At 58.4% G+C, this 141,323-nt stretch overlaps 2 protein-coding genes across 2 annotated transcripts; both read right to left on the reverse strand.

Moving 5' to 3' along the window:
• Positions 1-29,912: 29,912 nt before the first annotated feature.
• LOC140710600 (uncharacterized) lies at positions 29,913-35,625 on the reverse strand. Its single transcript, XM_073012630.1, is given in 5 exon segments — positions 29,913-32,088; positions 32,302-32,378; positions 32,381-32,685; positions 35,314-35,382; positions 35,489-35,625. Coding segments are annotated over 5 exon segments (759 nt in total). The 3' UTR covers positions 29,913-31,917.
• Positions 35,626-35,856: 231 nt separating this feature from the next.
• FAM20C (FAM20C golgi associated secretory pathway kinase) lies at positions 35,857-102,905 on the reverse strand. Its single transcript, XM_073012894.1, has 10 exons — positions 101,686-102,905; positions 99,758-99,936; positions 85,817-85,895; positions 49,321-49,413; positions 47,256-47,371; positions 40,192-40,372; positions 39,466-39,575; positions 39,143-39,224; positions 37,852-37,911; positions 35,857-36,876 (listed from the first exon to the last, which is right to left on the reverse strand). The coding sequence occupies exons 1-10, from the start codon at positions 102,288-102,290 to the stop codon at positions 36,627-36,629; spliced, it is 1,755 nt and encodes a 584-aa protein (XP_072868995.1). The 5' UTR covers positions 102,291-102,905; the 3' UTR covers positions 35,857-36,626.
• Between the last annotated feature and the right edge of the window lie 38,418 nt (positions 102,906-141,323).

Consider the following 141,323-nt stretch of genomic DNA (forward strand, 5'->3'; position numbering starts at 1 on the left):
CGTCTCTATAAAAAATAAATGAATGAATGAACTTGTTAAAATATGAGGTGACCTACACTGCTTGCACCCAGTTGGCCCCAGGGGTGCCTGGAACTGTCGCTGCCCTTGGTAAAGTCACGGCTGCAGGCGGGCTCCATGCCCCTGGGGGTCCCCCTGGGAGGAGAAACCTGGCACATGGGGGTGGGCACGTGCAACTCCCCCTTCTGGGGTGGGCACTGTGGCTGCCTGGCCTCGTTCGGGATCCGAGTCACACTCAGGCTCGAACACACTCAGTGACTCTGTATTGTCCCCTTAATCGGATGTCAGAACTAACTACGTGGGAACGAGGAAAGGTAAAACGGTACAGCCCCTCTCCAAAACGGTCTGAGTTTCTTTAAAACCTGACCATGTAGCCACCATGATCCAGAAGTTACACTGGTGGCCATCTCTTCCCAGAGTGCGACCCCGGTTGTGGTCACACAAAACCCTGCTAATTAACGTTTATAGCAGCTTTCTGTCTAATAGCCCCGAACTGGAAGCAAGCCAGATATCCGTCAGCAGGTAAACGGTTAAATAAACCGTGGTACATCCACGCTGTGGGTTATGGCTCTGCAACAAAAAGGAACAAACCACGAATGTATGCCATGGTCTCGGTGAATCTCAACTGTGTGAAAAGCAGCTTGTAGAGGCTCCGGACGACATGATCCCCCTTACATGAGAGTCAGCGCGTGAGGTCACACTGTGCGAAGAACAGGTGGGATCACAGAGTCATTTGGCCACCTCTGGAAAACACAGCCCACCACAGAGAGGGCGGGAACCAGAGGGCGAGGGAGACAGAGAACAGGAAGAACCAAGACTCTTCCACTAAGTGAGCCTGTGCACCCAAATTGCAAGACGCCCATGGAAATCTAAAGAAAGGCGGCCACCCTAGTCCAAAACTGGAAAAGGAATCCACTCGTGATCAGATAAACTTTGTGGAGCAGTTGGACCAAAACCTGATGCCTTAAAATAAAGATGCTGATTCCCTGTCAGATAAACGACTTGCGAATACTGTCTCCCATTCTCCCATTCCACGGGTTTTCTTCACGGCGTCCTTTCGTGCCCAAAACTTCTTAATTTTAATGAAGTCCAGTTTACCGATTTCTCTTTATTGCCTGTACTTTCGCTGTCATACACATTCATGGATTTGTCAAATCCAACGTCATGAAGATCTTCACCAATTGTTTTTCTAAGAGCTAAATGATTCACCCCAAAAAAAGGGTGAAATTTTGATATGTGCTACGACACAGATGGACTTGAAAACATCACGCTTAGTGGAATAAGCCTGACACAAAAGGATAAATGCTGTGTGGTTCCACTAGTTTGAGGTCCCCGGAGTAGTCAAATTCATAGAGACAGAAAGTGGACCGCCAGTTATGGGGGCCTGGAGGAGAAGGGAGGGAGGCTTTGTTCTTTAACATGCACAGAGCTTATGTTGAGGATGATGAAAACGTTTGGGGTAGGGTGGGAGCAGCAGCCCATGCCTGTAATCCCCACACTTTGGGAGACCAAGGTGGGCCGATCATTTGAGGTCAGGAGTTCAAGACCAGCCTGGCCAACATAGTGAAACCCCATCTCTACTAAAAATACAAAAATTAGCTGGGCACGGTGGTATGTGCCTGTAATCACAGCTACATGGGAGGCTGAGGCAGGAGAATCATTTGAACCTGGGAGGTGGAGGTTGCAGTGAGTCAAGATTGAGCCACTGCACTCCAGCTTGGGGGGTGGAGTGATACCCTGTCTCAAAAGTAAATAAATAAACAAAAATTAACTCAAAATGCATCATAGACCTAAATGTAAAACATAAAGCTATAAAGCTTGTAGAAGAAAACATAGATGAATATCTTTTTTTTTTTTTTTTTTTTGAGACAGAGTCTTGCCCTGTTGCCCAGGCTGGAGTGCAGTGGTGCAATCTCAGCTCATTGTAAGCTCCACCTCCCAGGTTCCAACCGTTCTCCTGCCTCAGCCTCCCAAGTAGCTGGGACTACAGGCGCCCGCCACCATGCCTGGCTAATTTTTTTAAATTTTTAGTAGAGATGAGTAGAGACGGGGTTTCACTGTGTTAGCCAGGATGGTCTCGATCTCCTGACCTCATGATCCACCCGCCTCGGCCTCCCACAGTGCTGGGATTACAGGCGTGAGCCACTGTACCCAGCAAGATGAATATCTTTATGATCTTTGGTTAGGCAAAGATTTCTTTAATCTGACACCAAAAACATGATCTATAAACAAAAAAATGCATTACTTGCACATTGAATTGAGAACTTCTACTCTTAAAAGACAGGAGAATTACAAGACAAGCTGCAAACTAGGAGAAAATATTTGCAAAGCAAACAGCCCAGTTTTTAAGATGGCACTTCACCAAAGAACATAACAGCACATGAAAATTTGCCCCATGTTGTCATCCATCAGGGAAATGTACATTAAAACCACAACAAGACACCTCCACACATCTGTTAGTGCAGCTAAGAGGAAAAAGAGAACAAAACTGTGATGGTTCATTTTATGTGTCAACTTGACTGGGCCACCGCGCTCAAATATTTAGTCAAACATTATTCCGGATGTTTCTGTGAAGGTGTCTTTTGGATGAGATTGACATGGAAATCAGTGGACTTTAAGTAATGCAGACAGCGTTCCAGGATTGAGTGGACTCATCCAATCAGTCAAAGACCTCACTAGAACAAAGACTGAGCTCCCCAAGCCACAAGGATTCTGCAGCAGATGCCTTCAGATTCCCTCTTGAGTCTCCAGTCTGTGGACCTACCCCATCCGATTTTGCCAGGCTTCCACAGTCACATGAATCAACTCCTTAAATTGTCTCTCCCCTCCCAGTGCCTGTGACACAGACATGCACACACATGTGCACACACGCATGCACACACACCCCTGTTGATTCTATGTTTCTGGAGAACCCTGACTAATACAACAACCAAAGAAAACCATCTCCAAATACCAAGTGGTGGAGAGGAGACACAGCAGCTGAAACTCTCACTTGTTCCTGGTGGGCATCCAAAGTGGCTCAGCCATTTGGGACTCTAGTCTGGCAGTTTCTTGCAGTTACATATATATATTTATTCCATGCCCTAGCCAACCCAGTCGTAGGTGTTTGACAAGTCAAATGCTAACTGGTATAGAAAAACCTGTTTATGAGTGTATGAGGGTTTATAGTGGCTTTATTTGTTGTCCCTAAAAACCGGAAACAACTCAAATATTCTGGTGAGCAAATGAGCTGTGGTATTGCCATGTGCTGGAATACTACGCAGTCATGAAAAAGGAAAACCACTGAGGTGTGCAAGGCTGAACCCCAATGCATTATGCTGAATGAAAGCAATGTGGTCAAAGGTTCTTACTGAATAATTCCACTTACACAACATGGTGCAAGACAAAACCATGGGGACTGAAAATGTATCAGCAGTTGCCAGGGGCTGGGGATGGGAGGAGACAGGTTCTGGGCAATGGACCTGTTCTCGTCTTGGCTGTAGTGTTGACTGCATGGCGAAATGCACTTGTCAAAACTTGCCCAACTGTACACTAAGAAGTATGGATTTCACAGTATCCAGGTTATATCTTATTTTAAAAACCATTTTGATGATCTTAAAGATGAAAAATAGCCACTAAGCAAAGTAGACCAGATGCCATTGAAGATATAATTAGGAAATTGGAATGGCCGGGTGCAGTGGCTCATCTGTAATCCCAGCACTTTGGGAGGACGAGGTGGGAGGATCACGAGGTCAGGAGATCGAGACCATCCTGGCTACACGGTGAAACCCTGTCTCTACTAAAAATACAAAAAATTAGCCAGGCGTGATGGCAGACGCCTGTAGTTCCAGCTACTCTGGAGGCTGAGGCAGCAGAACAGCATGAAGGAGCTTGCAGTGAGCTGAGATCACGCCACTGCACTCCAGCCTGGTCAACAGCACAAGACTCCGTCTCAAAAAAAAAAAAAAAAAAAAAAGGAAATTGGAATATCAAACTGAAGAACACAGCAGCACCAAGACCCAGAGACACAAAAACAGCTGACAGAGCAGTTGAGAGACAAGAAGGGCAGGTGGAGAGGCTGTGGACAGGGTGTGGCAGGGAAGCACTGGAATGAGGACCAGGGATTTTTCAAAGTATGAAGGAAATATGAAGGAAAGCAGAGGTTCTTTGATCTGAAGGGCGCCTGCGCACTGAGCAGGAGGAAGAGGATCCGTCCACCCACACATCCAGGCATCGGAATGAAGCTGATGCAGGGCAGGTGAACCCCAAACTGGGGCCTAGCCCGCAAGGGTGCTTGGCTTCACCAGGAAGGAAGTCAAGGGCCAGCTGTCGGTAGAGGGAAGAAAACAGCTGTATCAAAGCGGCCGTGTTACGACTCCGTGACTGCCCCAGAAGAGCAGGGCTAGCGGCAGGCAGACAGCAGCAGCTCGGGCAGTTCTGCAGCCATGTTTATACCCACTTAGATTAAGGGGCAGTGCGTGCAGGGACTTCCAGAGAAGGGATGGTAGATCTTGGGTGGCCGAGTCATTGCCTTGGAAGGGGTGGTAACACCTGGCGTTGCCACAGCAACGTAAACCCAAGGGGCTCTGGTGGGCGTGGCTTATGGGAACCTGCTTTGTCCTGCTTGTGTTCTATCCAGTCCTCTGTTTGGTCCAGTGTAGGAGCCTCACCTCCGGAATCCGGTCCTGTCTCCGATCTCAAAGCTGTGGAGGAGAAATCCTGAAGCCGTCAGATAAACCACAGGCAGATTTCCAAAGGCATCAAACTTTAATAAAAGGAGTATGTTTAGTGGATCAAACAGCATCACGTACTCTTGCAATCCAGAAAGGAGCTGGACCTTGGTGGTTTAATTAAATCTCCTTACATAAGAGCAATGCTGGGGGACCTTCCTACGTAAGACGTAAAAGTGTGTTTCTCTGTTTTCCTGAGTAAGGAGAACTTGCAGTGAAGACAGGGTGGTGAGTTCACGCTTTATGCCCCGTGTCTGGGCAAACCTTTAGAATTAAGGAAAAACACAGCCACCTTGAACGTCACCAACAACCTCTAGGACCAGAATCATGACCACGCGGCAGGGACAGAGACTGTGGCTGCTGCAGGCCTCTGGGTTCCAGCCCAAGAGAGGTGCCGTGACCTGGGGACAGCGCTGGTCACCGGAAGAAGAAGGCCGTCTGTGTCATCACCCGAAACGAGAGCCCTCACCTCTGAAAGGGAACCCCAAAACCCAAGATGGTGACTGCTGCCCAGGGACGGGTTGCCAGGGCCCCTGGGCCACCCTGCAAGAGCCACTGAACCCGCCTGGCCTTTGTGTGACGCTTTCTGCTTTCTGCTTTCTGCTTTGTGTGTCGTTTTTCTCCCTTGTCACCAGCTGGCTCAGCAGATCCAGGGAGCTGAACAAAGAACCGACGTCTTTGGCATCTTACATGATGTCCTGAGAATGTTCGCCTGCTTTTACCTTGTGTGGCTGCCGTCAGCCGTCAGGAGAAGCCCATTCACCCTGCACCGCTGAACCAGAAACGCGTGAGCTGAAGGCCAGTGTTGTCCACCCTGAGATCTGTCTCCTCACAAGGGGCTGCCCGAAAGGGGGCCCTGGCGGAGGGGAGGGGATTTGAAGCAGGAAATGAGTGAACCTTAAAAACAGATGCTGGAAAAAAAGCAACGTATGTTGTCTACTGATTTTGTTGAATAGAAAATAAAGTTTGGTTGGTGAGAAAACCTTTTGCTGTCGCTATCAATTTGGGTTTCGTAGTGTTCTGAAACATTTGCTTTCTTTACTTCTAAAATAACCTCTTGATTTATTTGGGGCCTGGCAGGGACAGGAAGGGCTTCTCGAACGCTTAGCTCAAAATTGCCTAAAACACCAATAATAATAAGAACAAGTGCAATGACAATGACAACATACCAGCGACTGACGTACATACACCAAGTGCCGGCCGAGCGCCAGGACCTCCATGTCCCTTGGCCCGTGACCATCCGTGAACCATCCAGTGTCTCCGGGGAAGAGGCTGACCCCTCCGCCTGCTGTGTCACCGCCTGTGGCTGTGAGGTGGGTCCCGCCTGGGCACCCTAGCTCCCAACTTCAGCAAGGGGCACACCCAGCCAGCAAATCCCAGCCCTCAGAACACGGCGGGAGGGGCCTCCCCCCAACACACGTGCAAGGGAAGCAGAGAGCAGGTCATCAGCCAGTGGGGAGCTGCAGCCTGTTTTGGGGACGTTCACGAAGACCAGCAGTGAATCTCACGAATCCGGCGGCTCTCAGACACATCCAGCGAAATGCGTGCGTTTTAGACAACATGTGTAATAAGACACTATAGAATGAGACCACCACTTCTCCTGTTGTCCTTCCCAGCTTTTCCCTGTCTCCCCTTTTCTCTAGTTTATAAGACAGGAGAAGGGGGAGAAAGCAAAAAGTTGGAAAGAAACAGAAGTAAGATAAATAGCTAGACGACCTTGGCACCACCACCTGGCCCTGGTGGTTAAAATAATAATAATGATAATATTAACCCCTGACCAAAACTACTGGTGTTATCTGTAAATTCCAGACATTGTATGAGAAAGCACTGTAAAACTTTTTGTTCTGTTAGCTGATGCCTGTAGCCCCCCGTCACGTTTCCCACGCTTGCTTGATTTATCATGACCCCTTCACGTGGATCCCTTAAAGCTGTAAACCTTTAAAAAGGCTTCTTCAGGGAGCTTGGTTCTTAAGACGCGAGTCTGCCGACGCTCCCGGCCGAATAAAAAACCTCTTCCTTCTTTAATCCGGGGTCTGAGGAGTCTTGTCTGCGGCTCGCCCTGCTACGACACCATTAATCAACCCCGAAAATAGAACAGTGACTTAGGTTGTTTCTGATGCATATCTCCGTGGCAAAAATACAAAATTGTAATCTTGAGAAACACCAGATCTATGCTTGCATTTGGCCTAGAGGGGGATAGAGGAGGATGGAACTGGTGGGGATCCTGGGGGACTTTAGGGTTGTTTCTGTGATATCTGGTTATGTCTTTTTTTTTTTTGAGACAGAGTTTCGCCCTTGTCACCTGGGCTGGAGTGCAGCCGCCCGATCTTGGCTCACTGCAGCCTCCGCCTCCCGAGTTCAAGCGATTCTCCCGCCTCAGCCTCCAGAGTAGCTGGGACTACAGGCGCCCATCACCATGCCCGGCTCAGTGTTGTATTTTTAGTAGAGACAGGGTTTCGCCATTTGGCCAGGCTGGTCTTGAAGTCCTGACCTCAAGTGATCCGCCTGCCTTGGCCTCCCAAAGTGCTGGGATCGCAGGCATGAGCCACCGCACCTGGCCAGGTTATGTGTTACTTGTAGTTTTTAATTAAAAGCAGTTTTTGTTGCAGAAAGCTTATAAAATAGAGGCAGGTATAAAACATCTCCTAGAACTCCGTCATTCCGAGCTGGCCGCAGCTCACACTGTGAAGTTCATGTTTCTAATTCTGGAGTCAGTGCTGTTTGTAAACTGCCATCATAGAATATGGTTCAGAAGCTTGATTTCTGATGTCTACAAACTGTTGAATGTGTCAGAATTCATTTATCCAACATCTTTAAATGCATCTGGGGAGCACGTAATGTCAGGAACCTCATAATATGAATAATCGTCTGCCAACTTCTAACTATAGATTTATGAGTGCCGAATTTTCTTCGACATCAGACACAATTATTTATTTATTTATTTATTTATTTATTTATTTATTTATTTTGCGACAGAGTCTCGCTCTGTCGACCAGGCTGGAGTGCAGTGGCATGGTCTTAGCTCACTGAAAGCTCCACCTCTCCGGTTCACGCCATTCTCCTTCCTCAGCCTCCCAAGAAGCTGGAACTACAGGCATCCGCCACCGCACCTGGCTAATTTTTTTTTAGTAGAGACGGGGTTTCACCGTGTTAGTCAAGATGGTCTCCATCTCCTGACCTTGTAATCCACCTGCCTCGGCCTCCCAAAGTGCTGGGATTACAGGCGTGAGTCACCGCCTCCGGCCATCAGACACAATTTTTAAAAAGAACGTTAGGAAAATCCTTAGGAGAAGTGTCTGCTTTGCTGGGTGCTTGCTCTTCCTTCAGTATTTTTTAGTCATTCTCTGAACTAGACAGCTACTAGAGAGGCGTAAATTCTCAAAAATAAAATCAGCTCATATTCTGAAGTCACATAATTCAAAGTGAGGAACTATTTTCTAGGAATTGATTTTTTATTTTATTTTTTAAGAATAGAAGCCTGGGACATGTAAGGTGGCAAATGCCTGTAGTCCCAACTTTTGGGAGGCTGAGGCAGGAGGATGGGGTGAGCCTAGGAGGTCGAGGCTGCAGTGAGCCATGATCACAACCCTGCACTCCAGCCTGGGCGACAGAGCAGGATCCTATCTCTCTAAAAAAAAAAAAAAAAGAAAAACGTTTTAATTGAAACAATAGAAGCCTTCAAGGTTTGCTCATCTGAGCACCCACCGGCCTCTGACCCTGTGAGCTGCCCCTCCCACCTGACAGCCACCTGGACCTTGGGTCGGCCTGGTCTTCTCCGGTCGGTGCTGCTGGAACTCCTCAGAGCGAAGAAGGCACCTGGCTCTTCTGCTTCTGCCTCACGCGGGCCTGATGCGTGGAGAGGCTCAGGGAGAAACAGAAATGAGACGCACGTCACTTTTGCAGCCCGGCCTAGCTGGCATGGGAACACGTCCCTGCATTGATTGCGCTCCCAGCAGCCAGCACGGACGAGGAAATCAGCATCCCGAGGTTCTCCTTGGCACCCAGTCGCTGCTGCTTTAACATCAGAGGCACAATGCAGCATTTACAATGTCTCAGGCTTCAGAAATTCTCTACAGAACCCTGCATTTTGGTGTCAAGAGCCGCTAAAGAAAGAGCACAGCCCGGGCTGGGCGCGGCGGCTCACGCCTGTAATCCCAGCACTTTGGGAGGCCGAGGGGGGCAGATCACGAGGTCAAGAGATCGAGACCATCCTGGCTAACACGGTGAAACCCCATCTCTACTAAAAATACAAAAAATTAGGCGAGCGTGGTGGCAGGAGCCTGTAGTCCCAGCTACTCGGGAGGCTGAGGCAGGAGAATGGCGTGAACCCGGGAGGCGGAGCTTGCAGTGAGCCGAGATCGCGCCACCACACTCCAGCCTGGGCGACAGAGCGAGACTCCGTCTCAAAAAAAAAAAAGAAAGAGCACAGCCCGGGACATCAACTCTGCCCTCGAAATGGGGCCGGTGAACCCCTTTCACCTGCCACCAGCATCTCACATGAGGTCCTTCTGCTGAGAACAGCTTTCCCGATGGCCCAGTGAGTGCCCTCGCCTCTCGCTGGCCTGGGAGAGTCACCCTCGCCCTTTGGTCAGTCACTCCCGCCAGGAGGTTAGGGTCCTGCCTCTGGAAGTGCCAGGCTGGTGCCCGAAAGGGAGGTCAGCCCTACCCAGACCCAGAGGACTGAGGCGGGAAGGGGGTGGCCCCAGGTAAGAGTCAGGGGTCTGTTAACAGAAAGAGGGAACAGAGTCTGGGTGCCCCAAACAACCATGTCCACCACAGTGAAATAAACTGGGGAAGTTTCTCTCCTGCTAAAGAAAGAGCCATGACTACACATTTATAAAAACTGCCAGCGTCAGACTTGTTTCTTTTGAGAATTTTTAGGGGAGGGGCCTTATCCTCTCCCAGGGAAAGAGGCTCTTGTAGACGGCGAGTGGCATCATTGCTTTCCATGCCTGTGACTCAGGGCGCTCCTCCTGGGCCGCGCATGTGGGCAGAGCAGAGTGAGCGGCACCGTGTGACCTGACCCAGCTTAGGGTCATGTCTGAACCCCCCTCCCCAGCGGACCCCAGATCATAAAAGCTGCACTTCGGAAAATAAAATAAATCCTGCCACAGCCCCAGGGGTGGGGAAGAAAATGAAGTAAGGCTGAAGTCCAGGAGGAATTTCCCCTGACTGCTTCATCACCGGGACGTATTTGGAGACCTGCCTGGAGACCCCACTAAGCATGCTTTGGCCCAGGGAAAGGTGAGGAGAGTCCCTGCCCCTTTCTGTCCCCACACCGGGACCGGGCTGCAAAACCAGGATGTGTGCTGGCCTGTTCCTTGGTTCTGTAGGAGCCAACAGCCTAGACGGAGCCCGGGGCCTTGCCCGCCTTCCCTTCCAGGGCTCCTCTCCAGGGCCAGCTGCGTGCAGAGCACAGGGGCCTCGCAGAGACCACACAATGCAGAGCGCTCACAGGGTGGTCCACGAGGACCCCCACAGCACCGTGCTCCCGAGCCTCAGAGCAAAGGGGCTTCACAAAGACCACACAACGCCGACTGCTTTCGAGGTGGCCCACGGCGACCCCCACACCACCAGGTTCCCGAGCCTCAACATCCTCATCTCTGTGACGGGTCTAATTACGTGGGTTAATCAGACCTGTGTTGTTATTATTATTATTTTTGAGACGGAGTCTTGCTCTGTCGCCCAGGCTGGAGTGCAGTGGCCGGATCTCAGCTCACTGCAAGCTCCGCCTCCCGGGTTTACACCATTCTCCTGCCTCAGCCTCCCGAGTAGCTGGGACTACAGGCGCCCGCCACCTCGCCTGGCTAGTTTTTTGTATTTTTTAGTAGAGACGGGGTTTCACCGTGTTGGCCAGGATGGTCTCGATCTCCTGACCTCGTGATCCACCCATCTCGGCCTCCCAAAGTGCTGGGATTACAGGTGTGAGCCGCCGAGCCCGGCCCGACCTGTGTAATTATTAACCAGGTGTCTCAGCCGGGTTGTCTGACTCCAACATGAAGCGTCTAACACTGCGTAGCCCACAGCAGGCATTCGGGACACCGCACAATGGCTGGCATCCCCTCCACTCGCCCCAGAAGGGAGGGAGGGCGAACTCCAACTCAGGCAGGCAGAATAAACTCAAGGCTTGGGTGAGCCGGGCTGGGAGGTGGTGGCCCTGATCTCCCAGGGGCGGAATATCATTGAAATCACTTGGTGGGGTTTCCCTCCTGCTGAAGAAAAGGCAGCCGTGAGCGCACATCTATAAAAATCGCTGGCATTAGATATTGTTTCTTTGGGGAATTTTTGAGATGTGCAAGTATAGCTGTAATCAGCTGAAATGCGGAAACCACGTAATTCAAAGTGAGAAACTGTTTTCTGGGAACTGATGTTTTATTTTATTTTAGAAAATTCAGCTGGGCGCGGTGGCTCACCCCTGTTGTCTTAGCACTTTGGGAGGCCGAGGCGGTCGGACCATGTGAGGTCAGGAGTTCGAGACCAGCCTGGCTAACATGGTGAACTCCCGTCTCTACTAAAAATATAAAATTAGCTGGGTGTGGTGGTCGGCACCTGTAGTCTCAACTACTTAGGAGGCTGAGGCAGGAGAATCACTTGAACCCGGGAGGCAGAGGTTGCAGTGAACTGAGATCACACCATTGCACTCCAGCCTGGCTGACAAGAGCGAGACTCTGTCTCAAAAAGAAAGGAAGGAAGGAGGGAGGGAAGGAAGGAAGGAAGGAAGGAGAGAGAGAGAAGAAAAGAAAGAAAGAAAGAGAAAGAAAGAAAGAAAAGAAAGAAAAGAAAGAAAAAGAAAGAAAAGAAAAGAAAAGAAAAGAAAGAAAGAAAGAAAGAAAAGAAAGAAAAGAAAGAAAGAAAGAAAATTCATGCTTCCCTAGGAGAAAGAAAGAAAGAAAGAAAAGAAAGAAAAGAAAGAAAGAAAGAAAATTCATGCTTCCCTAGGAGAAAGAAAGAAAGAAAGAAAGAAAAGAAAGGAAAGAAAGAAAGAAAGAAAGAAAGAAAATTCATGCTTCCCTAGGAGCCATCTAGTTCAGAGAAGGACCAAAAAAAAAAAAAAAAAAAAAAAAAAAAAAAAAGAAAGAAAGAAAAATGGAAGCAGGAACAGGCTCCCCAGCAAAGCCGACCGTTTTCCTACCGATTCTCCTAACATTTTCCCTGATCTGCCAGAGGACGTAAATTCAGTGAGCCTGGTGTATTCGTTCACAGCTCCTCCTCATTTCGACCACACTTCTACGGGGCTGCTGAGCCCGGAGATTGTGTAATTCGATTAGGGATGACGACCTCACCTTGGTGTATGTTAATGACGTAATCCATAGCTCACATATTATATATTAATGACGCTGGTAGCTGTGACTGCCCCGTTGAGAGGGCGACACGGCCGTCGGCTCAGGGACCACAACCCGTCTATCAAGCTTCCAGAGAGAGAAAAGTATTTACAGAGCCTTGCCTCGGTCTAAAGCAAATGTTTTCTGAACCTAAATAGTTGAGCACTTCTCTCAGGCAGCTCTGGGAGAGGAACGTGCGTGGAGTCGCTCTGGCTGAAGGTCCAGGCGTCGGAGTCGGCCTCTGCGGCCAAGTTCCTTGCCTTACTGAGTCCTTAGAAAGTTAAAAACATTTACTCTTCCAGGATCCTCGACTACACAGTTAGCATATTTAAATGCACACTCAACCCTCACCCCTCGTTCCCTGCCCTGGGAGTCCCCTGTGTCCACTGTTTAACCCTCGCCCCTCGTTCCCTGCCCTGGGAGTCCCCTGTGTCCACTGTTTAACCCTCGCCCCTCGTTCCCTGTCCTGGGAGTCCCCGGTGTCCACTGTTTAACCCTCGCCCCTCATTCCCTGTCCTGGGAGTCCCCGGTGTCCACTGTTTAACCCTCGCCCCTCGTTCCCTGCCCTGGGAGTCCCCTGTGTCCACTGTTTAACCCTCGCCCCTCGTTCCCCGCCCTGGGAGTCCCCGGTGTCCACTGTTTAACCCTCGCCCCTCGTTCCCCGCCCTGGGAGTCCCCGGTGTCCACTGTTTAACCCTCACCCCTCCTTCCCCGCCCTGGGAGTCCCCGGTGTCCACTGTTTAACCCTCACCCCTCCTTCCCCGCCCTGGGAGTCCCCGGTGTCCACTGTTTAACCCTCACCCCTCCTTCCCCGCCCTGGGAGTCCCCGGTGTCCACTGTTTAACCCTCACCCCTCCTTCCCCGCCCTGGGAGTCCCCGGTGTCCACTGTTTAACCCTCACCCCTCCTTCCCTGCCCTGGGAGTCCCCGGTGTCCACTGTTTAACCCTCATCCCTCCTTCCCCGCCCTGGGAGTCCCCGGTGTCCACTGTTTAACCCTCACCCCTCCTTCCCTGCCCTGGGAGTCCCCGGTGTCCACTGTTTAACCCTCACCCCTCCTTCCCCGCCCTGGGAGTCCCCGGTGTCCACTGTTTAACCCTCATCCCCCGTTCCCTGCCCTGGGAGTCCCCGGTGTCCACTGTTTAACCCTCGCCCCTCGTTCCCCGCCCTGGGAGTCCCCGGTGTCCACTGTTTAACCCTCGCCCCTCGTTCCCCGCCCTGGGAGTCCCCGGTGTCCACTGTTTAACCTTCACCCCTCGTTCCCCGCCCTGGGAGTCCCCGGTGTCCACTGTTTAACCCTCACCCCTCGTTCCCTGCCCTGGGAGTCCCCAGTGTCCACTGTTTAACCCTTGCCCACTCCTTTCCCTGCTCTGGGAGTCCCCGGTGTCCACTGTTTCCGTCTTTACGTCCACTAGTACCTGATGCTTAGCTCCTGTGTATTAGTGAGAATATGCGGTGTTTGTTTTTCTGTTCCTGTTTTTCTTTTTCTTTTTTTTTTTTTGAGACGGAGTCTCACTCTGTCGCCCAGGCTGGAGTACAGTGGCACGATCTCGGCTCACTGCAAGCTCCGCCTCCCGGGTTCACGCCATTCTCCTGCCTCAGCCTCCCGAGGAGCTGGGACCACAGGTGCCGCCACCTCGCCTGGCTAATTTTTTGTATTTTTAGTAGAGATGGGGTTTCACCGTGTTGGCCAAGATGGTCTTGATCTCCTGACCTCATGATCCACCAGCTTTGGTCTCCCAAAGTGCCTGTTCCTGTGTTAATTTGCTTAAAGTGACAGCCGACAGCTCCATCCATGTTGCTGTAGAGGATGCGATTTCATTCTTTTTATGACTGTGCCGTATTCTATGGTGTGTACACACATTTTTGTCATCCGGTCCACCATCAATGGGCACCTAGGTGGAGCCCGTGTCTTTGCTCTTGTGAATAGTGCTGAGATGAACACATGAGTGCGTGTGTCTTTGTGGTAGAAGGATTTATTTTCTTTTCGGTGTATACCCAGTAATAGGATTGTGGGTTGAACGGTAGCTCTGTATTACGTTCTTTGAGAAATCGTCAAGCTGCTTTCCACTGTGGCTAAAGTAATTTACATTCCCACCAGCAGTGTTCCAATGTTCCCTTTTCTCCACAGCATTACCAGCATCTGTTGTTTTTTGACTTTTTAATAATAACCGTTCTGGCTGGTGCGAGACGGCCGCTCATTGTGATTTTGCATTTCTAGTGAGTAGGGATATTGAGCATTTTTTCGTATGTTTGTTGGTTTCTTGTATGTCTTCTTTTGAGAAGTCTTTGAGTCTTTTGCTCACATTTTAACGAGGTTGTTTTTTGCTTGTTGAATTGTTTACGTTCCTTGTAGACTCTGGATATTAGACCCTTGCTGGATGCATAGTTTGTGAATATTTTCTCCCATTCTCTAGGTTGTCTGTTTACTCTGTTGATAGTCTCTTTTGCTGCGTGGAAGCCCTTTAGTTTAATGGGGTCCCACCCAAGTTTCCTTCTAGAATTCTTATAGTTTGAGGTCCCACACTGAAATCCTTAATCAGCCTTAAGTTTCGTATATGATGAAAGGTAGGGGTACAGCTTCAATCTTCTGTGTACGGCTAGCCAGCAATCCCAGCACCATTTATTGAATAGGGAGTCCTTGTCCCATTGTTTATTTTTTGTCGACTTCGTCAAGATCAGATGGCTGTAGGGGTGTGGCTTTATTTCTGGGTTCTCCTTTCTGTTCCATTGAGAACATCAAACATTTGAGGGATGTGGTGTCCAGGAAGAGAGGCAGCAATTATAACATGAGAGGAACTGACTCTGGCTGTCACAGGATGAACAAAACACACAGAAGGAAATTTACCAACAAGCGGATTTAATATTACCAGAGAGTTAGAGCAGACATGACATCCGTGAGGAACGGGGCCTCCTTGACATTCCCGCTGGGCTCCCAGCCATAGATGCTCGCTAGCTGGGTACACAACCAGCTCCATTGTCCCGGCTGATGCCATTGTGGAGCAATGCACCTCCTGAGCCCCAGCCAAGCTGTAGTTTCAGAGGGAAATAGGCGATGGCCCTAGACTTGAGTCACTAGGTTTGCTGTGGTCTAGCACAGGAGTGGACTAGGTGTGCGGGGTGGATTAGCACAGCAGTGGACTAGGTGTGTGGGGTGGATTAGCACAGCAGTGGACCAGGTGTGCGGGGTGGATTAGCACAGCAGTGGACTAGGTGGATTAGCACAGCAGTGGACTAGGTGTGCGGGGTGGATTAGCACAGCAGTGGACTAGGTTTGGGGGTGGATTAGCACAGCAGTGGACTAGGTGTGCGGGGTGGATTAGCACAGCAGTGGACTAGGTTTGGGGGTGGATTAGCACAGCAGTGGACTAGGTTTGGGAGTGGATTAGCACAGCAGTGGACTTGGTTTGGGGGTGGATTAGCACAGCAGTGGACCGGGTGTGCGGGGTGGATTAGCACAGCAGTGGACCAGGTGGATTAGCACAGCAGTGGACTAGATGTGTGGGGTGGATTAGCGCAGCTGTGGACTAGGTGTGCGGGGTGGATTAACACAGCAGTGGACTAGGTGTGCGGGGTGGATTAACACAGCAGTGGACTGGGTGTGTGGGGTGGATTAACACAGCAGTGGACTAGGTGTGCGGGGTGGATTAGCACAGCAGTGGACTAGGTGTGCGGGGTGGATTAGCACAGCAGTGGACTAGGTGTGTGGGGTGGATTAACACAGCAGTGGACTGGGTGTGTGGGGTGGATTAGCACAGCAGTGGACTAGGTGTGCGGGGTGGATTAGCACAGGAGTGGACTAGGTTTGGGGGTGGATTAACACAGCAGTGGACTAGGTTTGGGGGTGGTCTAGCACAGGAGTGGACTAGGTTTGGGGGTGGATTAGCACAGCGTGGATAGCTAGAGCACCGGTACAATGTCAAATGGAAGTCACGTGAGCAGCATTCCCACCTCCACGGAGGAAAGTCTTCCAATATTTAATGGGTGGTGCGGGATCCCACAGAAACTGGCCATTTGGGCGGTGGGGAAGGGGGAGGCTGAGCAGATAAAGTTGCCAGACGTGTTCTGTGGATGTCTTTGGGGCCGTCTTGAAAACCCCGCCTGACGCACCCCCAGGAACATACCCCTGCCCATTTTCTAGATCCTCACCAAGACCCCCCAGCTCTTTGCATATAGTAATAATAAGAAATTATAACAATTGCTGGCGTTTCTGACGCAATCTCATCTAATTTTTGCAGCAACTCCGTAAGGAGGAACTATTGTTATCCCATCTTATATTGGGGAAACTGAGGCATGAGCAGTGAAATAGTTTGCCCAAGTTTGCACAGCACGCAGGAGGGGTTAGGACTTGAGGCCTTGCTGGTTGGTCTTTGTGATCCTGCAACCCAAGTTCTTCAAAGCTGGGCCACCCTCGCCCACCTGGCTCATCCCAGGGGTGTGACTGGATGTCCACCCAGGCCCCACTTCTGGGCAGCTCAGAACCGACAAGGGCCCTGGACTTTCTCCTGCCTTAGGAGGGAAAGGGAGCATTATCGTCCTGTGTCTCACAAGGAAGAGGCTTCCATAATGGTTTGGCTTTTGAAGATTTCCTTTATTTCATTGCTCCAATCCTGAATGTGGAGGAGAAGGCGTGTGGTCTCGGGTGAGGGCCTGTTCTTGACTCTGACAATGGCGGGACTGTGTCAGGACGCGATGAACAAATTCAACAACAACAGCTATAGAAAAACTGAATTGCTACCTGTCAAATTGGTACAGGAAATAAGTGCAAATAGAAATTATTATGTAAAGCAAAGAGACAAAAAGAAACAAAACTACAAAGAAACACAAAATCTGAAACTATAGAGCAATATATATATATATAAAGCCAAACCTCTCAGTTTTGATAATAAATATAAGTGTTTTAGATTCCTCACGAAAATAGGAAGAGAAAAGTTATACACATGTACAAAAGAATGACTGAAGGGTTACCAGGCAAATGTAAATAAAGAAAAATCAAAGTGCTGATCTTAACATCAGTATAAAATTAAAGTAAAAATATTAAATAAAGGAGTCGTTTTATATTCATAAAATAGATACTCCAGTGAAAACATCACATACTTTTTCTGAATTACTTAGTTCTCAAAAATATAAAGCAAAAATGATTAGAAATAAAGGGAGACATCAACAGAAGGCACTTATGGTGAAGAAAGCTTAATGTCTTTCTCAGTCTTTCAGGGATGCACTAAATTAAGACAAGTAGGCTCTACTGTTGAACTATTTGAATAATTAAAACATTTGAATAAATAAGTATGCAGAAAACTTTGTCACCTACAAATAGCACATTTCTTATATAATATTAAATGATGGACTAGGCTAGAATAACCAAAAAGACCAAAACCAAGCAAACCTCGGTTGTCTCAAATGCAAACATCACACATTCTACCTCTTAAAAGTAGAGAGCAATCAGAGTAGACTTGGTGTGAAAATGCCTCATCCACTAGAAATTAAGAAGCCCTTGGCTAAACAACAGTTGGATTAAGGAGCTAATTAAGATATAATTTTAGGCTTTTTTTTTTTTTTTTTGAGACGGAGTCTGGCTCTGTCGCCCAGGCTGGAGTGCAGTGGCCGGATCTCAGCTCACTGCAAGCTCCGCCTCCCGGGTTTACGCCATTCTCCTGCCTCAGCCTCCCGAGTAGCTGGAACTACAGGCACCCGCCACCTCGCCCGGCTAGTTTTTTGTATTTTTTAGTAGAGACGGGGTTTCACCATGTTAGCCAGGATGGTCTCGATCTCCTGACCTCGTGATCCGCCCGTCTCGGCCTCCCAAAGTGCTGGGATTACAGGCTTGAGCCACCGCGCCCAGCCAATTTTAGGCTTTTTAATGAATAGTCTAAGTGTAGCAAAGGTCAATCAAGATTCTTAAATGTTTTCATTATTAGAGAAAAATATTACATTGAATTAATTAAACATTGAACTAACATAAGTGCACATGTATATACACATGTTTTTATTTATAATTCAAACACCAACCTTTAGGAAAACAGAAAGGAAGAAAAAAAGGCCAGAGCAAAAACTAATACTTTTTAAAATCCAGAGAACCAGTAAATGAATCAAATATCTAATTTGAAGGTGAAAAGAAAATCACAACATGTAAAATAAAATAAGAGAATTTGGGCAGTGGGGTAGGAGAAGGAACATCACCCATAAAACGATTCATTGATAAATTGGATTTTGTTAAAATGTAAAACTTCTGCTTTCAAAAGACACTGTGAAAAGAAGGAAAAGACAAGCCATAAACAGGGAGAAAATCTTTGTGAGCACATATCTGATAAGGGACTTGTATCTAGAACGCATAAAGAACTTTCCAAACCTAACCACGGAGACATCAGTGAAGAAGCTGGAGTAGGGAACCCCGAATCCATCTGTCTAGAAACGCAGTGAACAAACCAGCAAAAACGATCAGAACCAAGTTTCTTAGAACTCTGCACACTAATCAAAGCTTGCAGCCACCAGGGGAGTGCGTCCTCAGGAATCTCAGTGAGGAAGCTTTGTGGCCTTTTCACTTACCCTGGACCCATGCACCACTCGCCAGCTTGAGGCCTCGAAGACAATAGCACACATTCCTAGCACAGGAGTCTAGCACCGGCAGAGGAGGGGACAGACCTTAGCATGTGGTTGTGTGGCAGGAGAGGGGTCCCGATCCAGACCCCCACAGAAGGCTCTTGGATCTCACGCAAGAAAAAATTCAGGGCAGGCCCATAGAGTAAACTGAAAGCAAGTTTATTAGGAAAGTAAAGTTGATGAAGAAAATCATGGCTACTCCATAGACAGAGCAGCCCCGAGGGCCGCTGGCTGCCCATTTTTATGGTTATTTCTTGATGGTATGCTGAACAAGGGGTGGATTATTCATGCCTCCCTGTTTTAGACTCTTTAGAGCAACTTCCTGACATTGCCACGGCATTTGTAAACCGTCATGGTGCTGGTGGGAGTGTAGCCGTGAGGACGACCAGAGGTCCCTCTCATCGCCATCTTGGTTTTGGTGGGTTTTGGCCGACTCCTTCACTGCAGCCTGTTTTACCAGCAAGGTCTTTATGACCTGCGTCTTGTGCCGACCTCCCGTCTCGTCCTGTGATTTAGAATGCCTTCACCATCTAGGGATGCAACCCAGTAGGTCTCAGCCTCGTTTTAGCCAGCTCCTGTTCAACATGGAGTTGCTCTGGCTCCAATGCCCCTGACAATTGTGGCCCCCGGATGGACAGGCTCAAAGGGCTTGCCTTTCTTTCCCATAACTTGGAGCTCTTAGGTGTCTCCCTGTAGGCATTTGTTGAAACATTTAAAGTCAAGTGTATTAGTCACTGCTGCCTGGGGTAAGGGATAACTGTTGGGGCAAACAATAGATGAACCATAAAGCTTGGGAGGAAAGACTGGGGACTGAGATGCTTTGGAAGGTACAGATTTTGAGGGTTTCTGCATATTCTTTGGAATCTAGAAGTCTAGGCACATGCCCAGGAGTGTGTACAAATGTAGAAAAGACCTAAGATGGCTCTGCGTGCTCACCTCTGGCTGACCTTCAGCGTCTGTGCAAGCAGGAAATGAAGGCTAAGGCAGAGTTGAAAATTGCCTCCATGTTGAAGGCGTGCCCCTGAACACACACAGAGCCCCCCGCCCTTCAAAGACTGGGAGGTATTTTGCCCGTGTGTGCTATGTTTCAAGTGTTTAAGGAAACTTCTTGTCAATGAAATTTTACAGAAACCTCTGTAAAATATTTGAAGACATTTATTCTGAGCCAGATACGAGTGATCGTGGCCCATGACACAGCCCTCTGGAGGTCCTGAGAACATGTACCCAAGGTGATCATGTACCCAAGGTGAGTGGCTCCTCCATCACACCGGCTGCAGCAGGGAGGCACGGCTGGGTCACACACCCCATGGGCTGCTTCGTCACACTGGCTGCAGCTACACACTCCCCCACGTAGCTGGTGGGAGCCTTGCCCTCCTGGGAGGGGCTACACCCACCCAAACTGCAGCTGTGATTCTGAGCCTCCCTGTCCTCTTGGAAGGGCCAGGAGCCGTCAGGACCTGCCTGCCTGGGTGCAGTGGGAGGGAGGGAGCCTTCTTGGGCCCCTGAGGGTGCAGGCTGCAGGGATGCCCGGGTCCTGTGCCTTGGAGGGCGGCTGCAGCTGCACCTGGGGAGCTCTTGCCCCACCCACTCAGAAGCGGCAGGACCTGCTTGTCCCTGGCTCTTGCCTGCTCTGTAGAGTGGGAGGCCCAGGTTGGCAGTCATGGTCCCTGCAGGCTCCAGGATCAGATTCCACTGCCTGGCCTGTCTCTGCTCCGGGTGCCTGTTCTGATCTCACAGTGGGGTTGAGGCTGAGCCCCAGGGACCACGAATGGCAGCAGGAGGCAGATTGATTCCTGGGTGGAAGGGGCAGGTCCCCAGTAAGGCCCCACCTTCAGCCTGAAGGCTGGAGGCTGGACTGTGTCCCCTGGACCTCAGTGCTTCTTCCAGGCCCACCCGTGGCCACCCATAGACCAATCAACATACACACCCTCCCCTCTGAGGTTCGGGTTCAGCCAGAGCAGGGCAGAGGATGACCAGAGGACAGAGGGCAGAGAGACTGTGGGACAACCAGATGCAGAGGGGAGCTACTCTCTCTCCTGAGGGCTGCAGAGATGACCTGCTGGCAGAGAGGAACCATCCTCTCCAGGGCCTCTTCTCCACTGAGAGCTGCAGATATCAGGGTGACCAGTTGCAGAGAGAAACTACCCCAGGGCCTCCTGTCTGCTGAGAACTGAACACTCAATGGATGACCCGCCTACAGACAGGAGCTACCCACTGAGGGGCTCCTCTGAGCTGATGTAACACTCAGTAAACCTCCTCTTCATTTTGTTCACCCTCCACTTGTCTGCATACCTCATTCTTCCTGGATGCAGGACAAGACCTCAGCAAAGGTGCCACCAGCCACAGGGGTGTCTGGGAAGAAAACTGAAACCCCAAAGATTCCCTAACACTTGGTTTTATACATTTTAGGGAGGCATGAGACACCAATCAAATACATTTAAGAAATATATTGGTTTGGCCAGAAAGGGAGGACAATTCAAAGGGGGGCCTCTGGGGCTTCCAGGCTATAGGTAAATTTAAACATTTTCTGGTTGACAGTTGGTTGAGTTTGTCTAAAGACCTGGGATCAATAGAAAGGAAATATTCAGGTTAAGATAAAAGATTTTGGAGACCACAGTTCTTTTGGAGTCTCATAATGGCTGCCCTTAGAGACAATCAATGACAGACGTTTCCTATTCCGAGCTTTACAAGGCGCTAGACTCTCAGTTAATCTCTTCAGGATTGGGAGGGCCTGGAAGATAAAGATCTAGCTATGTTACTAGAGATTCTTTACAGATGCAAGTTTTTCCCCACAAAGGATGACTTTGCAGGGCCATTTCAGAATATGGCAAAGAAACATGTCTTCGGGAAAACTGTTTTTATTTTCTTCTTTGTCACGTAATATTATGCCAGAGAGAGATTGGAAAGTAAGTCACAATATACAAGGTTAAATAAAACCCATCTGATGAGAATTTATGGTTCGTAGGGCATGACTCCCCAGACCCCTTAGATAGAAATATGGGCAAGATAAGAAAAAGCCAGAGCTTAGTCTTCACTCTGTAGAATCTTTAGCTGAGACTGAACTCACACAACAGAAACTTCACTGACCACATACAGCATAGAACACAGACTTCATAAAATTAGCTCAGAAAAGTTACTAAATAAACAGACACATACTAAAAATAAGCAGCAACAAAATAAACTAAAACAAAACAAAAAAACCCCTAAATAAGCAGCAATGAGTTGGTTCTGATTGTTTTTGTCAGTTTATTCATTGCTTTTGTGAACAGATGGATTTTGGAGTTCCCTACTCCAAATCTGGGGAGAGAGGAAATTTTCATAGCTGCTACATTATAATATTCCAAATGTCTACTTTTCAGCAAAAAAATTACAAGGCATGCAAAGAAACAAGAAAATATGGCCCATAGATGGTAAAGGAAAAAAAATCAACTGAACCTCTCTCTGAAGCAGAGACTTCGACGTGCCTTACTAGACAAAGACTATTTAAAGGATGTTTAGGAGCAAAGGAAACAGTGGGTGATTAAAAAAAAAAAAACTTCAGCTGAATTCAATTTAAAGAGTTTGACTGAACAATGAAAGATTCGTGAATCAGGCAGCCCCCAGAATCACCGCAGACTCAAAGAGACTCCAGTGCAATCATGTGGTGGAAGAAGATTTATAGACAAAAAAAGGAAAGTAATGTACAGAAATCAGAAGTGAAGTACAGAACAGCTGGGTTGGTTACAGCTCGGTGTCTGCCTTATTTGAACACAGTTTGAACACTCAGCAGTGTACGAGTGGTGGAACTATGGCTGCTGGGATTGGACAAGACTCAGCTATTGTTACAGGTGCAGATTCCTAAGTTAGGTTTTCAGTCTTGTCTACCTATTAAGCTAGGTTGCAGTTCGTCCACAAGGACTCAAATATAGAAGTACAGAGTCCTTCTCAGGCCGTATTTAGTTGGGTTTAACATGGGCAAAGAAAGAAAACCAGGAGAATAATGTTTGAACAAATAGAGAATCTCAATAAAGAGACAGAAATTATGAAAATTATCCAAACAGAACTTTTAGAGATGAAAACTAAAATTATCGAGATGAAAACTTCACTAGAGAGGTTCAATGGCAGATTTGAGCAGGCAGAAAAAGAGAATCAATGACTTGAAGACAGGTCAATTGAGATTATCCAGTTTGAGGATCAGAAAGAAAAAAGAATACAGAAAAATGAGCAAAGCTGGAGATACCTGTGGGCCCCACAAGCCACTAACTGTGCATAATAGGAGACCCCGAAGGAGAGGAGAGTGAGGAAGGGACAGAGGATAGCTGAAGAAATAATGACCAAAAAGTCACAAATGTGATGAAATACATGACTCTACACATCCAAGAAGCTCAGTGAATTCCAAGGAAGGTGAACTCGGAGATCCTCATGAAGTTGTCAAAGGTCATCGAGTCCTGAAAGCAAAGGAGAAATGTCTCGCAACCTGAGTGGGTCTGTGGTTTGGTCCCTTCTGACCACATGGTGGCTCTTTTTGTCATGTTGAGTCATTCTTATTTTTTATCAAGAGCTTACAATGTGGTCGACGTGGTTGGGCTATGCCAGCGAACAATGCTGGTAGTAAAAAACCTGCCCTGTCTTCATCTTCATGGGCTTAGGTTCTATTGGAGGAGAAAATTTATTGACCAAAAGGTGACTAAAATGATAATCTAGGTAAGAAAAGTACTATGGGGAAAGAAATATAACAGGATCAGGGGTCCAGGGTGTGTGTGCCTGGGTGTGTGTGTGCACGCATGGGTGCGTGTGTGGTCATGGGCTGGCCACAGTAGGCTCCCTGTGTGCCTGGGTGTGTGTGTGCACGCATGGGTGCGTGTGTGGTCATGGGCTGGCCACAGTAGGCTCCCTGTGTGCCTGGGTGTGTGTGTGCATGCATGGGTGTGTGTGTGGTCATGGGCTGGCCACAGTAGGCTCCCTGTGAGATGACATCTGTGCACAGACCCGAAAGAGGTGATGCACCAGCCATGCGAGGCTGGGGCAGGTGTCAGGGCAGAGGGGCTGTGTGGGTGAACGCCCACTGACCGAGAAGCAGCTGAGCCTGGGGCTGAAAGAGAACCGGTGACAGGAAGAGATGCAGAATGATCTTAGCGAGTGGACTGAGGACACTTGCAGAGGACCCTGAAGGCCTTTGTGAGGACTCTGCCTCGTGTGGGACGGGGATGGTGCCTGAAGCAGAGGGGGCTGTGATCTGCTCACGTATTTACGGATCCCTTGGACTGCGTGCTGAGGAGGGGCTCTTGTGAGGGTCACTGTGCAGGCCGCTGGGATTCAAAACGAGGAGGCGACTTCAGTGTCCGGGAACGTGCAGGGTGGGGGCGTGGAGGGAGGGGCGGTGCGGTCCTTCCATCTGCAGAAGTGGAGCTGAGCGCATGAGGGGTGCTGGGGGAGGAGACGAGTCCGGGGAATTGTTACTGATGACGAGGGAAGGCTGTGTGGGGAGAACCTTTTGTGGGGGAAGAGTGTGAGATCAGCTTTGGTGGAATTTGGGATGTCCAGCAGCCATCCCCGTGAGACGAAATCTGGGATGCAGGAACGTGGACTTGGGAAGTGTTTCTGGAGTGCTCCCTCCCCGCTCCTCCCTGCAGGGGCCTGAGATGCCGCCCCTCCTCCACATCCTCAGCCGTGCTCCCTCCCCGCTCCTCCCTGCAGGGGCCTGAGGTGCGGCCCCTCCTCCACATCCTCAGCCATGCTCCCTCCCCGCTCCTCCCTGCAGGGGCTTGAGATGCCGCCCCTCCTCCACATCCTCAGCCGTGCTCCCTCCCTGCTCCTCCCTGCAGGGGCCTGAGATGCCGCCCCTCCTCCACATCCTCAGCCGTGCTCCCTCCACACTCCTCCCTGCAGGGGCCTGAGATGCCGCCCCTCCTCCACATCCTCAGGTGTGCTCCCTCCCCGCTCCTCCCTGCAGGGGCCTGAGGTGCGGCCCCTCCTCCACATCCTCAGCCGTGCTCCCTCCCTGCTCCTCCCTGCAGGGGCCTGAGATGCCGCCCCTCCTCCACATCCTCAGCCGTGCTCCCTCCACACTCCTCCCTGCAGGGGCCTGAGATGCCGCCCCTCCTCCACATCCTCAGGTGTGCTCCCTCCCCGCTCCTCCCTGCAGGGGCCTGAGGTGCGGCCCCTCCTCCACATCCTCAGCCGTGCTCCCTCCACACTCCTCCCTGAAGGGGCCTAAGGTGCGGCCCCCCCTCCACATCCTCAGGTGTGCTCCCTCCCCGCTCCTCCCTGCAGGGGCCTGAGGTGCGGCCCCTCCTCCACATCCTCAGCCGTGCTCCCTCCCTGCTCCTCCCTGCAGGGGCCTGAGATGCCGCCCCTCCTCCACATCCTCAGCCGTGCTCCCTCCCCGCTCCTCCCTGCAGGGGCCTGAGATGCCGCCCCTCCTCCACATCCTCAGCCATGCTCCCTCCCCACTCCTCCCTGCAGGGGCCTGAGGTGCGGCCCCTCCTCCACATCCTCAGGTGTGCTCCCTCCCCGCTCCTCCCTGCAGGGGCCTGAGGTGCGGCCCCCCCTCCACATCCTCAGGTGTGCTCCCTCCCCGCTCCTCCCTGCAGGGGCCTGAGGTGCGGCCCCTCCTCCACATCCTCAGCCGTGCTCCCTCCCTGCTCCTCCCTGCAGGGGCCTGAGATGCCGCCCCTCCTCCACATCCTCAGCCTCTGCCTGGCAGGAGAGGAGAATGGGAGGGCAGGAGCTGACTCCTGTCCCTAAACAGGGCCCTGAGTTGTGCGTACACACCTTTTTCTCCAGACAATTCATGAAAACAGTGCACACTCTCTTATACCCACCAAAAAGTGTAAAGAACCATGCAGTGAACACCCACAAATGCTTCAGCTCCTAAATCTGCCAGTCGTGAACATCTTGACTCACTCACTTGACAGAAGAACGTAGTTTGCATAAAATGTTTTTTTTTTTTTTCTAATTATACTGTGGGTGAAATTTCATCCCCGAGTTGAATTTAGTCATCTTCTTGAACTCCTGGTGAGTATTTTTTGCTGAAACATTTCAAAGTGAGTTGCAGATGCCTTTACATTTCATCCTGAAGACCTCAGCCTACCTCTCCCAAGGACAAGCACACTGTCCTCCATGGATACAGCGCCAAGCCCAGGAAATGGGACGTCAACACCATCCTATCACTGACGTATAGCCCACAGGCAAATCTGTCCAGTTGTTTCCAAGATGTTCTTTGAAATATTCTTCTGTTTTTATTTTTATTTTTTTTATATTTTGAGACAGGGTCACCCCAGGCTGGAGTGCAGTGGTGCAATCATAGCTCACAGCAGCCTCCAACTCCCAGGCTCAGGGGCTTCTCCCACCTCAGCCTCCACAGTAGCTGGGACCACAGGTGCGCACCACCATGCATGGCTAATCTTCTAATTTTTTGAGGAGATGGGGGTCTTGCTATGTTGCCCAGGCTGGATTCCAACTCCTGGTCTCAAGCGATCCTCCTGCCTCTGCCTGTGAAAGTTATACATTTTTAGATCCAAGTATTCACAGATCACATATTGCACTGATTGTTACATCAACTTGTTCTCCTCTAATCTAAAACACGTCCCCAACTTTGTATGTGTGTGTTTTGTTGTTGTTCTTTGTTCTTGAAGCAGGAAACTCAATTTGCAGACTTTCAAACTTTCCCTGAAGGGAATTAAAGAATGAACGAATTTCGCCCGGGCTGAGCAGACCTTGAGGAATTGTGGTGCAGGTCTTTGGGAATGAGAGTGGCAGCTGGCCAGCCTGGGCGGCCGTGGGAGGTTCTGCCTCCAGGCCAGAGGGCAGGAGAGGCCGCTGGGGTTGGGGAGGCTGGAGATGGGGGAAGATGTCCTCGTCCATGCTGCCAGCTCCTTGGGGAAGGCAGAGGTCTTGCCTCCTTACAGAAACTTCTGACAGACCCCAAATTATACAGTGGGAACTTCCTGAGTGCCTGGGAGGCAGACGCCCCAGCCTCACCCCATGAGGAACTCACAAAGGGTGTTTAGAAGACCAGACCAAGACTCTGGGCCCCTTGGCCAGCTGGAGCTGGCAGGAGGTCTGAGAGAGGTCCTTGAGGATCCGAGTGACCCGGGTACCACTGTGGGTGTCCTCGTGCTCACCCCTGGTCCTTGTGGGGATCAGGCCCAGAGGCCCTGACTTACAGCTAAGAAAGGTGGGTGAGGCCGGGCGCGGTGGCTCATGCCTGTAATCCCAGCACTCTGGGAGGCCGAGGTGGGTGGATTATGAGGTTAGGAGTTCGAGACCAGTCTGACCAGCATGGTGAAACCCCGTCTGTACTGAAGATACAAAAAATTATCCAGGTGTGGTGGCAGGTGCCTGTAATCCCAACTACTTGGGAGACTGAGGTAGGAGAACTGTTTGAACCTGGGAGGTGGAGGTTGCAGTGAGCCGAGATTGTGCCACTGGAGATTGTGTCTGGGTAACAGGGGAAGACTCTGTCTCAAAAAATAAATAAGTAAATAAAAAGAAAGAAAGTTGGGCGAGGAGAGGGTGGCTTTGCCACGGCTGCCCCTCGCAGGCTCCCCAGGCAGCTGCTGGGCAAGTGTTTCCCATGGATGCCGTATAGGAGAGGAAGGACAGGAGAGGCCCAGGAGAGTGGCCAGCAGCGAGAGGCCAAGGGTGAGCACTGGGCCCCCTGGGCTAAGATGGGGCTTCCGCGGCCACCAGGAATGGAGGGGGTCTCGATGAGCCCCTGGGCAGAGGAGAGGTGCAAAGAGCTAGAACATGACCACAGGAGAAAGGAGGGTCTCCGGAAACCTCCGGAACCAGACCAAGGAGTAAATGACTTCAGGGGAAAGGAGGGTCCCCAAACCCCTCCAGGACCAGACAGAGGAGAAGATGACCCCAAATGAGAGGAGGGTCTTCATGCACTGCTGGACTGGACCGCAGAGGCAGCTTCAAGGTTCTACTCAGCGCCCCTGGCCCCCTCCCTGCCTTTCCCACAAGCGAAGCAAGCTGGGGACAGTGTCTTTTCTACATGAGATGATGGTTTACTCTGAATGGGGAGTGGCACTTGCTATCCTCGTTAAGACTCACAGCACGCTTGAAAACAAAATGCACTGAGCTATGAACGAGAGATAAAATTCATCTGGATTGGAAGGCAGTAGTGAGTTAAATGTGTGCCCCCGACATTCATGTCCTCCCAGAACCTCAGAATGTGATCTTATTTAGAAAACGGGGCTGGACACGGTGGCTCATGCCTGGAATCCCAGCATTTTGGGGAGGCTGAGGCAGGAGGATCACTTGAAGCCAGGAGTTTGAGACAACCAACCTGGGCAACATAGAAAGACCCCATCTCTATAAAAAATTTTAAAATTGGCTGGGTGTGGTGGTGTGCGTCTGAACCATCCTCCCAGATGAAACGTCTGAGCCGTGTCAGGATAGGAATTAACGAAGTGAAGGGGTTGGGCAGGGGCAGAGCTCCAGTGGGCAGCCATGCCAAGGCCCCAAGACTCCATGCATGTGGGGGGCTTTGGAGGCTCCGGAAGGCCAGGGGGCTGCAACAGCTCCCGCTGCCCTCCAGGGCAATTGCAGGCTTCCGGTTCCACGTTTAAGGCAGGGTGTCGTAGGCGTGTTGGTGTGCAGGGTACTGAACTTCCCAGTGATCATTCAGAATGGACGTACTGGAGAAGAACCCAGTTACCTGGCAGGAAGTTATGGAGTTGCCAGGACTGAGCTGGGTCCTGGGGAGGCGGGAGCGGGCGACGCACAGGCTTCCTGCGGTCTGGGCTCTGGGCTGGGCTGAGGGAGGCGGTGGAGCCGCGCTGACCCTGGGCGCTGAGGATGAGACACCTGCCTCTCAGCTGGGGCCACCCCTCACACGGACGCCGGTTCTTGCTTTTCCCCAGTTGTCCTCTAGATGGAGCACGCGGACCGGACATGAGCAGGTGTCCCGGGAGCCTGAGCTCACCTGCGGACCTGCGGGTCCCTCCAGCTCACAGGACGGCCGAGCCCTGGGACCCACAGAGACGAGAGGGGCAGGCGCTCTGGGAAGGGGCTGGCTGGCCGGAGCCCCCCACAGAAGCCTAGCTGGGTCCCCGACCTGGGCAACCTGGGCTAGGGGTATGGCTGATATGGGCCCAGCAGGCACCTTCACACCCAGACCCCACACAGCAGCAGCTCTGGGGCTCTCCTAATTCATCTCCCACTCTTCCCAGGGGCTACTTCAGGACAAGCTGCAAGGGCGGGAGCAAATGCCTTCCCTTCTGGAGGACGCCCTCCCAGCAGGCGGCCAGCCACAAGCCACTTCTTCCAAATGCCGGCGACCTTCCCTCCCGCCCACTGAAAGGGTCAGCAGAGCCCTCTGTGCACAGGAAGATGTTCGCATCCTCCATACACTGGGAGCTGGAACTCTGCTCCTCAGACAACAGCTTGGTCTGGGCCGATCCATCTTCCTCACCCCTCTCAGGCCCACCTGGGCAGGCAGAGGCTTCTGGAGCCTTCTCTCTTCATCTGCCCTGGTGAAGGCCCTCCTGGGGGACAGTGGCGTGGGGGTTCTGTGGAACGGACTGTCTGCGGGCCAGGTGTGCCGAGGGTGTCTGTGCAGTCAGGGGCTACTCCGGGGAGGACCCCTCAGCGGGTGGGGAAGGACTGAACAGTGAGTCCCAAAAGGACAGCCTGGGAGCCCCTATGTCCAGGCCCCCTGGGTAGCCAGCTGAAGGCCTCTGCCCTCGACCTCTGCATTTGGGCTTGGGGGCCTGGCCCAGGAATCTGCATATGGAACTCACTCCCAGGTGAGGATGGTGCAGTGCCTCCAGGGAGCTCCCTGGGAAGGCCGAGAACCCTGCCCTTCCGTGATGTGGCCTCAGGCCAGGCAGTGGCCTCTGTGTCCAGAGCAGGCTTCTGCAACCAGACTGGGCTGTGGGCTGGGGTGGGTGGTGTCCTCTGTGTGTCCAGAACGGCTTTTGCAGCTGGGCTGGGCTGTGGGCTGTGGGCTGTGGGCTGGGGTGGGTGGTGTCCTCTGTGCTCAGAGCAGGCTTCTGCAGCTGGGCTGGGCTGTGGGCTGTGGGCCGGGGTGGGTGGTGTCCTCTGTGCTCAGAGCAGGCTTCTGCAGCTGGGCTGGGTTGTGGGCTGTGGGTCGGGGTGGGTAATGTCCTCTGTGCTCAGAGCAGGCTTCTGCATCTGGGCTGGGCTGTGGGCTGTGGGCTGGGGTGGGTAATGTCCTCTGTGCTCAGAGCAGGCTTCTGCAGCTGGGCTGGGCTGTGCCCACCACCCACATTCCCCGGCAGCATATTCTTCAGGTGTTGTCCTGTGGCCCCCGAGGGCCGGGCCACACACGAGCCCCCATTCATGTATTTATTTATTTCTTCATTCATTTACTTTAATTGAGAGAAAAGTGGTGCCCACCTTCAGCCCCGTGCTCTCTGCCAGGTGCACGGCCCCAAGGGCTCAGGGGTGGGGATCCCAGCACCAGGCAGAAGCCCCCTTGTGAGCCACCCCCTTTCTGACCCTCAATTCTATGGAGTAAAATCCCAGGTTTTCCCCTGGTTTGTAAAAAATCATGTTTGAATTTCAACCCCCACGCTTCATGTTGGCCCCTCTGGCAAGACACTGTCCTACTAGCGGACAAAGCGGCAGCTTAGTACTCCGTGGGAAGCAGCCCGCACCAAGGGAAAGAACTTAATTGAAAGCCCTTTTTCTTCATTTAGTTCCTCAGTCTTGTGCCCCCGTCCCCTCTCTGTACCACCTGATTCTGCGGGTGGGTGGCTCTGTGTGTGGCATGGGTGTTGTGGGTAGGTGGGAAGAGGAGGACCGTCAGGGCAGGATCCACATGCAGGCACTGCCCGTACTGAGCTCCAGAAAGTCGTCCCACCGTCTGAGCCCTGGTTTACACAGCTGTGACGTGGGCACACAGGGCCACGATTCCTATCCCTGAGTAACTGAGGAGCAAAGCAGGTAAGATGAACTCAGGCCTCACTATGGGCGTGCACCAGGGCTGCCGTGGGGCCGAGCTGACCCCTCCCCGGGAGGCCGTCAGCTCTGACCCGCCGGTGGGTGTCAAACTGCATTCTGACCTTGTACCAAACCAGTGAATAGTGCTTAAAAAGTCTGAAATAGCACCACGCCAGTGGATAGTGTTTAAAAAGTCTGAAATGGCACCGCAATCATGAAACGCAGCAGGCCCTGCCCCTCCTGCCCCTGGCAAGGACCCAGAGAAAATCACCTTCTTCGTTTTGCTGGGTGTGTTTGATTTTTGTATTTACCTCCGTGTTTCCAAATAACAGGCTTATGACGCAGCTCAACATCTCCCCACTCAAACACTCCCTTCCCCAATATGGTGATATCGCCTTCTTCTTTATGGAAAAACGACGTTGGGTGCTCCTGTTATGATGCGTCTGTGGCCGCACTCATGGCTGAGCCATGGTGTCCTGGCCGTACCAGGAGCCTCACCTCTTCCCCTGGCTTGTTTTTCTGGGTGGGCGCCCACCCCTCTCTGCAGGGTCCTCTTGCTCCTGTCTCCATATTCCCCTGGGGGGTCCTCTCGTCAGCGACCCGGGGCCTCTGTCCCCCTACTGTGCCCCATTCCTCCTCCTCCCTGACGCACATCCTGGTTTCCGGTACGTGGGCCACGCCGTGTCTAGATCCTGTGTGTGGAATGTGACTTCATGCCCTCACCTCTGTGCTTCTGCAGGGAGGTCCATTGGCCTGGTGTCCAGAAGTGATGGCTCCACCTTGCAGCCCCAGCTCTCTCGTGGGGGAGGCAGAAGTGCTCCAGTTCCGGAGCTGGAACTAGGCTCTCCTCACCCGGGAACCTCCCACGCCAGAGCACTGAAGTTCCTTCGGGCCGTCCTGGCCTTTCTGCTGACCTTCCTTTTATTCTGTTAGAAACCGGGATTATTTATTTACTTTTAATTATTCGTTTTTTCTTTTTCTTTTTTTGAGACACAGTCTCACTCTGTCGCCCAGACTGGAGTGCGGTGGTGCAATCGTAGCTCACAGCAGCCTCGACCTCCTGCACTCAAGTGATCCTCCTGCTTTAGCCTCTGGGGCAGCTGGGATTACAGGTGTGAGCCACTGTGTCTGGCTAATTTTTGTATTTTTTTGTACAGATGGGGGAGTCTCACTGGGTTGCCCAGGCTGGTCTCGAACTCCTGGACTCAAGGAATCCTCCTGCCTCAGCCTCCCAAAGTGCTGGGATTAGAGGCCTGAGCCACCATGCCCAGCCCTGGGGCTATTTCATCTGGAAGTTCATGTCCTTCAGCTCAGGTCAACCCTCTCTTTCCGTTTCCTCACTTCCTCTTCTCTGCGGTGTGCCCCCTGCTGGTCAGCACTGGGGCTGCCGTGGCTTCCACGCCTCCGCGGTGTGCCCCCTGCTGGTCAGCACTGGGGCTGCTGTGGCTTCCACGCCTCCGCCCTGGGCCCCCTGGTCAGCACTGGGGCTGCTGCCGCTTCCTCTTCTCTGCGGTGTGCCCCCTGCTGGTGAGCACTGGGGCTGCTGCCGCTTCCTCTTCTCTGCGGTGTGCCCCCTGCTGGTCAGCACTGGGGCTGCTGTGGCTTCCACGCCTCCGCCGTGTGCCCCCTGCTGGTCAGCACTGACACTGCTGCGGCTTCCACGTCTCCGCCGTGTGCCCCCTGCTGGTCAGCACTGGGGCTGCCGTGGCTTCCACGCCTCCGCAGTGTGCCCCCTGCTGGTCAGCACTGGGGCTGCTGCCGCTTCCTCTTCTCTGCCGTGTGCCCCCTGCTGGTCAGCACTGGGGCTGCTGTGGCTTCCACGCCTCCGCCCTGGGCCCCCTGGTCAGCACTGGGGCTGCTGCCGCTTCCTCTTCTCTGCGGTGTGCCCCCTGCTGGTCAGCACTGGGGCTGCTGCCGCTTCCTCTTCTCTGCGATGTGCCCCCTGCTGGTCAGCACTGGGGCTGCTGCCGCTTCCTCTTCTCTGCGGTGTGCCCCCTGCTGGTCAGCACTGGGGCTGCTGCCGCTTCCTCTTCTCTGCGGTGTGCCCCCTGCTGGTCAGCACTGGGGCTGCTGTGGCTTCCACGCCTCCGCCGTGTGCCCCCTGCTGGTCAGCACTGGGGCTGCTGTGACTTCCTCTTCTCTGCCGTGGGCCCCCTGCTGGTCAGCACTGGGGCTGCCGTGGCTTCCACGCCTCCGCCGTGTGCCCCCTGCTGGTCAGCACTGGGGCTGCTGTGGCTTCCACGCCTCCGCGGTGTGCCCCCTGCTGGTCAGCACTGGGGCTGCTGCGGCTTCCACATCTCTGCCGTGTGCCCCCTGCTGGTCAGCACTGGGGCTGCTGCCGCTTCCTCTTCTCTGCCGTGTGCCCCCTGCTGGTCAGCACTGGGGCTGCTGCCGGGGCCTCAGTGGATTTGTTTTCTCATTTTCCAGCCACTGGTCTCCCTCGCTGCTCTCTGGTACCTTCCTCAGTCTCGTCTCCTGTTCCTTCTGTTGAGGCTTCATCCTGTTTCATTTCTCCACCCATGCTGGTGCATGAGAGCCCCGCCTGTTCCCTGGACCTCATGCTGTCCCCAGCCCTCCTCGTTCGTCCACTCTCTGCTATCTCCTCGTCTCTGCTGTCTCCACATCTCTGCTCTCAGCACAGTCTCCACACCACGTGTTTCCCTGTGGTTTTGTGTCTCTCATGCCAAAGGCGCTCACACGTGTGATGGTTTTTGTGTGTCTTTCCATAGTGGACAGAAAGGGCCGTCCGCTCTGTCTGGACCATCAGCTCCACCCTTGCTGTCCCTCCACTTACCCAGACTCCAGCTGTGCATGAGCTGTCATGGGCCTCGTGCCGCCCTCCTCAGTGTTCTGGCTCCGTGCTGGCAGCACCATGTTTTATACCCAGCCCCGCTGTCATCTGGTGCCTGTGGGGACTCCGCACGCCTCTCCTCTGCCCCTCTGGGTCTTCCCCCAACACCCCACAGTGAAGGGTGCCCCGTGCCCTGACTGAAGTCAGGTCCTGGAGGTCACACTTTCTCCTTCTCTTCTCCCCGCCTCCAGTCCCGTAGCAGGTCCTGCTGGTGTCTCCTGGGCCCTGGAATCTGCGCACCTTCCCTCCCCTGCGGTTGCTACACTGGCGGTGGTGGCCGGATGACGGCGACAGCTGCTTCTGCACGGAGCACTCCCCTCTATCAGTCCAGACTCTGGGGCATGTCTGTTTAAACACTAAATTCTATCATGGTCGTGGGTCCCAACACTGGCATTTCTGGGCCAGCCCCACATGGCAGGGTGGGCACGGCTGCTGTGTTTCTCCACCCGTGCCCCTGGCCCTGCTCCTGGCATCACTGCCTCCCTCCTTCAGGCCCCTTGAAGCCCCTCCTGGAGGCTGCGTGACTCCACTCAGGACGCTGTGACAGCACCATGGACGGGGCAGCTTCAACCACAGATGGTCCCGGAGGCTGGAGTCCGAGGTCCCTGCGTGGCAGGGCTGGTTCCTCCAGGCCTCTCCGTAGCTCATGGATGTCATCCTCTCCATGTCCTCACGGGGCCATCCCTCTGGGTGTGTCCTGGTCTCCTCTCCTCATAAGGGCCCTCGTCAGATTGGACTGGGGCCACCCAAACCCTCTTGTGGTTCAGTCTCAAGCAGAGACGTGGTGGGGCCACCTCCAGCCACTGACTGATGGGGCCACAGCGCCTCCCTGGCTGCCCCACACGCAGTGTCTGCCCGGCTCATCCTCTGCCCTCACTGCCTTCCTTGCTGTGTGCAGGGTCAAGTTTGTGACCCGTCAGTGCATTTACTGTGTATCTCCCACTGCTCTGCAAGGCGAAGGTGATGAGGACAGAGTTGAGTCTCTCAGGCCATGCTGCACCCAGCCTGGCACAGCTTCAATGGGTGTCAGGGATGTTGTGGAATGGACAGGTGAGTGTATGCAGAGACTCTTAGAAGAGGGGGCCACAGTGACCGGCCCCACAGCTGATTTCTTGGGGCTCCTGGGCCATGTGACCCTGGGCAGGTGGCAGCCAGGATGGTGGCTCCTGCCTCTGCCCCTCACACAGCGCCAGCAGGGGAGACTCTGACCCGGGAGCCCAGCCCCATCTCTACAGCCCCCACTTTACTCCTCTCAGCTTCTGGGGGTCCTCAGGGCAGGGAGAAGAAGAGGCGAGGGTTGGCTGAGTCCCTCGGCTGGGAGAAAACGGCGAGAGGCCAGAGCTGAGTGTGTGGCAAGTGCAGCTGTGAAGCCGGGGCCAGTTATGGAACGTGTGGGACAGTTATGGAAGGAAGGCTGAGCCCCAGGGAGGGCTGGGCCCTGCACTGAGGCAGGGAGGCCGGGGAACCTGCTGGAGGGCTTCCTCACGTCATCTGCTTGTTTCCTTTGAGGAGTCTGCAGTCGTCTGTGAGTCTGGCCATCGGGGAAGCCTGCCCCACCCTCAACTCAGCCCCGGGGCACTCGGGGGTCCAGGTGGGGCCTCTGTACCTCTTCCCAGCTCATGGGGCTTCAAGCACTGGGTGGGCTGTTCCAGGAACCTAAATTGATGTAGGGACTGGGAGACTTTCTCTCTCTGAGCCTTCGTTTCTCCATCTGTAAAACCAGAAAAATAAAACCAACCTTGCGGTTTTGCTTCAGAGACGAGTAACGATTGAAGTTGGTGGCTTGGTGGGCGTGCAGCACAGAGAACGGTGGCCACAGGGTGAGGAGTGGCCCCGAGGAAGTGGCTCGGGAGTGACCGTGAGGAAACGGCTCAGGAGCGGGGCTTTCCCCAGGAGCTGTGACTCCCACACTCTCACCTCCGGGACTCTCGGCGCCCTTGGCCCACAAGCTCTCCTTGCTCCCTCCGGGGCTGGGCCTTCCTGGGGCTTGTTGGAAGGAGCCCAGAGTCTCCCCAGGGGCCTCCCAGGGACTCCCAGGCCAGAGGCCTGCAGTGGGAAGGGGCTGGCACCATTCACGTCACCCCTCGCTCACCACAGCCCCGGAGCAGCTGCCCCGCCGTGCCCAGCCATGGCTGCCCAGTCCTGCTGGAACACCAGGAGCCGCACCTTGCCAGGGCTATCGACACGGGGCACCCTCGGGGCCGCTGTGGCTTTGGGTGGCGGCCCCATCCTCTGAGAGCAGTCCAGGACCGACCACCCTGTCTTGGAGGCGGGGCCTCACCTGGCCTGTTTGCACCAGCGCTTGGCAGGCAGCCCCCTCCCGCTCCAGCAGGCCTCGGGTCCAGGCCACCTTGAATGCCGACTCTCGGCCGTGCCTGGTTCCAGGACTGGCTTTTTGGAGAGGGGATGGATAGGCAGCCACACACCAGGGTGTGAGGGACCCGCCCCGTGAGGCCGACACACATCTGCTGTACCTTTATTGCACTTTTATCACATTGCAAACGATTCCACACAGCTCTGCAAAGGTCAACCCACAGCTGTGCACAGCCAGCCCTGCAGGACACACTTGCACCAACCGTCCGCAGCCAAGTCCCAGATGGGCACAGTGGGCCAGCGGGCGGGCTCGCAGGACGCCTGGTCATCAGGTCCTCCAAAACCACGTGGGCATCCGTCCACCAGCGCACAGGCCAGACGTCCAGCGAGAGCCTCCTCCCATCCTCAGACGAGACCCTCCAGCCCTCCAGGAGCCGAGGCCCCAGGAAGGAGAAAGAGTTTTGACTTGAAACAGGTCCCGAGTGTGAGAGCACTTGAGGGTTGAACGTGGCCTTGAGGGGCCCCCAGAACCGGGGAGGGCGGCCCTCGTGTTTGGTTTGGTAGGTGATCGGAGTCTGTGTACACGTTTCTGTTTATATACTTATTCATCATATATAAATACAAAATAGTAAATAAAGGCTCCTTTCCCTACAGAAAGGATGGAATGCCTCGGGCGCCGGCCGCCTCTGTCCGTGAGCACAGACAGCGCCTCCTTCCCAACCTTTTCTGGTCGAACACTGACAAAATGTGTCCCATTAGACCTGGGGAACCTCGCCTCCCGAGGCAGCAGCTCCCGACTCCGCTGATCTCGTCCTGCCTCTGAATTCACTGAATTCACGACGGGCGCGGGCACGTGCACTTTTTGGGAGGCCCGGCCCCTCTGGCTCCGTCCCGGGCAGCGCGGCGGCCGGTGGACACTACCTCGCCGAGGCAGCTCTGTGCTCAGTGTCCAGGTCGTCCTCCACCACGCTGCGGAGCCCGTCCCTCTCCACGCAGTCCCGGACGGCCTGCAGCACGACACGGAGCCGCCGGTCCAGGGCCTCCAGGTGCGGCTGGTACAGCACAGGTGCCACCTGGTCCCCCCGCAGAGACTCGGCCATCAGCAGGCTCAGCTTGTACTCCTCCTTGGCCAGGAGCTGCAGACGCAGGTAGGTGGACTTCCGGATCCTGGGGAGGAGAGGGGCGTCAGGCCTGGCACGGGACAGGGGAGAGGCCTGGCCATGGGACAGCGAGAGACAGTGAGAGGGAGAGCCAGAGAGTGAGTGGGAAGAGACAGAGAGAGAAAGAGGGGGACAGAGACGGAGAGAGAGAGAAAGAGACATACACAGAGAAAGAGAGACAGAGAGAGAAAGAGACAGAGAGAGAAAGCAGGGAGAGAGACAGAGACAGAGAGACAGACAGAAAGAGACACAGAGACAGGCAGACTGAGACAGACAGAGACAGCAGAGATGAGAGAGACCGCGAGAGAGGGGCCTGCGATCTGACGCCTCGTCAGTCACTGGGCTGTGTGATCTGCTCCAGGGCGATCTGCAGCCTCTCATCTGCACAAGGGATGAGGGTGCCCTTGCAAGATGCGGTGGCTGACGTACTTCCCAGAGGGGTCCGGCAGGAGGATGGGGAGTGAGGAGGACGGCCCGCTCACCCAGGACACTGACCCCAACTCGGCACATTTGCCCAACACGGGTGCTCTGATGCCTCGTTAGAGAAGGACAAAGCGTTTGCCCTATAGGCGGCGTCCCCAGCCATGGGGGGGGGGGGAAAGGGGGTCTGAACCCCCGTAGAAGGTGGCAGTGGCAATGGCAGAGTCCGGCAGCCACGCCGGGGAGCAGGGTCTCTGTGTCTCGGTCAGAGTCTGCCCTGGCCTCGAGTTCTCTCTGTAACTGGGGTGGCAGGATGGACACAGAGTGGAGGCCCGAGAGGGCGCGCGCTGGATGGGCCTGTGGGGGTGAGCAGGTGAGGTCTGCGCCTCCAGGCAGCACGGTGAGGGTGTGGGTTGGATTCGGGGCTGTGGTTGAATTCAGGGCCTTTCTTTCCTCTCCCAGTGTGATGGCTGGGGCGGAGCGGGGACGGCCGTGGCCTCCTCTATCTCCTGTGTAAGGGGGAGGAGGGTGGAGCTGGAGCCAGCTCCGGCAGGGGCTGTACCTGCAGCATTGCTGTAGCGGCACCAGGATGGACAGTTCGTCATGCGAATACTTCCCAAACCTTCCAGAACAAAAGCAGAATTGTCAAGGGCCTCTGTACAAGGCTCCTAACAGGCTGCCAGGCTGGGAGCCGGGACAGGGGTCCACCCTGGCTGTCCCCAACACCCCAGGCAGTGGATCCACCCCACCCGTCTCCAGCACCCCAGGAGGTGGGTCCACCCCGTTGGTCTCCAGCACCCCAGGCAGTGGGTCCACCCCTGCCCCCCGTCTCCAGCACCCCAGGCGGTGGGTCCACCCCGCCCGTCTCCAGCACCCCAGGAGGTGGGTCCACCCCGCCCGTCTCCAGCACCCCAGGCAGTGGGTCCACCCCACCCATCTCCAGCACCCCAGGCAGTGGGTCCACCCCTGCCCCCCGTCTCCAGCACCCCAGGCGGTGGGTCCACCCCCGCCCCCCGTCTCCAGCACCCCAGGCGGTGGGTCCACCCCCGCCCCCCCATCTCCAGCACCCCAGGCGGTGGGTCCACCCCGCCCGTCTCCAGCACCCCAGGAGGTGGGTCCACCCCGCCCGTCTCCAGCACCCCAGGCGGTGGGTCCACCCCGCAGGTCTCCAGCACCCCAGGCGGTGGGTCCACCCCGCAGGTCTCCAGCACCCCAGGCAATGGGTCCACCCCCGCCTGTCCCCAGCCCTGTATGTGGGGTCCTGGCCTCTGGCCTGGGGAAGGGTCCTGGGCAGCCGAGTTGAGATGGCTCCAGGGAGCGTCAGCCCACAGCTTAGCCGTGGAGCCGTCTTTACAGCCACATACACAAGCCTAAGGCCCATCTCTGAGACCTCCGAGCCTGGGAATGGACGTCCTCCTGCCCAAATTACTCGCCTCGTGCTTTGTTTATTAGGGGTCACCCTCCCTGGTCACCAGGGTCTCATCGTGCCGCCCAAGACCGCCCGTGGCAGGCCAGCAGCAGCCGCAGGGGGACGCACAGGCCGTCTATTCGGCACGGGCCTGCTCTTCCTACCAGCAGCCTCTCCCAGCCTGTTTCCCGGGTAACACCAGGTCTGCTAGGACTTGGTTTGCAGCGTTCCTGTGCCTCGGAGGTCCCGCTCCTGGGGTGGCCCTCCGTCCTGGTTGGGGCCCGGGGCTACCCCCTGCATCTGGCTCCAAGATGGGCCTTGTGGCTTTCTCATCCCTCCACTGGAGGGTCTGCTCCCCACTTCCCGGGGTCTCGGCTGGGCTGCAGGTAGCTGGGCCTGGAGGCGGCTGCCCTTTCCCGGGTGTGCAGGGCAAGGACAGGCTCACCCTCTTCCATTGTCTAAGTGGATGATGAACGTTTCGTTCCCAAACTTCTCAAACGTCTCGTAGTGGTGACGGTCCATGTTTCCTGTGGAAAGAAGCAGAAACCATCACAGCCTGTGGGAAGCCGGGCCCTGTAGCTCAGAGGCCTCTGTGCCCTGCAGAGCGGCGTCTCCTCCTCCCAGCGTGACTGCTAAGCAATCTGGGCCCTCCCCAGGCCACGGGACCGCGGCTGGGCCGCACCACGGACAGTGCCCTGCAGAGCCCTGGGTGCGTCCGCTCCTCGCAGGGCGGGTGACACGGGGACCCCATTCCCCTGCGGGACGTACCCATGAGGAAGTCGAAGACTGTCATGTCCATGACGTCCAGGATGCGGTGGCTGCTGTCGTAGGGCGGTGTCTGCTTCACCTCCTCGCAGTAGTCAGGGTCCACCTCCCACCTGCAGGGAGCCAGCGTGAGCCGGCCGGGCTCTGCTGTGCAGACGGGGAGCCCGGTGCGCCACGAGGAGCACAGGAGAAGCGCTGCGGCAGGGACCCTGGCGTCTGCAGATGGACCTGCCTCGGCCGCAGTGCTGAGGCTGCATCAGTGGGAGCATGGGTGTGGGAGGGGACGGGCTCGCTCTACCCTGCCCCAGGGTGACCCCACCTGGAGCTGCCTTCAGCTCTGGGCCCCGTGTTTTCTGCAGGGTCTCTGTGGAGAAACAGGACCTGGACGCCACACTCACGAGGACACCACGGGGCAGAAAGAACAGGGGCCGTTTCTCCCGCAGGAGGGAGGAGAGGGGCAGCGGGGAGAGCAGAGCTCAAACGCTGAGAGGCCCCAGTTTGAGGGACCTGGTGGGCAGGCCGGCCCGGGTCAGGGAAGTGCATGGAATTACTGGAGTAAGGAAGCCCTTGGTCACTGTCTCGTCAGGAAGCGGTCGTCTCCCACAGGCCAGCATCGCACAGCAGGCTCTGCACCCATCTCTGCCACCCCTGTGACCGTCCCACGCCCGCCCAGGCCCAGCTCCCTCCGCTGCCGGGTGGCCAGGAGCCAGCCCCCGGCCCCACACTCACTCGGCCTTCTTGCGCTTGTGGTAGGAGCGCCGCCAAGGGTTCCGCCAGGTCTTCCTCTTGGCCAGGGACAGGTCGGGCAGGAAGGCTGCCAGCGAGCCCTCGATCTGGTCCGGCTTCCCGCACAGGGCATGCTCCGTGGAGCAGTAGTAGGAGCACTCGCCGTAGAAGCAGATGTTGTTGGCTGGGGAGGGACAGGCTGCAGGTTACCTGGGCCACACAGGGCGGCGTCCTCACCTGTGGTCTCACGGCCCCCAAGGCCGGGCCGGGCTCTGCCTGGTGCTTCTCACGGGCAGGACTCACCCACAGCTCCCCCATCAATCCCAGCAAACACCTCCACCGCACAGTATGGAAAAGTGAACCCACAGAGCCGACTTCCCGAGGCCACACAGCTCCCCAGAGGCAGATCCCGGCCTGACCCCTCGAACATCAGGGGTGGGTCTATGGACATCCTAGGGCCGACGTTTAGTTGCTTAAAAATGCATTCGTATTGTCAAGGAAGTGAAGATGCCCAGAATGGGAGGAAATGTTTGCAAACCACACATCTGAGGATCTAGCATCGAGGGGGGATGAAGGACTCTCATCACTCAATCACAAAAAGACGAAATGCCAACTAATACACGGATGGAGGGCTTGAACCGATGATTCTCCAAAGACCACGCCGATGGTCGACAAGCATGAGAAGAGACGGGCGCCATCGTGAGTCACCAGGGAGATGCAAATCAAAACCACAGTGAGGCACCACCTCCTGTCTGCTGGGATGGCTGGGACGGGGAGCCGCCGCCTCTGTGTGCTGCTGGGGGGGGGGCGGGCGCGCACACGGTGCAGCCATGGCGGAAATGGTCTGCAGCCCCTGATGGATTCAACACAGCGTCCCTGTGTGACTCAGGAACTCCCCGCCCACGTAAACCCCTAAGAGCAGAAAAAACATTTCCACACAAAAACTCGGGCACGAATGCTCACAGCAGCACTGCTCACCACGGCTGAAAAAGAGAGAATCGACCCAAATGTCCATCAAGAGAGGAGTGGACAGCAGGTGAACGTGGTCCATCCTCACGATGAAACGAAACGAAATGAAACGAGAGAAGGAATGAAGCCCTCACGAAACCCGAGGACCCTGTGCTCCACAAAGGAGGCCAGACAGAGGAGGCCACACGTCCTACGACCCTCTTGATACAGAACGCCCGGAACAGGCAAATCCAGACAGACTGGGGGAGGGACTGGCCGCCGAGGGCTGCGGGGCGAAGAACGGAGACGGTCTGTTCACAGGAACGGGGATCCTTTTTGGGGTTGGGAAGACCCCAAAATTCTGGATTCAGACGGTGGTGGTGATGGTGGCACACCATTGTGAATATACTAAAAGCCATGGAACTGTACGCTTTCAAGTGGTAAATTTCGTGGTACATGAATTATATACCTTAATAAATAAAAAATAATGAGAAAAATGCAAGAGCCGTCCAGGCCTGCTAGCAGTGGGGGTTCACCGCTCTGATGCTGGAGGCCCAGCCGACGGCGCTATTCCTGACTTTATTTGCTGACTGAATCGTTTTTCATGCTTTATTTGTGTGTGGAGAAACGCTGGAAAGTCTGGGGCTGTAGAACTGGTGAGGACGTGGTTTGGTCGGGACCAGAGCCATGAACCTCACTCACAGCACCCCCAGTCCCAGCATTTCTGCCATTTGAGCACCCGGCTGACGTCTCAGCCAAAGGGGTCCCTCCTTGAGCCAGGCAGCCGGGCTGAGTGATTCCAAGGGTCCCTCGGGATGTTCCTGGAGCCTCCAGGCTGCAGGGCAGGCTCCCCATGGGATCTGAAGACAGGTTCAGCAGGGCCCTTCCCAGAGGACTGAACAGGAGGGCGGCCCATATGGGCTGCCCTTTTTTAGCTGAATAAGTTGAGGTTCTGAGAGGAAATGGGGTGAGTCCCAGGCCGCCCTGGTCCCCACCACACCCCACGCACCCGGCAGGTCCTGGCTGGTCTGGCCCCAACGCCCCGATCACCTGCCTGCCCCCTCCTTCCCGCGCCCCCTCTCCCCGGTGCCAACGCTGGGTAATTACTGTAAGAACGATCAAAGAAAGACCAGCTGCAATCCTGTTGCGTGTTGATACAGATTAATCAGCAGCCCACAGTCGGACGAGGCAGCCCCCCGGGGCAGGAGCTCCATTTCAGAAGCAAAATCTTCATCTGAGCACTCATTGGCTGGAGGCTTAAAATGCGTCTGCCGTCCTTGGCTAAGCCGGTTTCAGATGGTATCAGGTTAAAAGAGAAAGGCATTTCTTGGGCCCCCGGCCATTCCTCTTTGCAGATCCAAGTCGGGTATTAAAGGGGCCTCCCGGGTGGGGTTAGAAGGGCCCTGAGCTGTGTGACCTCGGGCGAGTGCCTCCCTGCTCCGTGCCCAGCCCCTCGCCCAGGAAGTGGGGGTCCCAGCAACGCCTGCATCCCGGGCTGGGAATCACACAAGGAAGCCGCGGGAAGGCACCTGTCAAGTAACGAAGGCTGCCCTGCACTTGGAGGGCTGGGCTTTCTGGGAGGAAGGAGTGTGAGTCCTTTTCCATTTTAGTGAATAATAAAAGACACAAACAGCAGGGAGAAAGCCAGGGTCCCGGACACACCCAGGAGAGATCCTGCCTCCTCCAGTTGCCCGAAAATGGCGTCGCAGTTGGCCTCCTGGAGAGCAAGCTGGGCAACAGTGTGGCTCCTGACAAGGACCAAGACGGCCCCTTCACCCTGCGGCTGGAGCATCTCTGACCATTCCTCTCTCTGACTGTGTCGGGCGCTGGCCCGGCAGGAGGAGAGTTTTGAAAGGCGGACGTCTGCCACCTGCCACCCCGGACAGCTGTGGGCCCAGCGGACACTGTTATTTAGGGCAGCGGCTCTGGCTGCGCGAAGCGGGTCCATAGCTGGAAACCTGCCACCTGCAATGTGCGTTTAAGCTGGACACAGCCCTGGAGAGAGTCCCGATGATCACTCTGCCAAGCCCAGGCCACCGTGGCACGAAAAAAGGCGAAGCGAGTGATGGCAAACCCTTCTGTCCAGGCTGTGTCGGGTTGAGTGGCTTCTGGAGCTTCAGGGCACCTGGGCCTGGTCCTGGGGGCGCTCACCTTGCAGAAACGCAAAGCTGTGCGTGGACGACCTGTGCACCTCTGGGATGTGTGCAATGTGCAGATGGTAACTTACATGAGAAGTGGGGGAGGGAGTTCTGTGAGCGTCTGGGGCTTAGGAGAGGTAGGCTCTGACTGCGGCCCGGCCCCTACACGGCTGTGCGGTGCTGGGATCCTAACTGCCCTCTCCGAACCTGAGCTCCACAATCCCTACGTGGGGCAGGGGGCTGCTTAGGGCTCACCCTCCTGCTTCCCCCTCCCAGAGCCCACCTTCCCCAAGCACTGGTCCGGGCTGCCTCTCGTTCTCTCACCTTGCCCTGGCTGATGGGTTTTTCCCTTTTCTGACTGACCCCATGGGAGGGTCATTCAGGCCACGGGAGGCCGAGGGGGTGACTGTAGTGGGCTCAGCCCTCTGAGGTGCCCGGGGCTCCTGCAGAGCCTCTGAGGTCACCTGGTATCCGCGGTCGGGAGATATACACAAAGCAAAGTGGAGCAAACGAATCGGAACAGATTTTGTTCTCTGGAAGAGGAATCCAGGCTGGCTCCTGCGCCGCTCCCTGCTGCTTTAGAGAAAGCCAAGTGTTCATAGAGGCTTCTGGAAGAAATCGGACTGACAGGGCAGAGTGGCCAGAGTGGGTGGCAGCAGTGGGGTCCTGGGGGCTGCGTTCCGAGGCGCCCGGCAATGCTGGGCCCGGCTGCTCTGGGAGATTCAAGGACTCGTCTATCTGGGCAGGGAGACCGAACTGTTGGGGCCTCTGGCGGCCGAAGACATCTTGGGATTTTAGGGGAGAAACTTGCGCTGCCCTGGAAAATGCAACTAATATCCGGAAACCAGGAGTGGCCAGGGAAGCTGCCAGAACGCGTAATCAAAGTGGTGGCTCCAGGGAGATGTGAGAACGGAGTCCAGCAATGGCAGCAATGGTGGTCGACGGCCGACTTGCAGTGCAGAGCTCAGGGGTGCTCCGGTGACCACCGTCCCTGGCCTGCTGAGAACCTGGGGATTCCAAGCGTCAGCCAACATGGGACGTAGAAGTGACTTAATACACCTGCTCGGTCTGATAATCAACTCAGTCTTCTTTTTTTTTTTTTTTTTTTGAGACGGGATCTCACTCTGTCACCCAGGCTGGAGAGCAGTGGTGTGCAATCACAGCTCACTGCAGCCTTGACCTCCTGGGCTCAAGCCATCCTCCTGCCTCAGCCTCTCGAGTTGCTGGACTCGCAGGTGCACGCCACCAGACCTGGCTGATTTTTTCATTTTTGTAGAGATGAGGTCTCGCTCTGTTGTCCAGGCTGAGCTGGAACTCCTGGGCTCAAGTGATCCTCCCAGTGCTGGGATTACAGGCGTGAGCCTCTGTGCCCAGTCACTCAGTAAGACCTTAAAAATGGGGAGGGAGCAACCTGACCCCACAGGCTCGTTTTACAGCGAAGTGAGGAGTTCCGGAGATGCTGCTCGGAGCAGGGCCAGGCAGGGCACGTTCTCGGCATCAATGGGTTTCTTTGACCCCTCCCTGCGCGACCCTGTGACCGTCTCTTTCAGTCGGTCCTGAACTGACCCTGTGACGGTCTCTTTCAGTCGGTCCTGAACTGACCCTGTGACCGTCTCTTTCAGTTGGTCCTGAACTGACAGCCTGGTCTGCAATGCAGAGAATCGAGCCTAAGCTGGAGGAATTCCCGCCATCGCTGCACGGGGTGCTGGCACCTGAGGATGGAGAATGTCAATCTTTAGAACCTTTGGAATCCATCACTGTAAAAGTTGCAATAAAAAATTGTAGAACGACGTGGATAAGAAGCAGTCAGGCATCCAGGCATCACCGGGGTGGAGCCCAGCCTCAGCAGGCACCAGGGTGTGCATGGCGGGCTGCAGGCTGGTCAGTCCTGTGAACGGTGGGGCAGGAGGCGGTGCCCGCACGGTGCAGTCAGGGTCCATCCAACGGCTGACAGCGGCCGGAGCTCAGTCGTGCTTAGGAAGCCCTGGACTCCCAGGGTGGGGAGACGAGTTTCAGCCCCTTAGAAAAGACGGACAGCTCAAGCCATCCAAACAGGGACTGAACTATCTGTGAGCCAATGTGTTCCTCATCACTGGGGTGTGCCTGGCTCAGGCACAGCGGACCGGGGAGCCCTCAAAGACCCCCACACTCAGGCTCTGCCTCTGCCCCGATTCCTGGTGTGTGGGGCCAGGCACCGCTGGGCCAGCGAAGGGAGCCCTTCTTCCTGCCTCTGTGGAGCTTTCTGTCCTATTTTTCTCTTATTAATGGGCTTTGAGAGGAAGAAAACAAACGAGGATCTCGGTGAGCCCCGGCTGACGGAACGAAACTTAATTAAATCATGGATTCAGAGGCCTGGTTCTGACAAATTCATGAATGCAGTTAAGAGAAAGTGCAGAGTCCGCACATCGATCTGAAACATCTGCAGAAAATGAGCTTTCAGGTCAAGGTTTTATGTGCCAGCAAATCCGAAGACGCAGCTAATCAGGGGCCCTAACTGGATTTTATCTGCATGAATTAAACAGACGGGCCAGGAGAGCGGCTGAGGCCCCCAACAGCGAGAGCCTCCAACCCGGAGGGCCCCTCCCGAGCGGGGTCCTTGCTCTGCGGGGTTTCCTGGGGTGACAACTGGGCGCCTTCATTCTGCAGTACCCACCAACGCTGGGACCACTCTTGACCTTCAAGATGGAAACGCAGGGGACCGAGTTCAGGACAGGCAGGGGAGCATCCCAGAGCTCGGCAGGTGAGCAGCGGAAATGGGAACAGGCTGTGAAGCAGGGGCCTGGCACCAGGGAGGCGCTCGGAGGGGAGGACTGAGCCCTTGGCGGAGTCGCTAATGCCAGTTTCTTTCTTTTCTTTTTTTTTTTTTTGAGACAGGGTCTCACTCTCTTGCCCAGGCTAGAGGGCACTGGCGCCATCCCCACCCACAGCAGCCTCCACTCCTGGGCTCAAGCAATCCTCCTGCCTCAGCCTCCTGAGTAGCTGTGAACACAGACAAGCACCACCACGGCTGCCAATTTATTTATTTCTTGTAGACAGGGGTCTGGCCATGGTGCCCAGTCTGGTCTCAAACTCCTGAAATCAAGTGACCCTCCCCCCTTGGCTTCCCCGAATGCTGAGATTACAGGCATGAGCCACCATGCCCAGCCCAAATGTCAGGGTTAAAGCAACCTGGGTAGATAATTAAGTAGAAAATAGTGTGTTTGTGTGTGCACTGTACTTATCACGTAGAGTCTTGAAGGTTTTATAAACCTCAGCACCAACAGAGACATCTATTCCCACCTGACATTCAGGCCATCCTGTATCCCCTCAAGGGCACCAGGGACTGAGGACCGGGGCCAGCCCTGCTCACAGTCCAGCTGCTTCACCGAGGCCGAGGAGGCCGCCCACCCTGTTGCTATACGACGGGGGTTCTGCTGGGTGTGTTTAAATCTGGGTGGGGAGGTCCCAGGGAGGTCTGCTGGCTGGGCCACCTGGAGAAGGCTCCCTGGAGAGGCTAGGACCTCCCGAAAGTGAATCGTTTCACCAGTTAAAATAAACAAACAAATGGAAGAAGAAACGGCCTCTCTGTGCACAGCAGGACGTCGGTTAAATGGTGATGGTGCCACCTTGAAGCTGTCTGTGGTTCGGCACCTGGTGTGGAAGGGGACACAGGGCACCCTACGTGGGAGGTGGGTTGGGAACGGCACTGCACGTGGTTTCTTTTAGTTAGAGGTACTCAAGCCCCATCACTGTGGGTTCGGTGCGGGCCCCCGTGCCAGGCTACCTGGAGAGATGAATGTGGGCCCCCATGCCAGGCTACCTGGTGAGATGAATGTGGGCCCCCCGTGCCAGGCTACCTGGAGAGATGAATGTGGGCCCCCGTGCCAGGCTACCTGGAGAGATGAATGTGGGCCCCCGTGCCAGGCTACCTGGAGAGATGAATGTGGGCCCCCCGTGCCAGGCTACCTGGAGAGATGAATGTGGGCCCCCGTGCCAGGCTACCTGGAGAGATGAAGAAGGTCCTCCAGAGCTTCTTGTCCCGTGTGATGTCCCGGATCTCCTTGGTCATGTTGACCATTCTGCCGGCCACGGGAGGAACCCGGCGGAAGTCCAGGATCCTGGCAAGAAAGGGGTGTGGGAGGCTCTGCGCTCTGTGTGGCTGAGCCTGCCTCTGTCTCCCTGCCTCTGAATAAACCCAGCCCTAGGCCCGGGGGCTCTGCCTGGCCCTGCGGTGATGGGGGTGGGAGAGGCCCCTGAGGGACCGGGGCTGGCGTCGTCTCACTGATGGGCACACACCGCCAACTGCCCACATAGCTAAAGCCTGCCCTCATTCCAGGGCTAAATTTAAAACGAAATTAAATTAAAGGCACCACTTTTAATGGAACTCTCTCTGAACCACACCGCAGGCTCCCACTCGCTTAATTAAGTGGAGAACGCAGGGCGAGGAGGACGTGGTGATTATCCTGTGAGGCGAGATGACCAGGTGTGGAGGAACGTGGGCCATCTGCCAGGGCCGACCCGGGGCCCAGGGCCCGACCATGCCTCTGTGTGGAGCACCTGCCCCTCCACCTGTCAGACGGCTTGCCTGGGCACCGGGCTCTGTGCCCTGCTTTGTAAACAGGTGGATCTGAGGGGAGCTGTTTCCTAACGAGTGACCCTCCCTGGCTTGGCGGCCACTGTCTTTCTTTTCATAGAAAAGCCCTTTTATGGGTTCAGGCTGTTCTAGATAGCTGAAATGGTTGAAAATCGGGCTTCTGGCGATTTCTGTAGTCACCACAGAAGACTCTGATCCTTAAAAATGCCCTTTAGGCTGGGCGCGGTGGCTCACGCCTGTAATCCCAGCACTTTGGGAGGCCGAGACGGGCGGATCGCGAGGTCAGGAGATCGAGATCATCCTGGCTAACACGGTGAAACCCCGTCTCTACTAAAAAATACAAAAACCTAGCCGGGCGAGGTGGCGGGCGCCTGTAGTCCCAGCTACTCGGGAGGCTGAGGCGGGAGAATGGCGTGAACCCGGGAGGCGGAGCTTGCAGTGAGCTGAGATCCGGCCACTGCACTCCAGCCTGGGCGACAGAGCGAGACTCCATCTCAAAAAAAAAAAAAAAAAAAAAAACCAAAAAGCCCTTTAAATTCCAACGTGCGCCCGCGTCACTAGGGATCTTGTGAAAATGCAGATTCTGGTCCCAGGTCTGGGTGGAGCCCAGGACTCTGCATTCCAACTGGTCCAGGGCAATGCCAGTGCTGCCGGCTCTGGGGCCGCACCCCGGGCTGGGACGTGTCAGGGCCCCACAGGGCAGGCAAGGACGTTCTAGGGGGCTGAGGGTGGCGCCTCCTCCCTCCACTGCACCAGGGCAAGGTCCCTCAACCCACGGGGCCCCTCTGGACCCAGGGCCAGGCCCGTGAACTGCCCCTGGAGGGTACTGAACACGGACCCCCCACTTCCCCAGCAGCAGGGCCAAGCTGACCCTCACAGTGGGTTCAGTTTCTGCTGGGCTGGGGCAGCGGAGACAGGCGACCGCGGGGCCTCCCGGCCCCCTCATTGCGAACGTGGCTTCCTCCTCCTCGGGAAGCCTGCTTTGGTCTCCCGGAGACGTCTGTGACTCTCCGTGTTAAGATTCACGGCACTTAATACTCCCGCTTCCCTCCCTGCCTCCTTCCCTCTTGCCTTTTCCTCTATTACGGACCGCACAGCAGCTACTGCACCTCCCGTCTGCCCTAACGGTGGGGGTGCCGGAGGGGCCCATCCGGATTAAGGCACCCTGAGGGCATCCTCTCCCTCCGTGACAGAGGGACGGTTAGGAGCACGGGGATCTGGGCAAATCGCCTCTCACTGCCCCAGTTTCTCGTCTGTGAGGGGGGATACGAAAGGGTCTCCCTACCACGTGTTGTGTGGGCTACAGGAACACCGGGTCTGGTCAGGGCAGCACTCGGGGTGGGGGGAGAGCAGGCACCAGCGATGCCTGATGGTGACCAAGGTGACGACGACGTCCTGCCGTGTCCAGCGCAGGATGGCCCGGCTCACCGGTGGGTCTGAGCGCACGGGAGCGCGGACGGAGGAAGGGCTCACCTGTCCAGGTGGAAGGCTGCAATCTCCGCGTTGTGCCTCTCGTAGTCAGAGAAATAAAAAAAGTCAGGGGGCGTCTCCTGCTCCCTCGTTTGTCTGCGAAAACAGGACAGAAACGGAAACGGTTTGTCACCGAGAAAACCTCTGGGTGCCAGAGGAGGCGGGACGTGCCGGGTCCGGCCCTCCAGAGCCCGCTGTTCTCTTTCTAAGGGTGTTGCTCACTGTCAAGAAACACAATCATCATTAAAAATTAAACGACATCAGCTTACGTTAAACACATTCCTTTCAGAAGCGACAGGCACCAGGGTCTCGTCCCTTCCTGATTAGGGGTTTCTGTCTCTTGCAGCCGAGAGCCAAAGTCCCCTCTAGCAGCAGCACCCCGTGTGCTCCCAACCTCACGCCGGTGACCTCAAAATCAGCCCGGGGGGCAGTTCTCACACCACGGAAACGGGCAAACTGCAGATCAGGCTTATTCCGCCCGGGGAGCTGGTTATTAAATATTTACAGCCCACCCCAGGTCCACGCCACCAGCCAAACGGATTCTCCCGAGAAGCCGCTCCTGCTTGGAGCCCAGAGATTCAGGCAGAGCGTGGGCCGCGAGGGCCCACACACGGGGAGGGGCAGGCCCTGGTGCAAGAGGAGCCCCCTCCACAAACGAGGCGGACTTCCCCCAGTGTGGGCCCGGAGGCCAGGGTCAGGTCGGACCAGCTGCCCCTCACACCTGCTTCTGCTGCCCGCCAGCTCCCAGGAAGGGACGTGAGGGAGGCTGGGGGCTTTCTGGGGGCTGCCCGTGGGTCCTTTCTGAAGCCTGGAACAGGTGACCTGGCCCCTTTTCCAATGTCCCCTCCTCCCGCCCAGCAGGGCACCCCGGTCTGCAGGACCCGCCGCTCGGCCTCAGTTCCCACTGAGCTGCTTCCCGTCTCTCGAGCTGGCGTCACGGCTGTCAGCTGCTTCCCACGCTTGTCTCCTGGCCCTCCACACTCCTGTCTTTGTGCATGTTGTTCCGCCCTCCTGGGACAACCTTCCCTTCACGTCTCCAGACGGCTGTTAGCATTTCCTGAGTGTCTTACAGACGGCCGGGCCTCAACTTCTCAGCACTCAAGAAGTCATTGGTCAGAGAAGGCTGGAGTTTGGGCAGCAGTTCCTCCCGCCCGCCCCGCCAGGTCTTCCCCGTCCACACGCGCGTCATAAAGGCTCTGACAAGGCCTGCAGACAGGCCGTTGGACGCACGGTGTCCAGCCCTACACGGACTGTGGAACTCATTCTGTGTGTGCACAGCATGTTCCCACACCCGGTACTTTTGAGGTCTGTTGGTTGAAGCTTCAAGTGCCAAGTCATTTTCAAGGCCCGGCTCAAAGGCAAACTCCACAAAACCTTCCCAGATGCCGCAGCGAAGATGAACCTCTGCCCCCTGCAAACCCCCCAGCCCAGTGAGCAGAGGCGAACGCTGCTGGAACTTCGGGTGCCCCGCCCGTGACAGCCAACGCAGAGCCCCAGCTGGGCCACCTCGCCCGCAGTGGACGCTGGTCGGCAGCTGCCCCCTCGCTGTCCCCGTTTCTCTACATAGAAAGTGAGGGGCTGCTGGATGCTGACCGTGGGGATTTAATGCTGCGTAAGTGCCCCAGGCCCAGGACAGGCTGCTTTGAGCCTGCCCCTAAAGCAGGGTGGGGTGAAGGAGCAGGGTGGAGTAAAGAACCCCTGGATGGCCCAGCGCCGGGTCCACCCAACTCCCAGCCTGGCTTCTCCAGGACCCAGTGGACGTTGGGGTTGTCAGGGGCCCTCCCAGCAGCACGAGGCCTGGGTCTGGGTTCCTAAGTCGAGGGGCAGGCAGATGCCCTGCGGGGAACAGGGACCCCGTTAGCTGCTCTCGGGGGTGCTGGCTCCCCACGGGACCTGGCTGCTGCTCAGTGGGACTCCCTTGCTGCTGTCACCCAGGCCTGGAATCCGTGGGGCTCTCCCGTGACGAGGGAGACCTGGAGGTCATACGCTCACCCACTTATAGATGGGCACACGGAGCCCAGAGAGTGAGTGACTTCCTTAGGGGCCAGCGTCGGTGGCTCAGCCCAGGGCTCCTGGGTCCCGTCCACTCGCTTGTTCATTCATTCATTAATTCAGGCAGTAGAGCAACCACGCTTAGTACACGCAAGCACTGTCCTGGCCTTGGGCAGAGAGGGAGCCCGGGCCGGGGGCAGGAGGTCCAGTCTCCATGTGAACAGCCCGGGTCGAAGGAGCCTCCTGGCTCCACGAACTCCCCGTTCCTGTCCCAGTGCCGGGGGCTCTGCTCTGCACGTGGTGGGAGCCTGGGGCTGGGGGAGCCAGGACACCTGAGACCAAGCCTGGAGCTGGGCCCCTGACCACCGCCCAGCCCTGTTCGGCCCCTCGGAGAAGCAGGGCAGAGGCTCCAGAGCACAGCAGGACGCAGGCTGGGGGTGTCAGGCGGGCCTGTGGCTGTCTGTGAGGGTGAGCAGGGTGGCAGCTGGCCCAGCACCTGGGGAGCACGACACCAGTTTTTAATCAGGAAACAAGGCCAGCAGACGCAGTCTCAGGGCGCGTTTCCTCACCAAGTGCCTCAGAACACTCGCGCGCCCACCCACGGATTTGGGTCCAGTCAGCCCTAGGCGCACGCTCTTACTTGGGTCTTACTCAGATTCACAGGCTGCTCTTCAACCTACTGCCACGACCCGAGACCCCGTGTGCTTCCCCCGCCCCCTACAGCGACGCAAACGCCGTCTGTTGCAGTTTTCTCATCTGAAAAGTGGGGTGAAGTTCCAGCCTTCTCAGGGCCACCCTGAGTCTTCAGGACCGTGGGGACCCAGATGCGAACGGGCCCACAGAGCAGCCCAGGCCCACGCGACGGAGGCCCGGGGTCCCAGCTCCCAGTGGCCCCTTCTCAGGTAAGCAGCTCAAAGGCCTCTCCTGCACTGGCTGGGGGGCCCCGGCACACACACCCTGGACCCACAGTCACACCGCAGGGGAGAGGCTGGGCTCAGTGTCCCAGGCCGGGCTCAGCCCCGGTTTGCTGTGTGCACCCTGGCACCTCCCACTCCCCCGTTTCCGAGTCTCCCCCACGGCCTCCAGGACCCCCTGGCTCTGCCGTCAACGCCTCCCACAGTAAGAGGCCAAGAAGGGCAATGCGGGCACCGCCCTGTCCCTCCACCCTGGCCAAGGGACACGAGGCCACAGGTGGGGCTTCTTAGGAAAGGTTAGTGCCGTTCCGTAAACACGACAGGGCTCCTGTGTCTCAGGCCAACACCCCAGGGGAAGGGGGGCCGAGCCGCAGGGCCCTGTGCCGTGCCTGTTCCACGCGAGCGTTTGACCGATGTGGTCATGGTGGAAATGTTGACCAACTGTCAAGATCATGTCTGAGGGGAACCATGCTTCCTCCACCAAGGCTGGCCGCCGCCTCCACCGGAGGGAGAGCCCATCCCAGGGCATCCTCCCAGGCCAGGCCCAGGGAGGGAACTCAGCCCCACACCCAGGAAGAATTTACCAGAATCCAACGCTGGTGACCTTCCCAGGTGCTGGGAACAGAGCTGGCGGGAATCCCCAGCTCACACGCCCTGCGGCCCACACCTCCCACTCAGGGCTGACGGCATTCCTTCTGGGCTCCAGCACTCCAGCAATGCAGACTGCAGACGCCACCATAACCTTCCGAACCCTCGGCTTCCCCGGCCGGGTCCTTCCCTCCACATACACAGCGGAGGTCCGCCCGACTCCCGGGAGCCTCCCGGCCCTGCCACGGGTCGACATCGTCACTGCACGAACAGCAGGGCAGGGCTCGGGTCCTGAGTGGGATGTCCACGTCCCTTGGGGGAGACCACGTCCGGGTCACAGGCTGCCCGGGGCTCCCTTCCTCCCACACTGTTCTCAGACAGCCGTGGCCACAATTCTCCGCGTTCTGTGAACATTTCTTGCTGGGGGTTAAGGATTTGTACCACGCACGGCCTTTCTAAGAACTAGTCTGGGCTGCTAGAAACTGGGAACAGACCAGTTTCCACGATCCCATGTAACGTTTGCCTTGACAGGGCCCCGAGTAGGCGCGAGGCCAGATGGGGATTCACGGAGCTACTTAAAAATAAAATGCGGAAGGTGGGCTGGCGCCTGAAGGACACATTTGCTTCACGACCCCGCGGGTCTGCGGTCGTCACCGTCTCTGTGCACACCAGCAGCAAAGGTGGGTCGGCCTGCGGGGCAGGGCGGCGGCAGGTGTGGCGGCAAACTGAACGTGCTGCCCGCAGGGTCGCCCTGCAGAGCTGAGGCCCAGGCTGGCCAGGATCCTGAGGTTCAAGAGAAAGAGTCTAGACCTTGTGGAATCTCCCGGTTGTTAAGTGCTGTCAAATGGATTTCATTTTTCTAAAACACTAAAGGTCAGACCAAACGGTCCGCTGCAGTCAGCCCGCAGTTCCAGGGGTGGTAGCTGCTGGAGCGTTGGGTATTTTTGAGGTTCAAAGGCCGTCGTCGTATTCAACTTGGAAGGATTGGCTTTGAGCAAAACTCGTTCCACAGAACACTAGTTCTACTAGATTTTAGTAACTTTTAGCTGGAAAAAGAGAAATCCAGATGCAGGCGAGATTTCTTTTCCGTAAACTTCGAGCCTTAGTCTGCACAGTGACTCCCCGGAACGGCCGAGCGTGAGTCCAGGAGTTCACGGCCAGCCTGGGAAACATAGTGAGACCCCCATCTCTACGGAAAATAAAAAAATTAGCTGGGCATGGTGGACCTGTGGTCCCAGCTACACGGGAGGCTGAGATGGGAGGATCACTTGAGCCCAGGAGGTCAAGGCTGCAGGGACCACTGCAATCCAGCCGGGATGACACAGTGAGACCTTGTCTCCGAAAAATAATCATCATTATTATTATTTTTATTTTCTTTAGAAAATCCTCAGCGACTCATTAGTTGGGCAGTTAGAATTCACTGTAGGCCCCTGGGGCAAAGCTCTGCACCACAGGGTGCCTGATAAAGCAGTTAGGAAACTGTGAGCTCCTAGAACATCCACTGCAGAGGCAGCACCCAGGTATCCCGGCTGGCACAGGTCTCTTGGGGCCCAGGTCTCCCGGCTGGCACAGGTCTCCTGGCTGGCACGGGTCTCCTGGGTGGCACAGGTCTCTTGGGGCCCAGGTCTCCCGGGTGGCACAGGTCTCTTGGGTGGCACAGGTCTCCCGGCTGGCACAGGTCTCCTGGGTGGCACAGGTCTCTTGGGGCACAGGTCTCCCGGGTGGCACAGGTCTCTCGGCTGGCACAGGTCTCTTGGGGCCCAGATCTCCCGGCTGGCACAGGTCTCTTGGGGCCCAGGTCTCCCAGCTGGCACAGGTCTCTTGGGGCCCAGGTGTCCCGACTGGCACAGGTCTCTCGGCTGGCACAGGTCTCCTGGTGGCACAGGTCTCCTGGCTGGCACAGGTCTCTTGGGGCCCAGGTCTCCCGGGTGGCACAGATCTCCCAGCTGGCATAGGTCTCTTGGGGCCCAGGTCTCTCGGCTGGCATAGGTCTCCTGGGTGGCACAGGTCTCTTGGGGCCTAGATCTCCCAGCTGGCACAGGTCTCCTGGGTGGCACGGGTCTCTTGGGGCCCAGGTGTCCCGGGTGGCACAGGTCTCTTGGGGCACAGGTCTCCCGGGTGGCACAGGTCTCCCGGCTGGCACAGGTCTCCCGGGTGGCACAGGTCTCTTGGGGCCCAGGTGTCCCGACTGGCACAGGTCTCCCGGCTGGCACAGGTTTCTTTTAGGTACTGTCTTGTGGGGGCAGCTGTTCTCACCCACGCCAGGTCCCCTGGACACACAGCCACTCCATGTTCCCCTGAGCCTGCCCCTTGGTGTGGGTGCCTGGAGTCACCTTCTCAACCCCAGCCCGCCTGTCCACTGGTGCTTCCTCGGTGATGGACGTGAGCTTCTGTGCTGTCCAACTCGGCAGCCACTGGCCACATGTGGCTGTGGGACACTCGAAATGTGACCAGAGCCTCCAGGATCTAAGTTTTAAATCTGATTTTATCTTAAATCTAATGGGCACACCCGGCTAGCGGTGCGCAGTGGGGCTCTGAAAATGGGGCCTTCTGAGGCCTCTGGTGTCTGCTCACCGTCCATCCTGCGCCCTGGCCAGGATGGAGGGAGCCGAGTCCACCCCCTCCCCTAGCACACTGGCCCTGCCCCCAGTGCACTGAACAGCACTGCCTCCCTGGCCCACGGCCCTGCCTGCCCTCCCTTCCCACCCTCCTCCTCCTGCTTCCTCAGTCAGGACTGTCCTGGCCGTCGCCTCCGGGAAGACCCTCTGCAATCGTTCGGTCCTGCAGACGCCCCTTGTCCCGTACACACGAGGTGTTTGTCAGATCTGCGTCCCCAGGCCCACAGGCGGCACATCTCCAGGTCTGGCAGTTCCTCTTGCTGCTGTCACTGACTCTCGCCAGTCCGGATTCCAAACCCCAGAGAGAATAAGAGCAGCTGCCTGCCAGGGCTGTTGTGGGACGGGCACACACACTCCTGGTACACTGTAGGAGCTCACCGCATGGTGATGTGGACGTCTCAGTAGCAGGTGAAATATAATGGGACGTCCACGCAGAGCTCTCCAGGCCTGCCAGAGCTCAGGGGGCCTCTGGGGAAACTGAGGCCCAGGGAGGGGCAGGCCCAGGCAGCGTCCAGTGAGCATCGGCATGGGGCTGGGCCCGGATGCTGGGTGGTTTAGTTCTGACCACCCACTGCAGTACACGCACGCATGCACAAACACACATGCACACACACACCCACTCATGCACACACACACACCTGCACACTCACAAACGCACACATGGGCACTCACGACGGATGCACATGAACACGTGTGCACACACATATGTATGTGCAGATACATGTGCGTACACACATTCATGCACACGTGCATCCATACGCTTACACACTCACAAGTGCACATGTGTGCGTTCACAGATATGCACACTCACAGGAGTGCACACACACACACAACCCCCACAGAACAGCGCTGTCGGAGGCCTCTTGGTGAGACGGGGATTAGGACCCGGCTCCATCGATCTGTCCCCGGCACAGCCTTCCAGAGGGGCTGGGAAAGCGCATTTAGTGGCCCTGAAAAAGTGCAGTCTGATCTCCTCACTGCAGAGAGACAAAGTTCATGCAGAAGACGAATGACTTGCCGACTTGAGTCACCTGCACAAATCCGGTCATTACAGCACATCCCATCTGGCGGCTCCCACCTGGCCCTGCGTTCTGCTCCCGGGCAGAGGGCAGCGGGCAGTGAATTCTACTCTGGGCTCCGCTCCCGAGGCCACAGCCGGGCTGAAAGTCCCAGGGAAGGGGCCAGACCCAGGTGCCCCCAGCAGGAGGAAGCAGGGAGGGAGCAGCCACAGCGGTAAGGAAGAAAGCAGCTTCCAACAAACCAACCCTTCAGGACAATTCACCTCGAAGCTCACCCCACCCGTTAAGCCCTGGCCCCACTTGGGGTTTTTCCAATCAGTGGAGAAACCTCGCCAGTTCCCTCTAGAATACGAGTCAGCTCTCCAGCACCTGCCCCTCCTCTCCTTCCCCTCCGCCCCCTGCTTAGGGAGGATGTGCTCAGGAAGCCAGACTCAAGCTCGCAGCCCCCCGTCCGCTGCCTTCGCACGTGCCCCCTGCCAGCCCTGCCATGGTCTGTCTCAGCCCCTCTGTGGGGTTTTCCTGGAGCCTGAGGCAGAAGGTGGCTTGGCCCTGGCTACACTGGATGGCATTGTTCGCTGGACCCAAGGGGGAGGGCCCCAGGGCAAGAGTGTTCTGGTTTCTGGATCACATGCCTGGCCAAGTGCTTGTTTCTGAACAGGCGTTTCATAAACAAATGAATGAATGAGGACTCAGTCAAAGAATTGTCCAGAGAGGTCTAGATCTATCTGCAGCCTCGAGCTCTTGCCATCTCATTCCTTCCATTTCTATCAGTGTCACCTCTACCACCATCACCATCATCACCATCACCTCCACATCATCATCACCTCCACCATCACCTTCATCATCATCTTTGCCACCATGGTCATCACCTTCACCATCATTATTATCCTTATTACCATCATGATCACTATCACCATCATCACCATCACCTCCACCACCGTCACCACCATCACCTCCACCATCATCACCACCATCACTATCACCATCATCACCATCACCTCCACCATCATCATCACCATCACCTCCACCATCATCACCATCACCTCCACCATCATCACCATCACCACCATCACCTCCACCATCATCATCACCATCACCTCCACCTCCACCACCATCACCTCCACCATCATCATCACCATCACCTCCACCATCATCACCATCACCTCCACCATCATCATCACCATCACCTCCACCTCCACCACCATCACCTCCACCATCATCATCACCATCACCTCCACCATCATCACCATCACCTCCACCATCATCATCACCATCACCTCCACCATCATCACCATCACCACCATCACCTCCACCATCATCACCATCACCTCCACCATCATCACCACCATCACCTCCACCACCATCATCACAATCACCTCCACCATCATCATCACCTCCACCACCATCATCACCATCACCTCCACCATCATCACCACCATCACCTCCACCACCATCACAATCACCTCCACCATCATCATCACCTCCACCACCATCATCACCATCACCTCCACCATCATCACCACCATCACTATCACCATCATCACCATCACCTCCACCACCATCATCACAATCACCTCCACCATCACCATCACCTCCACCATCATCATCACAATCCCCTCCACCATCACAATCACCTCCACCATCATCACCATCACCACCATCACCTCCACCATCACCATCACCTCCACCACTATCATCACTATCACCTCCACCATCACCATCACCATCACCTCCACCATCATCATCACCATCACCTCCACAATCATCACCATCCCCTCCACCATCATCACCATCACCTCCACCATCACCATCACCATCACCTCCACCATCACCATCACCTCCACCATCATCACCATCACCTCCACCATCACCATCACCTCCATCACCATCATCACCATCCCCTCCACCATCATCACCATCACCTCCACCATCACCATCACCTCCACCATCATCACCATCACCTCCACCATCACCATCACCATCACCTCCATCACCATCATCACCATCACCTCCACTATCATCACCATCACCTCCACCACTATCATCACTATCACCTCCACCATCACCATCACCATCACCTCCATCACCATCATCACCATCACCTCCACTATCATCACCATCACCTCCACCACTATCATCACTATCACCTCCACCATCACCATCACCTCCACCATCATCATCACCATCACCTCCACAATCATCACCATCCCCTCCACCATCATCACCATCACCTCCACCATCACCATCACCATCACCTCCACCATCACCATCACCTCCACCATCATCACCATCACCTCCACCATCACCATCACCATCACCTCCATCACCATCATCACCATCCCCTCCACCATCACCATCACCATCACCTCCACCATCACCATCACCATCACCTCCATCACCATCATCACCATCACCTCCACTATCATCACCATCACCTCCACCACCATCATCACCGTCACCTCCACCATCATCACCATCACCTCCACCATCATCATCACCGTCACCGTTACCTCCATCACCATCATCACTGTCACCATCACTTCTACCACGGTCATCACCACCATCATAACCATCATCATTTTCATCATCACCATCAACATTATCTCCATCATCACTGTCAACATCATCACAATCACCATCGGCACCGTCATCACCAGCATCTCCACCACTGCTGCTGTGAGTGTACCCTGAGCTGTTATCACCTGAGGTACGGTGACAATGGATGTGATGCTAAAATGTGAGCTTCTCTCTCTGCCAATGATTTGGCCTTTGTCCCTCTCTCCTTGCCCCTGCCCACTCCTCTGAGCAGTTCATGCACATGGAATCCAGGTGGCTCCAAGCCCTGCTGCACTGAGAAGGGACCAGGCCCTGCCTTGAGGCCAATCTGGTTCTAGCACGGTTCCTGATCCGTACATTTCATACCTGGGGGTTTCCAATGACCCTGGCTGTTCACAGAACAAGCAGCTCTGTTCCCAGCCCCGAGGCAGCCTGCTCCGGGATCCTCACAGCTTTGACATGCAGGCCAAGACAATGTGCCCCACAGGCCACCTCCGGGCTGTCCCTGGCTTCTGAATGGCCCCTTTTCCTAGACCAGTCCAGGAAGTTCAGGGAAGTGGAGATGACACGCTTTCTGTCCAGGCTCCACACCTGGAAGAGGCTCTGAAATGCCCCTGAGTCTTCTGCCCTCTGACCACACATCCAGATGAGCCCGACAGCCACTGGGTCTGCAGACTCCAGGGCACCCTGCCTCACCCCCACATGAAACCCCGACCATCAACCATCCGTATCATCATCACCACCGTCAAGTGCTCTGCTGTGCCCTGGTGAGACGTCCCCTGACCCATGAGGGGAGCAGAAAGAGTGCTTGCTGGGTGGCCCTAGGCCTCAGTTTCCCTTTCTGCAGAGTAAGAAGCGGGAGCAAGACGATCCCAGCGGGTCTCCAGGTGAGGGAGAGGGGAAGGGGGGACGTTTTTGCAGCCAATAAACACCTGAGATCAGGTCTACTGGTGACAGCAGGAGGCATCTGTGGCTTCAATCCCCTGGCCTTGCCATGCAGGCTTCTCAGAGCCAGGTGGCTCACAGGGGCTGCAAAGGACACCTCAAGGGTTGCCAGAAGCCGGCAGTGCTGGGCAGCCTGGGAAGACCGGGATTTTTCCCTCCGCACCTGCAAGGGTGAGAGGAGAGGGGCAGCCTCGGCGGAGACCAGCAGGCCGGCTCTCACCTCAGCCAGGAGGCGCTCAGCCTCTCACCTTGGCCAGGAGGCGCTCAGCCTCTCACCTCGGCCAGGAGGCGCTCAGCCTCTCACCTCGGAGGGGTGCTGCGGATACAGCCCCCAGGAAAAAGGTTTTGGAAAAGTACCGAACCCGCTGCACGGAAGGGGACGAACTCGGCCGAGGCGGTCACCTGGCAGCCTCTCCTTCCTCCTGGGCGCCCTGACAGAAGGTGTACCAGGTGAGGAGAGCAGGTGACAGGCACGGTCTGCTTGTCCAGGAGTCGGGGTTTGAAATGTGGAAAGATGTTATCAGATCCAGCGGGGTTGGCCGAGCAGCAGAGCGTGCCACGGCTGGGGGAGAGGCAGGGCAGTCGCCCGAATGCTTCCTGGAACAGGAACGGTCAGTCCAAAGCACGCCGGGAGCCCTGGGCCCAGGCCCAGAAGTCACGGTCCTCACCAGCTTGGTCAGCGTGCCAGGAAACTGCCAGCCAGTGGGACAGGTGTGCAGCTCCATCTGCCACTGACCCTCCACTGACTCAGGCCAGACAAAGTGTCCCTCCCAGGAGCAAGCTGAACTGACCGGCCGCTCCAGCAACTCCAACGCCACCGGCCCCACCCGAGCGGAAGGAGACAGCGCTGCGCTCAGGGAAGGGCCAGCTACCCAGGGCCTCCTCGGCAGGGCTCAGGGAGGACGTCTGGTTTTGCTTTTTAAATGAGATGATAAAAAAAAAAACCATCATTCGAAGAAGGAAATCAGTAAAAACAGACAGGCCGACCGTGTGCAGGGTGGAAGAGAACGCCCTGCCCGGCCGTCCTGAGACTCACACCCGCTGCCCCTCACGTGGACGTAGGTCCGGTTACCGCAACCCACACTCATGTCAGGGCTCACCGGGCTGCAGGGTTGAGCTCACAGATCGGCAGTCTGTGTGCGTCTGGCATTTGAGAAGGCGCCGGATACCCTGGACCGTGGGGACAGAAGACACCGGCATGCTTAGTGTAAACAGTTTGAAAATGCCGCAGCCTGGGCTCAGTGTAAACAGTTGAAAATGCCACAGCCTGGGCTCAGTGTAAGCAGTTGAAAATGCACAGCCTGGGCTAACGTGATGTGACATTTCTCTCATTTTCAACACACAGGGAACTTCCGAGAAGCAAGTGGCCCGTGGCCCATCCCTGGCATGACCGTGGCCCATTCCCTGGCTCGCCCCACCCTGCCTGCCTAGCTGCCGCGTTGCAACGCACCTGAGGGGGGTGCTGGTCTGGGGGCTCCCGGAAAGCGGGTGCCGAGGTCCCCATGAGACATCCAGCGCCGTGGGCTTCTTGGGACTCATCTTGGAGAAACAGCAGGGACGGGAGCTCGCTGGCCCACAGAGGGAGGGCCTGGGCCGGGCTGTCCGTCCCAAACCTTCCACATGACTCTGCCAGGACAGCCTCAGAGTGGAAAGGACAGGGCAAATTTTCAACACCCGCCTTTCTGTTCTTCCTAAGTCACTCACTGAACTGTGCACGAAGGAGCGACATGCTGAGGGCAGACACCGGGCCCAGGGATGCCCCGATGGTGCCGGGGGCCGCAGACCCCAGGCAGCAGCTCCTCCTCCCCAAGAACCTTCTCGGCAAAGCCCCCTGCGTCAGACACGAGACACCCACAGCCTACGGCCCCAGAGGACCAGGGGTCAGGAGGCATCCCGGTCCTGCCACGCCAGCCCTGCCCTCGGCCCGCCACCCCCAATACAGGGAGTGGTCAGGCCTGTGAGGCCAGATCAAGCTGCACCTGGCCACACCCAGCCTCAGTCCTGGGCAGCAGTGGCAAGTTTTAAAGGCCAACTTCAAAACCTCCGACTGGGCTTGTCGCTCACCCTTGTAAAAGCCCAACTGAGGAAGGAGGCCACAGCTCTGAGGTCACCGTTCCAACGAGGGCACGAGGAGGAGGACTCGGCAGAACTGGGTGAAATTCTGGCGGCCGAACCCGGGAAGGCTCTCGTGCGCTCCTCCTCACTGAGGAAGGCCCCACAGAGGTCACCCCTCCACCTACCGGGACGGCCTCCCTGGGCCTCAAAGGGCACCGGAAAGGCAGGCGCAGGAAGGCAGCTCCCAGGGGGACACAGCACCCGTGACAAGGCTTCCCTCAGCTCTGATAAAAGCCACAGGAGGTGTACTAATGGTGGTTATTCACACTAAAGGGAGAATGAAGACTGAGCTGACCTCTCCCAGGCTCTCTGTGGCGGGCAGAGTAATGGTCCCCCAAAGTTGTCCGCGTCCGAACCCCAGGACCTGTGACTGCTGCCTCGCGTGGCGGGAGGCACTGTGCAGATGTGGCTAAGGCTCCGAGGAAGGAGAGACCACGGGGTCCCCGCAGGAGGGGCCGAGGAAGACCCGACTGAGGAAGATGCCGTGTGGCCGGGTCTCAGGGTGGAGGAAGGACCCCAGCCGCGAATGCAGGAGCCTCCAGGAGCCGGAAGGGCCAGGACACGGCTCCTCCCTGAGCCTCCCGGGGAAGCTCAGCCTGCACGTCCTTTTGGACCCCTGCATTCTGGCTGAGAAGAGGGCGCTTGTGTTGTGTGAAGACACTGCGTTTGCGGTGATTTGTTCCAGCAGCCAAGGAGGGGAATACAGGATCCCCGGCCGCACGAAGGCAGGGCAGATGGACACGGTGATTTAGCCCCAGCTGAAAAGGTTATAAAACTCCGACCTGTTTCCTCCAAATCCGGTCAGGCCATCATTGCTAAGGCTCGCGACACTTAGGAAACGACACGTTATGATCGAGAGAAGGCACCGCTGTTCACGAAGGAGCCAGAGAGAGGGTGACAAACGCCACACGTGCATCCCTGGGCCGGGCGACGCGTCCTCACAGGAGCCCCCACAGCTCTCACGGCTGCCCCCAGTTTAAAGACAAGGAAACCGAGGTCTGGAAGGAGACAGAGGCGTCTACAGAACCGCACGGCTAGAACATGGCACAGCTCGGACGGGAACCAGGAGTCTCTGACTCAGGCCTGTGCTCTTTGCTTCAGGGCCCTCCAGAAATCACACACAGGCTCCTGCCGTTCTGAACGTCCGTGTTTCCTCCTGGATCTGGGCCCCTCTGAGCACCGGCCTCCTCGGGCCCAGGAAGGCTGGGGCTGCAGGCCCAGAGGTCTGGCTCCACGACCCATCCCTAGAGAGGTCCTGGCTCCAAGAGGATCTGTTGTGTCTCCAAAATCCAGGGCTCCTTAACAACTGTGGCTTCAGCGAGAGGGACACCACGCCGGGTGCCGCATCCTGCAATGCGCAAGGCCGGGGGGCGGGTCAGCCGCGGCGCTGGGCCTTCCCGGAGTCGGCCCCTCCAACCGCCGTCAGGACCACGTGTCACCTCCTCACAGAACGGTTCCCACTATTGCTGCTAACAAACATTTCAACGCTCTTCAGTTTGTGGGAAAATAGAAAACATTTGCTTTGGTTAAAAATAGAGGAAACTGGCAGCTTATTACCAGGGCCTGTGAGGGACGAGAAGCCAACAGTTACGTGACTCTCACTCTGTGCTGAGCGCTGTGCTAAGCAGTTTGAGTGAGTTGATTCGAAAAACCTTCGGGACATTCTTCTCTGCGGTCCTGGAGACGGTCAGTGCAGGTGGTGACCCGGGAGCACCGTGGCCCCGATCCAGGGCCACATGCGAGGCGTGAGGGTTGCTCTGTCCAGGGGGAGACGCCTCTGTGGAGCCGTGGGATGTCCCTGGACGGGGTCTGAGAGGTGGGAGGCTAGGCTGCCTTCTCTCCACTGGACACGTGGGAGAAGAGACGGGCAGGCAAGGTCTGCTGGCGCAGGGCCCCCGACTCCCACCCTCTCCGGGTGGACGGGGAGTGGGGTGTGCCCCGAGGTTTCTCCAAGAAGCATCGCAGAGGAGGCAGCTCAGGGCGTCACCTTCCGCAGAGCGAAGAGCCGCTGTCCTTCCTTGTCCCCGCTGCTACCCAGCCAGGCCGGCCGCCGAGCAGGGAAAGGGCGTCCGGTCTGATGGGGGAGCCAGAGGCCTTCCCCGGGTCAGCATGTTCCACAAAGCAGGGACAGCCCGATGAGGCCGACGGAACGGATGCCGGGTCCGTGGCAGAGACCGACAGCAAAGCCTGAGGCAGAGCCCTGGGCAGCGGCGGCGGCTGGGACTGGAAGGTGGAGTCCTTGGGTGTCCTGTTCAGCACCGAGGACCACCCCAGGCCCCTGGGCACAGATGGGAAACTGAGGCCCAAAGAGGGGTGGGCCAAACACCAACCTCTCATGCATTACAGAAAACCACCGCCTCCCAAACCCTGCCAGAGACGCAGAAAAAGACTCGGGGCCTGAGAGGCCGCGGGAGCCGGGAAGGCTGCACACCCCGCCAGGTGCCCACCCAGCCAGACGCACGCGCACCTCACAGGTGCTCCTCTGGGCCTGAGGCCTCCTGCTCACCCTCCTGGAAACAGGCAGGCAGCCTCCTGACCACGCTTGGGCTTAACAAGGGCACTGTTTCCAGCCCAGGCCACGCGGTGCGGCTGCTGGATGACCTCAGCAGGGACCTTCCTCCTACAGGGCCCTTGGTGCCGGGACCCTCCTCCCACGGGGCCTCATTGATGCCGGGACCCTCCTCCCACGGGGCCCCACTGATGCTGGGACCCTCCTCCCACGGGGCCCTCGACGCCGGGACCCTCCTCCCATGGGGCCCCACTGATGCCGGGACCCTCCTCCCACGGGGCCCTTGGTGCCAGGACCCTCCTCCCACAGGGCCTCACTGATGCCAGGACCCTCCTCCCACAGGGCCCCACTGATGCCGGGACCCTCCTCCCACGGGCCCTCGGTGCTGGGACCCTCCTCCCACGGGGCCCTGCCGATGCGTGTCATCCACCACCCCCCGTGTGTCAGGCGCAGTCTCCAGCCCCGGCCACCCCGGGCTCCCGGCACACGCTGCTGCCGCTCCCGCTCTGCCCTCCAGGAGTCCTCGCTGGCCCGGAACAGACCCCCCAGCGCACCCACTCCTGCTCCCGTCTGTGGGACGGTTCGCGTCGGCCCCGTCCTGCTGCTCGATGGGAGGGTCCTGCTGGGGCTGCTGCTCCTGCCTCCGCACTGGCTGCCCTGGCCGGGACCACCCCAACCTGTGTCCTCCAGCATCACCTCCCTGGCCGGCTTTTCTTCCATCGCTCGCTGCAGCCTCAACTTCCCGGGCTCAAGCGAACCTCCCACCTCAGCCTCCCGAGCAGCTGGGGCTACAGGACCCACCAGGGTACAGCGGCGGGTCCACACGGAAGCCAGGTGGATGTGCTGCTTTTCCCTGTATTCACCAGTGGGTTTTCTTCAGTATGTTACTGAGAGCAGTAAACACACAGGACTTTCCACGTGCCAGGCTCTGTCCTCAGAGCTTCCTACATCGAGACTCATCGGATACCAAGCTCTACGGGGCAGGTGCTTTTCCACCCATTCTACAGATGGGAACACTGGGTCGGGGAGACACCAGGGACCTGTCCGAGGTCGCCAGCCAGGGTGAGCCATGAGGACCAGACGGCCCGGCCACCCTCCGTCCACCCACGGCCCCATGTGAGCCTTGTGAGGGGCTCCTGGTGTTCCGAACGCCGGGACACAGAGGTCACAAGGCTCCAACGTAATAAATAACCACAGACAGCGGCACTTGAAGCCACGGGGATCTGTTCTCCCCCGTCCTGGGGACGAGAAATCCAAGGCTGAGGTGTGGGTGGGGCCGAGCTCCCTGTGGAGACCGCAGGGCGGATCCTTCCTGCCTCTCCCAGCTCGGGGGCTCCAGGAACTCCTGGGCTGTGGCCGCATCCCTGCAACTGCTTCCCTGGGCCTCCTCTGCGTTTAATCTCCCTCCACCTCCCTCTTCTAAGGACAGGGGAATGCATTTCGGGCCCAGGGAACGTCCTCATCTTGAAGTCTTTAATTTAATCACATCTCCAAAGACTCCTTTTCCAAACAAGGTGACGTCTGCAGGTTCCACGGCTAGGGCCTGAGATGCTCGGGGCATCTCAGAGTCGTGGAAGCGGCGAGCCGGTCCTTCCCCACCCCCAGCCCCATCTTTCTATCCCATTTCTCTTGTATTCCCTTCTCCAGGGCCAAACTCAGGGAGTCCAAAAACTTATTCCTCCAAACACACAATAGATCCCTGACTTACTAAATGAACGCACGGAGGCAAAAATTAGCTTTTCTATCCTGGGTAATCTTCTCATCACTCACACAGCAGAACACCACCGCCTGTCATGAGTGAGATATATTAAGCTGTTTAATGCCAGGCTTTCAGCCGGCAGAGCTCTGGAAGGCGAGGGGCTCTCCCTGGCAGTGACTCCAGCCTGACCTTTGGGTCCCCGAGTTCGCGGTCCACACTTCCTGCCCATTTCGGCGTCACTTGTTCCAGCCCCATCGGGGAGCCGTTCGGCAAAACACAGCCGTCTTATTTAAAACCCCTGGCACCTGCTCATCTCCCATCTGTCATGCTCACGACACACCACCGCTGTGGTCTGGACTGTTTGCGTGAGGACGGCGAGCTCTCCAGCGACAGGGCCGTGGGCAGGAGGGGCACGGCTGGGCTCGGCCGTGACCTGGACCAGCTGCAGCCCAGGGCAACCCCGCTCAACACAGGGGCTCTTTTTCGGCTGCCGTGTACGAGTCAGGAGAACTGGGAAAGGGAAGGGCACAGGGCCCAGGAAGGACCGGAGGGCGGCGACGTGCGGAATTATTTACACACCAGCCGGAACACACTGCAGGAAACTTCCCAGAAAACGCGTTCCTCACAGCAAAGGGGGCTGCCTCCTGTGCACGTGGAAGCAAACTAACTCCCCACGTGTCGGACCCAGACAGTCCTCTGTTTCACACGATCCTGGAGGTGCTGAAGGTTGTGCCGAGACCTCGTCCGGATGTGAAGGGCCCCTCCTGGGTGGGACATTTCCCGGCTTCTGGTCCTAGAGTGGCCTCCGTGGGGCTGACAGGGAGGCATCTGGGAGGTGGGCGTGGAGGGTGCATGGGTGCGGCTCGGTGTGGCCTGACCCTGGGTCCTGGCTGTGATCCCCATCCATGAACAAGATGCCTGGTGGGTGGGCGTGGAAGTGGCTCCCAGTGCTGAGTTCCAGGAGGAGGAACCCCCAGCGTGGGACCCTCGCCGGGCTGCAGTTGTTCCAGGTCAGGACCACAGTCACGCTGAGGAGGCTGCCCGGGACCCCGCTCATGCCGTCAGCGGGAGCCGAGAGTCGTGGCGGCTGTTCAGTGAGGTCACTCTTGGTGGAGGACGTGGGATGGACCCACAGGTGCCGCGGAGGCTGGAGGCTGTGCCGAGATGCTAAGGACCTCAGCTCCGAGCACCCGTCGTCCAAACCTGAGCTTCTTGTTGGGACACGTCCTTCCCCGGCTCACACCGGCTCGGGGGAAATGCCGCCCTCAGAGGAGAGCTGGGGGTGAAGGTGGCAGGTGTCTCCCCTTCCACCCTCCACGGCCCCCATGGCAGTGTCAGCCTCTCACAGGGGAGGGACAGGGACACGGACCTGGCTTGTTGACTCCACACTGCGCCATAGGTGGCCAGTCTCTGGGGGTCTCCTCAACCCAGCAGAGGGGCTTGAGGGCCTAAGTCCTCACAGTCTGAGACAGCCACACCGACGAGAGCCCCTACGATCTAAGGACTAGAGATTTCCGAGCCTTTCCAACGAACCTGCCTTCTTCAGAACCCACGGGGGCAGGGAGCACCGAGCCAAGAGCCCGTCCAGGGCAGGGGTCGCCAACGGACCGATCTTTTATTTTCTCAGAATCTCTCTGATTGGCCACGGACCTCATCACAGCCATGCCAGGGGGACGTGTGTTCCTCCTGGTGCTTCGTTAAGGCCTGTGCACCTGGCCATGCCTGGCATCCCCCACCAGCTCTGACGGGTCAGTGTGGCACGGCGAGGGCTTCTGAACCATTCCGGTGAACCCTCCTAACTGGCCCCATGTACCCCTCCCGGGTCTGCAAGAAAGCTCTGTACCAGCTCTTCCACGTGAGACACAGAAGAGGGAGAAAAATCATTTCTCTGGCTGGAAAATCATCTCAGAAGAGGCTCTTCAACCTCTTAAGCGGTCAACTTAATGAAAACCCATTTCAAAATCATTCAATGATTTGTAACTGTGAAGAAAGTCTAAAGTCATTTCCACTTAAAGATAATTGTGATGGTTTAGACTTTATTTCAAAAGCAAACAGGGAAGAAGAATTGCTTGAAAGTTTCAGCCTTACTGTATTTTTAAATACGCTTCTGTCGGCTCATCCAGCGTTAACGGACAGGACTCAGGGGAGCAGGATTAGAGCGGAAAGGAACGCGGACTCCCCGGGAGCCCTGAAAACACAGGTGCACACGTGTTTCTTACAGAAGCCCCTGTGATTCTTCCTTTCATTTCAAAGTAATAAAAGGGTAAGTTGCTACTAACTACTCAACCAGGATTAAATATTTAGCACCAAGGTTACTGTTAATAATCTTGTTTTTCCTCCGTGGAGCCCTCAATGTTTAAAAAAACATCAGTTAAAAAAAATAAACTAAATCCATAGTTAGGGGCTTGTGTTTGAGCCCGTTTTCTGCATGCTTAAGGAGGTCTTAAATCTGCAGTTTCCTTTTGGGGCATTAAAAACAGCCAGCCCTGATCAAACTGCTTTTGAACGAAATCCCCTAGCTTCCATTTGCGTCCCCAGTACAGGGAAAATGAAGGTCGTATTTTCTTTCCCGTCCTTTTCATCCTCCCTCCCTTTCGTGACAATGAGAATGACAGCCCACACGCTCGCGGCACCCCCGGCGGCCGTCATAACCGGAGAAAATACAAAAAGACCCTCGATCTTGCCGTTCGGGGGAATGTTTTGGGGGGAAAAAATGACTTTCTTTGATTCTCAACAAAGGGGATCATCTTTTCCAGGAGCCCCCATGGAAACACACGCCCTCAGTCGGCCAGAGTCGGACGGCCTGGGGAGGTTGAGAAGGTCTAATCGGAACAGCCGAGGGGAGGGAGCCAGTGCGAGCTTGGACGGCTGGAGGGACAGGCCTCAGTTTCCCCTTCTGTCAAGTGGGTGCAGGGCCCAGAACCGCACTCTCTGAGGGTTTTGCTGTTTTTACCATTTATTCATTTCCCCGTCCGATTCTCTGCAATGGTTACTTGATTGTTAATAATTTCTTTTTACTTATTAAGCAAAGAAATGTCCAGTTGCCAGGTGAGGGCAGAATACACAGCCACCTTCTGTGGCCAGGCTCAGGGGATGTAACTTTGGCCACCAGTAAATTACCGGGGAGTCTGGACAAGCCTGAGTGACCTCAGCGGCCAGAGGCTCCAGCCCTGGCAGACTCGGGCCTGTGGTGGGCAGTGGGGTGGAGCGGCCGCCTGTGCCTGTCCCCACAGACCTGCGAGAGGGTGGAGTCACCACCCGGTGTCAGGGCCATGACCGGGGGGCACACGGGGTCACCTGAGAGGCCCAGCTGGGCAGCCCTGTGGCTGCGGGACAGCGACTCCCTCCTCCCTGAGCCTTGGGCCCTCGTCCTTGGCTGGTCAGTGCTGGAGGTCTTGTGAGGGTGCCGAGGCCTCGTGGCAGCCCCTCTGAGTCAGCCCACGCAGGAGACACGCCGTTCACGTTGGTTTTGTTTTCAAACTTTCCACTTCCCGCACCATGACCCTTCAGGGCCCCTCCTAGCCGGCCTTCTCCGGGGACTCAGGGGGCTCAGCCGGTCACGAGGCAGAGGAAGGGAATGTGCGCTCTGTGGTGGGACGGGGCCACGTGGACACCAAGAGGGCGGCCTGCAGTGGGCCCAGGCTGAACCCAGCAGGTTTGGGAGGTTAAGCTCCTTCTCCAAAGGCCTCCATCGCACTCCAGGCCACAGACCCTGGCAAGTCAGGTGAGCCCCGGTGTCTGCCCCCAAGATCATCCCTGCTTCTCCTCCCATCCGGTCTCACGGAGCTCAGTGAAAGCCAGGGTGTTCCACGCAATGAGAAGGCTCAGGCGGACAGCCACCGTGCGGCCCCGAGACTGTGCCATTCTGCGCAATGAGAAGGCTCAGGCGGGCAGCCACCGTGCGGCCCCGTGATGGTCCCGGCGGGCCAGGAGCCCGGGGCAGACGCAGGATGATCCTGGGGTGGAAGGCCGGGCAGGCTCAGGGGTCCCAGGTGCCCCTCAGGGGCAGCCCCCATTCAGCCTCCTTATCCTTCCATGCTTCTGAGATGCCTGGGGAGGGGGGGCGGGGAGGGGCACCAAAGTCTCTCAAAAGCTCATTTCAGAAAAATGAAAAAAGTTCATTTTTCTTCTGACTATAAAAATAAGCCGTGAAACTGGAAGCAACGCGAACGTCGTCTACCTGGGGCCGGCAAGGCCTCTGCCAGGATCACCTGTGGCGTCCGAAGAGGGGCCCCTCCCTGCGACGGGGGCTGAGGGTGACCGCTCTGCAGGTACCAGGTGCCATCCCCACGGGGCTCGGGGCAGCGGCAGGGACGCCCCCCACATAGACAAGCCGGCTGCAGACGTCACTTGCAGGGACACGTCCGTCCCCACGGCACCTGCCCCACGAGCGCCCACCTGCCCCCTTCTCCTCCCGCATCACCTACAGCTGCTGCCTCTGTCGGGCCCATGGCGGCGAGGACAGCCCTGGAGGGCGAGACAGGCTCCTCGGTCTCCACCCCGGCAGGCTCTGTGCTCATTCGCTTGCTCAGAACCACACGCTGAGCACCTGCCATGTGGCCCGTGCCGGGGACACAACGTCGAGCTAAGTGAAGACTCAGCACCCACCCCCCGTGGAGCCTGCTGCTCCGTGGACGATCCGACAACACAAATCCCCAAGTCCCCGTCCCTGTGAGGCCGGGACCAGTTTACACACCCACACTTCAGGCTTCAGACAAAAGGGAGCCTGCCCCAGGCCCTCCCCCTGAGAACTGGGGACCAGCCCTGGTCCTAACTGCCCTTCATAGGAACACATACGGGTTCATCCATACACATGTGCACACTCCCCCACATCCACATAAGCCTACACACGCATGGGTGTGCAAACCATGCACACGCACACGTGTGCACACACACGCCCTCACGTACACACACAGGCACATACATGTACACATGCCTACACATGCACCCACAAAAGCACACACATGCACACACATGCAAACCCTTACAAACGCGTGTACATATGTACACACCACACATGCACGCCCAAACGTGCACCCACACAAGCACAGGCATGCACACACACCCCCTCACACATATGCACACGTGTGTACACATGCCCACACATGCACCCACACAAGCACATGCGTGCATACACATACACACCCTTACACACTCATACACACGTGTATACACGTGCCCACACACGGACGTCCAAACACGGACCCGCACAAGCACACATGTACACATACATACACTCACCCACCACACGCACGAATATGTGAGCACATTTGCAGTCCTACACGTGCACACAAACAGGTACATACATGTGCATTTCCACCCCACAGGAACACACCCCCATGCTCACACACATTCATGCCCACCAGCCCTGAACAGGCACACACGCACACACAGGCATGCCGGCCTGCACGCCCACCTCCTACACGAGCATGTGCACACTCAAACACACACTTTCTAAGAAACAAAACACAACAGCACAGCTGCCCTGGACCTCCTGACACCCCCGCGTGGCCCCGGCCCTGCCCTGTCTCCTGACTTGTGCAGCTCCGGCCCTGCGCAGGCCCCTCCCTCCCGAGTGTCCGGATGCTAAGAACGGCTCACGCAGCTCCCTGCCCTGCTAGGGACGAGGCTCCGCTCTGTGCCCCGGGCCCACCCTCCGGCCCTCGCTTCCCAGGCATGGGAGGCCTCCTGTCCTCGCTCCCTAGGGCGTGACGGTTGGGTGCCCACGGAAAATGCAGCCGACCGCCCAGGCCTCCTCCGCTCCAGCACCACATGACCTGGACTCCAAGTGGAGCTTCCTGTGCGCAGGTGTCCCGCCCTCCCTCGGGCCTCTCCCCGCGGCACACGCGGCCAGCGCAGGCCCTTGCAGGAATGTTCCGCTCCAGACCTCCCCATGCCGCCGACCTTGCTGTTCAGGTCTCAGCTCCAACGCCGCCCCCAGGACTTCCCCAGGCGGTGCCTACACAGAGGCCATGCTTAACTCAATCTGTAGGAGAGACCCCAGAAGGTCCGTGGAACGATGCCCCCGTCGCCAAGCCTGTCTCTGCCACACTCCTTCGTTTCAGTCCCTCCATGCGTCACCCCTCTCTGAAACGTTCCTGCGTATCTGTTCACATGTGTGTTGCCCACGCCCCCGGGCATTTCGGCTCCACACGAGGGGGGGTCCTGCGTGAGCAGCATCTCCCAGCCACAGCAGGTGCCCAGTGGTGGCCCAGCGGCCCTGCTGGGCAGGGCAGGGGTGAGAGGAGAAGGGACTTGGCCTCTGCTTGAGGGCCTAACTGCCGGACACTTATAAGGGACAGCCTCTCAGGCAGGACCCAGGAGGCCACTGGCACGCCAGGAGCTAGCAGGGGTTCCTGAGCGCCAGGCAGCTCTGCCCGGCCAGACCCAGAGTGAGGAGTAGGCTTGGAGGCCAGCCCACACCGAGTGTGGACACAAAGAGGTCCTTGTCCAGGTCTGCTCAGGTCCAGGCCTCTGCTGGGTCCACACCCACGCAGCCCATTGGCCAATCTGTTTGCCTTTGGGGCCAGCGAGGCCACAGTGGAGAGAAACATGAATTTTTACCCCCAGAACAGAAAATCCTTCGAAATTGCAGACCGATCCCTCACTGGTCCTCAAGACCATTTTGTTTCCCCAAGCCTTAGTTTGTGGGGGACGTGTGCCTGGAAGGTTTCCCAAAATGGGTGTCCCTGGAGAACTCCCGTCCACCCCCCAGACACCCGGGGGCCTCCCGTCCACCCCGCGGACCCCCGAGGGTCTCCCATCCACCCCACAGACACTCAAAGGTCTTCCCCAGAGTTTGCTCAGGAGCAGGGACCCCCTTCCATTCTTCCCACTGCCTTGCACAGCCCTCAGCAAAGGGTCCTGATGTCTGCAGGGGTTGCAGACCCGTCAGCCTGAGCTCTCACTCCCAGGGCTGTGTCTGCCCAACCCTGAGGGCCCAGCCCCGTGAGCACAGAGCAGGCACCATCCCCAGGTTCTCCTGACAATCCGGGGACCATCCCCTGGCAAGGTCGGTCTCCAGGTGTCCCCCCCACCCCGAGGGCTCATTCACACTCCCCAGTCTCACCCTAAGGGTCTCGGCTTCTATTTCTCTGGGGCCCTCGTGGGCCACCAAGGGGCTCCATGCCGGCGGGTCTCGGCCACGCTCCGTCAGCGCCCACCAATGCTCTCTCGGTTTGCATCTGGTCCAGGACAGCAAAGCCCACAGATAAGGAGAGGTTCCTGGCAGTCCCCCACCTCCGTTTCCCAAGTCCGTGGCCAGCTCTGTCCCCTGCCAGGAGGATTTGCTCTTTGCGGCTCTGGCAGGCTGTGCAATTTCTCAGGGTTCTCCACTGCCCTGGATGCACTCGGAGCAGGAGGCCTCTTTGTCCCGCTGTGTCTCCAGACCCCACTGGAGCCCAGGGAGGAGAGACACCAGCTGCCCAGGGGCCCCCCAGGGGTCTCCGGCTAGTCACAGGCCCCGTCCTGCATCTCTGCCAGAGGTAGTGGTGTTTGGGGTTCTGGGCCACGCCAGGCTGGACTCGGCACAGGCTCTGACCTCTGATCCACGCCATCTATGTCCACTCCGGTCCTTCTGACGGGGACTGGCCGGTGGGGAGCAGGGCCTGACGCTGGCCACCTTGTGCTCCACACCCAGCCCCTCGGACAGCCCTGCAGGAGCCAAGGGTTCCCGCGCTGCCTGTCCTCTGCCCTTCCACACCGAGGCTGGACACCTACATGTCACCAAGGGTGGGGCAGGGAGGGCCAGCAAAGGCTGCTGGGTGGCACCCGGCACTCGGCCCCCTCTCCCCTGCGCTCCCGGCTCGCGGCCCCCTCTCCCCTGCACCACCCAGCGCTCGGCCCCCTCTCCCCTGTGCACCCGGCGCTCGGCCCCCTCTCCCCTGCCTACCCCGCTCTCGGCCCCCTCTCCCCTGCACACCCCGCTCTCGGCCCCCCTCTCCCCTGCGCACCCGGCACTCGGCCCCCTCTCCCCTGCCTACCCCGCTCTCGGCCCCCTCTCCCCTGTGCACCCGGCGCTCGGCCCCCTCTCCCCTGTGGCACCCGGGCCTCGGCCCCCTCTCCCCTGCCTACCCCGCTCTCGGCCCCCTCTCCCCTGTGCACCTGGTGCTCGGCCCCCTCCCCTGCGGCTGCCACCTCCCCCTTCACGGAGCCCGGGGTCTGAGGCTGGCCAGCCAGAAGTGTCTATCTTGAATTCTGGGGTTCCCCTCAGCCAGGCCGGCCAGCGGCCCTCTTTTGGGAATGGGAAACTCACGCCCTGGGACCCCTGAGGGGACTGAGGCGCTGCAGGGCCCCTGGCAGGAACCACCCGTGTCTCCCTCAGGCCCCCAGTGGACTACATCAGCCCAAGCCCTGACCGCAGGAGCTCCCAGCTCAGAGGCAGCCCCACTGCTGACGCCACGTCAGGCACAGGCGAGGCCCCGCCTTGGCAGTCCGAGCTCCGGCAGACTCTAGGAGAGGAGCCAGCGTGAGCCCAGCTCCCCTGCCCTCCCCATCCTTACCCCAGCCCTGGAGGCGCGGACCCTGCCTGGGCGGGATTCACCCCAGAGTCTCTGCAGGACACCCTGGGCTGACTGCGGACAGTCCTCTTGGCCAGATCTGCTTTTCCTGTGGGTCCCAAGGCCTTCGGCCAAAGCCCCAGGATGGGTCCGCACAGCCATGGCCCGGGCACCTCCTGCTGCTTCAGGTACCAGATTCGAAACCAAGCCCACACTCCAAGATGGAACCTGCCTCTCTCAGACCCTGCCGATAGTCCCGGTTTGCCGATGCTGTTCTGGGCTGGCCGTTGCTGTCCTGGGCTGGCTGATGCTGTCCTGGGCTGGCCGATGGTGTCCTGGGCTGGTCGTTGCTGTCCTGGGCTGGCTGATGCTGTCCTGGGCTGGCCGATGCTGTCCTGGGCTGGCTGTTGCTGTACTGGGCTGGGCATCCTTCACTTTTCAGCCATGCACTCAGCAAGCGCGGACTATGCACATTCACGGCGGGGTTCGTGCAGTGACCCTAGCCCCTCCCCCGATTCTCCACCTGTTCACCTGCCCAGCCCTGGACAATGAAGTCACACATTCCCCTCAAACCTCGCCCCAGGTGGAGGGAGCCTGGCTTCCTGCATCACAGAGAAAGGACAAGAACCGCGGAGAGGCAACCGTGCCTCCAAACGCCACGACCACCCATGGTGCCCAGAGGCGGGGTGCCTTGTCCTCTGCAGCCTCTGTGCGGTGGGGAGCACTGGGGAGCCCTCACCGTGTGTCCTGTCTGAGCTGCTAAGAGGTTCTGAGCGAGTCCCGTCCATGCCACTGGGTTTGGGCTGGACGGGACTGATCTGTCTGTCCTGGGCCCATGTCAGCTCCCGTCACCTCTCCCACCTCGGTTTCCCAATCTATACCAATCCATAAGCGTTGGCTGAGCGAGCTGTGGGATGGAGGAGTGACCAGCCCTGTCCCTCGGCTGGGCCACGCGGTGGACACGGGTCATGTCCAGAGAGCCAGGAGGGGTCAGAGCGCGGCGGAGAGGCCGCACAATGACGCCCCCACACTCATCGCTCAGACCCTGCCCTGCCCTCCCTCTGACCAGGCTCGGAGCTCGGCGTCCCGGCCTCTCTTCGGCTCCAGGTTGGCCACGAGCTTACCGGGACGTTGAGCAGGTCACGCACTTGCGTCAGAGGGGCCGCACCCGGGGGTCAGTGCGCGTGAACTGAGGTGGGAGCACGCGGCCCGGCACTGGACAGCGGCCCCGCAGGGCACACGGAAGGAGCCCTCCAGGACGGCAGCGCCGGAAAGGGGCCCCAGCCACGTGGTGGACTCCGTGCTTCATTGAGAAAAGCAGCCAGTGTGGTTTTGTGGCTGGGCTTGAGCTGCCCAGTGAACGCCGTGGCCTGCCTGGCAGCTCGTGTGACCCCATTTCACAGATGAGGAGGCTGAGGCCCGGGGAAGTTCGAGAGCCAGCCCACAGGTGGCAGGCCTGAGCGTCCAACCCCTACCCCACCGCTCCTGGCCTCACACGTCCTCCCAACGAAACGTCCCGGGGCCGACGGGGACGGGCAGCCTGCTGTACGGGACCCCAGGTGGCTCATCGAACAGGAACATCGACAGAACGTCAATTAAAAAGCAGCTGCCTCCCCTCGCCCAGCCAACGAGGACCGAGGACCGTAGCCAGGCCCCTCTTCCTCCGAGGGCGGCCACTGCGGCCGTCCCCAGCCACGTGCTTATTGAACCTCTCAGTCCTCTCCTCGTACAAACAGAGAGTGGAAGGAATCTGCACACGCTTTGCAGAGACGTGCGGGCCGCGGGTCATCGTTCTGCCGTCTTTCTTATTAACATTGCATCTGTGCTGCCCTCCCTGGACGTGGCCACGGGGGACTGTGGAGAACCCCGAGGGCACCTCTGCCTGGCCCTGAGGCACAGCTGCGAGAGGGAGGCCCCAGGGGCAGCTTCAGGGGAAGCCGGCACCTCTACAGGGCTGCCCTGTGCCAGGCCGCTGTCTGCCACCCAGTCTACAGTCAGGACCTGGACACACTTAACCTCAAGCCAAACCCAAGGCCCCCATCTCAGCAGCACCTCCCAGGACAGCCCCACAACTCCCCCGGGTCCAGGTGCACGTTACCCCCTTGATACACAAAAAGCCAGACGCAGCTCTGCCCTAAAGGGGGGCACTGGGAGGGGCTGGAGCTCACCCACAGCCAGTCTGTGACCACCACGTCCCAACCTAGAGGAGGCGACAGGAGCCAGGGACAACGACCCCAGGAGGGGCCTGGGCAATTCTCTGACCCCGGTAACACCCACACTGGAGACAGGCCACGCAGAGTGCCCCACACAGGTGCAAGGCCAAGGCCAAGGCTGTGTCCGCCTCCCCCACAGGCCTTGGGTGGTCGGCAGCCCCAGGACAGCTGGGAAAGGCTTGTCCGAGCCGCACCTGCTCACCCCGGGGGGCCACTGGTGGCCATCCTCCCCTGGGTCCCTTCGCTCGGGAGAGGAGGTGTCTGGCTTTGGCCCTGGAGCTGTGCCTGGGTCACGGGAAGCCAGTCAGACAGGACACGGGGCCTCTTCACACCAGCACGACGCTGCGTGGGATGGGGCCGTTCAGAGGGGGCCCCTCCTGCCTTTAATTCTTCTTCACGGCTCGCGCTCTGCTGCCCGGAGACAGGCCTGGCGGGCCACGTGTTGTCAGAGCCCGGAAGGAGGGCTGAAGTTTCAGCCCACAAGCCTTTCTGCAACTGCTTCTGTTCCTGTATCTTGGCTGGGAGGAATTCCTGGGCCTGGGGACAGCTGTTTGCAGACAGTTTCTTTGGGAGACATAGACGCGCACACTCACACACACGCACACGTGTTTCTGTTCTTTGCAAAGGGAAAGAAAAGCAGGCGGTAACAGAGAAGGGCTGCAGGCCCCGGGATCCACCACGGAGCATCAGCCCCGACACTGAGCCCCGGCACGGACAGCAGAACTGGGACACGAAGGGAAATGGATGCCGTGGGCAGGAACCTTGCCCCCGACGCCGTAAACCCAGCCTGGCAAACACGAGACACATCTGAATGGCTAAGCACCATCACCAGTCGGCGACGGCCAGAAACTCCCCGGCTGGAAAGAGCAGGGAGGGCAGGAGCCTCCGGAGAAAAGGCTCCCGGGCCAGCATCAAGGACCAGGGCTCCCAGCTGGCCTTTCCTCAGCGAGATGTCAGCCCACAGGCTGGGAATCTACAGTCAGGACCTGGACTCACGCCCGGGCCTGCCACCGGCTCACTGTGTTCAAACTTCCTGGGCCTCAGTTTCCTCCTCTGTGAATGGGACTTGAAAATAAAACCACACTCCACCTGAATGCCCCCAAAGGTCGATGACAAAGGGGTGCTGGCGAGCTCTGTCCCCTGCCCACAGCCACCCAGCTGCCCACAGCTCCTCGACTGCCCACCACCACCCAATTATCCAGTCCCCAAACTGCCCACAGCCCCCCAACCGCCACGGCCCCCAACCATCCATAGTCACCCGGCCACCTACAGCCACTCAACCGCTCACAGCCATCCAACGACCCACAGCCACCCAGCTGCCCACAGCTCCTCGACTGCCCACCACCACCCAATTATCCAGTCCTCAAACTGCTCACAGCCCCCCAACTGCCCACAGCCCCCCAACCGCCACGGCCCCCAACCACCCACAGTCACCTGACTACCCACAGTCCTCCAACCGCTCACAGCCCCCAACCACCCACAGTCACCCGGCCACCCACAGCCCCCCAACCGCTCACAGCCTCCAACCATCCACAGTCACCCGAGCACCCACAGCCCAACAACCACCATAGCCCCCAACCACCCACAGTCACCCGGCCACCTACAGCCACTCAACCGCTCACAGCCCCCAACCACCCACAGTCACCCGGCCACCCACAGCCACTCAACCGCTCACAGCCCCCAACCATCCACAGTCACCCGGCCACCCACAGCCACTCAACCGCTCACAGCCCCCAACCACCCACAGTCACCCGGCCACCCACAGCCACTCAACCGCTCACAGCCATCCAACGACCCACAGCCACCCAGCCACCGATAGCCCCCAAATGCTCACAGCCACCTAACTACCCAGTCACTCATGCTCCTCCTACTCATCTCCATCCTCTCCACACCACCGTGGACCCTGCTCCACTCCCAGCCCATCCTCTCCACACCACCACGGACCCTGCTCCCCTCCCAGCCCATCCTCTCCACACCACCACGGGCCCTGGTCTCCCCACCCAGCCCATCCTCTCCACACCACCGTGGGCCCTGCCCCCCACCCAGCCCATCCTCTCCACACCACCGTGGGCCTTGCTCCCCTCCCAGCCCATCCTCTCCACACCACCGTGGGCCCTGGTCCCCTCCCAGCCCATCCTCTCCACACCACCGTGGGCCCTGCCCCCCACCCAGCCCATCCTCTCCACACCACCAGGGGCCCTGGTCTCCCCACCCAGCCCATCCTCTCCACACGACCGTGGACCCTGGTCCCCTCCCAGCCCATCCTCTCCACACCACCACGGACCCTGCTCCCCACCCAGCCCATCCTCTCCACACCACCGTGGGCCCTGGTCTCCCCACCCAGCCCATCCTCTCCACACCACCGTGGGCCCTGCCCCCCACCCAGCCCATCCTCTCCACACCACCTTGGACCCTGGTCCCCACCCAGCCCATCCTCTCCACACCACCTTGGACCCTGGTCCCCACCCAGCCCATCCTCTCCACACCACCGTGGGCCCTGCTCCCCTCCCAGCCCATCCTCTCCACACCACCACGGGCCCTGCTCCCCTCCCAGCCCATCCTCTCCACACCACCACGGGCCCTGCTCCCCTCCCAGCCCATCCTCTCCACACCACCGTGGGCCCTGCTCCCCTCCCAGCCCATCCTCTCCACACCACCACGGGCCCTGCTTCCCCACCCAGCCCATCCTCTCCACACCACCGTGGGCCCTGCTTCCCCACCCAGCTGGAGCCTCTGAACTATACGGCATGGTGCTCACTCGCTCACTCCGCCTCTTTTGTACATTTCTCCTTTCACTCGGTACAGGGCTCCCACTGTTAACCACGCCCTGTCCTCCTGGGCCATGTTGGGAGGCTGGACACACGGACACATGTAGCTGCCTGTCTGCCCCGGAGCCTAGGAGAGCACAGTGACGAGGTGTGTTTGGGCAGCACCTGTGGCTGGGGCCTCCCCACCTCGAGGTCAGACCCCCTGCAGGCATCGAGTCTGAATCATGTCCGTGTTCCCAGGCCTTGGCGGGAGGCCAGACCCAGGCACTCCGTGTTTGCGGGATGACGAAATGAATATTTCTACCTGGAGGCGGTCACAACCAGCGTCATGGGCAGCTGCCCCACGCCTGGAAGGTTCTTTCCGGGACGCAAGATGGAATTTGCAGCCAATGGCCTGCTTGGTGTGTCCACCGGACTCAAACCCATGCCCAGCCCCCTGCTTCTCCAAGCTGGAAAGTCGGTGCCCGGTCTCCTAGGCCAGGTCAAAAGGTTCAGCCCTGCAAGCGTCTGAGATCTCTTCTTCCAACGCCCTTGGTGACGGACGGGTATGCCGAGTCCCAGGAGGGGAGGGCACTCGGCCAGGTCAGACAGCAACAGTGGCCACACCAGCCCCATCGCCCTGTGGCTACATGGCATTTCCTAAAGCTGCACCTGTCCCGCTGACTGTGCCAGGTCCAGGTGTCACCTCCTACACCCCTCTTTACCCAACATACCTGTTTTCAACATTCAAACATCATTACACCAAAAGCACCAGCAACAACAAAAGTAGCTACACTGGACAGCCTAAAATTAAGTTTGTCCTTCAAAGGATACTGCATACGTGGGAAGGGTCTTCTATTCAGAACATATAAACATGTCTTTTTCTTTTCTTTTCTTTTCTTTTCTTTTCTTTTTTCTTTTTTTTTTTTTGAGACTGCATTGCACTCTTGTTGCCCAGGCTGGAGTGCAATGGCGTGATCTCGGCTCACGGCAACCTCCGTCTCCCCAGGTCAAGCGATTCTCCTGCCTCAGCCTCCTGAGTAGCTGGGATTACAGGCACCCACCACCACGCCCGGCTAATTTTGTATTTTTAGTAGAGACAGGGTTTCACCATGTGGGTCAGGCTGGTCTCGAACTCCTGACCTCAGATGATCCACCGGCCTCGGCCTCCCAAAGTGCCGGGATTACAGGCGTGAGCCACCGTGCCTGGCCCAGATGTCTTAAAACTTAATGACAAAAAGACAACCTAACTGAACAAAATGGCAAAAGCTCTGAATAGACATTTCTTTAAAGAAGACACGTAAATGGCCCGTGCCCACAGGGACAGACGCTCCAGTGTTAGTCACCGCAAAGCGCGAGTCAAAACCACCACGAAACACCTCTCCACCCCCGCCGGGACGGGTCATCCAGAAGACAGACAACAGCACACACTGACGAGGAGGTGGAGAAACTGGAACCCGGGAACGAGCTGGCAGGGTTACAAGACGGTGCAGCCGCGGCGGAAAACGGACAGCCGGTTCCTCAAACCGCTAAACGCAGTTATCACGTGAGCCGGCAGCTGCTCCAGGAATCTATCCAAGAGAGCGGAAAACACCTGCCCTCACAGAAACTCACGCACAGCCGTCCAAAGCAACATTATCTTCGAGTGTCAAAAAGCGGACACAATGCCCGTCAACAGAGGAACAAACGAACAGCCACACCGTGGAATATTACTCAGCCGTGAAAAACAGCGAGGCACCTACTCGTGCTGCAGCACCGATGGGCGACGGAACCACGTGTCACTCACAAAGGACTGCACGGCGACCGGCCCCAGAGCCTTGGAAAGTGTCACTCACAAAGGAATACGCAATGCGTGATTCCATTTGTATGAAAATCCAGAATAAGTAACTTACTAATATCAAGCAGCAGAAAGGAGGCCAGTGTCTGACGGGCTGGAGGGGGACAAGGGGGCTGAGGCGCGACGACAGAAGGGCGAAGGGTTTCTTTGTGGAGTCACGGAAAATGGGCTAAAATCGACTGTGGGGATGAATACGCACAATTCTGAGCTAAAAACCACTGAGCTGCAGACTTTAAGAACTGCCTGGCGTGTGAATTGCATCTCAGTAAAGCTAATTTTAAACAAAGAACTTAAATACCTTCATGTAACCCTAAAGCAAACGCACCCGGGAGCTCTTGGGCTAATGTGCCGGCCGCGCGTGCTTTCCAGCGTCTATCTCCAGAAATGGAGACCCTGAAACTTCCACCGGTTACCCCGCCCCACATACACGGTGCAGCACCCCAGGCCTGGCCCCCACCTCACCGCCGGCCCCTCGTCTACACCCTCTCACCTTACGTCCAGCAGCCCAGAGGAGCAACACGGCGTCCATCTAACTAATTCAGACGTTGTACTGAGAACTCACCAAGCCATGATGAGCGCACAGAGCAAAGTCCTTTATTAAAGAAAACTTTTTTTTTTTTTTTTTTTTTTTGAGACTGACTCTCATTCTGTCCCCCAGGCTGGAGTGCAGTGGCGCGATCTTGGCTCACTGCAACCTCCACCTCCCGGGTTCAAGCGATTCTCCTGCTTCAGCCTCCTGACTAGCTGGGATTACAGGCGCCCGCCACCACACCTGGCTAGTTTTTGTATTTTTAGTAGAGTCAGGGTTTCACCATGTTGGCCAGGCTGGCCTGGAACTACTGGACTCGAGTGATCCGCCTGCCTCGGCCTCCCAAAGTGCTGGGATTCCAGCTGCGAGCCGCTGTGCCCGGCCTTTAAAGAGACCTATTAATCATGGATCTTCGTTCATTCATGCTGCAGTCATGAACCACAGCTGCTTTCGTATTCAAACCACAGCCTTTGGGGAAGAAAAACGTGCGTCCCCCAGGCCCTGGGCACAGCCCCCATAGGTCATCAGGGGCGTGACTGGCGCAGGACCTCGATCAACGGCAGACCCAAGCCCTGGTCGGCAAAGGAGGTTGGGCACCAGGCAACGCCCTGACCTGGCCTGGGGGGTGGCGGTGAGAGGACCGAGCTGGGAGGTTTGCGAAAGGTTCGCACCCGCTCGTCCGCCTGAGGTGTGGGGTCCCTGCCTCCGCCCACCACGTGCCCTGTGGGAAGACCGAGTCCCAGACCAGCCTCTGGATGCCACAGCCTTGGACACATCCTGTTCCTTTCCGGGCCTCAGTTTCCCCAACTGCAGCTTCCCAGGCCTGTTTCCTGGCTATGCTGTAACCCGGCCCCCACCTCCCCACTCAGCCCACGTGTCACACCGGCCTCCCCAGGTGACAGCACAGCCCCGCCCAGCCCATCCGTCAGGGGCCTTGGCCTTCGGGCAAGCTGGGACGGCAGGGCCCCGACAAACGGGCTGGGGGCCGAGAGTCCTGGGAGGCAGCTCTGGAGCCTGGCACCTCCTCTGCCCGCTGCAGGACCATGGGAGGTCTCCTGACCTCTGCAGTCAGCCCACGTGGCCACGCTGGGGACGTGGGTGCCCACCATGGTGGGGGGCTGGGGGGGTTTAGGGAGGCCTGGGGAGGAAGAGGTGGGGGAGGTGAGGTGGAAGGTTGGGGGCAGGCCGGGAGGTTGGAAGAGGCTGGGGCAGGTCTGGGGGAGGTTTCAGGAGGTTGCAGGGACGGTGGTAGGAGGCAGGGAGATGTCCAAGGGGAGGTTCGGGGGTGGCTGGGAGGTTGGAGGAGGCACGGGAAGGTCCGAAGGGAGGATGGGGGAGGTTGGGGAAGGTCCGAGGGGAGGATGGGGGAGGTTGGGGGAGGCTGGGGGAGGTTGGGGGAGGTTGGGGGAGGCTGGGGGAGGCTGGGGGAGGTTGGGGGAGGCTGGGGTTGGGAGAGGGTGGGGGGAGGCTGGGAGGAGGCACGGGAAGGTCCGAGGGGAGGATGGGGGAGGCTGGGGGGAGGCTGGGGGGAGGCCCCGGGGAGGCTGACAGGGGAGGAGGAAGGGAGAAGGCGGGGGAGGTGGAGGGTAGGTCGGACACCCTGGGCTTAAGGGGACACTGGATCCTGGTCTCTACTTTCCTTCTCCAAACCCCAGTTCCCTCGGTTCTGGGAATGGCAGTGAACGCCACGTCCTACAACCCACACGTGAGGAGGGACGAACATAAAGGCTTCTGTACATAAGCCCCAAGCACAGGCTGGTCCACAACCGCCGACTGCCCGAGATGCTGGTTACTGCGGGGCTGGCGCAGAGCAGCGGCCCCGCAAATGTCACTGTTTTGCTGCCACAGCCGGACTTTCCACCTGCTCAGAGATGAGAAATGGGGCCTCAGGGATTCACACAGACCATGAAATAGGGGCCGGACAAGCCGGCGCCCAGGAACACTCTCCGAGGTCCCGTAGCTCAGGGTGACGGGGCCACCCCTCCAGGGGACGCTCCTGAATGAACCTGGAAACATCTGCTAGGCTGGAAAACGCACCCAAGGGTGGGAGCCGTGCCTGCGGCTCGAAGCCAGCTCAAGGGAGATGAAGACGCCGGACGCCGCCATTCGGAGGCTGTTCCGCTCCCGTTACTGCCAGGGGAGGGTCCACCCAGCAGCCGCCGCCCAGGCTCACCCCCGGCTCCACACCACAGCACCCTGAAAGGAGGGGTCTTCAAACAGCTCCCTCATGTAACCCAGGAGACCCTCAGGTCTCCGGGCAACACCGTCTGTCCCAGCTGAGCCTCCTCAACGGGGTCAGAGGCCACGAGCGGCCCGAGGAGGCCGTTTCACATCCACACAGAAACAGGGAAGGAAGCACCTGTAATCTCAGGCCCCATGCAGGGCTGGCCGTGAGACCCGTGGGGGCAGCGAGTCAGTTCCCACGTGTTCATCCCACCCCCGGCAGCAGCCCTTAGCTTCAGGCCCTGAGCTCTGATGGCCTCTGTGTGATTTTGGTGAACGGCTGCTCCTCAGCCCTGGTGAGCAGGGATGCCATTGGCCCCGGGCTCGGGCGTGGGACTGTGACTCACCCACCGGCTCCAGGCAGCCCTGGCTCTGAGGCCAGACGTGTGGGTCTTGGGGGAAGCCCGGAGCAGGGCCACCTCCCTCTGTCAAGTCCCTTCAGAACCTCTGTCCAGAGAAATGAGGGGCCCAGAAACCAAGCCCAGCTGCAAACATCTGCCTCCAACCACAACGTGCAAGCAGACAGCTATTATTTTGTTTGACCTGCAAAGTATATTATGAGCTTCTGAATTAGTTACTACCAAGATTAAACAATTAAAAACATCCATATTTCTAGCTTCTCTGGAAAGTCAGAAATCAGGCCAGACGGCCAAGGTCTGGTGAGCCGACAGGCCGCTGACCCCTTCCTGTGGGACGCACACCCCTCGGCCTGCCACAGGCCCCACCCAGCCCAGCAGCCTCCCTGGCATGACCTGCGTGTCCCTCAGGGCATTTGTGCCTGAAACACAGCAAGTCTCTCTTGCATAAACGGCCTCGTTTGGGACTCACAGAAGATCGCAGGACAACCTTGGCCCACCGGAGGTAGCAAGCCCGAGACCCACACCGTAGCCACTTCGCGGAACCTCCTGGGGTGGCCAAGTGTCCAAACACCCCTCGCCACGCGGTGTCACGTGCCACGGAGCGCTGTGGTACTGCTTTTGGTGACACGGTTTCTATTTGATCCAGAACAGGGCGCACTGTTCACTGGACCACATCCAGCCCGTTTTGTTGCATAAATGAAGACTTATTAGAACTCGGCCTCCCCCATCGCCACGGACTGCGTCTGGCTGCTCTGGGGCTAGGAACACCCTCTGAATACTGGGGAGAGACCGTGCACCTGCAAAGCCGGAAATAGCTGCATCCGGCCCTTTGTGGGAAAGGTGTGCGGACGTCACCCCGTTCAGAGAGGCATTCTTTGGTGTTCACATTCCAGGTAACTTGTTTAAAATACAAACGCTCATTCTCACCAGGTAAGAAACACCAGCAGTAGGTTTTCGGTCCTATAAAGAGGGATGAGGTGGGGAGGCCGTGGGAGAGCAGAGAAAATGAGGCCACCTCTGTTTCTCGTTTGCCACCATGGGGAGGGTGGAGAGTGGTCACCCACGGTCTCCCCAAAACACCCTGGGAGAAGACACGGCCCCCCCAGCAGAAGCCCGGCCCACGGGCCTCGGCACTTACTTCATGGGTTTGAACAGCGCCTGCCCGTAATTCTGGAAAGTCATGATGAGCTTCAACTGCGTGCCCCCCGACTTCATGGCTGCAGGAAGGAGGGAGAGAAACAGCGTCACTCTCTGGTCGCACGCCCCTTCTTCTCCTGGGCGGACGAGGGCTCTTGGCTGCCGTCCACACACACAGGCCAGCCAGGTGCTCCGGGCCTGGTCCGGGCGTCCCACCCCGCCTGGGAAGCTGCAGTTCTCTGCAGTGAAGCTCTCACCTGGCTGATGGATTCCCTGCCTGACACTCAGGGTTAAGCACTGGGGCAGATCTCTCCTTGCTGACCACAGACCCGAGGGCCCGACCCCAGAAGAGACGGCCGGCTGTGCTTACCTGGATATACACGTATACACACACACAGCCATGTACACGCTCACACCCAAGTACACACACCACACCCGTACACTACACACCACACACCTACACACCCACAGACACAGCCATGTACACACCCACACACACCACACACCCACACACACACGTACACACCCCCACACACAGCCATGTACACACCCACACACACCACACACCACACACACAGCCATGTACACGCTCACACCCAGGTACACACACCACACCCGTACACTACACACCACACACACATACACACCCACAGACACAGCCATGTACACACCCACACACACCACACACCACACCCGTACACTACACACCACACACCTACACACCCACACACACAAGGGCCTAATCTCTAGAAGGGACGGCCGGGTGTGCTTACCTGCCTGCAACACCTCACACACCCACTCACACCTGCGCACACCTGCACACCAACAAACACCGACATACTTTCACACCCCCCCAGACACCCCCACACACCCCTACATACACCTGCACAACCACACAGCCACTCACACCCCCGCAGACACCCACACACACCTGCACCCCCCGCACCTGCCTAAGAACGGGGAGTGGCGACTCCCGCCACGTTTCTGGGGAGCTGCAAGGAACCCCAGCAGGGTGACTCTGGGGAGACCCGGGGTTGAAAGCACCTGTCTCACTGGAGGCAGCTCCTGCAGCTCTGCAAGGACTCGCTGGGGGTGTGGAAGCCTCCAGAAGCCTCCTCCAGCTTTGGCCACCTCACCAGTCCAGGAGGCTCAAGAACTCCCAATAAGACCCTCCTTCAACCACTTTGGGATTTTCTTTTTGCTGCTGGAGAAGGAAGGCGGCTCCTGGGGGCTTCCCACAGCAGGGAAGGGGTTGGCCTCGGCCTGGGGCGCCCCGGGAGCTAAGCTGGCCACAGCGAGGGCCTCCAGGCCGCCCGAGACGGGGGGTCATCACACGGTGTGGACTGGCCAGGTCCTGGCCACACGGGGGACTGTCCAGTGCGAGAGGGGCCTCACGGGGCCACACCAGGCACTGGCCACACGCTAACGTCACAGGCGTGAACAGGAGCCGGGCGTCCCTGCCGTGAGAGATGTAAATGGAACGTGGTGGGGTGGCATGCGAGCGCTCGTGTGCAAAGGTGAAGAGGGAAGTGGGACGGGGCCCTGGGCACGGTTCAGGATCAGCCTCCCTGGGGAGCTAACATTTGAGCTGCCTTCGGAGCGAGGGGCAGGGCTGGCCCTGGCCCCACAGGAGATGGCACGACCCAGGAGAGGCAGAGCAAGCGCAGTCCCTGAAGGAGACAGTGAGCACCTGTGCAGGGCTGAGGGGGCCAGGACTGACGCATCACAGCGACGGGAGGGTGCAAAGGTGGGATGGGGGCCGGTGAGCCAGCAGGTCTCGGGGGTCCCAGGGAAGGTAAGGGCGGCCGGCGCGGGGCAGCAGGGCTGAGGGGCCGGTGCAGATGCTGTCCCGGCTGCTGTTGCTGCCCCAGAACCAACGGTGGACGCTGGAGGTGGGGGAGGCTGGGGCTGCGGCAGCTGCAGGAGACAGTGGCCGTTTGGTTGAAGATAAAGGCGGAAAAATGGAAAAATCCAAGAAATATCTGAGGATCTGAAAGGTATTTGACGGAGTGACGTGGGATATGGAGCAGGGGGACGGCCAGAGAAGGAATGGCGTGGAGGGAAGACCGAACCCAGCCAGCCCGGGACGACGGAGACTCTCCAGGGACCTCATGGTTCCTCCGCGTGGCTGGGGGGCACACGCGTGTGCTGAGGGCGTGGAACTCGGGGAGGGCCTAGCCCTGCAGGGGATGGTGGGACGGAGGAGCCGCCTGCAGATGGGTTTGTAGCTTTGGTGGAAGAGAGCTCAAGACACTCCCTTCAGACAGGAAGAACTGCCCCAGAGGAACCGAGGTCTCCGGTGGCGGCTGGCTGGGAGGGAGGGTCAGCGCGAGGACAGCGGGCTTCGGGGAGGGCCTGGGGGTGCCGTGGATGCGACCTGAGGACACTGAATCCTCCAGGAAGGCCAGGAGCATGGCCGGGAGTGCGGACTAGAAAGCAGAGGCTCCCACCATCCACGGGACGTCACTTTGGGCACAAGGGAGGAGCTGGCACCGGCCCCAGGCAGGAGGGAGACAGAGCCCGACTCCGGCACAGACACAGAAACAGTCAATGGCCTCTGATGCAACCTCAGGGCAGCGCGCTTGGCTTCCTGCGGCCAGGTGTCTCTGAGGCGTCTGCACCTCCCTCTCCTCAGTTTTCCCACCTGTTAAATGGGGCCCAGTGCCCGAGTGTGGCGGCTCACGCCTGAAATCCCAGCACTTTGGGAGGCTGAGGCAGGAGGCTTGCTTGAGGCCGAGAGTTTGAGACCTGCCTGGGCAATATAGCAAGACCCCATCTCTACCAAAAACTTTAAAAATTAACTGGTGTGGTGGTGTGTGTCTGTCCCGGCTACTCGGGAGGCTGACGGTGTGGTGCGTGTCTGTCCCGGCTACGCGGGAGGCTGACGTGGTGGTGGTGGTGTCTGTCCCGGCTACGCGGGAGGCTGACGTGGGAAGATTGAGGCCAGGGGCTCAAGATCAGCCTGCGCAACAGAGACCCTGTTTCTACAAAACAATGGGGCTCAGGACACGGACACCTGTCCCGCCTCCTTTCCAGGGTCCTGGTGAGTTGGCTGGTGCCCATGTGACCTGCCAGAACCTCAGCTGCTCCTGTAGAACGGGGGTGACACGCCTCATCCAGGACCACCCTTAGGACCACGTGGGGGCAGTGCCGTGAGTGGTCAGAACAGCAGCCACATCCGGGGACTCACCACAGTGAAGGCCACATGAGTGCCACGTTCCCTCCCTGAGAACTGACAACAGCGACAGTGTGGGGACTCACCACAGCCAGGGCCACACAGGTGCCACGTCCCCACCCCTGAGCAGAGAGAACAGCAACGGCGTGGGTGCTCACCACGGCAAAGGCCACAAGTGCCACGTCCTTCCCTGAGCATTAAGAACAGTGGCAGTGTGAGGACTCACCATAGCAAAGGCCACATGAGTGCCACGGCCCCTCCCTGGGCACCAAAAACAGCAACGGTGTGGCACTCTCCATGGCAAAGGTCATGCGAGTGCCACATCTCTTCCCTGAGTGTGAGAACAGCAGCAGTGGGGGCTCGCCACAGCAATGACCACTCAGGTGCCATGTGCCCCCCCATTTCTGATGCTCTTGCTGCCCCTGAGCTCACAGCTCACACCCCAGCCTGGCCAGGTCACGTGCTCATTCCCTCCAGGCAGCGTCTGCTCCAGCCACTGCCCTGTCAGGAACCATGACTGACAGGCCATGGTCAAGACTGGGGCTGGGCTCAGCGCCCTGGACCACTGTGCAGTCAGGACTGTCAATGAAACTGTCTGAGGCCGTGCCCTCCGCAGGTGAAGGAAGCAGCAGCAAATCTCATTTCTCTCCAAAACACTGCACAGAACCTGAACGCCGGCCTCAGGCAGGCCAGTAGCTCGAGGTTCCGCAGACGGGCTCCACCCGGCTTCTCACCGGGCACCGCAGACGGGCTCCGTCCGGCTTCTCACCGGGCACCGCAGACGGGCTCCACCCGGCTTCTCACCGGGCACCGCAGACGGGCTCCGTCCCAGCTTCTCACCGGGCACCGGGCACCACAGACGGGCTCCATCCGGCTTCTCACCGGGCACTGCAGACGGGCTCCACCCGGCTTCTCACACAGCACCGCAGACGGGCTCCGTCCCAGCTTCTCACCCGGCACCGCAGACGGGCTCCACCCAGCTTCTCACCGGGCACCGCAGACGGGCTCCACCCGGCTTCTCACCGGGCACCGCAGACGGGCTCCACCCGGCTTCTCACCGGGCACCGCAGACGGGCTCCGTCCGGCTTCTCACCGGGCACCGCAGACGGGCTCCGTCCCAGCTTCTCACCGGGCACCGCAGACGGGCTCCACCCGGCTTCTCACCGGGCACCGCAGACGGGCTCCACCCGGCTTCTCACCGGGCACCGCAGACGGGCTCCACCCGGCTTCTCACCGGGCACCGGAGGGTTTTCAATGACAGCCAACAGCGTATGATTTTACCAATAATCAAGGCAGCCCATTAAAAACTTAGACTCCATAACCATTTTCTTCTGAATACAGTGCACGGAGTTTTAAAACTGGGATGTGTGGACGGGCGCCTGAGGCTTGGTAGTTTTCTCCCAAAAGTAAAACTGTGGTTGACTTTAGTTTTCCATTTTTTTCCTTAACTGTGTTTCCAATTTCCACAATGAACAGGGAGTACATTTTTTAGTAAGATAAAAAAGAAGTGATGATTAAAAAATTAGCGGCTGGATTAAGCTCCATTGGATGTTCCCATTTCCATTTAGTAACTGGGGTCACAGGATTTAAGGGTTCCTTCCTGTACCAGGTGTATCAGCTCCTTCCAGGGCTCAGAACCGTACTTTTTAAAATAACAACATATTGGCCGGGCACGGTGGCTCACGCCTGTAATCCCAGCACTGTGGGAGGCCGAGGCCTGCAGATCACGAGGTCAGGAGATCGAGACCATCCTGGCGAACACGGTGAAACCCCGTCTCTACTAAAAATACAAAAAATTAGGCGGGCGTGGTGGCGGCGCCTGTAGTCCCAGCGACTCGGGAGGCTGAGGCAGGAGAACGGCGTGAACCCGGGAGACGGAGCTTGCGGTGAGCCGAGACTGCGCCACTCACTCCAGCCTGGGCCACAGAGCGAGACTCTGTCTCAGGAACAAACAAGCACACAAACAAACAGAAACCACATTATCCAAATCTGGTTGGCTCAGTCCTTCTTCCAGAAGCAGGTCCGGTCTCCCTGGCCCTTGTGCTCAGCTGTGAGGCCAGCTCCTCCCCACGGAGCAAATAAACGATTAGAAATTAAAGGGCATGAAGATCTCACAGCGACCGAGGACTCCGCTGCCTGTGGGCCGTGGGCTGTGCCGCCCACCTGAGCCCACCATTCGGTCTACCAAGTGGGTCTTCTGCTGGAAGACGTTTGGAATTCTGCTCTAAAATCAGATATGATGTCCCCGCAAAGACCAGCACACGAGCCGCCCGGCGTCTCAGGCCTTTGGCGTTCATTGGGATGGCTGGGAGGTGCAGACGTCCACCCTCCTGTCACTGAACGGGTCATCCTGCCCTCCCACCCAGGAAGGGGCCAGCAGGTGGCAGAGCCAGGACACAGAGCAGGCCTTGACAAAAAGGTGCCATTCAGGGTTTTCTTAAAGACAGACCAAGGTTCACGATGCTTGGAAATCTCACCTCACTGGTGGGAGAAGCCCAGGCGCGTGGGCACAGGCCCTGGGGACGGGACTGACGGAGACGCCTTCCCTGATGCGGCCTCCTGTGCCCCCGGTGGACAGGGGTCAGTCAGAGCCTGCCCAGCCCCAGTCTGGGGAGGGGCCCACTGAGAGCTGATCCCTCTGATGCCCATGAAGCTGGCTGAGACAGGGACGTCCTGGCACAGACCCCAAAGTCACCCCACACTGTGGACAAGTCTCAGACTCACCTGCTAAGCCCTCTCCCCCCCTACCACCTTCCCTCCACCTCCCTCTGTAGCCACCCCCACCTACCACCTTCCCTCCACCTCCCTCTGTAGCCACCCCCACCTACCACCTTCCCTCCACCTCCCTCTGTAGCCACCCCCCACCTCCACCTCCCTCTGTAGCCACCCCCCCAACCTCCACCTCCCTCTGTAGCCACCCCCCCCAATACAGGCCGTCATCAAACCAACAGCACAACTGGACCCCAGAAGGCCTCCAAGCCCCAATTCGCAGTGCAATAAAAACATGCAAATCTGGTCAGTTCAGTCCTTCTTCTGGAAGCAGGTCCCGTCTGCACTGCTTCAGTGGCCACCCGTCCTCTCTGTGCACACGGGAAGATCTCCATGGGCCCGTTCCTCCACTTCCCACCCAGCAGCCACCTGTCCTCTCTATACATACAGGACGATATCCACAGGGCCCCCCCCCCACCCACCCAGTTCTCCTAATTTCCACCCAGCAGCCACCTGTCCTCTCTATACATACAGGACGATATCCACCCGCCCCCCCCCCATTCCCCAGTACAATCTCAGCCAGCAGCCACCTGTCCTCTCTATACATACAGGACGATATCCACCCGCCCCCCCCCCATTCCCCAGTACAATCTCAGCCAGCAGCCACCTGTCCTCTCTATACACACAGGAATATGTCCACCCGCCCCCCCATTCCCCAGTACAATCCCACCCAGTGGCCACCCGTCCTCTGTGCACACGGGAAGATGTCCATAGGCCCCACTCCCCAGTGCAGTCCCACCCAGTGGCCACCTGTCCTCTCTAAGCACACGGGAAGATGTCCACAGGGCCCCCCATTCCCCAGTGCAGTCCTACCCAGTGGCCACCCATCCTCTGTGCACACGGGAAGATGCCCACTGCCTTTCGAATCGTTTCTTCCCATCTGGAACACCCTCTCCTTCCGACCCGCCTGCCCTGAGCACCTCCCACCACTTAACTCACCACCTTCAGACCGAAGGTGACAGTCCGCTTCTTCCCCGGCCTCCCTGAAGAATCCTATCGCCCAGATATCCGTCAGTGTACGTGATTCATTCAGACTGATTAATCATATTAATCTACATCACTAGGTAACATGGCTAGTTAACGTGATTAACATCCACTAGTTACACGAGTTAACCGCCACTAACAGAGTGCCCTGTGCTTTCATTATTTCAAGTTGCTGTCAGCACTAAGAGCTCGGGGCCACACAGATCCTCGGACACACTGGGTTTTGCCCACGGCCTCTCCCCGGGTGATGGCACGGGACAGAGGCGATGTCAGTGTGCAGGTGCCTTCTCAGAAGGACTCCAGGAGATGCTGGCATCTCCTATGAAATAAGAAACATACAGAAAGATGGCTGCTGTCACAGAAATACGAACGGACTTCGGTGCCTGGCCCCAGTCAGTGTGGCCCTGGGCAAGCCACGTAACTCCAGACAGCTCCGGCAACCCACTGGGAAGTTCTGTAAGGAAGAACCGAGGGCAGCTCTGGCGAGAGGGAGGGAGAGACGGCCCCGAAGGAAAGAGGTGCGTGGCCCGGGGCTGGGGGTCCCCACACCCCGCTCGGTGCTCACGGGAATGGAGACTGGGTACAACCACCACTCAGCCTTGGTTTCGGGTGGGAGCAGGAACCCTTTCTAACAAGAACCCCAACCTGACTAAATGAACCAGTTCCACTTCCTACAGGCCTGTGGACCACACAAACACATCCAGGTGTGAGATGCTGCAGTCGGTGTGGGCCACCATGCTGCCGCCCTTGGCCCTGGTCATCTCGTCTGCAAAGAGGGCCAGCGTCGTCCTTGGGGGTCACAGGCCCCTGCTGTTCACAGCCACCGTCTGGCCTCAAGGGTCAGAGGGAAGCAGTTATTCCTGAAGACGAACGGGGTCAGCTGTGTGTGCTGGAAGCAGGGCCTCACCCAGGGAGGGCTCAGATGTGAAGAATGTGACACCAGGAGGGCCCAGGTCACCCTGTTCTTTCCACCCCACACATCTCCAAGCCAGAGAGGTCTGCTGGGTGTCCCAGACCCCAGGTGCCCACACACAGCCTCATATACCCACTCACCGTGGGCACCGAAGGACCCGGTTCTGAGGAAAAGGAAGAAAAGGACAGAGTTGGCCAGCAGTGAGCACTCTGGGGCTGGCATCAAGGAGGCGAGAACTGTGGGCCACTCCTGCAAGGTAAGGGGCTGGAAGAGCTGAGAGCCCGCACCTGCTCCGGGCCTGGGTCTGCCAGTCCTCGACTCTCCTGGAGGCTTCAAGTGACAGGCAAGGCCACGTCAGCTCTGCCCAAAGTCCCGTCCATCACACACCACCCTCGGGACACTTTCACCAGAACTGCCTCCAGCCCAGACTGTTACTTATTTCACGATTTTCTTCAAGGCCCCTTTTATTTTGAAAGATCTGTTTTTTAAAAGAAAACTGCAGCCTTGCCCCAGCGGGGACCACGTCTGCAATTAGAAGGAACGTCGGCAGGAGCACGTCGGGGCACGCTCCTGCAGTTAGGCGGCTGCTGTCTCTGCTGGGCGTGCGGAGGCCGGTGCCTGGGTGACCCCAGGCCTCAGCAGCATGAGCTTTCGCTCCTCGCCTTCCATCAGACGGCTGGGAAGGGAGCTGAGTGCGGACCGAGCTATTGGCCGCCTCCTCCAGGCTCCACCCGAAATTGTCCTTTCCAGGCTGTCATTGTCCTTCTTTCAGGATGACCCACGGCCCCCCAGCCCTGGGGCCGTGGGCCTCCAGCTAATGGGGCATCTTCCCTTTTCTCTCTCCAGGTCGGCCGAGCCAGGCTCTGGGGCTGTGAACTGCAGGGGCAGTTACCACCTGCAGTGGGCAGGAGGTGGGGACGGTGGCCTTTCTGGAGCTGGTGCTGCCTTCCAAGGAGTTCCGCTCCCAACGGACAGACAGGGTGGCCGTGCCCTCCCGGGCACCTGCAGGCAGCTCCCTCTCGTGGGCTGAGACAGCGGAAGGCCCTTTGTTCCTTGAAGCTCACCGGCCGGTTAGTCCTGGATTCTAGCTAGACACATTCTTCCCCTTTCAGCAGATCAGTTCGTGTCAAGGACTCTCGTCCCGTGGGGTCAGTTTTCCTTGTGCAGGCATGTTCTCCCAACCACAGGCTTTGTCCCAATCTGGACGGAGCAATTCTGTATGTCAGTCCAGAAACTGCCCAAATCCTCACACGCCAGTGGGATAACTTTTTTTTTTTTTTTGAGACGGAGTCTCGCTCTGTCGCCCAGGCTGGAGTGCAGTGGCCGGATCTCAGCTCACTGCAAGCTCTGCCCCCCTGGTTCACGCCATTCTCCTGCCTCAGCCTCCTGAGTAGCTGGGACTACAGGCGCCCGCCACCTCGCCCGGCTAGTTTTTTTGTACTTTTTAGTAGATACGGGGTTTCACCGTGTTTGCCAGGATGGTCTCCATCTCCTGACCTCGTGATCCGCCCGTCTCAGCCTCCCAAAGTGCTGGGATTACAGGCTTGAGCCACCGCACCCGGCAGGGATGACTTTTTAAAATAGTAATTCCAAGTACAGCGTCGTTAATTATGTCATTTATTATTTGCATCCATAATCGTGCATGATGGCAGTTTAATTATCACCAGCGCCAGCCGAAGGCACTGCATGCTGGATTTCAAGCTGAATAGAAGTAGATAATATCCCAAGATTCTTTAAAGGTGGCAGTGGCCCGTTACCAGGCAGCCAGGAGCCCGGCTATAGATAAACCTCTGCCAGCCCTAACCAGCCGTCCTGCAGGCCACGTGGAGCACCATGAATTGGACTGGGTGGTTCTGAGCAGGGGAGGTTTCATGCAACCATTCTGAGGGACTCTCAGGCCTCGTTCTCCGTTACAACAATATTTCTGGGCTCATGTTTAATAGTAAGATGAATGACTTGAGATGAAAGTGAGCACCCAGGGGCCAGACAGCTGAGGGGACAGAACTCGGAGCCTGGAGCACGCAGGTGCTAATCTTGGACAAACCTCCTGCTTTTAGAGCCTGGGTTTCCCTCGTTGTGGAGCGGTGGTTGGAAGGCAGGGCTGGCCTTTGAAGGCTACCCCTGTTCTTGGTTGCAGGACCTGTCTCGGGGCACCAGGCTCTACACCTGCCTGATCGGCTTGGCGATGCCAAGGGCCCAGCCAGCGGCTGTTATCTCAAGCAGCTGGGTCTTCACCCAGAACCTCCATCTGGGAGTTCGTACTCAGAAGGGCCCTCAGAACAGCCGTGGCTGAGTCACGTCAGCCAGGCAGCAGCAAGCGGGGTCAGCAAGCAGGTCAGGCCCCTTCTGGGACAGAGCACATCCTCCAGGGACACTTGGCCTGGCCTAGGCCAGCCCCCTTGTGCCGTGCCCTGCAGACCAGGAGACCTGGGCCTGGGCGTGGAGCAACTCCGGTGGGACACTTGTTCCCAGGGATCTCTGCTTCCTCAGGAAGACAGAACTTCACAAACGAGAACTCACCTGTGAGCATCTCCAAGCCCAAGGCAGGGGGAGTACAGGGCCCAGTATCCAGTCCGAGACCCTCACGAGGCTCAGGCACCTGCCCAGCTCTGGCTTCCCCAGAGAAGAAGGATCAGCCCGCCTTGAAATGCTGCTGCCACACAGAGACCCCACCCAGCAGGTGAGCTGCCCCCAAATACTACTGCAGTGGAGACCCCACCCAGCAGGAGAGCTGCCCCCAAATACTACTGCAGTGTTGGAGACCCCACCCAGCAGGAGCGTTGACCCCAAATACTACTGCAGTGTTGGAGACCCCACCCAGCAGGTGAGCTGCCCCGAAATGCTGCTACACAGAGACCCCACCCAGCAGGTGAGCTGCCCCCAAATACTACTGCAGTGTTGGAGACCCCACCCAGCAGGTAAGCTGCTCCCAAATACTACTGCAGTGTTGGAGACCCCACCCAGCAGGTGAGCTGCCCCGAAATGCTGCTGCCACAGAGACCCCACCTAGCAGGTGAGCTGTCAGCCTCTGCTCTCATGTCTTTACTCATATTTGCACATTTAATCCTGAACAACCTCGTGAAGCCGGCACCACAGGTCCGGGCTCTCCTTCAACATCTTTGGGGGCAGCAGTATTTGGGGACTGCAAGTATTTCGATGATGAAAGCACACGTGGTACGTGGCTGCCACGAGTGGTATGCCCACACGGCTCTGGGGCAGAACCCCACAATCAAACACTCCTGTTCCTCAGAGGGACACGTGAATATTCACTGTGAGAGAGAAAAATAAGGATTTTTTAACTAGCCTCGGCGTTCTGCCCCCAAATCCATTCAGCTTGAGTCAGGTTTTGCTAATGAATGGGTTTTGTTTGTCATTCAGATTTGTCAGTCAGAGGTTACGGGGTCCGGATTATAACTGTCTCTATGTTCTCAGTGAGAAGCCCGGTGCTGGAGGGGTTCATCCATTTGCCCAGTTCTGCTCTGGCTAGTGGCCGGCAGAGCCAGGATTCACCCCCAGGTCTCCTGGGCCAGAGCCTGCTGTCCTGCCTGGGTGACGGGGCTGTGTCCGCTCACCTTCCTTGCAGGCCCTGCAGAGTGACTGTCAGCACCAAGCCTGTCCTCGGATGGGCCCCCACCCAAGAAGACAGGATTGGAGCCAATGTGGCCAACGTGGTCTAGGAGGCAGGCGAGCGAGATCAGCTCGGGCAGCCCTTCGGTAGGCACAGGACTTAACCAGGGCACACCCAGGCAGAGGCCACACCAGAACCCTGGGGTAGGGATTCCCTGGCAAAGGTTTTGTCCACACTACCGCAATGTCAGGCAGCCTGGGCACCACTGCCCTGGGGCAACTGGACCAAAGGGGGGTGGCAGTGATCCAGGGCTAGTCTGTCCAGATGGACAAAGGGCTCCTAAGGTGGGCAAAGCTGCCCCAGGCCCCAGGAGGCCCCGCACTCTCCCTGAAGCCGCTCTAGGAGCTCCCGGGCACAGAACTCCCGCACCTCTGCAGTGCTGGTGTTGGAAAGCTGACCGGTCCCTGAGGGACGCACAGAACTCCCGCACCTCTGCAGTGCTGGTGTTGGAAAGCTGACCGGTCCCTGAGGGACGCGGTGAGCTGCAGTGCCTGCCAAGGGCCTGGTGGCCTTTGGAATCCACCAAGTGCTCCCCCTGCTCAGACCCTGCCTGTGCACACGAGGGGGCTGTTGTGGAAGGCCACACACGAAGTACTAGCTAATATTTTACAAGCTTGCTCACGTGCACCATCTCATCCTATCCTTGCGTCGATCCTACATGGGGAGACCCCGCTGGACGGACGGGGAAAATGAGCTGGAGAGAAGCTCACACGGACGGCGGCATGGGAGGCTCCCGAACGTGGGTGCTGCGCCTCCCGAACGCCCTGGCTGGTGTGCAATGCTCTCACATTCCTCTCCCTGCCACGACGGACCCCACCTGGAAGGCGAGCCGCCTGACAGACCCCGTGGAAGGTCCTCAGCCCCTCCCAGTGGAGCCCCCTCCTCTCCACACGCCCTGCCTGGCATGTGTGGCTCTGAAGTGCTCATTTCTCCTCAGGACCGGGCACTGCATGTGCGTCTCTTCCGGGGGCCGTTGGGTCCACAGAGGCAGCGGATCTCCTTGAGGCTGAACTCATCCTCAACTCCCCACCACCCAGACACGGGGCCTGACATGCAGGAGGTGCTGGTAAAATCTGCTGAATGGACCCACACACTGATCAATGCATCGGATATTTCCTTAACGGCCACGCTCACTTTCGGGGGCAGAAGGGACGTTCCGGCTGTGGCTGTCTGCAGGACTGCCCTCCAGCACAGCTCGAAGCCCTCAGACCCCTGCAGGGCAGGAGAAAGGGAGAGTTTCCATGGAGGGGGGCCTCGAGGGATGGGGAGGGTTCAGGTTCCTCCCAGACAGTATGGAGGGAAGAGGACCCCCAGCTTGTCCAGCTGATCTCTCTTATGAGGTGAGCTGATCACGGAGTGGGGAGAAAGCTGCAAGTTCTCTCTTCCCATGGCCAGGTGAGTGTCCAGCAAATAACTCGGCACCGGACAGAGACCGCCAGGAACAGCCCTGAAGGGCTCCGGAAAACCCACCTGCCAGCCTGAAAGGGGACACCTGAGTCCTGTGTCAGCAACTGGGCAGAACCCCAGGCCGCCGGGACCCTTTCAGCCCCAGGGCTGCTTCTGAGACACACACGCAGCTAATGCGTGGGACGGCTGGCCTCGTCACACAGCGCAAAGAAAGCCCTGCCTTCAGGCTCTCCCAACCTCTGCACCTGCCCCCTGTGTGCACTCAGGCCCACTCCCTGCAATCCCCGGGGAGCAGCCGCTCCCACCAAAGGGCCTCAGCCCTGCCCTCACTGCCTCTCCAAGCACTGGTGACAAACGGGAGCTTCACAAACAATTGCCTACACGCTGAGAACAACGGCACCAAGCCTCCACACTCAGAAGCTGCAGTGGCACATTTTCCTGAAATCAGCAACCCGATGCCCTTTTTTGTCCAATTCAGCAGATCCCAAAGCACCTGGAGACGTTGCCTTTGAACTCCTCCACCCGGGAGGCCCAGGCCTCCATCCTGAACCCTGCCTACGTCTCCTCAGTATGAAATCGCACAGTGCCTTGCTGAGCTCTGACGAAGGACGGCTTCAAAACCACAAGAAGCAGGCTCATGGCTATCTCCCCACCCAGCCAGGGTCGTGTGCAGAAAAGCAGAAGAGTCCCACGCACACGGTCTCGGTGGAGGGGTCACCGCCGCCGAGGATGCCCTTCTAGTCCTCTACCCCAGGAGGGAGGGACGCTGTCGTCCAGTTGGCACCCCAAGGACCACCCAGGTGAGGAGGCAGAGCACAGCGGACGGGCTGTCCAGGCATCTCCCAGCTCATCGTGCAGCAGATCGGGGCACATCCAGTGTGAGTGCACACGAGACGCGAGCTTTCCGTCCCTCCACACTGCCTGTGCAGATCGCTGCAGGAGGTTAACGCTGCGGTAACGAACAACGGCCTCCCAGACCTCTCTAATGCACAGCCTGCCCCGGCAGCCCTGATGCCAGCCCCGGCCGGCACACAGACTGCCCTCAAGTGCACCCAAGGGCACCTACCCACGCTGGTGATCCTCTGGGAGCTGAGGTCGTGCAGCAGGGCCTCGATGGCTGGGTTGTGTCTGGAGTACAGCTCGTATCGGTTGATGCCAATGTGGAACTTGAGCCAGTTGGGATAGGAGTCCACGGCTGCCTCCCCGGTGGAGAGGAATTCTGCACCTTCAGCACCCACATGCGGCCTGCAGGGAGCAGCGGGGATGAACATCAGCACGGAAGGAACAGGCCGGTGAGCCGGATGACGGGGGAGAGGCCACCGACGCCAGTGTTTTTAACTCTGGGTTCAAGTCAGTGCAGATGTTATGGAAGGCGCCTCTGCTTAAAGAGGGTCCTGCAATGTCTGCACTTTCTTCTGCGGCTGCTCTGCTGCCAGCTAATAACACGGTGAAAGGCCTGTAATTCTTATTCATCCTCTGGAGATGCCACAGACTGTATAACTACAGCAAGACTAATCCCAGGACGTCAGCACTGCCCTGCCGTCCCCACCACGTCTGCCCCGGGGTCACCGAAATGGCCCCACCACGATGTCAGCTGAGGGGACCAGGGGCTGCTGGCTCTCCCTCAGAGTAGAGGGGAGAACCTACCATTGCCCGCAGACTGCATGAAAATCACAGACACGCCCAGTCTGTCAGGAACCTTCCCCGGCTCTCTGCTTTTGTTCCAACAACCAGGGGCAGAATGATGCAAGAGGCTAAATTTGATTTTAATGAGAGCAGCTTGGGTGGGGAGAGAGGAAAGAGGCAGCACTCTCTCCAGCCCAGGCTCCCAGGGAGGACCCGCCGCCCACGCAGCCTGTCCTCACATCTCTGGGGTCAAGGGACGGTTCTGGAGGGAGGACAGACCCTCCGTCTGCCTGCTGGGCTGGAGGGAAATGTGGAACTTGTCCTAGCTCGAATTCACCTAAAGCTGAGGAGGTTTCTGCCCAAGCTCTGTCCTGCCGTGGACGTGGGAAGGGGGCTAGGATCCACTTCCTGGCCACTCACTGCTCTGGGTGGCCGTCTCTCCCTGCCGAGAGCCACAGCCCAGGCCGCTGCTCTGGTTCTCAAATTTCCGAGCATTTCCTTGAACCTGACCAGCAGGCAAGGCTCAGAGGCTTCCAAACAGCCAGTGTGTTCAGACAGAAGGCACTGGGCCTGGTCACACTTCAGGGGAGAAGGGACTTGCGGCGAGGTCTTTTGGAAGGCCGGTCTCGCCTCTGCCGCTGCGGTAACCTTCTGCAGGGAGGGCAGGGAGTTACTTCTCCGGCCTCACCGTGGTTAATGTTCCACTGCCTCGGGTTGTAGCATCTGCTTGTTTTGATCTGTGTGGCCGAGGGAAGGGCTGGGGGGTGGGGAAAGGGCTTAGCCAGGACAGTTTAAAGAGATGTTCCCTGCGTGGCTTCTCGCCCTTTATGGAGCCATCGTCTCTTTGCAGCCAGCACATCCGCCGCCCGTGCTGGGTGGGCCCCTTTGTTGCACCTCATGGCTGCCAGCAAGATCCTCTGATAATTCTGCTCCAGCCACTGGGTTTAAAAGACTCAGACCTTCTCCCAGGTGCCCATCCAGAGCACCCTCACCAAGTGTCTGAAAGCCCAGCGGCAGCCTGGCCCCTTCCCGGGGAAATCCACTCTCCTTCTCTCACCAACCCATTCATTCACTGCCTGACCCCATTTCCCAAGCTGATGGCCAGGACTCGCTTCTAAAGGGCGCAGGGTCTGGCTTCCTCACCAGCAGCCACAGGGGCACAGCTCCCAGCCCCCGGCAGCCCCTCCCAAGGAGGAGGTTACTCTGGAGACAAAGGTAGGGCCCCGAGCTGGGCGGCCGCCTCCTCCCACACCACACTCCCTGCCCGGCCTCTTCCCTGGGGGGGCCTCTGGGGCCCCTGAACCTCTCTCCACCGTGCCTTGGGCTCACGGCTCCCGCGGGGGTGGGCACCTGCCAGCCCGCACTCACCAGTCCGGGCTTTCCACCGCTCTGGGGCTGAGCCTGCTGTCGCTGTTCACATTGAACAGGACGTCGTCCTCCGTGAGCGGCGGCACCGCCACCCGGTAAAGCGGGTGCTCGAACAGCCTGGCCAGGAGCGAGGCGTCTCCGCCGGGGCCGGACGGCGGCTCGGACTGACGCGGGCCGGGGTCTCGCAGCAGCGGCCGGTGCGCGGGGTCGTGGGGTCTCCGGGCGCCCGGGTCCCGCCCCCGCAAGGCGCGCTCGGCCGGCTCCGCCGCGGGCGGCAGTTTCTCCAGCGAGTGGGACGAGAGGTTGGAGGAGGGGTCGGAGCTGAAGTCCTGCAGGATGCGCAGCGTGTGCTTGTTGGGCCAGCCCGCGTCGGCGGCGGCGGAGGAGGCGGCCGGGGGCTCCCCGGGGCGGCCCCGAACCTGGGCCCAGCCGGGCGCGGCCACCTCGGCGGCGGGCTGCGCGCACGAACAGCCGGGCTCCCCCGAGGGCCGCGCGCCGCGCCGCTCCAGCCTGGGCAGCAGGTCCAGGGCGATGTGCAGCGCGCAGGCCACCAGGAAGACCATGAGGATGAGCACGCGGAACCGGCGAACCAGGATCATCTTCATGGCCGCGCGGCCGGCCCGGGCCTGGAGCGCGTTCCCCTCGCGCCCCTCTAGCTGCGGCTGGGCACGAGCGCGGCGCCGCCTCGCGGGTCAAGGTCCATGGGCGCCGGGCGGCTACCAGCTCCGGGGCTGTGCCCGGGCCCGGACCGCGTGCAGGGCGCCCGCCGCCAAAGCGCTGGGTCCCCGCGCCATCTCGGGGCCGTCCCCCCTCGGCCTCTCCGGAGCGGCCGCGCCCTCAGCCGGGGAGCGCAGGGGTCCTGGTCCGCGGGGCCGGGCGCGCGGGGGGCGGCGGGGGCCGCAGCAGGGGGAGGCTCGGCGCTCGCAGCGGCCGGCGCGGGGCTCATCGGGCGCGCGGGTCCATCCCGGCCGGGGCGCGACGGGCCCGGGCGGTGGCGGCGGCCGCAGGCGACCCGATCCTCAGCGCGGTCCGCTCCAGGCGCCGGGCGGGTGGGCGGGGAAGGGGCTGCTCCTCCGGGCCGGGCTCTGCCCTCACGCCGCGCCCGGGAGACCGGGGCCGGGAGGGCGAAGGGCGGAAGGGTGGGCGCGGAGCGGCCAGCGGGGTCCCGGGCAGGTGCAGCGGCCGCCCCGAGCGCAGCTCCCGCCTGGCCGAGCCTCTCGGCGCCCCGCGCCCCGGGCGGGCAGATATCGAGCGCCGCGGAGCCGCCCCCCGCGTCAGCGCCCGCAGATTGGCGGAGCCGCCGCCCCGGAGTCACGGCTGGGCCCGGGCCGGCTGCGCTGCGCTCTCCCTCCTCCTCCCCTCGGCCGCGCCCCGCGACGCCTCTGCAGCTCCGGGCGCGCTGAGGGAGGCGCCTGCGGCCCGCGGTTTGCAGAGGGAAGCGGCGGAGGCCGGGGGGGCCGCGCTCGGTTCCGGCCGGGCGAGCAGCTGCGGCCCAGTGGGGGGCTCCGGCCTGGCCGCTTCCCGGGACCCCCCCGCCCAGGGCCGCCGCCGCCGCCAGCTGCAGCCTCTCGGCTCCTCCCCGGAGGGGCCCGGGCCAAGTCCCTCCCCGGAGCCGCGGGGCGTCTGCGCCGCCGGATGAGCTCCCCGCCGGGCGGCGACCCCGTGCCCCACGCCCGTCTCGGCAGGAGGAGGCGGAGACGGCCCCGCGGGAGACCCGGGCAGCGACTGGGCCCGGACCCAGGGGACGCCAGGGCCCTGGAGCTCCCGGCACCGGCCCAGCCCGGGGGACGCGCCCGCCTTAACCCTCCCGACGCCGGCCCGCTGGGGGCGCAGAGCGGGGCTGGTGTGTCGGGGGCGCTTCCTGCTTGGGGCCCACGGGGTGTGTGAGTGCAGGCGTGTGCGTGTGCATGAGTGTGTGTGTTTGTGTGTGTGTTTGTGTGCGTGCATGTGTGTTTGTGTGTGTGTGCGTGTGTGTGTTTGTGTGTGTGTTTGTGTGCGTGTGTGTGTGTGTGCACATGCATGTGTGTGCACGCGAGTGCATCTCATCTGTCACCCACACCCAGGGCAGCGGTGCTTGTACAACGTGGCTTCTGCAAGTGGCAGCTTCTGGTCCCCCAGCCCCTAGTAGGGAATATGAGTGAATGTGGATGTCAGCCTAAGATCCTAGTCAGGGTGGTAAGTGTGTGGGAGGAGGCCACACCCCCTGTCCCCCAAACCAGCTGCTTCCCCAGTGCCCAGATTGCCTGGGCCAGCAGCCTCTGCAGCAAGCCCAGGCCGGTGGGCTGGGAGCAGGGCCTGGGCCCCCCTTCTTTCTTTCACTCGCTGGCTGTTACCTGGGCCCTCCCTGCCCTCTCTGAGCCTCAGTTTCCTTTATGTGAATTCAGGACATTGAGCTCGTTGTTCCTGAGGACTCACTCATCTCTGAGCCTGGCCCAATGCCTGGCATTCGGTGGGCACCCACTAGATACTTATAAGGGGAGAAGTGGGGCTGGTCAGTGGAATCCGTGTCTCTTGGGCCATCTGAAGTGAGTGAAGGGCTGGGTGCGGCCCCCCTGGAGCCGGACTGGAGGCTGTGTTGGGTGGGGCGGTGTGACCTGGAGGTGGGCCGCCCCCAGGGAGACAGCTTCATCCCTGTGAGTGGACTTCATCCTTCCTTCCACTCACATGGACAGCACCTCTGTGTGTAGACAGGGCCGCCGAGAGAGGCCAAGGAGGATGAGGGGGAAGATCCCAGGTGCAGGGAGAGTCCCGGGGGGGCGGACGGCAGGGACAGAGGCCTGCGGCATTAGCCTGTGTTCTCCCAGCCCAGCGAGGGTCTCCCTTGGACTTGGGGTTCTGTAGGCTCCTGCCCCCCATCTCTCGCGTGGCCTGCAGGACCTCGACACAGAGCTGTGGCTAGTGTCTCGGGGCAGACATGGGGGTGGCCAGACCCCATGGAACCCCATTATCCAGTGTGGGGCCTCGTGGAGATTCCCTGGGTACTTACTTCCAGTCGTCTCCTGCCCCCCACCCCTCCCCAGAGCAGGTTCTTCCGGAGCCCGGCTGTTGTCTGGACCCGTGTGCACCACCGGACGCCTCCCTCCCCGCACAGCGTCCTGGTTCATCTCGTCTGTCGCCCCCTCAGAACAGTGACCTCGACCTCGCCAGATCCTTCAGAAGCGCCCCTCCCTGCCCCACCACTGTTTTCCCAACAGCACCCGCCGTGGTCTGAAGACACTTTCTTCTGTTCCTGTTTATTGTTTATCTCCTCAAAACATAAGCACTCGAGTAAGACAGGAACCTCGTTCAAAGTTCGGCCCGGGGCCGGGCACAAAGCAGGCTCTCAGAGGAGGGACCACAAGCCCCTCTGCACGTGGGGACCAGGCGTCCACAGGCTGCGGCAGCACGTGACAAAAGTCAGAAGACAGGACCCCACTGAGGAGTGAGGAGACAGCGGCCAGCCCTCGGCCGGACCCTTCTGCCTAATGCCTTTACTGGGCTGAGGAGGAATTTGGTGGTTCAGTCTGCCCGCCTGTGTACACCGTGAAAACAGAGAAAACAGACACACACATAGACACACACAGATACACACACAGATACACACATAGATACAGAAACATACTGATACACACATAGATACACCCAGATACACACACAGATATACACATGTAGACACATGATACACACATAGACACAGATATGTAGACACACACAGATACGTAGATACAGAAACACACATGGACACACACATAGACATACACATAGATACAGATATATGCATGGACACACAATACACATAGACACACATGATACATGCATAGACATAGATACATGGACACACACGGACACACATACACGCGTAGACACACATGGACAGACACAGACACGTAGACACACATGGACATACAATACACAGATGGACACACAGATAATCACACAGACACAGATCTATAGACACACAAAGACATACACGCAGATATATGCAGATGCACACATAGACACAGATACATGTCAATGCATGACAGACACAGACACCAATACGCACATAAACATACAAAGACAGGTACACATGGATATGCACACAAATACACATATATACACACAGACACAGATATACACATAGACACACACAGATATACACACAGACACACACACAGATATATACACACACACAGATATACACACAGACACACACAAACACAGATATATACACACACAGATATACACACAGACACACACAGACACAGATATACACACAGACACACACACAGACACAGATATACACAGACACACACACAGACAGATATACACACAGATACATGGACGGATACACACACATTCAGATGCACACTCACGTAGACACACACACACACACAGACACACAGGTCCTGAGCCTCCCTGCGCCCTCCCTTGTGCGGAGGCAGAGGGGCTGGCTGTCGGGGCGGGCACCTGGGGAGGACACGTGGCCCCGTCAGAGACCAGGGCGTGGCTCTGAGGACACTTTGCTTCCACAGGGGCTGGAGCTCCGGTTGGGCCACGGTGAGTGCCAGGTGGTGACAGGAGTGACGCAGGAAAACAACACTGGGGCCGGGCAGGGGGGGCCGCCTGCCCTGGGTGTGAGGGGAGTGGTGTCTTGGACCGCCTGGTCTGGGAGGGCCTCCGGGCCTGGCTTTGCACAGAGGCTTGTACCTGAGGGCTCAGCCCCTTGGAGGCCTGTGGGGCTGGAGGTGCCAAGGCTGGGGCAGGGGCATGTTTGGCCCTCTGCAGGGAGAGAAGGCCTGTGAGGTGGGCATTGGGTGAGAGGCCAAGTAGCTTCTGTAAGTTCCGCAGGTGGGGCCAGGCTGTGGGTTGTGTCCCGAGTGAGGGGCCGTGGCGGTGCTGGGGACAGAGGGACGACCCTGGGGCTTGGGTCAGGAGAGGCTCACCTAGGGGCCGGGTGGGGGGGTCTGAGGAGGGCTGAGGGTGGGGCAGGGAGAGCAGCTGTGTGGTGAGGACGGAGCCCTGTGACGGGCTGCTGTCATGTGGATGTTGGGAATTAGGAAAAAGCTTGTGGATTCCGAGGCCTCCGTGTGCAAAGCCCTGGGACAGATGGGGTCCCCAGGGATGAGGGGGACGGATGGGAGGGTCTCCCCAGGAATGAGGGGGATGGATGGGAGGGTCTCCCCAGGAATGAGGGGACAGATGGGGTCCCCAGGAATGAGGGGGGCAGACGGGCTCCTCAGGGATGAGGGGACAGATGGGAGGGTCTCCCCAGGAATGAGGGGACAGACGAGCTCCCCAGGAATGAGGGGGACAGACGGGCTCCCCAGGAATGAGGGGGACAGACGGGGTCCCCAGGGATGAGGGGGACAGGCAGGGTCCCCAGGGATGAGGGGGACAGGCAGGGTCCCCAGGGATGAGGGGACAGACGAGCTCCCCAGGGATGAGGGGGACAGACGAGCTCCCCAGGAATAAGGGGGACAGACGGGCTCCCCAGGAATGAGGGGGACAGACAGGGTCCCCAGGGATGAGGGGGACAGGCGGGGTCCCCAGGGATGAGGGGACAGACGAGCTCCCCAGGGATGAGGGGGACAGACGAGCTCCCCAGGGATAAGGGGGACAGACGGGCTCCCCAGGAATGAGGGGGACAGACGGGTCCCCAGGAATAAGAGAGACAGACGGGCTCCCCAGGGATGAGGGGCCGGAAGACCGACCAGGCCCACCCCTCCCGCACCACCAGACTCCAGGAGAGCACCGGTGCTCGCAATTGAAAGTCTTGGTGCAGCTGGGGGCGTGGAGGATCCCGGGGGGAGGCTTCGTGCTGCAAGGTGGAAAAGCAATTCTCTCTGCAGCCTTCACAGGCCTTGAAGTTGGGACAGACCCTGTAACGCAAGACAGATAAGAGGAGAAAAACAAACAGAAGCTTAATAGCATGTGCACCTTGGTCTGCACGGGACGTACTCAGGGGACAGACTATGTCTCAGAGATGTGCCTTGGAGCTCAGGCTTAAATACCACGTTCAACGGAAACAAAGAGAAAGGGTGTAGGGAGGGGCCCAAGAAATCACCCCAAACTGGGGTCAGGCCTTCTCCGTGGATGGGCATCTCTGGTGACTTCAGCCGGCCTTCCAGCTCAGGGAGGGAGGCACCTCCTGTACGAATGTGACTTTCTCACAGAAGAGCAGCTTCCACGCTTGCTTGCACAGTTTCTCAAAATAAGCAGCTCAAAATAATGCTTATGCCAAAGAGGCATATTTTGGGGTGGCATATTCTGGTCCGCTCTATGTGGAAGCGAACGGAAAAATGGGGCAGAGGCTGGGGAGGGGAGTAGGACCGGCTTCCAGTTCCCAGACCCGAGGGAGGGAACCTGAGGCTGAGCTCTGGACTTTGGGGTCTGGAAGGGGTTCTCTGAGGACACCTGGGGAGTGGGGGAAACAGCTGCCCCCTCAGGTTTCCCCCAAGGGATCCTGCCTGGGGAGACCTGGACTGGGCGAGGCTTGGCAGCTGCCCTGCGAGAAGGAGGGAGACAGGGCCGCAGTGGGAGGTGCGGGGTTGCTGGGGTCCCACCTGGGGGTGCTGGGAGTGGCCAGAGGACACACGGCGATTTCCCAATGGGCCAGGAAGGCAGGCAGAGCATGACCCCGCACAGAGGCAGAGGCGGAGTCTCCGAGTGTCCCTGTCGGGTCCCTGGGGCTGTGGCAGGAGAAGAAGCCGCAGTACCTCCTGCCCTTTAACACAGGAGAGGCGGTCGTCCCGGCGTTGCCCAGCAGCTGGTCGGAGCCCAGGACTCCTCAGAGGAGCCAACGCCTGAGCCCTGAGCGGCCAGCTGGCCTGGCTGACCCGGGAGAAGGAGGCCGCTGTGCATAAGTAGCGAGGTGTGAGAGGAAGCGCAGAGCCGTGCCGCTCGGGTAAGAAGGGGAGAGAAGGAAGCCTGTCTGAATGGCTGCGCAGGGGATGTTGGAAGAGAACTGAAGGAACTCACGCAGCGCTCGTCTGTGAAGGGTGCACCACAATGTATGGACAAGGGTGGGAGAGAGACGCTGGGCCACAAAGTTTGGGGTGTGTGATGGCGTGGAGGAGAAAGCCTCCTGGGGGCTGTGGCCAGAGGGGTGGGTTTTATGTGCCTCCCACCTCCTGCCAGGGGCCCCCCACGACTCCCTGAGGCCCCATCAGCAACAGGATGGCAGGTTTTCCTTCCCACGTGGATGGGGGACCTCCCAGCCTCCTGGATGCCCTCCTGGGATGGGACGGGGGGAGCACCACCTGTGCCTCTACTCACGCCTGGCCTGGAGTGGCCCAGCGGAGGGTCCGGGTGGGGGCGCTGGAGGGGCCCTCACAGCTCAGGCCTGGCACCTGCACCTTTCTGGATCCCACGATGTTTTGCTAAGGATTACTCATCCAAGACCTACCCAGAGGCTCTGGAGCTGTTTACCACAGGCCAGCTCTGGCCGCAGGCTATTCTGGGAGCCTGGGGGGGGCTGGGGCACTGGGTGGCAGGAGGAGGAGGGCCGTCTCGTCCTTACTGAGCGTCCAGCGAGCGTCAGATGCTGCACTGCATGCAGTTCTAATCCTGGCCTGGCGAAGCCAGAGCAGGACAATATTCCTCCGTCCCCAGGCCTCCCGCGTGGCTGCAGGTGCTGACAGGGAATGGGCCTGGCTATCGAGGCTCACAGGGGAGCTGGGAGAGCCGCTAGCAGGAGAAATGAGAACTCGGCATCTGCTGGGCTGGGTTCGAGGGACACGGGGTGGCTGGGGAGGGTGGCCGGCCGGCCAGTCCGCCCCGACGCTGGACTCCTGGGCTATCCATTCGCCATCCACAGTCTGAGGGTCTCTGAAAAGATAACTCATTTGTTTTCATTAAACACAACAGATCAAGAAGCTGAAAACGCAAGAATAAAACAGTGTAAATCTTGACTTTATTTTGTATCCCTCACGTACAGGATTCGCATTCTATTATACACGGAGTAGCCACAAAAACTGACCACGTTTTGCTCGTCATAAAAATATCAAGAAATTCCAAAAGGCAGATAATCTGAGGCTGTCACGGCGTCTACACACACACGCACCTGTGCACAGGCACACACGCACAGTCCACAGCGTGTTCGTAGACACAGTATGGTCTAACGAAACAAAAACTGACTTTAAAAATATTTCTACCTGGGCCGGGCGCGGTGGCTCACGCCTGTAATCCCAGGACTTTGGGAGGCCGAGGCGGGCGGATCACAAGGTCAGGAGTCTGAGACCAGCCTGACCAACATGGTGAAACCCCGTCTCTACTAAAATTCCAAAAAATTAGCCAGACGTGGTGACGCGCGCCTGTAATCCCAGCTACTCAGGAGGCTGAGGCAGGAGAATCACTTGAACCTGGGAGGCGGGGGTCGCAGCGAGCCGAGATCGCACCACTGCACTCCAGCCTGGGCCACAGTGTGAGACTCTGCCTCAAAGGGAAGGGAAGGGGAGGGGAGGGGAAAGGAAGGAAAGGGAAGGGGAGGGAAGGGGAGGGGAGGGGAGGGGAGGGGAAAGGAAGGAAAGGGAAGGGGAGGGAAGCAGAGGGAAGGAAAGGGAAGAGGAGGGGAGGGAAGGGAAGGGAAGGGAAGGGCAGGGGAGGGGAGGGAAGGGGAAAGGAAGGAAAGGGAAGGGAAGGGGAGGGAAGCGGGGGGAAGGGAAGGGGAGGAAAGTGGAGGGAAGGGAAGGGAAAGGGAGGGAAGGGAAGGGGAGGGAAGCAGAGGGGACGAAAGGGGAAGGGAGGGAAGGGGAGGGGAGGAGAGGGAAGGGAAGGAGAGGGGAGGGGAGGGAAGGGAAGGAGAGGGAAGGGGAGGGAAGGGAAGGGGAGGGGAGGGAAGGGAAAGGGAGGGAAGGGGAGGGAAGCAGAGGGAAGGGAAGGGGAGGGGAGGGGAGGGGAGAGAAGGGAAGGAGAGGGAAGGGGAGGGGAGGGAAGGGAAGGAGAGGGAAGGGGAGGGAAGGGAAGGGGAGGGGAGGGAAGGGAAAGGGAGGGAAGGGGAGGGAAGCAGAGGGAAGGGAAGGGGAGGGGAGGGGAGGGGAGGGAAGGGAAGGAGAGGGAAGGGGAGGGGAGGGAAGGGAAGGGGAGGGAAGGGAAGGAGAGGGAAGGGGAGGGGAGGGAAGGGAAGGAGAGGGAAGGGGAGGGAAGGGAAGGGGAGGGGAGGGAAGGGAAAGGGAGGGAAGGGGAGGGAAGCAGAGGGAAGGGAAGGGGAGGGGAGGGGAGGGAAGGGAAGGAGAGGGAAGGGGAGGGGAGGGAAGGGAAGGAGAGGGAAGGGGAGGGAAGGGAAGGGGAGGGGAGGGGAGGGGAGGGGAGGGAAGGAGAGGGGAGGGGAGGGAAGGGAAAGGGAGGGAAGGAGAGGGAAGGGGAGGGAAGCAGAGGGAAGGAGAGGGAAGGGGAGGGAAGCAGAGGGAAGGGGAGGGAAGGGGAGGGAAGGGAAGGAGAGGGAAGGGGAGGGAAGCAGAGAGAAGGGAAGGGGAGGGGAGGGGAGGGAAGGGAAGGGAAAGGAAGGGCACAGCCAGGCTTTCAGTTAAAGAAACTGGAAAAAACAATAAAACAGGCCAAACAAGGAAGGAACAAATTCTTACAGAACAAACCGAAAACCAGTGCAAAGGAGAACCAAAGGGAGCTGATGAAGAAACAAAGGAAACCAAAGGGAGCTGATGAAGAAACAAAGACACTTCCTCACAAGACGCAGAAGCCAGTTTGTGAGATTAAGGACAGAAGAGAAAATCAGCGCCGTTAGGGGTGAGAAGGGACATGAAGCGAGACTTCGTCGGAGTCCCAGAGAACTGTGCCACCCACCACCGTCATATTTGATAATGCATAAGGAATGGTTATTTTTAAAGAAAAATTCAGATTGCCCAAAATGGACTCAAGAAATAGAGGGCAGCGGTCTCTAATGTGAAAATCCAGAATTCACAATACTCCAGAACAGGAAAACTTTTGAGCATCACGAGGCCACCAGTGGAAGACTCCTCAGGTGGGTCACAGTCCAAATCTCATTTCATGCATGAAATCTTTAAAAATAGTGAACAAACTGGCCGGGCGCCCGTGGCTCAAGCCTGTAATCCCAGCACTTTGGGAGGCCGAGACGGGTGGATCACGAGGTCAGGAGATCGAGACCATCCTGGCGAACATGGTGAAACCCCGTCTCTACTAAAAAAATGCAAAAAACTAGCCGGGCGAGGTGGCGGGCACCTGTAGTCCCCAGCTACTCGGGAGGCTGAGGCAGGAGAATGGCGTAAACCCGGGAGGCGGAGCTTGCAGTGAGCTGAGATCCGGCCACTGCACTCCAGCCTGGGCGACAGAGCGAGACTCCGTCTCAAAAAAAAAAGAAAAAAAAAAACTCATTACGTATGTGCCAATATTGCAAAATCTGAAACATCTGAAACTTGAAACGCTTCTGGTCCCAGTACTTTCTGCGCTGGAAAATAGAGCTAGGCCAGGCACACAGGCTCACACCTGTAATCCCAGAGGGAGGCCAAAGTGGAGGATCGCTTGAGGCTGGGAGTTCAAGACCAGCCTGGGCAACGTAGCAAGACCCCATCTCCATAAACATTTTAAGAAATAGCTGTGTGCGGTGGTGTGCACCTGCAGTCCCAGTGACTTGGGAGGCTGAAGCAGGAGGGTACCTGAACCCAGGAGTTTGAGGCTGCAGTGAGCTGTGATCGTGCCACTGCACTCCAGCCTGGGCGACAGAGCAGGACCCCGACTCAAAAAAAAAAAAGAAAACCACGGATCTCAGGGCACACCAATCACCGTCAGAGAACCAGGGCGGTACAATATTTACCCCTAAAACAGAAGCCAGGCCAGACAATTTCACCTGATGGGGAGGTGTGGGGCGGCCCTGAGGAGGGACTGTGGCCTGGTGAGCGGCGGGCAGGGAGGTGTGGGGTGGGCCCGCAGCTGTGGAACCGCCTGTCGGAAGAGCCTCGTGGGTCACGGGGCCGGGGAGACCAGGCTGGCCTCGGCTGCAGGCGAAACGACTTCCTCCTGCCTGGCTGAGGTTCACTCTGGACCCACAGCCTCTGCTCTGTCTGGGGTGCACACATCTTTCTCCTGTTTCTGGGCTACTTTCTCCTTCTCTTCAGGACCCCATTTAAACCTCACCTTCTCCAGAGCCCGTCCTCGTCCTGCACCGTCTGGCAGCAGTTTTATCCTCCATGGAAACCTCTGCCGGCTTCTCCAGCCCTCGCTAGCTGAGCCTGCGGGAGGCTGGGCAGTGACGCCGGCCCCGTGACCACGGTGACCTGTGGCCGGTGAAGAGAAGACGTGCAAACTTGGAATTTTTTTTTTTTTTTTTTTTGAGACGGAGTCTCGCTCTGTCGCCCAGGCTGGAGTGCAGTGGCCAGATCTCAGCTCACTGCAAGCTCCGCCTCCCGGGTTCACATCATTCTCCTGCCTCAGCCTCCCGAGTAGCTGGGACTACAGGCGCCCGCCACCTCGCCCAGCTAGTTTTTTGTATTTTTTAGTAGAGACGGGGTTTCACCGTGTTAGCCAAGATGGTCTCCATCTCCTGACCTCGTGATCCGCCCGTCTCGGCCTCCCAAAGTGCTGGGATTACAGGCGTGAGCCACCGCGCCCGGCCAAACCTTGGATTTTGCATTTGGTGAGCAGCTGCTGTGCGCCAGACCCTGCCTCCGCCAGGGACAGAGGGGAGAGAAAGGAGTGGGTCAGATGTGGCCCCTACAGCCATCAAACACAGAATTCTTAGTTCTCTACCAAGAAGCTACTTACAGCAATGACCAAACTTCTAGGCCTACAGATTAGTTATATGAAAGATTCCAAAAAAAGTCCAGGGGCCGGGCTCACAGGGGCTCACGCCTGTCATCCCAGCACTTCAGCGGCCTAGGTGGGTGGATTGATTGAGCTAGCAGTTCAAGAGCAGCGGAGGGAACACAGGGAGACCCCATCTCTACACAAAACACAGACATCAGCCGGGTGTGGTGGTGCACCCCTGTGGTCCCAGCTACTCAGGGGGCTGAGGTCGGAGGATCACCTGAGCCCAGGAAATCCAGGCTGCAGTGAGTGGTGATCACACCACTATGCTCCGGCCTGAGCAACAGCTGGACCCTGTCTCAAAAAAAACAAAACCCAAAAAACAAACAGCCAGAGCTCTGCTTTCTGACTCTCATGGGCCCTGCAAGGCCGCGGTCTGAGGGAGAAGATGCCCAGGGCTGGGACAGCCCAACCAAGTTCCTGCCGGAGTCGGGGGGGCCGATCCTGACCGGGGCCCTGGAGAAGGCAGAGCAGAGGGCGCAGCACCCAGGGACACAGCCGGCCCCCGCGTCCCAGAGATGCTACTCGAAGGGGCGCTCTGTGCCCTAAGGGGCGCTTGAAGGTAAGGGGGTGGCTGCAGGCCACCGAGCCCCAGAGGCCCCAAAGCCACAGCCCCAGACCAGACAGCCCGAGGAGCTGGAGGAGGAGGGAGGAGACGGCACCCGGCGTGGCCGCAGCTGGGCCAGCCTCAGGGGTTTGCACGCAGGGAGTCTTTGCTACAAAGCACAGGTTGCTATTATCGTGGTCACTATTTTTACAGAGAAACTTGACCTTTCCACCAGCCTCTCCCACTCAGCCCTAAGCTGTCTGGGAATTCTGGACACTTAGGAACAAGATGCCCACAGCTGTCTCCCAGGCTCCTGCCCTTCCCTGGGGCTGCCCGTGCTGGAGGCAGCAGGAGGCGTGTGGGAGGCACAGGCCGGCGCTGGGGGAGGGACGGGCTGAGGGTGGGCTTGGAGCCAGCACACAGGGGTTAGGTCTGGCTTGTCCCTCGCCAGCCGGACAGCCCTGGGCGTGTCAGGGAATCTCTCAGAGCTGGTTTCCCACGGCGGGAGGGAGCTGTCGGCTCTCACCATGTCGTGAGGACTAAGCCAGCTGCCGTCTGTGGCTGGGTCACGGGGCTCTGAGTCCTCTCGCCAGTGGGGCTTGGCTCTGACCTCTCCTTCTGTCTCGTGAAGCTGTCAGCTGTGTGGAGACACAGTCACTTCAGTCCTCTCACAAGCCAGGGGCCAGGTCCTGGGCTACAGACCGGCGCTGGGAGCTCAGGCCCCGCTCTCGTCCTGGGGAAGCTCCAGCCTTGGGAAAAGCAGGTGGGAGATGCAGGTTCTCAACTCCTGACCGAAGGATGCCTCAGGGGGGTGAGGGAGGCCGGGCAGCGTCCGCGGAGGGACCCTGTGAGCGGGCCCAGCAGATGGGCAGGGAGCACCTCCATGGAGGGGACGGAGACCCCCGTGTGGACGCTGTGGCTTCTGCGGCTCCCCGTGCTGGCTGTGGGCTGTTTGCCGGTCGGCCTGGCTGTCGCTTTCAGCAGCTTTTTTTTTTGTCCTTTCTCATGAAGGCACAGACGTCACAGCACCGAGTTGAAGGAATCTGAAGAGGATTTGGGGTGCTGCTCGGTCGGCCTAGATCATCTCGAGGCCACAGCCCCCCAGTACAGAGGGGCCCAGGGAGGATGGGGACGGGAACCGAAGATGTCATCAATTAAATCGTCCCCTTCCTCCAACAGGTAGAGTGTGACTCTGTGTCCATCAACACTCACCCTCTTGCTTGTAGAAAGCTAACATTGTTAAGATTTGCGGCCAGGCGCGGTGGCTCAAGCCTGTAATCCCAGCACTTTGGGAGGCCGAGGCGGGCGGATCACGAGGTCAGGAGATCAAGACCATCCTGGCTAACACAGTGAAACCCCGTCTCTACTAAAAATACAAAAAACTAGCCGGGTGAGGTGGCGGGCGCCTGTAGTCTCAGCTACTCGGGAGGCTGAGGCAGGAGAATGGCGTGAACCCGGGAGGCGGAGCTTGCAGTGAGCTGAGATCCGGCCACTGCACTCCAGCCTGGGCGACAGAGCAAGGCTCCGTCTCAAAAAAAAAAAAAAAGAAGATTTGCGAAGTACTTGTATCTCCAAGCTGGCCGTGACGTGACATCATTCTGTTTTTTCCTGGGTATGGAGGAGTAATTTCAGAAGGAGGCATTTTGTAAAATTAAAAGGTATTCACCAAATATTTCATGCACGAGTGTAATCTACAGGCTTGGTGATTCGAGATGAAAATGCATATATCAGACAAACAAGATTGGATATTTAGAAGCAAATTTCAGACTCAAGGGAGAATAAATTACAGGGAACTTCTTATCAGAGCCGGTACATGTCTGGGTCTGCAGTGAAAGCCTCGGGCTATGGCCTCAGGTGTGGAGGACGTGGGGTTCTCTGTCCTATTCAGCCTCCCCTTCCCCCTGGGGGGGCGGCTGTGCTGTCGCTGGGGCTGGGGCCATTGACTCCCTGTACCCCACCACCCCCACCGCCAAAGGGGCCAGTTCTGGCTCCAGCTCCCCCTCCCTCCCCGGCTGTCCGTGCAAGCCCAGCTGTGCCTGCTCTTGGTCCCCACAGGTTCTGTCCTCCGAACACCAGCCTCTGTGTGGGCCCTGGGAGTCCCGTCCCGAGGGGTCTCCTGGGGGGCCCTGGGAATCCTGGCCCAAGGGGTCTCCTGGGGGGCCCTGGGAGTCCTGGCCCGAGGGGTCTCCAGGGGGAGCCCTTGGGAGGAAAATTCCTGCTGTCAGGGCCTCTGAGTCCAACCAAGACAAAACCTGCTCTTCTCAACGGAGGCATAAGCTCCTCCTTCCTGGCAATCTGGGGGATCACAAAGACAGACGGCACCTCCCCAGGCACCTGTGCTCGTGTCCGATGGCAAAGTCATTAGCAAGCGAACCCGAAGCGGTCACTGGTCACCATCCGCATGTCGAAGGCCTTTCTCGCCGTCACAGGGGACTGCTAAAGAGGCCACCAGACGCGGAACACGGCGATAGGTTTGGGTGTACAATTATCGCACACAGATAAATTCTGGAAACAGCTGCCTAGAAAATTCTTTATATTGGAAACTGTGCTTTGAGGTCACGATGCCGGATTTTACAGCCGTTTCCTGGCTGAGCCCCGGGCTGGCTTATGGCTTTGCAGAAAGGCATCGTCACATTTTATGAACGACAGACGGCTTTTATCACACTTCTGCATTATCGCTTATGGTAACAGGGACTGCGGTGCCCTGCGACGCGGGGATCTGCGTGAGGGCCCCGGGCAAAGGCTGCTCTTCTGGACCCCCGATGAGGCTTGAGGATTTTATTTCTTCTTCTGATCTCCCTGCCGGCCGGACCACTGTGGCAGAACGATTCCGGGCCCCCGCCCCCCGCACATGCAGGTACAGGCCGGTCTCGGGGGGATCGGCGGCTGCCAGGGTCTGGGGGATGGTGCCCCCGTCCCAGGGCTCCTGCACGGGGGGGCTCTGCACTTCCACCCTCCTTTCCTTGGCTGAAGCCTGTTCTCCTTTACTAGAGGGTGAAATGAAGACGATTCCTTTTGTTCAGTCCCCTCCACGTGGGTGGGTTCCCTCCTTGTCGGCGCTGCCCACTCACCTCCTCACCTCCTGTCCCCTCCACTCCTGACCCCCATCTAGAACGTGGGTCACTGCGTTGCCCATGACCACGGGGACCCCTAAGGTGAGGGAACCGAGCCGGAGACCTGGGCCTGCAGCCAAACCGTGAGCCTGTTTTTGAAGCTACTGAAGGGTTGGAACATGACTGCTTAGACGGCCCTGGAGGACTCAGCCCTTTCCACCGGTGCCTCTGCTGGGCCCCACCGGTGCCCCTGGCGAGCCCCAGCTCTGCGGTTGCCACTGCACCCTGCCCGTGGCTCCATCCCCACGTGTCCAGGATCTGTGGCCGCTGGTCAGCTGCCAGCAGCACACAGAAGAAGTCGTGGATGGATCCAAGTGGCTTCCAGGACTCGGCACCCAAAGCAGCCCCCGTCCTGGCGGTGACAATCCTGCCCATGGGGCGAGGCCCTCTCCCCGGTTCCTCAGATTTACCCGGTTCTCTCTGCCAAGAGCAGGCTGGAGGAACAATCAAGCTTGACTTCTCTTGGCCTTTCTTGGACTTCTGTCCCGAGGCTGCTTTCATTTAAGCCTGGCGTAGGAAACCCAGGTTTCTGCAGCAGGAGAGGGGCGTGGCCTCAGGGACAGCCGGGGAAGACCGTGTAGGACCAGCCGTCGCGGAGCCTGACGTCCGTCCGGGAGCATCAGCCCATCACCCTCAGAGTGGGCCCGAGGGCCGCACCTGCCACCTGGGGGACGGGTGAGAGGCGGCCAAGGACCCCAGACGACGAGGGGCAGCATGTCTGCACTTGTCACCAAAGGCTGCCAGGGAAGACCTGGGATGTGTGGACAGGAAGGGGACCGTGGCACGGACCGGGTGGGATCAGGGCACTGGGCGAGCCGGCTTCTGGTTATGGGGGCTGAGGGCAGGGGAAACTCGGGGGTAGGAAGCCCCTTGGGGCTCCAGTCTTGCCAAGGAGCCTGGGAACTGGGCGGACACGCTGCTGTGTGAGGCGAGGACGGTGTGTTTCAGGCTGTGAGGTCACTCTGCCTCCGGTGAAAACACTCACGTCTGCCGCTGTGGCCCAGAGCCGCCTTCGACACACGCGATGAGTGCGTGTGGCTGTGCCCCCACCTCTCCTGGTTTATGGAGCTAAAATTTGAATTTCCTGTAAGTTTCACAGGTCACAAAATAGTCTCTTGATTTTCCAACCATTTAAAGATACAAAAATCATTTTAGCCCCCTGTGCGACAAAAACAGAGGCTGACTTGGGCCCTGGAGCTGTAGCTTCTGCCCCTGCCTTAGATGATACTTTTTAAGGCATTTTAGCTGGGCCTGGTGGTTCCCACCTGTGGTCCCAGCTACTCAGGAGACTGAGCCACGAGGACCCCTGGGTCTGAGAGTTCGAGGCTGCAGTCAGCCGCGATTGCACCCGGTCTGGTGACAGAGCGAGACCCTCTCTCGATAACTAAATAAATCTAAAAAAGAGGTAATTCTGTTTGGATATTGTAAATTTAGAGGATTTATGAAGTTTCAATTCATTCACGCTTTGTAAAGACCACCGTGTGGCAGCAGGACTTGTACCCTCTGAGTAGCTCAGAGTTCATGAGTGTCCTCCTGGACTTGGAGCCAGCCCACGTCAGTCCAGCTCCGGCCACGTGGTGGGCAAGGCCGGCTCTCCCAGGCGGCCCCACTGTCCCACTCCCTCTAGCTTGCTCCACTCGAAGCACCCGGGACAGCCCCTCTTGTGGCAGGGGAGCCTCCGGGGAGCCTGAGGCTGAGGGGGGCAGGTCCCAGCTGTCGCCCAGCTCCATGTGTGAGAGGCATGGATTCTCCAGGTCAGACTCCTGTCCATCAGACCATTCCACAGGGAGCCGGTGTGAACTTGGAACCAAGGGCCTGGCCGAAGGGGTGTCTACGCACTGCCCGCCCTTCCTGGGGTCCCCCAGATATGGGCACTGCTGGGTCTGGGGAAGTGGCTTTGCTTCCCCGAAGGGATCTGTCCTGCCTCCCCCTCTGCCTCCCTCCCTCCTCAGGGTGGGCTTCGGGCAGCAGTTGGCTGCCCAGGGCCTGCCTGACCTCCACCCTCTGCACCAGGGACCTGGGATTCCGGGGCCCGCTCTGCATAGAGGCTCTCCAGCCTGGCTGCAGCTCCGCCCCTCCTCCAGTGTGGACCCCCGAGACAGCTCATTCCCCAGCAGGCCCCTCCATTTGGAGGCCCAGGCTGCTGTCTGCAAGGGCACTGGTCTGTGATGCCAATTTTAAAGTACAGGATTACAGAAAGCCTAACGTGGATTATTTCCGACCGTCAGAAACCGTGCAAGCTACATTTGTGGAAATCTTACCGATCTCAAGGGCTGTGAAAGAGAGACACAGCCCGAACCTTAACCCTAACCTGGGAAGACCCAGCTCCGACCCACACAGGGCTCTGGGGACCCGAGGACTTTGTTCGTGCCGGCCACTCGCCCAGGGCTCCCTCCAAGCACCCTTCCTGGACTCTCACACACCCTTCAGGAGCCTCTGCAGATACCACCAGGCCCGTGAGCCCTCCCCGATGGGTGCTTCTCCTCCTCCTGGGCAGCCCCACGGCAGCTTGGCCAGATCACCCCCCATCCTGGGCCAGAGGCCCTGAGAGCTGGGACTGCCTCACCCTCCCCCGTTGTCCCAGCCCATAGCCGGGTCGCGGAGGGCCTGGCTCTCCCTCCCACTGCTCCCCGCTGCCTCTGGGCCGTGTTCCCCATGTCTCTGGCCCTGTCTCTCCCTCCGCCCCCCTGAACATCAGCTCAGCACCGCCGAAGCTGCTTCCCAGGGACAGCGTTGGGACCTCTTGTCCCAGCCAAACAGACCCTGGGACCAGCCAGCTACCACTTCCTGCCGCTGCGGCTTCATCTGGGACACAAGTCCACGGAAGCAGCTTCTCTTTTCTTGGACTCCAGCAAAGGGGTCACTTGAGGCTGCAGCCGGAGCCTGTGTGCCCGAGGAGTCGCAGGGGAAGGGGCTTCCCGGCAGCTCTTGGGATTGGTCAGGAGTTTGAGAGGAGCCAACAGCGGCTAAAACAGCGATTTCTGCAAACGTCACGATTCAGCAACGGGCCTGCTTCTGCCAACACTCGGGCGGCCACTGGTCTTCCCACCTGGGTCCGTTTTCCTTTAGATGCATCGTCCGGTCCGCGGGAATCTAACAGCCGTGATGGTGGCCATCTGCCGTGGGAGATGTAGCTTTTCACCTGTAAAATATTTATTAGTGCTTAAAACCCCCGCTGTGGGACTGGTGTGTAATCCGGCTGCCGCCGTCCACCCATAATCACCGAATTCGGAGATCCTGTCTCTCCCCCCACATCCGGACTCCACCTCCCGGCTGCCTCTGGTCTGGGGGCCCCGCACGAGGGATCCAGACACGGGGGCAGAGGCGAGGTCAGAGAGACGGCCCCTGCGAGACGCCTCTTGGAGGCCTGAAGCCTAGTGGTTCTCAGGCACACAGGGACCCAGGAGTGAGCACTGGCTGAGTGCCCGCCGTGTGCCCGTGCCGGGCACCTCTACTCACTGTCGTGCAGCAGCAGGACTCCCCGCAGGTGGCTGATCGTGTCCCACGTAAGGCGAGGAAACAGGCCGGAGGACACGAATCAGGGGTGCGACGCGGCCCCAGTGCCCGCCCTCTCCCCGACGAGGCCTTGCAGAGACCACACGGTGGCTGACGCCGCATCCGGGCCGTGAGGGGACAGGCCCAGCTGTGCCATCCTCCTGCACTGCCTCCTCTTGAGTCTGGCCTGCGGGAGGGAGGGCAGCGGACACCAGGCCTCAGCATCGGGGTTTCTGTCCATTTCTAAAATCCGAGCCGGACGCTGCCTTCCTGAGCTCACGCTGAAGTCAGTCCCCTCCTCACCACTGCAGCCTCAGGGACGTGGTCAGCGTTCCCTCCGTGGGGCCTGCTTGTCCTGGTTCCATGTGCGGGTTCCACCCCCGAGCCCGGTACTGCAGGACGCCCCAAGCGGCAGAGGAAACAGCCAGCGGTCGGGGCACACAGGGAGCCTGGGGTCTCTGCGTTTGCCAGCTCCGGGGCTGGAAGCCTCGGTTTCCTCCTCTGTGCCAGGAGGAGATGCAAATGGTGGAAGATGGGCAACCAGATCTGCGAAGAGCGGCTGCCTCTAAGATGCTCAGTATCGAGGACCCGCTGAAGGAGGGACGTGGCCGCTGTGGCAGGGCAGGAGCCAGGACACGTCGTGCAGGAGGAGCTCCCCGGGAAGCGGAGAGAAGGTTTAGAAAGTGAGGAAGAGTCAGAGGCAGCAGGTTGAGGGAGTCCAGTAACCACAGGGCCTTGGGCAGGACACTCGTGACGTCCGCCAGGCCCCGGCGGTGTCCTGGAGGGAAGGAGTTCCGGAGGCGGTCACAGACCTCTGCCGAAGCGGGAGGCTCTGCTCACACACGTGCATTTGGGTTGGATTGTCCAGCACACGGAGAGCAGCCAAGCCGGGGACAGCACTTCCCACCCCCCAGATCCCCTGATGCGGCCCGAGGGTGAGGCACTGGTTTCCTACACAGGCACCAGCGAACTTCTTTCCCCAGTAGAGCTTGGATGTGGCCAAAAAACTGCTCAGCCCACACGCTGGGCCCTCAGCCCAGCACTCATCCCACTGCTGTTGCGGACGGACCCGATCTGGGGCGATAGCTGGAGCCAACCTACATGTCAGATGCAGCCCCGAGCCCACACCCCATCCACCGCGAACAGCTGACGGCAGTTCTCAAAGCAGGATTCACTGCCCCCAACCTCCCTCCACCTCAGGCACCGTTTCAGACCCTGGTGGGACCTACCCTGGGGCCACAGCCTCACACTCGTCCTGGGGCCGGGAGCTGGCAGCATCTCCTGGACACCAAGAAGCTCTGGACATGGATGTGGATGAGCGTCAGCAGAAAGAGGTGTCCTCCCGGGGCCGGCCATGTCACCCAACTGAGCCATCGACGTGTGGGGCCGTGGCCGACTGCGTGGTGCTGAGTCACTGTGGAACCCTCCAACCTTTCTGTGCTACGATTTTCAACATTTTGAAGGACATGAACGATCATGCAATGTGAGGTATCATTGTTGTAAGAAATTGCGTCGTGATTGCCCTCCTCCGGGCTGACAGGGGAAATCTGGAGAAGGCCCAGATACGCTGTTCCCACTTCTGCCCACCTGGGCAGCGGACATGCCCGCCAGCCTGGACCTTTTCAAGACCTATCAACAAGCAGCGGTGATGGAGACCCCAAAGGCGAGGGGAGGACAGGGAGGTGTGCACGTGTGTGTCTGGGCAAGCGTGCGTGCACCTGTGTACACATACCTGTATCTGTGTGTGGCCATATACACGTAACAAATACACGCCAAACACACATGCATGCACACATGCCTGTAAATGCACACACACGTGTTCATGTAATAGACATGCACACTCAAACATGCAGGTGTGCCTGCACATACATGTGCCCATAGACATATGTGTGCCACGTGCACACACACACGTACGTGTAGGCGAATGCGCACATGCATGTACCTCAGTGCACACACGTGTTCGTGCGTATACACATGCACTTGCTCATGTGTTCATGTAAACACGGGTGTGTGCGTGCCTGTGCACACACATACACAGCCACACACTCCCTTCTTCAGCAGGAACCACGATGCAGAACTTCCATGTACCCAAAGGCTGAGTGGGCAGCACTGGCAGAATCAGATGCCGCAGGCAGTGCTGGGACTGGTGCAGAGCCTGCCATGGGAATAACATGTAAGACGCAAAGTCTGAACACACCCCCACCTCCAAAGCACCCCACACACTCACAGAGGCCGGGTCTTCCTGCTGGCCCCACTGCTCGGATTGGAGCTGACACCAGGCTCCCCGGGCTCCCAGCCTCACCCACATGTCCTTCTTTATAATCGTAGCTTCCAACAAAGTCCTTTATTCTGTTTCTTCATGATTCTCTCCCTGAAACATGGAACTCAAGAAGGAAATGCAGTTTTAGCACCCGAAGACAGAAATGCGACCGCAAGCCTCGAGCTGTATCTCGCATTAAGAAAGTCAAGGCCCAAACGCGAGGAGACTTCAGCTCTGGGGAGGGGGGTAGTTGGCAGCTCCCTCTCAGGTGCTGCAGGCGGTGGCCCTTAGCCACACGGAAGACCCCTGCCCCTCTCTGTGGTCCTGGGCGCGGGGAATGCCTCTCGGGTGGGGAGGGGCTACGGCAGGAAGCATCGGTGGTGGTGCATGTAAGGTAAAAATAAAGAGAGACGCCGAGGCTTTCGCCAGTGCAAACCTCTCTTCAAGGCCTGTTCCTCTGAGAGCTGGGACTCGTGGCTGCCACGCGCTGGGGTCCTGCTCACCCTGCCCTGGCCCCGCCCTGCCGTGCCTTTCTTGCTGACACTCACGGCCTCCCAGGGGTGCTCCTTGGCCCCTCTGCAGGGGAAGGACAGCTCAGGGGAGCAGTGAGGTGGGGTTGTGCCGGGCACACCCAGACATCTGATCGCCACGCTGGCTCCGGCCAGCACAGGCGGCACGAGGCCCGTAGAGCGCCCGGAACAAGCCCCACACGGCATTGCCAGGTGGAAAATGCAGGGCCCAGTGCCCAAAAAAGAGACCAAGCAAAGATATTAAGCCTGAAGCACCTTTCCAGCTTTCCTCTTAAAAAAAAAAAAAAAAAAAAAAAAGGCAGAAACTTTTCTCTAGGCCAAGGATAAATTAGCTAAGGACAAATACAGCCCAATGATCATTTATCATCACGAGCTCGGAGAGGATCCTGGGAGCCCTGTCCTGGCCTCAGGACTCAAGGGCAGAAGCTGCTGCTTTCCCTCATTATTTCTATTTTTAACAATTGCGTTCAGGCCTCCTGCAAAAATAGCAAGAGGTAAGGCCATTTCAAGCACTAACATGCTCCTGTTTTGTCAGAAAACCCTGGGATGCAGGAAAAAGCGGCCAGGACTTCAGCAAGGCGGCACCGGCAGAGCTGAAATGGTCCTTCGCTATGCCCTGATGCACCGCCCAGCAGCACTGGGGTAAACTGAGGCCAGAGAGGGAAGGCAGGTGCCCAGGCTCATTCAGTGACTAAGACCCCAGAGCACTGGGTGCTGGCCCCTCTGAAATGCAGGGCTGGGTGGCCAGGGCCTGGTTTCCCTTGATTGACAGTGGGACCTGGTCCCTGCCTGGCAGAGGAGCTGTGAGGGCAGAGTCCCTGCCGCTAGGTATCCCGCTTCTCTGCTGCCCACCGTCGCCAGTGCACCTGCCTAAGCAGACCCTGAGTTGGTGTGTATCACCTGGCCCCGCAGAGCCAGGCACGCTCGGGGTCCCACCACAGGGAAATGAGGACCTGTCCCTTTGGAAGGCAGCTTGGGGTGCAGAAAGGGGAGCCTCCTTCATGCATCCCTGTGTGCACAGGCATGTGTGCACGTGTACGTGTGTGTATGTACAGATATCCGTGTGTGTGCACGTGTACGTGTGTGTATGTACAGATATCCGTGTGTGTGTACACCTGTGCGTGTATGTACAAATATCCGTGTGTGTACACCTGTGCGTGTATGTACAGATATCCGTGTGTGTGTACACCTGTGCGTGTATGTGTGTGTGTACCTGGGTTAGTGCCTGTCTGCAAGTGCACAGCCACGCCCTCAGGCCCAGGGAATGGGGCCACTTTTAAAATGGCCAGAGGCTCCAGCTAGCTGCCTGCTCTTCCCCACCCAGGGTGCTGGCATGGGCCCCCCATTTTGAGGGGCTGCACTGAGACTGAGACAACCCTGGGACCCAGGCCCTGCTTCTCTACACTGGAGTCACTCAGAGAGGGTGATGGCCAAAATTCGCTGCTTGTCTGCCTGGCACCAGAATGCCCTTGGCTGCCGCGGCCTCTCCCTGGCATGGATGGAGCCTGGGCGACCTGACCCTGATGCTGACCCTGACCCGGACCCTGACCCTGATCCTGACCCTCACCCTGACTCTGACCCTGACCCTGACCCTGACCCTCACCCTGACCCTCACCCTCACCCTCACCCTGACCCTGACCCTGACCCTCACCCTGACCCTCACCACCCTCACCCTGACCCTCACCCTGACCCTGACCCTCACCCTGACCCTCACCCTGACCCTGACCCTCACCCTGACCCTCACCCTGACCCTGACCCTCACCCTGACCCTGACCCTCACCCTGACCCTCACCCTGACCCTGACTCTGAGGGTCTTGTGTCACCTGCTGAGTGTGGCTTGGGAGCGAGGGTCTCGGAGCAGGAGGGGCTCTCTGGAATTCACCCACTGCAAGGCGCCCATGCCGTCCTCCTCTTGGTGGCTGCTGTGCCTGGGCCCTGGCCTGGCCCCGCGGTGACCTCGTGCTGGGACCGCGGAGCCTCCCTCAGAGCCCCGGGCCCAGGGCCCCTGGAGACGCTGCTGCTCCTCAGTGATGGGTCCTGGAGAGTCCACAGCTCCACTCAGAAACCAGCATCCGGAATCTGAAATCAAGGTCACGGGACCAGTGTGTCCAAACTGCCCCTAAATCCCGCGGCCAGGCCCCTTCCCGACAGACCCCCAGTTAGCCCCCACTGCAGGCAGCCAGCATTCCTGAGGCCTCGGGCTGTCCTCTCTCCACTCACGGGAGACCCCCCCACTCCCTTCCTCACCCCGCTGCGGGCAAACCAGGCGGCTCTGCTCGTCCTGTCCATTAACTCTGTCCATTAACTCCCTCGTCTACGGCCCCTGGTGTGGGCTGGCCCAGCCGAGAGAAGGTTCCCTGGGGAGGTCCCTGCCCCATCTGTGGACACGGCTCCGAGACCCCCTCACAGTCCTCAGAGAACCCAAACTTCAGCACTGGCAGCCTGGGGCGGCCCCCATCCTCCGGGAGCCCCAGCTGGACGTGGCCAACCTAGGCCCTCCCCCCAGCTCCTCTGACCCGTCCTCCGGGAGCCCCAGCTGGACGCGGCCGACCTGGGCCCTCCCCCCAGCTCCTCTGACCGACTCTTGTCAATAGTTACTTTTCAGGCTTCGTGGTTTCCCGACGGCCCACATCCCTCTCCTCACTCCTCTCGAGAAGCCCATGTCACTGGGGTGGGCTGCCTGAGAGGAGCTGCCCCCTTCTCTGCACGTACCTCCAGCCTGCTCCGGGGACCCTCATGGCAGCGGGATGTTCCCGTGAACACCAGGTGCCCCCCACTCTCCAGGAAGGGCCCAGGTACCCTCTGGCCTCCAAATCTCACCGGCTCTGCTCCCCACGGAGGGAGCTTACAGAGAGCATAGTCTGAGGCCCTTGATGCCAGGATGGTGGGGGTCCCGGAGCAACCGCGGCTCTTCCAGCCCCAGAGCTGTGTCTGGTGTCGTGTTCCACTGAGCAGGGTTTGCAGGCCGGTATGGAATTCCAGGAGCAAACCCTGGCCTCCGAGCCCACGCACCCTGCCCGATACCTCCCGCTTGTCCCCACCTGCGTCTCAACTTTGCATCCAGGCTGGACCCTCACGAGGGAGCTGAGCCCTCCGGGGGCCTCCGCCCATCTGCACGTGCAGGTGCTGCGCCCGGCGCTCTGCTCTCTGCAGTGTCCAACCCTAACCCCAGCCGAAAAAGCAGATGTCATTTTTAAAAATCACCTGAAAGTAAAATGATCATTTCTCAACGTCATATTACACAAAGAAGTTGCTAAGTGCTTCCTTGGAATCTGAAACATCCTCCTGAAGACAGGAAGCGAGAGACAGGAGAGGAGGTGTGAGCCGTGGGGCTCTGGCCAACACCCCCCGGCCTGAGGGAGCCCCTCCTGGAAAGCAGTGAGAAAAGGGCTGCCCTGCAGTGCCGTGGCCCTGGGCTTGTCTCCACACACAGGCACTCCGGGCGCCCTTCGTGGGGTGGAGACACAGCCTTCCGTGGGGGCGTCGGGAGGAGGCCGGGGTGGCCGCAGGTGGGCGTGCGTTGCTGCTCTGAGACCAGCCGTGTTGAGTGGCCGCGCTGGAGAGAGCAGCTTCCCAGACGAGGGGAGCTGGGAGGGGGGTCTGGAGTCAACGCGGCTCCACTTCGGCTTCCGGCAGCCTCAGGACAGCCAGCGCCTGACTGGGAAGGAGGTGGTTACATGGGCCCTTGCTGGGGACAACTTTAGACGCTGCTGTGTTGCACGCACAGAGCTCAGACTTGATGTAAATTGCAGGACGGCAGAGGTGCCAAGAGCAGCCGGCATTCCCTGTCTGTTGCTGCTCAGCAGACGACCCTGGCCTGGTGTCCTGAACAACAGGACGATTTGTCTCCATATTTTCTGTGCCGGGCGGCCTCTCCCGGCTGTGTGGTCTCCAAGCTCACTCACGTGGCTGCTGGTGGGATTATCTCCTGGGGCTGCCATCGCCATCCCTCACTTCTGGACACTCCACAGAGGACGCCAGCAGGAGGGTAAGAGAGGCCACAGTTGTTCCAGCCTCAGCCCTGGGGAGGCAAGGGAGCCTCAGGCCACCCCAGGGACGGGCTGCAGGGGGCGGACACCAGGACTTGGGCTCACACGGGCTGACCTGCACGTGGTTTATCATGTGCCCCAGATGCCCACCGATGGCACGGCCGGTGCACAGCCTGTGGGGTGCGCACAGGAGAACCTGGACAGCAGTGAGAAGTGAGGACCCCGCCACTCTGACATAGCTATGACTGGACTCGTCTCAGCCATGATGCTGAGACCAAAGGGAGGACCCACCTACAGGACCTGTCCACGTTCCGTTTATAGACAATCCTATGGCAGAGTCACCCGCTCTGTCTCTCGCCCTCCTGAGAACTAACCCTTGGGGGTCCGTCGGCGCCCAGCGAGTCACCCGCTCTGTCTCTTGCCCTCCTGAGAACTAACCCTCGGGGGTCCCTCGGCGCCCAGCGAGTCACCCGCTCTGTCTCTTGCCCTCCTGAGAGACCCCAAACGTCTCGCCTGAAGCAGGTGCTTGTGGCCTTGCACATCTGCTCTACATCTTTGGAAATCAAGACCCACAAGTGGTTCACTCTCACCAACCTGACAAGGCTGTTACTCGATGGAAGAAACAAGTGACAAAAACAACAACGAGACGACAACAAACTTCCATTTCTAAAGACGTTTGTGGTGTTGCCTGTCAAAGTATTTAAACTGGGAAACAAGAGCGTCTCCAGCATTTGAGGGATGGACGGTGAATCGTGACTTAGGAAATTGTCACAATATGTACAATCATCGGCAACGACGTTTTCAAAATGACAGATCTCGAGAAGACAGCGCCGATGTTCCACGTGCATTAAGACAGAAACCACGCAGGGTGCGGCCCCGTGAGCACTTCAAGGGAGTGTGGGTCTGTGTGAAATAAAAAGAATGTGTCAAAGTAACAGACGGTGGGTGTGTGGCTTCCGCAAGTCTCTTTCACAAGAGAGCTTTCGCCCACAGAGGAGACGTGGGAGCCGCAGGGCCGGGTGTGCAGGATCCAGGCAGACCGTGGTGCAGGGCGGCAGAGCCCAGTCCGGGAGGAAAACAGAGTCCAGGGCTGGAGGGAGCCGAGGTCGGCGCCCGGGCTGAGGAGTGGCTGGCAGGCTCCGCCCCAGCCCCCTGCCCAGATTCATCACCACCCGAGAAACAAAGATCGGTGACGTCAACATTCTCCCAAAACGATGACGGAGAAACTAATGATGGAGAAAAAAATGTTAAGAGACTGGAAAACCAGGTGTGTGCACAAACCTAGTTTTACCTTTGAATCAATTGTGATCAGAGAGCCTGATGTCCGGAGTGCTGTCGGGGGACGGGACGCCCGGCCTTCCTTCCGCCATCCTGGCTGTTACTTAACCAGGGTCTTGACGGCAAGAAACAAATCACCCACTGGTTCGTTTTACAGCTCATTAGGCAGGCACAGCAGACACCCATTACTGCCTTTGCCATTAAGGAGATTTGGAGACGTAGGCACTGCTAATGACGCTGGAATTAGCAAAGGTCAGAGCGAACATTAATGGAATTCTCATCCGCACAGAGTAAGTGGATCCATTTCCTGGTAATGGTGTGGGAGCTATTAAAGCAAGGCTGGAACCCACACAAGGAGGAGGTGGCAGATCCGGGCAGGACCGAGGCCTCTGCCTAATGCACTGGTCTCTAGCGCCTGGGCCAGGCCCTCCGGGAGGGAGGGGAGGGGCGGGGAGGGAGGGAGGGAGCGGAGGGGCATGTCTGTGTTCCCCGGGCGCACGCGGGGGCACAGGCGGACCTGACGGCGCCGTTTCCAGCAAAGGCTCCACTTAACCGTTTCCCCAGCAGGGACTTGAGCTGAGGCCGAGCGTCGCTCAGGTCCGTTTTTCCTTTGAAATGATCCTTGTGACTTTTAACGTGGAAGGGTTTTAGATTCTCTGGATTATATACGTAGATAGAGAGAGAGAGAGAAACGGACTCACCGTCACCCGGGCTGGAGTGCGGTGGGGCGATCACAGCTCGCCGCGGCCTTGACTTCCTGGGCACAAGCGGTCCTGCCGGGGCGCCTCGCCACCTTTTCATTTTTGTAGAGATGAGGTCTCGCTGTGTTGCCCAGGCTGGCCGCAAAGACCTGGACTCGGCAATCTGCCCACCTCGATCTCCAAAACTGCTGGGATGACGGGATGAGCCCCCAGCACACCTGGCCTGGTGTATATATATATTTTTCATTTCGAGGATCTGCAAATAAAATTGAACAAAACCTCCAAGTGTGACTGCTGTGCGAGTTTTGAGGTGGGGGTTGGCGGAATCCTCCATCAAGCCTCTCATCAGACCTCGGATAGCAGAGACATCCCTGCAGCTGTGTGGGATCTGAGGGGCCCTGGTGAGACCTTGGACTGTGGGGAGTTCCCGCTCTCCCTTCAGACAGAGACACCAGCCAACGAGGGGACCCACACAGGCGTCTCCTCAAAGTGGACGCTCACCTGGGGAGGGCGACTTGGCACCAGCACCTCCTTCCATGGTGAAGAGCAACGTGCGGCTTCAGAGACGGACCTGCCAGAGACACGCACCTGCCAGGGACACCAATCCTCCAGGGATGCTGACCCTCCGGGGACACCGATCCTCCAGGAGACGGACCTGCCAGAGACACCGACCCTCCAGGAGACGGACCCTCCAGGGACACGGACCCTCCAGGAGACGGACCCTCCAGGGACACGGACCCTCCAGGAGACGGACCCTCCAGGAGACGGACCCACCAGGGACACCCCAACCCCAGCCGGACTGAAGATGCCCACTGGGCTCCGGCCAGGGCCTCTGCAGCAGCTGCCCCGAGGTCAGGACGTGGTCCACACCGCCAGTGTCTCTGGTTTGTGACCACCACCCTCCCCACATCACTCCCACCACAGGCCCAGCCAGAGAACCACGGACGCTCGTCCAGCCTGACGTGTAGGACAGCCTGCTGCCGGCAGCCTGGAGGCCCCCACCCGCTGGACACAGTGACGTGCCGCCCCGAGGCCACCAGCGGCTCCTGAGCCTGTGTTTGTTCCCATCACAGGCCTCTGTGTGTCTCCGCATGCCCCGTGGGTCTGGTCATAGATGACGGAGACTCCATGCGTCAGAGGCGGCACCACCCTCAGACTTAGACGAGGTGCTCAGGGAGGGCAGAGTCGAGGCTGCCTTTCTGTTTGCTTGTGTTCTCCTTTCTCAGGGCCTGTCCTGGAGTCGCCATAGACCTGGACACAGTACAATCGAGAGGTGGGGTCCTGGTGCTCGCTGTCCTCGTGGGGACACTGTGAAGCGTCTGGCTGCCGATCACACGGAAATGCACGGCTGGTGAGGAAGCTCCAGCCTCACAGGAAGCTCATTCCCCACGTCGTGAGACGTGACAGCGACCGAACCAACACGGAGCCTGCTCCTCACACAGGTGCTGACTTGGACCTTGTGACGTGCGTGGTCACGATGCAGCACCTGCTGCTGGGCCCACCCAGACGTGTACCCGGCAGATCTGCCGCCCGCTGCCGGCCGCCGCAGCCCCCGCGAGGTCCCTCCCGTGATGAGCTTCGCGTCTGCCCTGGGGGCCTCGGGCTCTGACACGAGGACAGGAGGGCTGGCCTCGCGCTGTCTTGAGTGGGAAAGAAGGGAAATGTCCTTGGAAGGGAAGGTTACGGAACAACTTCTGGGGGAGCTGGGAGAAGCAAAGGGCTCTGAGGCTGGCCTGAGGGTCCTGCCTGCACGAAAACAGGAAGAAGGGGAAGCTGATGGGATGCCGGGAGCACCAGCTCCCACTGGGGAGGAGACCAGCCTGCGGGCAGAGCCTCTAGCCGGCACCAAAGGGGACGCCAGGGGCCAGGTCTCGGGAGGAAGGCAGGGTGGGCGAACACCAGGAACCTCCACCCGGGGCCTCGGCTAAGCACCCTTCTCAGGGGACACCGTCACTCCAAGACGTCTCGGCACAGGGGCCTCCCCAGGGCAGCCGCAGCCTCAGGAAGGGGCTGTGAGCCCCACACCCCACTTCCTTCCAAGCCCACGCCTTCCCACAGGCCAGCTCCGGGGTCGGGGCCCAGCTGGCTGGGAAGGGCTGGGCCTCGTGGGCTCACCAGAGACGCGTGGGGTAAGCAGCCAGCTGGAGGCTTCATGTTACAGCCGCGAGGAACGCGGCTCCTCTCGGGTCGCTGGTAGGGCTGGGAGCGAGGGGCTGTGTCTACACAGATACCCCCGTTGTGGGGTTGATTCGGGGACTTGATTCAGACGCCACACTTGGACGTGGATCTGCACAGAACTAGGGCACCCCCCTGTGCAGAGGACTCACCATCCGGGCACCCCCCTGTGCGGAGGACTCGCCATCCTGTCGTGGGCCGGGCACCCCCCCATGCGGAGGACTCGCCATCCGGGCACCCCCCTGTGTGGAGCACTCGCCATCCTGTCGTGGGCCGGGCACCCCCCTGTGCAGAGGACTCGCCATCCTGTTGTGGGCCGGGCACCCCCCTGTGCAGAGGACTCGCCATCCTGTTGTGGGCCGGGGGCCAGCGGTGGCCTGGCATGGACGTGGGCACACTGACCCTGCCCCACAGCCCCCACGGCGGCCAGGCCTTTGCTGGAGCCACAGGGACGGATGCCCCAGGGAAAAGCAGGTGTCGTCAACACCGAACCACGGGTGGCAGGGCCCTACGGGGCTTTCAGACACCCCCCACTGGAAGGTCAGACTCTTGGTCTCCGTTGAGCCCCAGCACGAGGTCCGTGCCGAGAGTGAGGGCGCTGCCTCCCTAGCGGACCTCCTTGTCTGGCCACGCGTGCCCTTTCCCCAGCTGTCCCTGTGCCTCCAGCCACTCCTGGGCCTTCCTCACACCGTTTCCTTGGGAAACACGCAAGCATTTGCTCGTTCCCTGTCTCCACTCATTAAAGGCTTTTCATTCCCCAAACACTCACAGCTACTTCCTCTGAGCAGACCTCTCCGGGCACCCGGTGGCCCCACAGACACTGCCTGCGTCCTGCTGCGTCCCCCAAGGCTGGGGTGAGACTCTCACATGTGAGGACACAATGCATGAGGAAGGAGAGAAGAAGGGAGGGACAGAGAAAAGGAAAGAAGAAGGGAGGGAAGGAAGAAGGAGGGAAGCAGGGAGGGAGGGAAGGAGGGAGGGAGAGAGGGAAGAAGAGAAGGAAGGAAAGAAGGGAGGAAGGAGGGAGTGGAGGAGGGAGGGAAGGGGGAAGAAGAGAAGGAAGGAAAGAAGGAAGGGGGGGAGGGAGGGGAAATTCCTCCACAAACCAGCCACCTGCCCCCATCACAGCCCTGTCAGGACGGCCCAGCCTTTAACCCACAGGGGATCTTCAGCGGCTGCCTGTATCTGCCTGTATGTGCTCAGTTGCTAACATATAATTTTCAAAGGGGTAAAATCGTGATTCTCCAGCAAAGGGAAAACGGGCACACGTCGAAGATTTCGTTTAATCCATTGACAAATGAGGGGCGACGTGATGGCAGATGCTGTGACTGGCTGCCCAGCGCACTTCACGAGCGAGGTGCTGACGGGCAGTCTGACAAGAAAGGCCGAGACCAGACCTCTGGGTTCCCGGCTGGTTAATGTCCGACCGGCCTTCAGTCTGCGGAGTATCTGTCTCCCTGGCCAGAGATCACTGCGTCTGCCTTGGGCTAAAATCCAGATAACGGGGGACGTCTCTGAGTCTGGAACCTTTGAACTAATTCCCCCCCAGCACAGGCCTCGGGAACTGCCCCCAACCCTGCCCGTTTTAGGGGCTTCGTTCCAGGTTTCAGATAACTTTTTCTGACAAGAATTAACTTTCAATGTATACGAAGAGAAATGATTACGAAACATCGAATCTGTGGCAGAAAGTCTCCCGTGTAAATACGTTTATCTACGTAAAACGCTGGTTATTTTAAAGGAAGGTATGTTCTTAAGGACGCATGGCGTAGACACCTCCCCGTCTCACGGTGCCACAGGCTGTGAGTGACATTGTTTTAAACTGCCAGACAAACCAAATCCCAGCTCCATAATAAACGACGTGTTTAATTCAGTGATGTTCTCTTTTCATTGCAATCAAGTTTCTAAATATTTGGGAGGAAGTCCTGGCGCCCGCCTCCACCTGCTCCCTCCCCAGGGCGAGGCTGCCCTTCTTCCCAGGTTTGCAGACGCCGTGTCCTCCGAGGCAGTGGCGCCCTGAGGCTGCCGTCAGTGGACGTTATGCTGAGGAGCCCCGGCCTGGACACGGGAGCCCCCACAGTGGCCAGTCCCCCCGCCTTCTGGGCACGTCCCGTGGTGGGGGGTGGGTGTGGGGTGGAGCGTCCTCTCCCAGACAGGCCAGCCACTCAGGAGGGGTCCCCGTGCCCTGCCCGCGTGGGCCGTGCTGGTCTTCAAACGGGCCTGAGGGTCGACAGAACATTGGCAGGTGGAGAGGGAAGGAGAGACAGGATCCAGTCAGCACACACCATAAACAGCAGGTGCACGGCGTGGAGTTGGAGCCACAGGTCTCTGTGGGGAGGAATAGGGGTGTGAGGGGAACATGGGGAGGGGGGCTCAAGGCACCTGGATTTAATCTTAGCGACCAAGCGTGGGGGAGGGTGTGCCCACGTAGGGTCCGTGCCCGAGTGCTGCCGTGGTTCTGTGCACGTGGACAGGGCCTGCACTGAGAGGAGACTCGCTGGCAGAGATGGGGCAGACGTGAGCCCTGCCCGCGATGGCCAGCTGTGCTCCCGATGGCCGTGGAAGGGACGTTTTTCTCCGCTCCTCTAAGGTGGGCTTTGGCTGTGTGGGTGCCGGTGGATGTCCGCAGGCCCTGCCGTGTGTTCCAGGGAATCGGCTTCAGGAAGAACATGCCGGGGACTCAGCAGAGTGAGGGGAACGCAGGGCAGACCCGACCCGAGCCGCAGCCTGGACCCCACCCGACACTCAGGGCCACGAGCAAGGGACTGGCCTGTGCCCACTGGGGGCCGAGGCCGTGGAACCGCCCGGCAGCCCCACTGCCCCGACACCTGCCAGCACGGAAACGGGCACGTTGAGGTCAGAGGGGAAGCTGGGGCACACTCCTCCCTCGCCCCCAACCACCCACCCTCCAAGCCTCAGTTTAGACGTTCCCTCCGCAGACCAGTGTTCTCTGCCCTGAGCAGTGGTGGCACGTCCCTCCGGGGCCTGCGTGCCTCCTCCCTGTCTGAGTCCAACCTCGGCTTCCAGCCGGCAGCTCTGGGACCCCCCAGGTCGTGCAGCTGCTGAGCCAAAAAACAAATGAGGAACTCCCAGGTGCAGGTCGGCCGGGTGGGGTGTACGGCTGCACGGCGAGGCATCTAGAGAGGGGGAAGCTCGCTTCTCCTGCGGGGACCTTGCTTTGTGTGGCTGGACAGGCACCGTCCTCGTGGCTGCCTGGGACTCGGGCCTCTCTCCACCACCACAGTCCAGGAAGAGGGGTGGCCAGTCCTAGCGCTCGAGCTGAGCTGCCCTTGGTGGCTACGGGGATGAGGCACTGATGTTGATGGTGCAGTCGGGAAGAGGGATGTGACGGATGAAAAGGAGACCCCGATTTAGCAGGAAGTGTGGAATTCTGTGATCCCGTGCTGCTGGTCCATGCAGAGCTTTTGGTGGTCCCCAGACCCTGCTGTCTTGAGGGGAAGAGGAGTCTTGGCGGCCACAGCAGAGCACTGACCCCTCAGTGGTGTGCCGACCACACAGCAGGGCCCTGGTCTCCAGACTGGCCACCCAGAGTCCTCAACCAGCCCCAAAGGGAAAGGAGGTTTGCCAGAGGGACCTTGGAGTCACACGTGTGGCCCCAGGATGGCAAGGACAAGGCCCCCGGTGAGGTGATGCTCCTTCCATAAGGGCTGGGTAGAGTCACTCAGCAAACTGCCCCACGCCTGCCACGGGCTTCCCCTCCCCTGGGCACCAGCGGCCACCCTGAGCTCAGAGACGTGGTGGAACTCCTCCCGTGCGGCGTGGTGCCGGGACTGATGGAGGTGCAAGCTGTGAGGAGTTGGTGGCCACAGCCAGGTCTGAAGACAGCACCTCCGAACCAAGCAGACTGTGGGAAACCGGTGGCCGCTGTGGTTCGGAGACCGGGGTGCGACTGGCTCCGCTTTCGAGAAGAGAGACTTTGGAGAATTGTCATCAAAAACAGCTGCTGTGTTGCAGGATGACGCAGGAACTCCGCCGCCAATATTTCTGTGCCAAGGCATCACAGGGTCGCACGGGGCCTGAGGACCTGTGGGTTTGATTATCCTTTCTAGGATGTCGGCAACGTTTCTTGGACGTGGAGGTCTGTTCCGAGCACGACAGCTGGAAAGCCGCCGTCTGTGTCCTCTGAGCTGGGACCCGTCTGCCGCCGGGAAGGATCTTAGCTTAGCAGCGACCACACCACACTCCCAGGATGACGACGAGGGCATCTCCGGCAGGGTCCTGGGGACAAACCCTGCTGGCATCTGGCCACGGGGGAAAGACGGGGTGGGGGGCCCAGTGAACTGTGTGGAACTCTAGATCCACCGTCAGCGGCAGTCCGGTCTTTTATATGTTTTAAATGCCGGTTTGTCTGATTTAGTCTGGCCTTGGTTTTTATTATGCCCTGCTGGCATCTGGCCTCTGGGGTGAAGGGGACGACAACAGTCACCACAGTGGCTGGAGATGGGCCCACACGGTCGTCTTCCCCAGCGGGGAGCTTCCCTCCCGTCGGACGGTGGGTCAGAGGACACAGAAGGCGCCGGCAGTGACCAGAAGCCACGTCCAGCCTCCTCTCCCCCAGCCCCTGGAAGCAGATTCCGTCTGGGCACTGACTGCCAGGCTCCAGGAGGTGAGAATCCCTCCACAAATTAACCTCACGCCCAGAAACCCGTCATCGCCGCTTACCGGGATGGGGAAGCACAGTTTCCTCCGAAGAAACCTACATTCGAGCTGACGATTATATTCAGACGGCTAATTAAGAACTAGTTATTCAACCGACTGATCAAAGAACTGTGCATGCACCCAGCTCTCCCCGGAGACTCGGGTCCCCGGCACTGGCATTTGAGCCCAGAAAGAATCCTCGGCCACATCAGGGAGGACACACGTTCGCCAAGAAACCCCCAAGTCTCCATTCACAGTGGTGTCTACTCAGAGGACACACACACACACACACACACACACACGGGAGTCCTCGCAAATGGTCCCAGGCTTCATGAGAAGTCCACGCTGGTGACCGTTGGAACGTGTTACTCTGGGGATGGCCTGATCACTATGAAGTTAATTTTCTGAGCTTCTGAGAAACCTGCCTTCCTAACAACCGAGATGGATGCAAATGAACAAGGGCTCAGCAGCCCGGAGAAGGTCCACGGGGGGTGGCGGCGGCACCCCTAACTCGGGCCGGGTGAGGGGCCCTGTCTGGGCAGCCTCAGGCCAGGCTCTAAGCAAGCGCCGTGGCCCACAGGTGCCGCTTCTTGGAATGGCATCGGGACCGTCCTGCAGGGGTAGTGGAGAGCTCGGCCACCGCCGCACAGCTCCGCACGCCCACCTGAGTGCTTCTCCGGCCTCCACAGGGGACGTTCACCTCTGGACCTTCCTTCACGTCATGTTCCGTTCTCACACAAGAAGTCAAGAAAAACAGCTGAGTGAAAAGCCCTTGAAAATGCTTCCCTCAGAAAACAGTCAGATTCAGACACCTAAATACACACTTTGCATCGAGTTTAATGAGCACTTTGCTACTTTTGATGACTATGATTTCTTTATCTACCTGGTAAACAGAGACCAGGAACCTTTTAGTTCCATTTCACAGAAAACACGTCGCCCGGTGGCCGCTCTCCAGCCGCTTCCCGAGCAGTCGCCCGTGGGCTGCAGGGAGGGGCCACGCACCACCCTCGTGGGAGGTCCCCGCCTCAGCGCTCAGGTGTCCACCGCCCGCCCCAGCAGGGACAGAAGCCCCTGAGGAGCTGGTGGAATCGGGTGTGGACGGGAACGCTTCTGCTCCAGCACCTGTCCAGGTCTCTGGGTCCTGGAAGCAGCCAGGGCCGCACAGTTCTATGAATGTGATACCAGGACCTGTCCCCTGCGGCCTGGAGAGCCTGGAGGGAGGGGCCCTGAGAAGCCGCCGTTCTCAGACACGCAGGCTGTGTTCCCATGCGCACAAACTCCTCGAACTCGTCTTGTGCAGAGGACGCGGCTGCGTTGGTCTGAAGCCCAGGGATGTGCCCCTCATGGTGTGACCTGGGCACCTCCTCAGAGCGCCTGGTCCCTCGGAGGTGTGACTGGCCCGGGTGAGCACACCGCCCGGCCTTGGAGCCACCTCTGGAAGGCTGTGAACTCAAGTCTGAGGGACAGAGAGAGCTGTTTGTCCAGGACTGTCAGCTCTGAGGGCAGAGGAGCCCGAGCTGATGGCGGCCACCTTGCCGCCCCGTGCAGAGGAGCTGCCTGCGAGTGAAGCCACACAGAGGCGAGACTTCTGAGCGATGGGCGAGGTGGGGGCCCAGTGAACTGCGTGGATCTCTAGATCCACCGTCAGCTGCAATCCGGTCTTTATTATGTTTTTTTTTTTTTTTTTTGAGATGGAGTCTCGCTCTGTCGCCCGGGCGGGAGTGCAGTGGCCAGATCTCGGCTCACTGCAAGCTCCGCCTCCCGGATTCACGCCATTCTCCTGCCTCAGCCTCCCGTGTAGCTGGGACTACAGGCGCCCGCCACTTCGCCCGGCTATTTTTTTGTATTTTTTTAGTAGAGACGGGGTTTCACCGTGTTAGCCAGGATGGTCTCGATCTCCTGACCTCGTGATCCGCCCGTCTCGGCCTCCCAAAGTGCTGGGATTACAGGCTTGAGCCACCGCGCCCGGCCTATTATGTTTTAAATGTCATTGTGTCTGATGTAGTCTGGCCTTCTTTTTTATTACCTGGAACCCAAAGAATCTTTAGTTCTATGCCATGTAAAGGAACTATCATTCCAGTCACTCCAGTTTATACCAGAGAAGTTCCAGGCGTAGATGGGCAAAGTGACTGAGTGCACCCAGCCAGGAGCAGGTGCGGCCTTGTGAGGTCCCGTGACCCTAATCCCTGATCAAATGTGTGACTCAGGCTCGAACTGGCATGGGACTCGCGATGCCGGCTTGCCAAATGCAGACTGCGGGGCCCCCACCAGCAAGGATATGGTTCAACAGGTTAGGGCAGGTTCCAGGAATCTCCATTTTTATCGAATGTTCCTGGTGATTCTGAGGCAGCCCACATCTTACTGAAGCCAAATCCACTGTGTGAGGCTGGCTGCATTTGGCCGCCGGGTTTAACATCTGGGTTTAGCACTCAGGATTCTTGCTGGCTGGGGCCAGTGGCTCACACCTGTCATCCCAGCACTTTGGGAGGCCGAGACGGGCGGATCACGAGGTCAGGAGATCGAGACCATCCTGGCTAACACGGTGAAACCCTGTCTCTACTAAAAATACAAAAAACTAGCCGGGCGAGGTGGCGGACGCCTGTAGTCCCAGCTACTCGGGAGGCTGAGGCAGGAGAATGGCGTGAACCCGGGAGGCGGAGCTTGCAGTGAGCTGAGATGGCGTCGCTCACTCCAGCCTGGGCGACAGAGCGAGACTCCATCTCAAAAAAAAAAAAAAAAAAGGGTGTCTTGCCAAGGATCAAAGCCTCGAATATTCCCATAGACTCTCCACTGACCACAGAGGAGCTGGGGAGATGCTGGAGAAGATGCTGTCCCTCCCTGGGTCTCTCCACCGGCTCCAGGCAGGTGTGCACAGGGCAGTGTGTCAGCCTCGGTGTTTGGGACCCGCCAGGCCCGAGAGGGTCAGTGTTAGGGTCGGTGTTTGGGACCCGCTGGGCATGGAAGGTCAGTGTTAGAACCGGTGTTTGAGCCCCGCTGGGCCCCCTGAGAGTCCGTGTTTGTAGAAGGGAAGTGTGTGGTGCAGTGGACCCGTGGCACCCATGCCTTCCTCAAGGTCCTCTTCCTTGGTTCGGGGGCTCAGGCCCAAGTGTCCCCTGCACTGTGTCACGTTCACTCTGGGACATCACAGACTTCAGTCGCCGTTTTGCGCTGGTCTCTAGAAGCTACCGGCAAACGTGTGGCCCACGCTGGTGCCTGAACGGGAAGTAACTGACTTCATTCTGTAGCTGCTTCCTCGGGCCACACGGTTCGTCTACCTCCACTTCCCTCACTCGGATTCCCGCAGGTTTGTGCAGCTTTGCTTCGTATCACGTGCCTTTCTCCCAGGGACGGACCCATTTGGAACGAGGCGGGGCACCCAGCAGACCGGCTCAGTTCCCGCCCCAGAAAGAAGGGCTGCTGCTGAGACCCGAAAGGTCTGCTGGTAAGGGAACGGCTCTGATGATAAAAACCTTCACACCAAAACTCATATTTCATAGGCTCTTCCTGAAGAAAAGTGAAACAAACAAAGTAGGTTTAACTGGATCCATGCCTGCTGGATCCGATACACACAGCAGCAGTATTTATGTTACCAAAAGGGGGCTGGCGAGGGAAGGTGGTCTAGTGGGAGGAGGGAAGCCGTTATGACCGGGAATGTCAATGAATCCGCAGTGTCACAGAATTTTCTAAGAGATGTGGACCAATTTGGTGGCTGGGCTCAGAAGTGGCAAAAGGCAACAGCCATGGGTAAGCGCGTTAGGGTCCGTGACACGCAGGCGGGAATACCGGCCCAGAGCTCCCGGGAGCCTCCCCCCACGCGAGGTGATGAGAAGGCTGGAGCTCCAGCAGCCACGCTGGCAGGGAGCGTGGAAGCCGTGAGCAGGGATGTGCGGCCCAGAAGCGGAAGAGCTCCTGGCCCTGGAGCCCCCGCGAGCTTCACGCTGGCTGCAAGTGCCAGCCGCCACGCTTCCCGTGCGTGGAAGACGACGCGCTCCGTCTCATTTTATCCACCGCGATTTGGGTTTCTGCTGAGGCAGCTGAACGTAATCACAGAGAATACGCCGAACACCACTGCCAAGTGCCATGATGACACGGCAGCTCCCACAGTGCGGCGTCTCACGGCCCACGTCAGCTCCCTCTGTGATGTCCCAGGGTTCGCCGTGGCTGCCGGTCCCCAGGCCGCTGTTTCAGGAGACAGTGGCTGACGACGCCGACCCTGCAGGCCAAGAGGCAGCTCTCACGGCCCAGTAAAAATCCACAACAGGTGTCTTTGGTCTCTCAACATTCCCTGGCTTGTCACCGTTGCCCCCAACCCTGTGAACCGAAGTGAAATATTATTCCCATCGTGTCAGTTGCAGACAAGTCAATCGCAGAGCACGGCACCACATCCATCCCTCCCCTGCTGGTGTCTGGGAAGCCGCGGTCTGTGCTTTCCACGTAAGAGCTCCTGGCCCAAGCCTTTCGAGCAAGGCTGCTTGTCACACGGAGATGTGAACAGAAACAGAGCTGGGTAGGCAGGCGTCTCCAGGGACACCTGGAAGAGGGACGGTGCGGCTGCCATCCGGCCGGGTTTGCAAGAGGCTCTTCCCCTGCAGCGTCTCACATGTGCCTCGCAGGGGCCCTTGGAGGTGCGCATCCTCGCCCCAGCGTTGCAGACAAAAAGGAGGCAGCCTGTCATGGTCACCCAACAGGTGCTCTGCCCGTCGGATGTGCATTCGTGTCTGCCTGAGCCTAAGCCTCTGCCTGTTCTCCGGAGCATCACTCTGTGTGGACAGGCTGTGACCAGGAGCCACTACAGCCCGGCCCAGGTGTGCCGTAAACCCAGCCGGGCCTTCCATTTCCAGGCCCTCTGAGGGATGTGCCATTGGCCTCTGAGGCCCTGAGCTCCACGTGGGGAGACCTCAGCCCCAGGCTGGCACCTGCCATGGCTCCTGCAGAAGCAACCACGGCCCCCAAAGACAAGACGCCCTGCACAGAAGGCAGGTCCACAGGCCCTGAGCCCTGGCCACATAGATGAAGGAAAAAGAAACGAAGCACTGCCCAGAAAATCCATGCCCTTGGGCTAACATGTACTGGAAGAGGCCAGGCAATCTTTCCAGGCTGTTTGTGCCACAACAATTAAGCAGTTGGCTTAGAAAGCCTCAAGCCTGCGATCTCGGCG

The sequence above is a fragment of the Chlorocebus sabaeus genome, chromosome 28 (assembly GCF_047675955.1).
Source record: "Chlorocebus sabaeus isolate Y175 chromosome 28, mChlSab1.0.hap1, whole genome shotgun sequence".
NCBI lineage: Eukaryota > Metazoa > Chordata > Mammalia > Primates > Cercopithecidae > Chlorocebus > Chlorocebus sabaeus.

Coding starts and splice junctions, on each gene's coding strand:
- FAM20C (XM_073012894.1), bottom strand. CDS start 102,290: ATGAAGATGATCCTGGTTCGCCGGTTCCGCGTGCTCATCCTCATGGTC. Junction 49,414..85,816: donor GCGCTGTTCAAACCCATGAA/GTAAGTGCCGAG, acceptor CTGTTTTCGCAG/ACAAACGAGGGAGCAGGAGA. Junction 39,225..39,465: donor AGTCTTCGACTTCCTCATGG/GTACGTCCCGCA, acceptor TTCTTTCCACAG/GAAACATGGACCGTCACCAC.